The sequence below is a fragment of the Myodes glareolus genome, chromosome 23 (genome assembly GCF_982192425.1).
Source record: "Myodes glareolus chromosome 23, mMyoGla1.1, whole genome shotgun sequence".
Lineage (NCBI taxonomy): Eukaryota > Metazoa > Chordata > Mammalia > Rodentia > Cricetidae > Myodes > Myodes glareolus.
Window position 1 is genome coordinate 14,751,004 of NC_142048.1, and position 144,179 is coordinate 14,895,182.

At 41.1% G+C, this 144,179-nt stretch overlaps 3 long non-coding RNA genes across 3 annotated transcripts; 2 read left to right on the forward strand and 1 right to left on the reverse strand.

Moving 5' to 3' along the window:
• Positions 1 to 7,609: 7,609 nt before the first annotated feature.
• Positions 7,610 to 30,498, reverse strand: LOC146890629 (uncharacterized). Its single transcript, XR_015736183.1, has 3 exons — positions 30,227 to 30,498; positions 14,232 to 14,329; positions 7,610 to 8,849 (listed from the first exon to the last, which is right to left on the reverse strand). It is a non-coding gene; the product is annotated as an uncharacterized LOC146890629 (long non-coding RNA).
• LOC148118310 (uncharacterized) lies at positions 9,038 to 13,340 on the forward strand. Its single transcript, XR_015736188.1, has 3 exons — positions 9,038 to 9,273; positions 10,879 to 11,029; positions 13,236 to 13,340. It is a non-coding gene; the product is annotated as an uncharacterized LOC148118310 (long non-coding RNA).
• Positions 15,272 to 98,201, forward strand: LOC146890628 (uncharacterized). The gene is made up of 3 exons (XR_014998654.2): positions 15,272 to 15,527; positions 15,626 to 15,662; positions 97,308 to 98,201. It is a non-coding gene; the product is annotated as an uncharacterized LOC146890628 (long non-coding RNA).
• The last annotated feature ends 45,978 nt before the right edge of the window (positions 98,202 to 144,179 follow it).

The window sequence follows — 144,179 nt, forward strand, 5'->3', positions numbered from 1 at the left end:
AGAGAATACATTTAGTTGATAACCATCATGGAAGGGAATGAGGGGCAGATGATAGCAGGCAAGAACATTGGGCAGAACAGTGGAATGAGGGTCGGGTACGGATCAAGTCACAGAGACTGTACTTGACATCAGTGGTAGATTCAGGCCTCAGAGCTCTCCAGGATTGAGTATGTATATAGCTAAAATATTTCCAGTGAGATCAAAGAGAAAACAGAACAGGACTTCTCAGAAAGAAAGTGTCAGCAGCAAGCCTGTCTTTTAAATTTCAGATAATCTATTTTTACTTCTGTATCTTCCCTGTTCCTTTACAAAAGTCTCCATTTTCCCATTGGGACCATCCTCTTGCTCACTTGTTTTCCTGGTGTGTCGCAATAGTGTGTTTAAGACTGTTAAAATAGGTACTTGAAAATCCTTGCTAAATAATTTAAATGTCTGGCTCACCTAATCGCAGTATCCACAGTCTTTCTTTATGTCATGAAACTATGCCATATATTTTATGTTCCTTCATATTCTGAGCAATTTCAAGTTTATTGTAGCATTACAACCACGAGGTTATAAAGATTGTGAAATCTCCTTTAGTATTTCAAAAAACACTAAGGGTTTTGTTTACTCTCTGTCTGTCTGTCTGTCTCTTTTTTCTCTCGTGGTGTGGTGTATGTGTGTGTTTGTGCATGCACATATGTGCCACAAAGTATCTGGAGGTCAGAAGATAACTTGTGTACTTTTGTTCTCTCTTCCACCATGTGCATCTGGGGGGCTGAACTCAGGTTTCTGGACTTGCTAGCAGATTTCTTTAACTGCTGAGCCACCTCACCAGCCCTGACAAATATTTTATGTGGAGATAATAGGAGCATATTGAGCTAGGAAGGGTTGGTGATGTAAGAGCTGAACAGTAACAATGTGAATACGTTTTGGTTACAAATAATAAAATGGCCTTCTAATCATTCAGTATCAACCCTGACACTGGCTTTGTCTAGTCAAAGAAGCAGACATCTTTTAAATTTTTGATAATCCATAGGTAAGTCACTGTTCTCCTTCTCCTCTTCCTACACAGTATATTTGTTTTAGTAAATATTATTGTAACATAATTTAAATTTTCATTTGTTTTTGTGATATGATGTATGTGTGTGTGAGAGAGAAATAGAGAGAGAGAGAGAAGGAGAAAGAGTGAGAGAGGATGCACACAAGTGCCTCAGTATGCATGTGGAGGTAAGAGGACAACTCTTGGGAGTTCGTTCTCACCTTCTGCTGTATGTGTCCCAGAAATGGAATAATTCTGCTCATCAGGTCTGGTAGCAGGCATCTTCACTCCGAAAAATCATTTTGCCAGCCTAGTATAATTTAATAATAAATGATAAAAATTATAAGTTAGAAATTTGCATGGGGGTTTCTTTGCATATGAACTCCATATTGTTTCTCACATTATATACCACTATGTCAATACTGTCATCAAGCCAGCATCCCTGCTACAAGAACATAGATGTGTATTTTAGTCACTCACTGAAGATCTGCCCCCATGAATAGGCCATCAGAACTCTTTTTATACTTAATTGAAGCCCAGTTTCCTTCTCATATCTACATAGAAATCGGTCATGTATAGTTCTTTATTCCAAGACTTATTGAAAACCACTTTGTAATAAAACAAAACAAAACAAAACAATAACAACAACAAAATCCTCTCCTTAGCTGACTTCCTCTTTTGTCCACCTGCTGGCCTCCTAATGAGCTGTTAGATTTCAGGAAAAGCTCTGAACCATGATGATGTTCCAGTCCAGAAAATGCAAAATGCAAGCATCATTCCAAGGTTCTTTAATTTCCTTAAAATATGAGTACAAACCATGGCACAACAGCAGCTCAGGGAAAAAGTAAGCATGGCGTTTGCAGTGACTACCTTTGAGCCTGCAACACATTGCAAACACCCTAACAGGACCATGGGAGAAGACTGCCTCTGGGCACATCCTGCTACTGTTTCTCATAGTTCTACAGTAGACAAGAAAGTAGGCTTTACTTACAAGAAAGAAAACAACAAAGTGTGTAAAAGCAACCTAGTCACACTGACTTGTTCCTGCTCATATGCTGTCATTTCTTTCGCTGTGACCCTCGATATAAAGGCTCTGCACAGACCCAGGTCCGCTGAACTCTTCAGATGTTGCTTCCAGGCTTTGGTGTGCAGAGGTGTGAGGTAGAAAATCTTCCCATCCTGGGAGAACCAGTACAATGATCTGCAACTGAGATGGTACATGTTCTGCTCATTGAACGAGAGTGATTTCATATTTCACCACTGATAAATAACAGTGCGACAGCATTGACTGCTGACAGCCCAGCTCCAGTGTAATTTAGTGGTGGGTTTGATTCTTCTGATACTTTAAAATCAGACAAATCTCATGTGTACCCAACCAATTAGAGTAGCAAATGATTCTCAGATTAGGATTCCAAGGCCCAAAGCAAGGGTTTTCATAAAGGGGACAATGACAATGTTTCTATTGCCTAACTTCGACCCCAAAGCATTACAACATTCCTCAGAGCAGTGAAGTACCAGGTATCACCAAAGTGACCAACCAAATGGCAGCACAAAGCTTCCACTGAGGAATTCTAACATCAGTCTTGTATTTTTTCAAATGGTACAAAGTTTGAGCCAAGCAATAATAGTGCCCCAGAAGAGGAAAAGAAGACAATCACTTGGTCTGCCCTATCACTATTCATGACTTCAAGGATGGCAGACATCAAGTTTTAGAGTCACATTCAAATTGAGACTTTAGGGCTGAGAGGCACCCTACAGTTTGTCTATAGGAGTCAAGTGAAACCTCAGTATGATTCATCTCAAAGGCCAAATCTCCTGCCACTAATACTTCCTCATGGGTAGGTCCTTTCGGCACTCTCCACACCTCCCTTCAGACTGGAAGTTCTACTATCCTTCTCGAAGTCCTCCATGGGAGGTTATGCATGCCTGGTTATTTGTAGTTCAAAAGAATGCTCCCTAGTCTCACAAACATGGCAGCTCTCCAGGAATGAGAGCTCTCTGAGGGCCAATAGTTAAGGATGCGTAAGATCTTGTTTGACAGACCAACCCAAGACAGGCACAGTCCAGTTGCTGAGTCCTCCTGAGGCGGCGACAACAGGTCTGAGCAAAGAACTCTGGCTCCTGCTGAGCACCCTATATAATACATAAAAAAAGGTGGATACATAGGAAGCTAAGGCCTACTAGGCCCAAAGTAGCAAATCTGGAGTCTGTCAGAAGTCCTGATTATGCCTAGCAAATAAGGAGTGACTAAGCAATATTTCCTAAAGGCCTTAGCAGCAGGCATTGTCAGAGCTCCTGACTGTGTGTCTAGCCAATGAGGGGTGACCACATGATGTTAACTGTCAATGGATTAGAATGCCTGGGTGCTGGGAGAGTATATAAGTTTTTCTCCTTGTTAAATAAACAACTCTGCTGTACACCTTCTACCTGACTCCTGGTGTCTGTGTTCATTGATGTTCACACCCTTCCCCTGAGGAAGACATTAGGACCTAACAACACTTAACCTTCTTGACAGTTTTGGAAAATAGAGTGGCAGAAAGGAGAGAAGAAACATGGCCATGGGTATCTCTAGGGATGAGCATCTCTTTCCAGCCACCAGCAAGCATTTGTGATCAAAAATCTAGATTGAAGGAGAACAAAAGGAAATGGTGCCTTGGGGCTTCACATAGACTGAGGAGTAGTGACACCATTTTCCTTGCCTGTCTTCCCACCTTTGAATTCTTGCTGCTACCCATTTCCAGAAGCGAACACTGCAGCTCAATGGGGCATGACCAGAACACATGTGCAAAAGCTTATGCAATTTGTAATTTGCAACATGTAATCTATAAAATCACATGTAAATGCTTACCTTGAAGGACTGGCTTGGATAATACAAGGAGGTGTTAGTGGTGAATGAAGACATTGTGAGTTTTGTGAGTAGAAAGAATACCAGATCATGAGTGAGAATTTCATTTTTAATACATTGCATAAACTTAATCTTTTATCCTCATAGGAGCAGAGTTACAACTGGTGGTTGAATTTTCCATATTTTATTTCTGTGAAAATGGATACTCTCAATTGAAACTTAAATAGAAAACATAGCTCTGAGGGGATGGTAATGGCTCAGTGGGTTAAAAGGTCTTGCTGCCAAGTCTGACAGTCTGAGTTCCATCCTAGGATGCACATGGTGGAGGGACAAAACAAATTCCCACAAGTTGACTTCTGACTTCCACATGTGTGCCAAGCACATCTCCCATCCCACATCTACAAAATAAATACATAAATGGAATAAAAATAGAATACTTGAATGGGTTTGTTTTAGCATAACAACACGGAAACCTAATGTTATAGAAGTTTCCACATGTGCATGTGTGTGTGTGTGTGTGTGTGTGTGTGTGTGTGTGTGCGCGCATAGATGGAGCCAGCTATACTGTGGAAGACCATGCCCAAACTAGAGATTCTACGCCATGAAATAAAACGTATAATATTAGCAATGGATTCCATCTTGCTGAGTTCCTAACCCCCAGACATCACAGGTTATTATTGCTAAGGCCATTGGTTACTCTGCACATCCTGATGGTATGGCCCCAAACTGAAGACAAGACTTTCTCACATCATCAAACATGTGGTAGCCAAGCTGGTGGCCAATTAGAATCTTCACTCCTACTGAATAGCATTTTGATGCTGGAGGTACTCTGCCTGCTATAGAAAATTAATCTTCAACAGTATCTAGTTACAAACACAGTGACCTACAACAGCAACCTGACTGCAAGATATACCTGATGCAATAGTGGCACAAATGTTATGGACATAAGCAATCACTTTTGATTGGATGATCTCATTTCATGAGATGTCACCCATACATGACGGCTAAAGTAGCCAGTGAATAACAGGAGACTAGTTAGGTCATGGACTAGAGGAAAACCTACTGCTATTCTGCTAAAGGAACAATGTATCAATAAAATGACAACTAATGACCCACTGCTGTACCCTTAGACCAGTACCTTGCTCAACCCTTCTGCAAAAATAGCAAAGCCCATGTGGTTAGGGACCACATTTTTCTTGCTAATAGTTGAACGGTGACACTGGGTTAGATATGGAGAGAAAGTTGTCCTTTAAAAGCATGAAGCAGTGTATCCCTGCCATTGAATTCTGAAGGCATGTAGAGTCTGACCCACACGAGGTGTTCATTAAATGCTTTAGAATACCTTAATTTAGTAGAAGTGATAGAATTAGTTGAAACACAGAGAGAGAGAGAGAGAGAGAGAGAGAGAGAGAGAGAAAGAGAGAGAGAAAGAGAAGGAGGAGGAGGAGGAAGAGGAAGAAGAGGAAGAAGAAGAAGAAGAAGAAGAAGAAGAAGAAGAAGAAGAAGAAGAAGAAGAAGAAGAAGAAGAAGAAGAAGAAGAAGAAGAAAGCTAGCAAACGAATGGAGAAACTGGTAGCAAGGTGGAGGAAATTAGTGTAAGTAATAGGACAGATAAAAAAGAGAAAGAACGTAGAGAATGGAAGATCAGTCTAGATGTGAAGTTCATAGTATTCAACCCAGATACAACAGAGAAACTTGAATCTAGAGATGTAAAGTTATTGCTAAACTTGACCTGGATGTCTGATGCTTTCATGGAGCTCCTGGTACAGAAGGAGAATTACAGTGGACTGAAGATGAGTGGGAATGAGGTCTGCTTGCAAAGCTTAAAGGAAAGGCAGGTAGGCAGGGAAGAGCCTTAGTTAGAGGTCAGAATGCTTTGTGTTGTGACAGGCGCTACTAGGCCATCCTCACCTCTCACTTGGCTCCACACCTCACACTTGGTACCTCAACTGTTTCCCTGAGAAAAGGTAAAAGAGTCCCTATAGTGCACTGGGATTGTCTCTGTGTGAAGGTGTGTTGTTTTAGTCTGTTTTCTATTGCTGTAACAGGATATCTGAGACTTTACATGGTAAAAGAGGTTTCTACTTGATAGCAGTTCTCTTTTGATGAAGCACTCTCCTTTCTGTCTCTCCAGCTTCTGAAGACACCTCAAGCCATCATAAACTCTTTCAGATCTTTATGCTTTTCTTCCAAACCTTGGCTTTATTGAAGTCTGGCTGCCTATAACAGACGAGCTTTCTTTCTGGTCTCTCAAGTGAAACTTCTCATCTTTTCTGTCCTGCCCCACATTGCCCTACTATTGGAATGTGAGGCTGGGCTCATTCCGCACACTACCCATCTCATTTCTCCTACACTTCCTCTCAACACCCGTTACTCCTGAGATTCACACTCTTTGGCTCTGCCCAGTGTGTTTTCCTGAGCTCTACTCCCCCTGTTCCTTCAGTTCTGTTCTAGGATATTTTGAACTTTAGGGTCATGTGGAAGCCCTCGGTTTCTAACATCCCAGCATAGACATTTAGTTTTGGCTCACAGTTTCCATCCCTACAGCTCTCTTACTTTCAACTCTTAACCACATGAGATCTCCAACTTCCAGGCACATCTTGGCTATGAGACCCTATATTTCTACTACCAGATGCCGCATTTAACCAATTTTCTATGATTCTCAGGTGCAGTGTCAGCTCTTCTTTCAAATACTCTCACTTCTCTTGGTTCTTAGATGTCTCATTACATTCATATGGGGAAATCCAATTATGGGTAGATGAGTTTTATTTTTGATTTTGTACCCTAAGTGAAATGTTGGCACTAATCCCATCATAAGGACCAGGCTTCCTACTGCTGTTCTTGAGAGTCAATTTTGTAGATGACAGTATCATGTCAAAGTGTCACATGGTTGACTACACTTGAGTCCGTCATGGGGAAGAGTCATGGCAGTGAGAGCATAAGATGACTGGTCACATCGCATCCAAAGTCAGCTTGCCTTTTTATTTTTAGCTAATCTGGTACTCAGGACCTTGGATGGTGTCACCTGTATCCATGGTTGATCTTCATTGACCATCAGATCTTCGATGCTTAGCTAAACTTTTCTGAAAGCATCATCATAGAAACACTCCAAGCTACATTTCCCCGGGGATCTAAATCACTCAAGCTGATAAATAAGATAAACCATGATAAGGTCATTTTTGTTACTTGTAATTCCTATTTTTTGCCTTTGTGTTATTATTATAAATAGTTTACAAACATTTTTATTATTTCCCAATTTCTTTCCTCCTCTAGCTCCTCTCATGCCCCATCCCAGTTCTCTCCCAAATTTATGGCGTCTTTTTATTTAATTGTATATTTTTTAAGTCTAGCAATAATAATAAGAGAGATCTGATTCACTCTTGGATTGGCTTTTTACTTGTATTGGTACGGGGAGGAATTATTTATTTGTTTATCTGCTATTATTAGTCCAATCCATCAATGTTGGAAAATTTTAATCACATCAAAGTTTTAAATAAAGTAAAATGTGTGAGTGTGTTGGCGAGTGTGAGCTCTCGTAGCCATGCCATGGAGGACATGTGGAGGTCAGAGGGCAACTTGGTGGAGTCAACTCTCTTCTGTGACCATGTGGGACCAACAGTCCAACTCAGGTCATCAGGCCTAGAACAAGCACCTTTACCTACTGAGTCACTCACTGGCCTTCAAATTAAAGTTTTAAAAACTGAGTTTCTGTTACGGTAGCTAATAATGATAGCAGTCTTGGCTAAAAGACATTCATGTGGTTTATTTTACATAAATTGTTGTTTTCAACCATGCACAGAAGAAAGCAATCGAAGAAGGTAGCCTTTAGTTAGAATGGAAGATAGAGTCAGGCAGAGGGAAGTAATTTGGTGCTGAATTGGGTGGACTTCCTCTGACAACCTAACACTTTCCAAGAAACCACTTCACAGAGTTTAAAACAGTCTGTTGTCCTCTGGTTTTATGAGCTGACTCTTGGAGCCCTGTCTGGGCTGCTGCCAGGTAGAGGTGAGGAGTTTAGTGAGCTGAAGGTTTGACTGAGTAAGGTTAGCTGGGGTCACCATGCCTGCCTGGCAGCTGTGTACCGGGCACTGTGAGGTGGAGGGCTAGCACTTGGCTTCTGTTTTGGGCTTTGGCATCTTAATGCTGTCAGGCCAGTTAATGGTTACACTTGACACTGTCCAACATTGATGGACAGGATCACCTGCTCCGGTCTTTAAAAAAAAAAGCACGCCAGCAAACTGTGATGCCCTAAGTCTTCAGTCCAAAACTACCATGCAGATTCCAGTCCCCTTGATCCAAGAAGTGAGACTTTTGCGAAGGATCCCACCTTAAACTTTCATTGTTTCCGCCTAAGTGAAAATTCCTGCCAAGAACTATTTCTCTGGGTTCTGGCTTTCCCTGATATGTTTATTTGATCTATTATTGCATCATCCAACACAATCAACACACATATTCAGCTCTACTGCAGCGGATGAACTCCTCTGCCTTGCTAGAGAATTTTGTTGTAGAATCTATGAAGTTCCTAGTCTGACCTCACTTATTCTTGGAGAAGTTAAAAGCGTAGGTGAAGTCTTCCATGGCACTTCTTGCTATCTGGAGCGTTGAGAACTGGAAAAACACCTCTGGAGGCCTGATCTTGATGTTTATGGTTCTTGCTACACATTATAATGTGATGGCAGTGCCTGTGGATGTTTATGGAGGGCTCAGAATGTGACAGGTAGATTGCTCAGTGCTTTGAATACATTAGTTTTCATGCTGTAGACACTATTAGAGATGAAGATGTGTGGGCTCTGAAAAGTGAAATAGCTCGACACAGGCCATAGATCTAATAAGCCATAGAGTTTAAACATCCAATCGGATGAATGTGGGAGCCTAAAGAGTTTCATGCTCAGTCCACTCCAGAGTTAGATCCAGCCAAAAGCCGACTCTTGATTTGAAAACTGGACGGTGACTTTCTTGGTGCAAGGCTATGTTCACCTTCACCTAGCATAAAAGAAAGGAAAGTGGAAATGATCTCTATCAGTGACATGAAGTGCTATGTAAATATTCCTGGCAGATAACACACAGTGAGGGACCCTGAGGACTCAGTCATCAGTATCAAAGTTCAGTGCCGTTGCAGATGATCTCAGACTTGAAGGGGTCAGGCTGTTATTTTATGTGAACATAGGCCACTGTGCCATAGGATTTGCCCTTGCGCTAAAGGAACCGTGCATGCTGCACATCGTAGATCTGCTTTAGTCTCTAAGAACACTGTGTCTCCATTACTTGGGATGTATCCTCCATTTCCTGGACATTGCAGCATTCCTTCCTGAATGGAGGATGGAGGTCATGGGACTCTGGAAGATAAAGACAAATACAAGGACCAGGAAGCTCTGAAGATAGAAGACTCTGAGTTCTTATTCAGGAGGTAAGCAATGGTTGATAACAGGAAGCTGTCTGATGGGGCTGTCTATGGGTCTGTTTCCAGGGACACAGCTTTTGTGATTCATTATTTCTGCTTGGATGAACCATTTGGTGATGCAGCTTCCCTTGAGCCACCCAGGCTTCTGGGAATAACCTTCACCTGATTTCCTGCAAGTAACCCCCATAAGCCCAGTAGTTCTTCAAGCTAGACTTGGGTAGAATAGTTTCTTTAATCTGTCATTAGGGCACCATCTGAGGTGAAAAGAAGTGTTTTCCACATCATGTCTGGAATAGTCCCACAGTAGGATAGAAATTCATGTCTCTGGACTCCTGAAAATCACCGCGTAGAGGGGGACACATCCATATGAGAGAACAGAACCAACCAAATGCAAGCTACTGCGTATTATGTCCTCTGTCCAAATGTTTGGCACATGTCCACACACCGACACCCTTCTGAGGACTTGGCTACTACCCTTGTTGACAAGTTGGTACCTCATTTCTGACTATTAGCTGGGGAAATGACTCAGGTGCCAGGCCTGTGGTGTCAGGAAAGATATGAGCATCAGATTAAAACAACAACAACAAGAAAAACAGATAAAAAACCAAACCAACCAAACAAATAAAACGGAAAAGCAACAAAACCTGGAATGGGCCATAAGTTATTTTGCTGTTTATGACATTAACTGCTGCCCCTATCAATGTTTGTAATATTAAATAATGTGGTATAAAGAGAAAAGCAAAACAAAGAAGAATGGAATGTGGCTCAAACCATTTTTCAATCCATAGCATCAATTCTTGCCTGTCACCTATGCCTGGTGTTGCGTGTGACAGCAGCCTTCACTGGGCCTTCTCAGATGCTGAAGTCTAGTCAGATGCTGGCTTCACCACCACCCCTCTATCCTTTGTAAAGAGAGGAGAATTCCATCACGAGACTGGCCTAAGTGCTAAGCAATACCAGGGCTTGCCGTGGGCCTTTACCCTGCAGTGACTATACAACTGGCCCAAATAAGGAAATGGCTGCATGAGTTATCTGGGTCTTATCACTCCTTGGATAACCTTTCTTGGAATATGCCCTTTTGAACCCTCTCACAGTTGTTAAAACTGCAGTATTTGTGACAGAAGTACGTTCTGACAGATAGGAGATGGAGAGACCTTTACTCTATCAAGTGAGATTCTGGGGGAAGATGAAGCATTCAAACAGTGGCAATATCCATAAAGGCCTGGCTTGAGAGCACAGGAATTACTAAGAAGGCTCAGTAATCCAGACTGCACCCCAGTAGGTCTACTGAAATGGGAAGTGTGTGTGTCTGTCTGTGTGTGTGTGTGTGTGTGTGTGTATGAAGAACTGCTTGGCAGGTGCTGTGACCTAGAACTGGAGCTGCCAGGAGAGAGGGAATGCAAGGAACCCACACTAAATCTCATACTCCTTGTCCTTCACTTTTTCCCGGGGCAAATTATTGACTGTGTCCACTTGGCAGTCACAGTGCAAGAGAGGCTGTTAAGGCCAAGCGATGAGGATTATGGCCTTGGACAGAGTGGAAAAGCAAGAAAGAATGGATCTCTATAGCAAAAGGAAAACCCCCAGCTCATGTCTGGATTCCTCTCCCAGGTCTGTCACCTAAAATGAAAAGTAGGGAATCCCTCAGAAGCGGATCATCATTGGAGGATTTTACTTTCATTCAGACACATCTCTACCAGGAAGAGAAAGGGGACCCATAGGAAGTTCATAGAAAACCACTAACAAGCAATTCTGTTGAAAGGTAAGAGCCAGGTAGCTCCAAGAACAAACCTATTCCAGAATCTTAAGCAGGACCATTCGACTCTAATTGATTTTGCTCTTGGATCATTATAATTAACCTACAAAGCTTCAGGATTGCACTGAATTAAAACAACTTTGACCGCAAAGCATGATTCACACCCATGTTAATCTGCTTTTTGTTACCCTAATAAACACTTGAGACAATAGCCTTATGGACAAGGTTTATTTCAGGTCACTGTGGGTTTTAGTCCATGATAGAGTCATCCTCTGCTTCATGGAATGCTGACACTATGGCAGGAGTGTGGAGCTGAGGGAAGCCACTTACCTCAATCCAGAGAGAACAGAGAGAATGGGGTTAGGGCTCAACTATCCACTTCAGGTCCTAACTCCAAAGACTCAATGACATCTGATGAAGTTATACCTCTTGGAGGCCTTGCTACCTCCCAATAGCACCAACTTGAGTTTTGATACATGGGGTTCTGGGGACAGGTGTCTTCTGAACTATATTAGCATGCATTGCCTCCAAGAGAGGAGAAGATGTTCTACCTAATGATTTAGTTTAATTAGAGGGGTCATTAACACATATGGAGCTCAAAGTGGACCCCTCTTCCAAATCTGCCTTCATAGAGAGATACTGATGGGGTAAGTTTGTCTCAGACTAAGAGAAGAAATGAAGACTTGTAACAGAGAATCATGAGAGAGAACCATTTCCTCATGGTTTTCAGCATCCATGACATTTCTCCCGTGTTCAGTGCTTCTGAAAAGTAGATTGTTCCCAAAGAAGTTTTAAGAAGTTAGGGTAGTGCTAGGGGTATAGCTTAGTTTAGGTTTTAGCATTTGCCTAGTATAGGTAGCGCTGGGGGTGTAGTTCAGAGATAGAGTACTCACACAACATAGCTAGAACTAGGGGTGTAGCTCAGTGATGGGGTACTTACTTAGTATAAGCTGAACTAGGGGTGTAGTTCAGAGATAGAGCACCCACACAGCATTAGCTAGAATTAGGGGTGTAGCTCAGTGATGGGGTGTTTACTTAGTATAAGCTGAACTAAGGGTGTAGTTCAGAGATAGAGCATTAGCTAGAACTAGGGGTGTAGCTCAGTGATGGGGTGTTTACTTAGTATAAGCTGAACTAGGGGTGTAGTTCAGAGATAGAGCACTCATGTAGCATAAGCACGCTGGGGCTACAGTTCAATGATAGAGCATCAATCTATAATACATGGAATGAAGCTCCGTGTTCAATCTGCAGCATCACCCCCAAATCATGAGAGCAACTGGTTGAAGTGATTCCTTGATATTACCAATAGATTTAAAAACAAAGATCAAAACAAAGATTAAAATGGAGCCATTCATCACCCCTATTACTGATTTCTCACTACCCTGACTAAATTATCCCAGGTTTGGATAAAATAAAGAGGCTTATTTTGGCTCATAGTGCATGGTCTACACTGGTAATGGAGGTGGGAGGTCAGCGGGCTACACAGGTAATTGTTATAAAGCCTCAGATAGTGAGGTTAGCTTTTAGATAGACTTCAGCAACCAGGCAAGCATGAACTGGTTCCCACCAGAGAGAACGCTGACTTGTATCACACGCAGACATGGCAGACTGGCAGTCTATGGTGGAGAAGATGTGGTCCATCCTGCATTCGAATGGCACACACTGTGCATGTTTTTATGTTTTATGTGTTCTGAAGTTTCTCAATTTACTACTAATTTCTTCCAACAAGTCTCATGTTTTCTTTATTTATCTTACTACTCTATGTCTGGTTGATTCTGCAGCTCTATTTTTAAATTATTCATTTCTTATTCAATCATTTCTAATTGTTCACTCCATTTTTCCCGAGCTAAAAATTCTGGAGGCAGCATTTATTTTTATTTCTGGAGACTTACTGGGTCTTTTCCATATTCATGATTCTTTCACATCTGTGCTGTATTATTTGACTTTATAAAGTAGATACTTGGGGCTGGAGAGATGGCTCAGAGGCTAAGAGCACTTGTTTCTATTGTAGAGGACCGGGGTTCATTTCTTAGAATCCACACAGTAGCTCCCAGCCACCCGTAACTCCTATTCCAGGGGATTCAACACCCTCTCCTGACCTCTGTGGGCACTAGGCATGCAAGCGGTGCATTTACCTGCAAGTGAAAATGCTCCTATGCATAAAATAAAAGTTTAAAAGCAAACATTTCTTCACAGTCATTTGATATTTTAGATAGGATCCTCTAAAAGTCCTTCTCTTAAGCTAAATAAGAAGGTGAACCTGTTGAAAATCATGTAGCTATCTATCTGCCTGGAGATTGGAAATAGACAAGAGTCCCAGGTAACCTCGGGTGCATGGGGGGGGGGGTTGGGAGGGTTGTTGGAAGGGGAGAGGGTTAGAGAGAAGGGAGTAGTGGAGGAATGGGGAAAGCTAGGTGGACTGGGATGGGGGGAGGGAGGAAGGATGGATATGAGATCAGGGAAGAATATATCTCAACTAAGGGAGTCATTTTAGGGTTTACAGGAGACTTGATTATAAATGGGATCCCAGGTCCAAGGAGAGATCCCCAGACTGTTCTCTAGACAGAGGAGAAGGTGCCTGAACCGGCCTTAGCCTATAACCATACTGATGAAGATTTTGTTTATCACCATAGATCCTTCATCTGACGATGGATGGCGATACAGATGGAGACCCACATTGGAACACCGGACTGAGCCCCCCATGGTCCAAATGAGGGGCAGAAAAAGGAAGAACATGAAAAAAACTCAGGACCGTGAGGGGTGCGATTACCCACTGATACAAGGGGACTGATCTAATGAGAGTTCACCAAGGCCAGTTGGACTGGGACTGAACGAGCATGTCATCCAACCAGATTTTCTGAATGTGGCCAGATCTCTGAATGTGGCTGGTCCGGAGCCTTTCTGAAAAGCCACTGACAATGACACTGGGACTTGTTTCCTCTGCATATGCTGGATTTTTGGGATCCAGTCTGTTTGGATACTCACCTTCAGGGACCTGGAAGGAGTGGGGAGGAACTTGAACTTCCCACAGGGCTGGAAGCCCTGACTGCTCTTAGGGATGAAGAGGGAGGAGGAGGGGGAGAGGGGAGTTGGAGGGTGTTGGGAGGAGGGGCGGAAATGAAAACTGTCATAATTTAATAAACTTTAAAAAAAATAAAAGTCCTTCTCTTGTTGCTTTCTAATTTCTATTTTCCTTAGATTTCTTTACCTCTTATTCCATGGTGGTTGATTTCCTTGTGTCTTTGACATCTTAGATGGCGAGCTTTAGGTCTTTTCTTCTGTTGCTCTTCCCTCTTTTCTGGCTTCCTGGGGACATAGAAGAGATGCTGACAGGAGTCTGTAAGCCTCTTCTCCCAGCATACAACAGGTGCTTTCTACTGCCAGTGCCTGGCCTGGAGCTGCTCAGTGATGCAGTTAGCTCAATTCTTTGCATTTTGTTTTTGAGATTGTTATATATTTAGTATTTCTTCTTTCCCTTTTCTCCCTCCAAAACTTCCCATATATGTCTCTCTATGCTCCTTCAAATCCAATTCATGACCCCTTTTATTATCAATTGCTATCACATGCATATATACATATACATATATTCCTAACTGTAACCTGCTCAGTGGTATAATGCTATTTGTATGGATGGCCCCTATAGGTTCATGTATCTGAGTGCTTGGTCATTAGAGAGAGGTGCTATTTGACATGGATTAGGAGGTGTGACCTTGTTAGAGCAGTTGTGTCCTTGTGGGAGGGAGTGTGTCAGTGTAGCCGGGCTTTGGGGTTTCAAATGCTCAAGACAAGCCCAGTGTCTCTCTCTTCCTGCTGACTGCAGATCTGAATGGAGAACTCTAAAGTTACGTCTCCAGCATTGTGCCTGCCTGCCTGCCGGCCACAGTTCTTCCTCTAGGATAACAATGGACTAAGCCTCTGAAGGTATAAGTCAACCACATTTAATTACTTTCCTTTATAAAAGTTGCCATGGTCATGGTGTCTCTTTCAAGCAATATAACACTGACTAAGACAGTATTAGATAGCCAAGTGGTGTCCTCTTCTCTGGAGAAGAGCACTTTTTCTGCTCCCAGCTTTCCACAGTTGCCCACAGGTCTTTTGTGTAGGGTTGAGGCCTCACGTGCTTTTCCTTGTCCATTTAGGCATGTCTATTGACGTCATCCTTGTTTAGCTTATATTTAGTCAGTCCTGTTGAAGAGACTTTGTGGGTGTAGCTTCTGACACTTCCAGGAGACACAGCTCACAGCAGATCCCTGAGCCTTAGGTGCAGGACTTGTTTTGCAGATGCATCTGTTGAGACTGGGTTTATTTTTTACCCACTTTTGGCAAGAGGCCTCGATCCTGGGGAGGTGGTCCTAGCCACTTATAACCTTTCTTCACAGAAAAAGAATCTCAGTTGCAGACTTCCAGTCCTTTCCTATGGTCATTTTGACCCTTGCTTCTTCCTGATTTTGGAAACATGTCTTACAGGAGTTGAAATGCCAGAGGTTGCTGCTTAGAACCACAGGTATGTTTTCATACCTTGTAGATTCTGGTTCCATAAGTTCCAAAATTATTATTTTTTTAAACTCAGTTTTGCCTTTTTTATATCTTATAAATATTTAGTGTCTTGTTCTTGAAATGAAGATGGAAGAAATAATGGGTAAGTTTTTTGCATGAAATTAATTCTAGAATCTAAAAAGAAGCTTTTAGTACCCACATATATATATGCATGAATATGTAATGATTTGTGGATAATTTTGTACATATGATGATAATTTCCCAAATATAGAAATGAATTGCATACTCCTCCTCCTTTTCAAAAAGTATGATGTATTCTGTGACAACTTTTTCTATTAATGCATATGATCCATGCACATGCACCCCCTCCTACAGTCCTTCTGATTAGCTTTACCTCACCCTCACTTATTCCCGTCCCATTCCCATCACTCAGCTCTCTCTCCTTACAGATCTCCCTCAGCTTTCCTGTCATTTTGTTTTGCTGTTGTTTTGTGACCCATTGAGTTTAGTGGAGGCCAACTATATACACAGGTGTGTGGAGCTATTCCCCGGAGCAGGGGGCATAACCAGGGGCTACATCTCTGAAGCCAGTGACTCCCCTCCACCCAGTATCCACCAGCAGCCAAAATTCCCCAGAGAAGGGTAGAGTCTTAGTGAGCACTTCACCTGTTTGTAACTAAATGTTGACATGCTCAGTCTTGTGCAATCCCAGTGGACAGAGCTATGCATTCGTGATTTCTCGGAAGATAGAGTTTTACATTCCTCCCCCTCATCTGACTTTTATATATTCTTTTCATTCACGCTTCTGTACTTTCCTGAGCCTTGAAGGGGTGATATAGATGTCCTGCTTAGAGCTGAATGCTCAGAAGTCGCTTGTCCTCCGCATCTTGAGCAACCGAGTCTGCATTTGCTATTCAGTATTATTCACAGTAAAAATAAGCTGATGACTGTGGCAAGCAACACTTGTTGGGCAGGCTCTCGTTGTGAGTCTACCAAGGAGTAACTTTTGAATAAAGATAGCTCATTACAAAATCAGCCTAACTGGACCAGATGGAAAATCTGCTGGTAGTAAGCAGAAGGATTAAAGGTCTAAAAATATAAGTTACCTACTAAAGTATTACAGACCTTTATAGGGTTAATGTTAAACAACAGTATGTTTAAAAGGCAACAGACCACACAGCAATGCCTATATCAAATCTAGTGGAAAGATAGAAAGGGAAAACAGAAACAGAAGACTGCCATCTTCAAATGAAGTAAGAGAGGCTCTACTGCGATTGTATTGAGCACACAATTTTCAAACTCCCTTGTGTTTTTGAAATATCAGGCCATTTGCTACCCTTGATTTTCTACTAACAACTGTAATATATGCATAGCCCTGAGCCTGATAGTTAGACCATTGCACGTTCATAGAAAAAAAAAAGTAGGCCTGGATGAGTTACTGCTATAGCCTGGTGTAAGGGAGCAAAGACTGGTTTAAAGAACTCTGGAGTAGTATTGGTGCAGCATGGTTTTCAGCTAGAAGAGGGCTTTCTATTTACATGTGGTCAACGACAGGGAAAATTACTGAAAACAATGATTATAGTCAACTGGAATAAGCCAAGAAGAGACTTGTGTCCATAATGATGAAACCAAACTACTCAGAAGGTATTTGTATGTTAACCCAATTTAATTTGCTTTAGCAGAAGAAAACATAGTGTATGGATTAGGAGAGTTTTACAATGCATTTGAAAGAATAACTTAAGGTGTTATTATTTTTATAAAAGATCTGACCTAGTCTTGTGGATTGGCAGTATTTGACTGAGGGTTTTGAGCCTTCTCTGGGAAGACTGGTTGGTTAAATAGGACAAGAACTAAACACTGGAATATGTCATTAAAAAGAGAAGCTTTTAGCATTATAGGCAAAAGTATGCATGGTGAATTATATTACTGAAAATTAATAAGAGGGTGCTTTGTATTTTGTTCATGCCTCCTCAGTCAGTTTGCGTGGAGTCAAAAGTAGAAACTGTAATTGAGAATGAAACATTAATCTCTGTGAATAGATTGAATCTAAATTGCAGTGCACTAGATTGAACCATCAGAAAATGTCTTCATCATATGGGGCATTAGGGGCCTGACTCAACAGCAGTTGGGTGTGTGGTCAATGACACAACAGCTTCACCAACATACTATGCTGGTTTCCAGGTTTGACTGGAAGGTTATGGGGGTTCTTTTCTTTCCAAGAGTTTTATACTATGATCTTGTCTGTCCACGTTTTGTTCATAAGTGCATATAATACATGTGCCTGGGTGACTGGATCTGGCGGTGGAGCTCTTGTCCTTCATAGCTTGTGATGTCATCTGCAAAGTACGCCTTGAAGAATGGCTCTGTGTGGGACTTCTCTTGAGATGGATGAGGCTTTCAGTTTGGGCTCAGCTGGATTCTGTGCTGTGGGACAATGGAGGTAATTTGTTACACATAAATAGGTGTGGTAGATGCGTAAGAGGAAGGCTTAGATGATTATATGAGGTGGAAAAGTTATATGTTTAGGGAAGCAACTTATTGAAACAAAGTGACTTATTGAAACAAAGGGTATATTTATAGTAACTGATCCCAAAGTTCATTTACCTCATTCAGTCTGTTCAAGAATGTCTTTTCTGGTCTTAATCCACCATTTCCATTTTTTACTTTGTGTACATCTTTCCCCTCTTTCTTTGGAGAGAGGGTCTCATGTAATCTATTCTGGACTGGCAACTATCTATGCAACTGAGGATGACTTTGAAGTTTTTATTCTCCTGTCTCTACCTCTCAAATCCTTGGACTGCAGGAGCACCACCATGCCTGACTACTCTGGGCAGGTCTGCCACAGTGACTGACATCCTGATCTAGGGCCCGTTTCCTCTCATATCCTGAAAACTCATTGAGGGCAGCCACTTTTCAGTCCTTTCCCGAACTCTTCTGCTTTGCTTAGTTACTGGAATACTTGAGGTATTTTATAAACACTTTTCCAGTAAATGAATCTAGGTAGTTTGTACTGTGGCATTTGCGTTACTTAGTTTTCTCATTACATAGAAAACCAGAAGCTTGAGAGAAAGTTGTCATAAGAGTCAGGACATCTTGGAAAGAGAAGTGTTGACTTTTGCTGACCTATGTAGATCTGTCTGCAAGACCTGGGATCCAAGGACCGGAAAGAATGTGGCAGACTACAGTGTAATGTTGTAGACAACTTTATTTCAGTTTCAATGTACTTATATGCTTCTTTTTATACATGAACTTGACAAAGAAAGCAATGATCCCAAGAAAGTTGTTTAAGTTTGGAAAAACATGATCAGAAGGACATGATCAGGAAACTATGTAAATAAATGTTAGTAAGCACATACTAAATATTTACAAGGAATCCCTTTCCCAGAACATTCTCAGGACTGACCAATTTAAGCACAATTGTCTGGCATGTACTATAGGCAATTTTCTCTGGGAAGGTAGAAGATCATATCCAGATTCAGAGTACATTGAGGACTGCACTCAGTATATCCTTTAACCCTTAGGATGGGTTCTATAGCTACATCCCAACATTCAACAAGAGCAAACATCTTGTAAACTGAATACAAATGTTTGTCATAGGAGGCAGGAGGTCCAAGAACAATAGGGGGAACAAAATGTACCTGAGGTAAAAGGTTCTCTGCCTTTATTCCTGGAACTCTCCTATAGTTCCCCAAACATCGTTAACCATGGGCCATTCCTTCGGGTGTGTTCTGAAATTGCTCCCTTTTAAATTGTTTAAAGCAAGAAGACCCAGTACAGTAATAGAACTGAGCATTCTTGGGCATTTGTTCTTGTTTGGAGTCATTGACATCCTAAGAGAAGCATGAAAAGACATGATGTGTGCAAGAGCACTGTGCATGATACTTTGTCACCAGGAACGAGAATCTATGCCTTGTAAGGCATCAGTGATCCTGTCTGTTATTCTTTGTCCTGAGAGTCTAGGCAACTGATTAAAAATGTCTGACATTGAGAGACAAATTCCCTTATGCATCTCTTGTACATAATATTTGATTATGGTCCAATTGTAAAAACAGGGGTTATGCGATATCTAGTAATGTTCCAATCACATCGAAGGGTTATTTTTGTGAATCTAATATCTGTAATTTAAAGTAGGTAAGGCAATAGCAAAAGTATCTCAAAAATATTTCCCTCCTTTTTACTTTTTAAAAATTGTTTCTTGGGGGCTGGTGAGATGGCTCAGTGGTTAAGAGCACTGACTGTTCCTCCAGAGGACCTGGGTTCAATTCCTAGCATCCACATGGCAGCTCACAGCTGTCTGTAAATCCTAGCATCCACATGGCAGCTCACAGCTGTCTGTAAATCCAGTTCAAGAGAATCTGACATCATTATACCAATATGCATGAAATAAAGTTAAATAAAAATTGTTTCTTAGGCTCTCTTCCCCCCCCTCCCTTCTGGAGCCACAAGATCTCCCCAGAGCTGCTCCCTTGCACGCTGGGCCTGGGCTGTGGGCTCAGTAGGGCAGGGGCAGTTCTGGTGCTTTGAGAGCCTGCCTGAGGACAGGCAAGCCCTGTCTCAGCTCAATCACATTCCTGGCCAGCAAGAGAGAGTGAACTTCTAGCAGACACCCATTGGAGGAGGGGTGAGTTTTCTCCTGGCCCGAGGGCTTCGGCTAGGAGGAATTCAGTCTTTCCCTGCCCCCCTCGACAATCTGGTCACCAGGCAGAGGCGACTCTTCCCTGAGGAGCTCTCCTGAATCCTGTCCCAGCCTTTATCCAGGTACACCTTCCTCTCTTTCCCCCCTCCCCTCTGGAGCCACAAGATCTCCCCAGAGCTGCTCCCTTGCACGCTGGGCCTGGGCTGTGGGCTCAGTCCAGCAGGGGCAGTTCCTGTGTTTTGAGAGCCTGCCTGACGACAGGCAAGCCCTGTCTCAGCTCAATCACATTCCTGGCCAGCAAGAGAGAGTGAACTTCTAGCAGACACCCATTGGAGGAGGGGTGAGTTTTCTCCTGGTCCAAGGGCTTCGGCTAGGAGGAATTCAGACTTTCGTTGCCCCCCTTAACTTTCTGGTCACCCTGCAGTGGCGGCTCCTCCCTGCAGAGCTCTCCAGTCCCAGCCTTTATTCAGACACACCTTCCTCTCTTCCTCCCTTCCCTCTGGGGCCACAAGATCTCCCCAGAGCAACTCCCTTACTCGCTGGGCCTGGGTTGTGAGTGCAACCCGGAAGGAGGGAGTGCCTGTGTTTCAATAGACTGCCTGAGGAAAGGTAGGCCTTCTGTCAGTGAAGTCCCTGCCCAACAAGGGAACCTGACCTGGTACTAGAAGATCCAATAGAGAGCATTTGAAGGAAGAGATGGGCAGACGCCAAGGCAAGAACTCCTCCAACAATCTAAAAAACAACATGAAAACACCAGATCCCAATGACCCTACAATAGAAGGACTTGAACCTCTTAATCCAGAAGAAGCGGAAAAAATGCCATTATGAAAGCAATAGAGTCCCTTAAACAGGATATGAATAACTCCCTTAAAGAACTGGATGAGAAGTATAAAAAAAAGATTGAAGAAATGAGTAAAGAAATGGATGAGAAATATAACAAAAAGATCGAAGAAATGAGTAAATCCATGAATGATACACTGGGAAACCAAGAAAAAACAATCAAACAGGTAATGGAAACAGTTCAAGAATTGAAAATTGAAATGGAGGCAATGAAGAAAACACAAAACGAGGGCCGGCTGGATATGGAAAATCTAGGTAAACGAACAGAGACTACAGAATCAAGCATAACCAATAGGATACAAGAGATGGAAGAATGAATCTCAGAGTCTGAAGATACCATAGAGAAAATAAATGCTCTGATCAAAGAAAACAGCAAATCCAACAAATTCTCATCACAAAACATTCAAGAAATCTGGAACACAATAAAAAAACCAAATCTAAGAATAATAGGGATTGAAGAAGGAGAAGAACTGCAGATCAAAGGCCCAGAAAATATATTCAACAAAATTATAGAAGAAAACTTTCCCAACCTAAAGAATGATATTCCTATGAAGGTTCAAGAAGCATTCAGAACACCGAATAGGCTTGATCAAAAAAAAAAACATCCCCTCGCCATATAATAATCAAAACACAAAACATACAGATTAAAGAAAGAATATTAAGAACTGCAAAGGAAAAAGGGCAAGTAACTTATAAAGGTAAACCTATCAGACTTACACCGGACTTCTCTATGGAAACCATGAAAGCCAGAAGTTCCTGGATAGAGGTACTGCAGAAACTAAGAGACCATGGTTGCAAACCAAGACTACTATACCCAGCCAAGCTATCGTTTACTATCAATGGAGAAAACAAAATATTCCAGGATAAGAACAAATTTAAACAATTCGTAGCCACAAACCCAGCCTTACAGAAAGTAATAGAAGGAAAATCGCAACCCAAGGAATCCAACATTGCCAGCACTGCTTACAATAACTCAGACATCTAGCGACTCTTCATGAGCTTAACTCAACGAAGGGACACATACAAACTCTATTAATCAAGCAAACAAAAAATAATAATAACCGGAGTCAACAACCACTGGTCATTAATATCACTTAATATTAATGGACTCAATTCACCTATAACAAGGCACAGACTAAGAGACTGGATACGAAAACAGGATCCAACATTCTGTTGTTTACAAGAAACACACCTCAACCACAAAGACAGACATCTACTCAGAGTAAAGGGTTGGGAAAAGGTTTTTCAAGCAAACAGACCTAAGAAACAAGCGGGTGTGGCCATTCTAATTTCCAACAAAATTGACTTCAAACTAAAATCAATCAGAAGAGATGGAGATGGACATTTTATACTCATAACAGGAACAATTCATCAGGAGGAAGTCTCAATCCTGAATATCTATGCCCCTAATATAAAGCCTCCTACTTATGTAAAAGAAACTCTTCTAGAACTCAAGGCAGTCATCAAACCACACACACTAATAGTAGGAGACTTCAACACTCCTTTCTCACCAATGGACAGGTCAATCAGACAGAAACCTAACAGAGAAATAAGAGAATTATTGGAGGTATTGAATCAAATGGACTTAACAGACATCTATAGAACATTCCACCCAAATAGGAAAGAATATACCTTCTTCTCTGCAGCTCATGGAACCTTCTCGAAAATTGACCACATACTGGGTAACAAAGCAAACTTCCACAGATACAAAAAAATATTAGTAACCACCTGTGTCTTGTCAGATCACCATGGATTAAAGTTAGAATTCAAGAACAGTGTTACCCCCAGGAAGCCAACAAATTCATGGAAGTTGAACAGTCAACTACTGAATCACCCCTGGGTCAAGGAAGAAATTAAAGTCTTCCTTGAATTTAATGAAAATAGAGACACAACATACTCAAACCTATGGGACACTATGAAAGCAGTGCTAAGAGGAAAGTTCATAGCACTAAGTGCCCAATTAAAGAAAATGGAGAAAGCACACATTGGAGACTTAACAGCACACTTGAAAGCTCTAGGAAAAAAAGAAGCTAATTCACCCAGGAGGAATAGAAGACTGGAAATAATCAAACTGAGGGCTGAAATCAACAAAATAGAAACACAGAAAACAATCCAAAGAATCAATGAATCAAAAAGCTGGTTCTTGGAGAAAATCAACAAGATCGACAAGCCCCTATCCAAATTAATCAAACGGCAGAGAGAGAACATGGAAATTAATAAGATCAGAAATGAAAAGGGGGACATAACCACAGACGCAGAGGAAATTCAGAGAATCATTAGATCTTACTACGAAAATTTATATGCCACAAAGTTGGAAAATGTAAAAGAAATGGACATTTTTTTAGATAAGTACCATATATCAAAGTTGAACCAAGACCAGGTGAACAATCTAAATAGACCTGTCAGTCGTGAAGAATTAGAAGCTGTTATTAAAAATCTCCCTACCAAAAAAAGCCCAGGACCAGATGGTTTCAATGCAGAATTCTACTGGAACTTCCAGGAAGAGCTAATACCTATACTCCTTAATGTATTTCACATTATAGAAACAGAATAATCATTGCCAAACTCTTTTTATGAAGCTACAGTTACCCTAATACCAAAACCACACAAAGACACAACCAAGAAAGAGAATTACAGGCCAATCTCACTCATGAACATAGACGCGAAAATTCTCAATAAAATACTGGCAAACCGAATCCAAGAGCACATTAGAAAAATTATCCATTATGATCAAGTCGGCTTCATTCTAGAGATGCAGGGCTGGTTCAACATACGCAAATCTATCAATGTAATCCATCATATAAATAAACTGAAAGAAAAAAACCATATGATCATCTCACTAGATGCTGAAAAAGCATTTGACAAAATTCAACACCCATTTATGATAAAGGTGTTGGAGAGACTGGGGATACAAGGATCATACCTAAATATAATAAAAGCAATATACAGCAAGCCGTCAGCTAACATCAAATTGAATGGAGAGAAACTCAAAGCCTTTCCACTAAAATCAGGAACACGACAAGGCTGTCCACTCTCACCATTCCTCTTCAATATAGTGCTTGAAGTTCTAGCAATAGCAATAAGACAACATAAGGAGATCAAGGGGATTCGAATTGGAAAGGATGAAGTTAAACTTTTGTTATTTGCAGACGATATGATAGTGTACATAAGCGACCCCAAAAACTCTACCAAAGAACTCCTACAGTTGATAAACACCTTTAGTAATGTGGCAGGATACAAGATCAACTCCAAAAAATCGGTAGCCCTCCTATACACAAAGGATAAAGAAGCAGAGAGGGAAATCAGAGAAACATCACCTTTCATGATAGTCACAAATAGCATAAAATATCTTGGGGCAACTCTAACCAAGGAAGTGAAAGACCTATTTGACAAGAACTTTAAGTCCTTGAAGAAAGAAATTGAGGAGGATACCAGAAAATGGAAAGACCTTCCCTGCTCTTGGATTGGGAGAATCAACATAGTAAAAATGGCAATTCTACCAAAAGCAATCTATAGATTCAATGCAATTCCCATCAAAATCCCATCAAACTTCTTCACAGACCTTGAGAGAACAATAATCAAGTTTATATGGAAAAACAAAAAACCCAGGATAGCCAAAACAATCTTATACAATAAAGGAACTTCTGGAGGCATTACCATCCCTGACTTCAAACTCTATTACAGAGCAACAGTATTGAAAACAGCTTGGTATTGGCATAACAACAGAGAAGTCGACCTATGGAATCGAATAGAAGACCCGGGTATTAACCCACAAACTTATGAACACCTGATTTTTGACAAGGGAGCTAAAGCTATACAATGGAAGAAGGATAGCATCTTTAACAAATGGTGCTGGTATAACTGGATGTCAACCTGTAGAAGAATGAAAATAGATCCATATCTATCACCATGCACAAAACTCAGGTCCAAATGGATTAAAGACATCAACATTAATCCGACCACTTTGAACCTGATAGAAGAGAAAGTGGGAAGTAGTCTACAAGATATAGACACAGGAGACCACTTCCTAAGCAGAACTCCAGGAGCACAGACAATAAGAGAAACAATAAATAAATGGGACCTACTGAAACTGAGAAGCTTCTGTAAAGCAAAGGACACTGTCAGTAAGACAAAAAGGCTACCTTCTGACTGGGAAAAGATCTTCACAAACCCCTCAACAGACAAAGGTCTGATCTCCAAAATATACAAAGAACTCAAGAAACTAGACACTAAAACTCTAATTAACCCAATTAAAAAATGGGGTACTGAACTGAACAGAGAATTCACAACAGATGAACTTCGAATGGCTAAAAAGCACTTAAGGTCATGCTCAACCTCCTTAGCGATCAGGGAAATGCAAATCAAAACAACTTTGAGATACCATCTTACACCTGTCAGAATAGCCAAACTCAAAAACACCAATGATAGCCTATGCTGGAGAGGATGTGGAATGAGGGGAACACTCATCCATTGTTGGTGGGAATGCACTTGTACAGCCACTGTGGAAATCAGTGTGGCGGTTTCTCAGGAAACTGGGAGTCAACTTCCCTCAGGACCCAGCAATTCCACTCTTGGGAATATACCCTAGAGATGCCCTAACATACTACAAAAGCATTTGTTCAACTATGTTCATAGCAGCACTATTTGTAATAGACAGAACCTGGAAACAACCTAGGTGCCCCTCAATAGAAGAATGGTTAAAAAAGGTGTGGAACATATACACATTAGAGTTTTACTCAGTGATAAAAAACAATGACATCTTGAATTTTGCATGCAAATGGATGGAAATAGAAAACGCTTTGCTGAGTGAGGTAAGCCAGACCCAAAAAAAGGAATATGGTATGTATTCACTCATAAGTGGGTTCTAGCCATAATCAAAGGTCTTTGAGCCTATTATATTGTGATTAGAGAAGCTAAATAAGAAGGTGAACCTGACAAAAATGATGTAGCTATCCTCCTGGAGATTGGAAATAGACAAGAGTGCCAGGTAACCTCGGGTGCATGAGGGGTTGGGGGGCTGTTGGAAGGGGAGAGGGTTAGAGAGAAGAGAGTAGGGGAGGAATGGGGAAAGATCGGGGGACTGGGATGGGGGGGAGGGAGGAAGGATGGATATGGGATCAGGCAATTATATACCTCAACTAAGGGAGTCATTTTAGGGTTTACAAGACACTTGATTATAAAGGGGATCCCAGGTCCAAGGAGAGATCCCCAGATGGTTCTCTGGACAGAGGAGAGGGTGCGTGAACCGGCCTTGGCCCACAACCATACTGATGAATATTTTGCATATCACCATAGAACCCTCATATGGCGTTGGATGGAGATGGAGGTGGAGACCCACGTTAGAACACTGGACCTAGCTCCCTAGGTCCAAATGAGAGGCAGAAGGAAAGAGAACGTGAGCAAAGAAGGCAAGGGCAGAGGAAACTTTCATCCGACGTTGGATGGCGATACAGACGGAGACCCATATTTGAGCACCGGACTGAGCACTCCACGGTCCAAATGAGGAGCAGAAGGATGAAGAAAATGAAAAAAGAAATCAGGACTGCGAGGGATGCGAGCACCCACTGATACAAGGGGACTGATATAATGAGAGTTCACCAAGGCCATTTGGACTGGGACTGAACGAGGACGTTATCCAACCAGATCCTCTGAATGTGGCTGGCCCGGAGTCTTTCTGAAAAGCCATTGACAATGACACTGGGACTTGCTTCCTCTGCATATACTGGATTTTGGCGATCCAGTCTGTTTGGATTCTCACCTTCCCTGGACCTGGAGGGAGGGGGGAGGAACTTGAACTTCCCACAGGGCAGGAAACCCTGACTGCTTAAGGGATGGAGAGGGAGGAGGAGAGGGGGGGCAGTGGGAGGGTGTTGGGAGGAGGGGCTGAAATGGAAACTTTTATAATTTAATAAAAAAAAACCAAAAAAACCCCCAAAAAATTGTTTCTTAGGGCAGAATGAATACATTCTATAAAGGCTTGACCCTGTGGGTTGTAAGGGATTCCAGTGATATATTGAATTTGCCATTCATAACAGAAGTTCTTGAAAATTTTGTTAGTGATATCAGGACCATTATCTGTTTTTAGCCGCGTGGGAATACCCATAGCAGTGAGTGTCTGCAGTAGGGCAGTGCTGGGGTGACATCTGTCATGGTCCAGCCTTAACCATGAAGGTTCACACATTTCAGGGTAGGGGCATGAGGATTAGAAATACTAGGCAGGAGGAACAGAGATGCAAAAGAAAAGCAACAGAGACACAGAATAGAACTGAGTGTGGGCAACCCAATGAATACTGAATTCATCTGTATTTATTTTCCAAATGCTTATATACCCCAATCCAAAAGTGGGGATTGGGGGAGAAAGCAAAAGACTGTTTTTACCACGATGCAAAGAACAAACAGACCAATTACCTGCTTCAATACCTGAAGCATCAAGGCACTATATCCTGACTTACGCATCCTGTTGTTTAGGCAGGACATGGAGCAACTACATCTTAGACCAAGCATCCTTTAGGTAGCCACTCCCTGGGTCAAACCTCCTGTCATATCCTTAAAGGAGCAGGAATAGGCTTGAATTCTCTGATCTTTGGTCAAGGTGGAATGAACCCACATCTGTGGGCTCCCACAGGGTAGGAGTAAGAGTTTTGAAGCAGAGCAATTTATCTAACTTTGAATGCTGAATCGTTAATATTTTATCATGCAAGACTTGAAAGTCAATACTTAAATTGTTATGTGGCCATCTTTGCTTGGGGAATAATATGATTCCCAGTGGGACTACCCAAGGTTTCAGAGTCAGGGACATAAACAGGAATGGTATTCTCTATACAAGGTTTTATTTTGGGCTACCAACCAGCTACGAAGTCATGACACAAAGACTTATTATTAGTTATGAATGCTTCGTGTTAGTTTAGGCGTGTTTCTTGGTAGCTCTTATAAACTAACCTGTTTCTCTTCATGTACATTGTTTACCTTTATTTCCTTCTGTATATCTTACCTTTACTGCTTCTTGTGTCTGTCTGGTGATTGCCTGACTTCTGGCCCCTCCCTTTCTTCCTCATTCTCTCCTCCTCTCCTCCTCCTTCTTCTTTCAAGCTTAGATTTCTTGTCCCACTTATTCCTTTTCCCCATCAAGTCCGTTTATGGCTCTCCTGCCTAGCTATTTGATATTCTGCCTTTTTAAAGACCAATTAGATGCCTTAGGCAGGCACGGTGAAACAAATGCAACATACCTTCACATAATTAAACAAATGGAGCATAAACAAATGTAACACGTCTTTACACAGTTAAATGATATTCCATAACAATTCTCTTCCTAGTTAACAGAGTAAAGCACACGAGGATCGGGCACATAAGCCTGATATGTCTCAGTTGTGGGAACAGATGCTGTCACCACACCCTTGCCGTGAGACATCACCAACTCTTTTTGCTCAGAGTCACTGTTAGTAAGCAAACCCTGTTATTCATGGCTCGATGACCCCATCACCCTATTTTATTCCTTTTCTTCAGGTATAAAGTGCAGTCACTCTGGAATCTCTTTGCCCATCTTCTATAGGCTGAGTCTTTTAGATATTTGCTTCGGCTTTTTAGCACTGTGGTGTCTGGGACAAAAACAGCCTCAGTTCCAGTGAATTTTGGGATTTGGGACTCTGAGTTGCTCAGACATATCGTTTTTTCAAAGAACCTTGACCTTGAATTTTTTCAGAGAGGCCCTAAAATGCTTTGCAGTGGTGAGGCCCTCCTTGACCAAGTTAAAAAAAAAATTAAGTTTATAAAATAGACAATAAAATACTATCCTATATCCCATCCTTTCTTTCTAAATAGCATTTAAGTTGTTCATTAGTTCTTTTGACAAAAGATTGATCCTGAGGGGTATATGTAACATCTATGATGTGAGTTATATCAGAATGTTGACAAAATTCCTAAAAAGGCTTGTCAGTGTATGCAGAAGTATTGTTACTTTTAGGTATTTTACAGGAGTGTAAAATAACAAAAGCCACTTCTAAGGCTCTAAAGTATGAACAAAATTTTTATGTCTTATTTTGAGAGGAATATGAATTTAAAGGGTTAATCTAAAATTTACTTTTCTAAGCAAACCGTTTAACATTTTTATTATTATTATTACTATTGCTATTTCAGAAAGCAGAATATTATCCATGTAGTATATAATAAAAGTAGGAACAGCACTTTAGCTCTATTTAAAGCAGTAGCAAGCAATACACTTTATAAAGATGGGCTGTTTGTCATTATTTATTTATCTATTTTTTCTTGCCGAATGACTGCAAACAGATGAAGCACTGTCTGCCCTTGGAGGGCCGTAGTCAGAGTTAACCTTTGAGTGTGGGAAGATCCAATATCACATTATAGAAGTGATTGTAATCATTAACATCTCCTTTCTTTTGAGAGGTAAAGCTGGAGGTCTGGCATGCAGCATTGACATTTTCATAAGGTACTTACTTAACAATAAGTATTTCGGTCTCCCGTCAACTGCCAGGCGACCGACCACCGGTAAAAGATGAGAAATAGAATCTTGATATGACACATCTGGCTCCTGTCTAATTTTTAGAGTTTTTTTTTCCAGACTCTTGTAACTTACGCCATGCTGGCAATGCCTCTCAGGAAGCGCAGCACCTCATCTTTCCCTCCCCCAATCTGTTCCAACCATCACTGTAGTCCTTAGGTGGAGGAGGATCTAATGTTTCAGGTAGGGGAGCAGGCGGTCAGGGGCGCTCATCTTTGAGCAGAGCCTACAATTTTACTTTTGATTTTGCTGCATTCAATCCCTTTGGACCTTGCACTAGAAAAGCTTCATTTCCAGTCAGGATTTTTTCTTGTGTCTCATTTTCTAGCTGATACTCATGTAAATAACATGCCACAGCCTTTCCTAAATATTTTTGTTTGCCCCTATTTATTGTTCGTATCAAGATACAGAAAGATGCCCATGTCGCCCAGAACTGTCCTGGAATACTTTCTTCTTGTCTATGGCTTTCGCTATGTTTTCTTTAACTTGATCTCATACTCCAGGGTCCAGAATGCCCTGTTCAGAAAACCAAGGGTTATTCTGTTATCAAATCCCAACATTCTTGTTTATTTATTTATTTATAGTTCAACAAATCCCAACATTCTTGCAACTGGGCTTCAGACATTGCAGCACCGCTCTTTATAGAGAAACGATGTACTAATTCAATATAGGGTGCTGGTTGCCTGCTTTTAGTCCCATATTAACCCCAGCTTACCTCCTTCTGTAGGGGTCCTCGTGTCCTCTTGTAGCTTTTCACTCAGGTGCCACTTTTAGACTTCTGGTTTGTTATGGATATTTTCTGTGAGACCTGGGATCTGAGGACATGGAAGAATGGGGCGCGCTACAGTCTAATGCTGTAGACAACCTTACCTCAGTTCCAGTGTACTTAATACATGAGAGAAACAAAGATAGCAATGATCCCCGGGAAGGCTGTTTGAGTTCAGGAAAACATGAGTATACAACAAAAACCAAACAACAACAACAAAAAGAAAAACAAAACCGTGGCGCTAAATGCCAGAAAGTACATGCTAAATATTAACAGAGCCACCCTTTCCCAGAACTTTCTCAGAACAGAGCATTTTAGACACAATGGCCTGACACATAGTAATGATTTTATCTGGGAAAGCATGGAAGCAAGGCAGAAGGCCATATCCAGATTCAGACACACTGAGGACAGCCCTCAGCATGTCCTCACACAGATTGGGTCCTATAGCTTTGTACTGATACCCAACAAGAATAAGCATCTTGTAAATAGAGTGTGAATGTTTGCCGTAGGAGGCAGGAAATCAAGTTCAGGAACAATCCAGAGAACCAAATGCAAATGTGCTAAAAAGACCTTTGCCTTTTCTTCTGGAGCTTTTCCACAGTCCCCCAGGGCACTGTTCATCATGGGCCTTGCCATTCAGGCTGACAATGCTTACCACAAGAGCAGCAGTCGATTTAAATAACCCAGTACCAGGCGTAAGAAACCTCCATTTGATCTGTTGGTTAGGGTAGTCCAAGTGACTCCTCAAGTGATATGAGCTGTTCGGTTGCCTCTCAGAGGTTGAAGAGATGTCCCCATTGTTGAAGGCACTACATCTTTCAGACACAGGATTCAGAAAATGTGAGCCAAACCTGATTGGAAAGTCTCCTGCCTGTGGTCTTGCTTTCATAGTTCCGGAAACTACCATGTACACTGCCAAGCAGGGAAAAAAAAATCAATAGTCCCATCCAGCTGTGGCAGCTATGAGCTATAACAATGACCAGAATGGCAAGATACCCATGAAGCTGAACTTGTGATTCATATCTTGGCAGTAACCAACTACTGTAGGCTGAGGTCCACCCAACCAGAAAGGAATTATGTCTGCTACTGGGAATCTAGCCCAGGGGTGGAGAGGCCATCGGTCTTAGAAGATAACCCACAACTGTCACTTTGTCAGACCACTGGAAGTCCTAAGTATGTCCTAAAACTCATCTGAATACCCACAGAGAAGTGTAGCTCTCATCCCCTCATCACAAAAGCTTCCCTTAGTGAATGGAGACCATTACAGGAAACCATAACAGGCCAGAATTCAGAGATTAATGGATCACGTGGAGCCGAGCCCTAACGGATACATTTACAACACAAGTCTTCCATCTAAGGCTCAGGGAATATCGAAGAAGAGGGGCCTGAAATATATCAAGAGCCAGAGGACCAGGAATGTGATTGTGCCTCCTAAAAATGATAGGGAAGCTTCGATATGTCAACAGTATGGTTGCCTTAACCAGGACTGAAAAATGTTAGTATCAAAAGACAAGCTAACATGGAAGGGGAAGATTCTCATGGTGTTCCACTCCTAGATAGAGAACTATAGGGAACTAACGACTTAGCCTCTCTCAGGGATGATTCCTCTCCCCCTGCAACTAACTATCCAATACAAAGTGATCAGTCCTGAAATCATACACATACAGACTACACTATACATTAAGGTTGCCCAGAAGGTCGCACACACACACACACACACACACACACACACACACACACACACACACACACTACTCAAGAGAGGTATCAATTTGAGATGAATGAGAGGAGGCTATGGGAGGAGCTAGAGGGAGGGGGCCTGGAAAGTGTTGTTGAGAGGACAGGGAAAGGGGAAGTGATCTAATTATATTTTAATCTTTTCAACTCAAAAGAGGAAATTGTCACAAAAAAAGAAATGGCTTCCTCTGAGGTTATTTCTTTTCTTTGTGGGCTTAAGAATCTGCAGAAACCTGAGCACTAGACCAGAATAACCCTGGTGACTGTGGCCTGGTGCTTTGCATTTTCTTGGGCTATTGAATTTTCTTACCATGTTTCCGTTATGTGTGACATTTTGTCAGTCACTGTTCTGTTGCTGTGAAGAGACACCCTGACCGAGGCAACTTTTCTGAAGGGAAAAATTGAATTGGTACTTGCTTACAGTTTCAGAGAGTTAGTCCATTTATCATCGTAACAGGGAGCTTGGTGGCTTGTAAGCAGACATGGTGCTGGAGAAGAAGTTGACAGTTCCATACCCAGATCTGTAGACAGCAGGAAGAGAGAGACACTGGGTCTGGCTTGGTCTTTTGAAACCTCACAGCCCGCCCCCAGTGACACACCTCCTCTAACAAGACCACACCTACTCCACAAGGCTGCACCTCCTAGCCACTCTCAAGCAATGCTACACCCTCATGACTAAGCACTCACACATATGTGTGAATGGAGACTGCACGTTAATTTCCCAGCCTCCCAGACCCAAATAACCACACAGAAACTATATTAATAACAGCAGCTTGCCCAACGGCTCAGGCATATTTCTGACTAGCTTTTACATCTTAAATTACCTTGTTTCTATTAATCTGTGTATTGCCACAGGCTGTGGCTTACTGGTAAGGTTTTGGCATTCTTCTCCCTTAGCAACTACATAGTGTCTCCCTGACTCTGTCTTCTTTCTCTTTGCATTCAGTTTAGTTTTCCTGTTTACCTACATTCTGCCCTGCCATAGGCCAAAGCAGGCTCTTTATTAACCAATGGTAATAAGACATATTCACAGCATACAAAGGGGATTCCCACATCACATATGAGCCTATGGGGTCCATTCTTATTCAAACCACCACACTCAGCCTGAGTTTCAATTATTATGTAGAATTTCTGTGTGCTTCCCGAATGCCAGGCCTACTGTAGGACTAGTGACAATACTTCTGACATCATCAGCCCATTACTTAGTCCATATGAAAAATTAATAATCAGGACTGAGAAGAGGGCTCCATTGACGAAGTGCTTGCTATGAAATTATGGAAACCTGACGTCCAATCTGCAGAACCCACATAAAAATTAATCTGGGTGTGGCAGTGCATCTGCAATCCCAGCCCTGGAAGGGTGGGCACAGACTGCTCTCTGGAGCTCACTGGACAGTCTATCAGGATTAATGAGCAACAGGTTCAGCGAGTGACTGAGGAAACTATCACACACATGTTCAAACAGACATGCATGTGTGAGTGTGGACACACATAACATACGAAACAGAGAGATTCAGTATGTAGCATTTTTTTTAGCTTTGTAGAACCTGAACCATGCCTTCTTTGAGAACCCTTATTGCTCTTGTTGTTGTTTGAGACAGAGTCTGACCAGGCTGCTCTGACTGGCCTGGAACTTCATTTGTAAACAGGCTGGCTTTGAACTCACAGAGCTCGGACTCCTGGCTGACAGGTCATCCTTTCAATTGCAGTGACAACTGTGATTTAGCAGAGGGCATTTCTATCCACCCCCTGGTTAAGGATGCAAGAGACCAGTTTATAACGGTGACTGGACCATCAGCACAGATCCTGGCTGACATACGGCCACCGATCCAGATGTGACCCTCAGCTGCAGCTTTGGCCTAGACATCACCATGGCACTGGGCAGCAGGGCAAGTCACTCAGATCTGTATGGCCTCCTGCTACACCATGACTCTCAGACACCAGCATGGCCTTAGGTAGCAGCCTAGACTTCAGTAATCTCGGTGGTGACAGAAGCCATGGGCATCAACACAGACCTTGGCAGCGGCAGGGCCAGGGACCTAGACGTGGCCCTCATCTGCATCCGTGACTCGGATGTCACCATAGCCCTGGGTGGCAGCACAGGCCACCTTAATCAGCATGGTCCAGAGGCAGCATGGCTTCCCTCAAGAGGCAGGCCAGACTCCAGGAACCCCCAAGGCCTTTGGTGGTAGCAGGAACCAAGGACATCAGCTCAGACCCTGGATATAGGATCTTGTAATCATCGAAGGTCGTGCAGATACCCAGGGTCTGGGCTCCCACCTGGGTCTGTATTGGTGTCTGAGGATCATGCTGGCCTTGGGAAACAATTTTTTTTTTAAATTTCATTTAATTTTTAAATTATTTTCTTTTAGTGGGTGTAAGTGTGAACAGCAGATATGGAGGGACTGGGAAATGAACAGAATGGGAGTGTGTGATGTGAAATTCCCAAAGAATGAATAAAGAGATTAGTTTTTTTTTTTAAAAAAGAAAGATCCTAGAGAAATTAAATAATAAGGTGAACCCAAAGAAAAACACATATAGATGTTTCCAATTCCTGGAAATTGGAAGCAGACAAGATTGCCAGGCGAAAGTTGGGAGCATGGGGGTGGTGGTGAGAGTGGGGTGGGGGGAAGGGGAGAGGGGGAGAGAGGAGGGAGAAGGGAAGGATTGGGGAGACCTTGGGGGAGTGGGATGGTTGAGATGGAGGAAGGGCAGATAAGGAAGCAGGGAAAAAGATATCTTAATTAAGGGAGCCATTTTAGGGTTGGCAAGAGACTTGGCTCTAGAGCGGTTCCCAGGTGTCCACAGGGATGTCCCCAGCTAGGTCCTTGGACAGCAGAGGAGAGGGTGCCTGAACTGGCCTTGACCCATAGCCACACTGATGAATATCTCGAATATCACCATAGAACCTTCTTCTGGTGATGGATGGAGATAGAGACAGAGACCCACATCAGAGCACTGGACTGAGCTCCCAAGGTCCAGTTGAAAAGCAGAAGGAGGGAGAATGTGAGCAAGGAAGTCAGGACTGCGAGGGGTGCGTCCACCCACTGAGACTGTGTGACTGATCTAATGGAAGTTCACCAAGGCCAGCTGGACTGGGACTAAACCCGAGCATGTGATCAAACCGGACTCTCTGAATGTGGCTGACAATGAAGGCAGACTGAGAAGCCAATGATAATGGCACTGGGATTTGATTCTACTGCATGTACTGGCCTTTTGGGATCCTAGTCTGTTTGGATGTACACCTTCCTAGGCATGGTTGGAGGGGAGAGGGCCTTGGACTTCCCACAAGGCAGGGTACCCTGCCCTCTCTTAAGGGGGGGAGGGGGAGGGAGGAGGGTGAGTGGGGGAGCAGAAGGAAAATCGGAGGAGGGGAGGAAGTGAAAATTTCAAATGGTATTATTTATAAAGCAATAAAAATTTAAAAAAAGAAAAAAAGAAAAGAAAAAGACCACTCAGTTTAGAGGTGAGTTGCTCCGGATGGAAAAGCTTATAGAGAATGAAAGCTGACCTTCATGGTTCTAGTTCAGCATGTCTTCTCAGATTGCTGTGTATCTATCAAGTTTTTCTCTTTTGAATTCTGTTTTCTTACCTCTAAAAACATCAGAGCGAGCAGGTTCCAGCCTCAGGAGCAGGCTGTAACTTCCACGATGGCCAAATCTGGGAGGGAAGATGCGTTTACGCTCTTGAACCCTAGGTGGCGCTCCGGGACTGGTTTTTCAGCCGCAGGAGCCTGGGATGGTACGTCCTAAGTAGACCTTGCCCTGGATTGATGGTTCTGAATCTTTCCAGGCTCTCACACATTCTCCTCTCGTATTTGTGCCACTCTCCTGGTAATCCTCGCTCTTTCCCTAAGCCGCATTCTCCTTCCTGGGATCTCTGCTTTATTAAGAACACATTCGTTGATTCTCCTTCTCCACGGCTTGGTAGGCCCTCAGGGTTTTCGCTTGACTTCTCTGCGAAGTGTCTCGCAGTGTTCCCTGTCTCATTTATATATAACTCTATTCAAAAACATCTCGTATCCAGTGTGAGGAGTCACTGATTTCTTTACCGAACAAAAGTTTGCAAGTTTCTGTTGAGTTGAGTGTGAAGAATAGGCTTGTGTTTTGATGTGAAAAACAAAACAAAACAAACAAACGAAAATCCTCAAGGAAGATCCCTCCACTGCATTTAGAAGAATTCTTGGGGTTAAAATGAAATTTCTCTAGTCTGTCTCCACCCAAATAGAGTGTTCAGTATAGAGATTTTTTTCCCCTAAAAATTACGTGTTCTCTATCTAAAAAATAGCAACTGTGTCTCATGTTGCTAATGCTTTGGGGAGGGACACCATGGTTCCCAAGAGAAGGAGAAGTTAACGCAAGGCTGGGAAGATTCCGGGAGACTTAAGTGGAGGGCTGGAAGGGAGAAGGATGAGTGAATTTGGCTGAGCAGACCCGAATTCACACCTGCATAAGCAGGTGGATAGAGACAGGTCACTCCATGGCTCAGGGATGCCGTGGCTGAGCCAGCTCTCCCAGGTAGTCATTCTGGCCATCAACAGGGGACATCGGTGTGTGTCATTCTAAGTTCTCAGCAGCTACCATCGAGTAGTGTGCTGACTGCATGCTAGGAGTGACATGGCTCTGGTTTCACTTGCAGCCGACTCAAGTTTTGGCTGAAACACAGGCTTCTTTTTCTCAGCAGTGCTATTAGAAACGGTAAGCTTGAGAGATCCCCGGGCATCCAGTAGGAGGAGCAGCGGCAGGAGATGTTTGGCCAGAGCCCTGTGACCTTAGAAAAGGAAGAAGTAAGAGCCACAGCGTGACAAATGAAGCTGCGGAAGGGGCCTTACAAAGAAGCAGCGACGGATGAGACTTGGCTCTCTCCTTCCTTCTTGCTGTCCTTTCTTTCTGGAGGCACGTAACCCAGGCTGATCTTGAACTCTGGATCCTGCTGCCCCCACTCTCTGAGGACTGGGACTGTAGGCAGGTGTCGCCATACTGATAGTCTGATTTCTATTTATAGGGAAGAATGAACATTGTGGGTTGACACTGAAATCAGGAATTAAATATATCAGGGAAAGTATTTCCCTACTTGAAACAAGAGATCCATCTGAGAAGTTATAGGTCAAGTCAATTTTAAGATAGAGTTCAAATATATTTTGACAAAAGCAATGTATGGAAAAGAGGGTTTATTCTTGTCTACAGTTCAAGGTACACTACGTCATGGTGGGGAGGTCAAGGCTGCAGAAGTCTGAAGAAGCTAGATATACTATATATTTATATATATAATATAAAATATATAAATAAATATATACAATAATACAAATATTTCTATAAGCAGAATATATATATATAGTGCCCTCAGAATCAGGGGACAGAAAGGGATAGGTTTTGCTATTCAGTAGAACCAAGTAATCATGGATGTAGCAGTGTAACAGAAAGCAAATAAAACTACCGTCCTTTGCAGAGGTTTTGTCTCGTCTTAGCCACAGCCACGGAAACCAGACTAACACACTCTGTAGTGAATCAACTGTGTAATGTGGCTGCAGGAACTTCGGTGTGTTGTGGTATGCAGGGGAGTTTGAGTGGGCGAGCTGACACATCTCTTTCTGCCAGCCGATCAGCTCCCACCCAGGGATATTCAGCCTTTTAGAGTATGTTTGCTGCTTAGTAATAATGGCTGACTTCTTTTCATTACAAAGTTACAGATTTTTTGTTGTTGTTGTTGTCGAAAATCAGGGAAAAAAATAAGGTTGCTTCATCTGAAGTAAAAATCGTTTGTACTCCCACGGAGCAAGAGGAAGATTATTGCTATTTTGTTACATTGTCTATTTCCCAAATTTAGCCGCTCCTCGTATCCATAAGATTCTTTCGGGGCTACCTTTTGTCTTATATTACCACTTGATTATACACCACAAATTTTGATGTATCTTTCGATTACCTCTTTGATACACTTTTATCTTTATTATATAAGTATATGTGCTAGTTACGTTTTGTCAACTCTACACAAACTAGAGTCTCCTGGGAAGAGGGGCTCTTAACTGAAGGTTTGCCTCCATCAGATTGGCCTGCAGGCACGTCTGTGGGGCATTTTCCTGATTAATGGTTGATGTGGGAGGGCCCAGCCCACCGTAGGCCCCCTGGCATGGGGGTCCTGGGTGATGTAAGGAAGAAGGCCGAGCACAAGCCATGATAAAATCCCAGTAACCAGTATTTCCCTGTGTTCTCTCCCTCAGTTTCTCCCTCTAGAGTTCTTCCCTGGCTTTCCTTAAAGATGGATTGTAACCTGCAAGCCAGATAAACCTTTTTCTCCCTAAGTTGGCTTTGCTCGGTGTTTTATCAGTGCAACAGAAACCAAGCTAGAGCAGTGTGCTGTGTGATTACTTTAAAATATCTAAGTAATGCTGTGAGGGTGTAGACAGCAATTTGCTCAAAATTATTTCCTTGAGGAAAATTCGTAGAAGTATAAACTGGGTACGCAGAAAATCAGTATTATTCTTTAATTAGGACATAGACAATCTGGAGTGTGTTCAGAGGAATCGGAAATCCACAGATTAGAAACAGCATTATTTAAGTTATTATTCTGCTAAAGGAACATAACAATAAAATGACTACTAATGCTATATTGATACTCCCATAAATCAGAGCGTTACTTAGCTCTCATCAGAGAGTCTCCCTCTTACAGTAGATAGGCGCTAATGCAGACATCCTCAACCAGAAAACATGCAGAGAACAGAGACTTCAAAGCATCTAGTCCACGAGCATCCTTACAAGGCCTTCTTCAAAGCCCTCTTCTCAAGGCACAGGGACCTATGCAGTAGAGGAGGCAGAAAGACTGAAAGGAGAAAGGATGGAGGATGACCCCAAAGAAACAGCATCTTCAGTACACAAAAGGACATTGATACCCATATGAATGCGCAGAGACCATGGCAGTGTGCCCAAGACCTGTATATGTTCAAACTAGACAAAACCCCAGCACTGAGAAGGGGACATGAACACAAAAGTTCTACCTACACCTAAGCAGATATTTGCAATTGATATTTGCTGGGAAAGGGAAAAACCAGCTTCTTTTCGATGGGTGTCACTGGGTAAATCAACCATACTCCAGGGCAGACCCAGGAGCATTAGCCAATACGACTTGGTATATTTTTATTGTCTTTTGGCTTATTGTTTGTTTTTATTTCTATTTGTTTTGCTTTGAAAGAGCATATAGTTGGACAGGTAGAGAGGGGGAACTGGAACGAGTTGCAAGAGGAGAACGAATACAATAAAATACATTGTATGAAAAATAAAAAATAGAGATAATGGGGATGGAAACATAGCTTAGTTGGGAAAGTGCTTGCCTCGCATTAACACAGCCTTTGGTTCAATCCCCAACACCGCAGGGATTTACTGTGTTGAATTCCAGTTCCATCATTTATTTATTTCTACGAATGTGACATTTTCTTCATCCACAGTGATGCACGCCTGGAATCCCAGCTCTTAGGAAGTAGAAGCAGGAGGAGCAGAGGTTCAAGGTCATCCTTGGTTAGGTGCCTCATTCAAAGCCAGTGAGGGATACATGAGAAGCTGTGTAAAAAAAGAATAGTAAGAAACAATGGAAAGCAGTCGCATAAGACAAGAGCGAGGGTTTAAAAGTTCACTTGTTTCAATGAGAAAAGGAAATATGTGAGCACAAAATATAGTACCTAGTAGCAATGGCTTGAAGACACAGGTGCAGATGAAGACCAGGTGGAAGAACTTGTTATCGCCAGGCCTCTTAAGAGAGGGATGAGAGAGAGGGTGACTCCGGGAAGGGAGTGGCCTGAGCTAGGCGGACCAAGTATGTCTGACGCCGAGAGTATTCAGTGGTGTTCAGTGAATGAGGGTGGGCTGGACTCTGAACCTGCTCAGTCGAGAGTTTGTCTTCAATAAGTTTATCTAGGAATTGATCTGACTAAATGTCTAGATTGCTGTTTGCCTTTCCTCCCACGTTTGTAAAAAAAAAAAAAAGTAATTATTCAGAATTTTGAAAAAGAAGAAAAATTGCTTCAATAGGCACCAGCGCGGTTTGTATCCGTGGACATCTTCTTCCTGGAACAGTCACCTTGACCAGCATGTTGTCTGTACACGGTAATGGCTTTCACTGTGGCCTCTTCATAGATGGGCAGAATGGCTGCAGCTACAACTCCTCCCCTTCACCTTTGCACGTCTCTCCCCACCCCTGCAGGTCCTCTCCAGATAATCTCATTTTCTCTGGCACGTCTTTGTGTGTTCGTTCTTTCTTCCTTCCTCCCTCTTTCCCTCCCTCCCCCCTCTCTCTTTCCTTTTTTTTTTCAAGACAGGGTTTCTCTGTATATTTCTGGCTGTCCTGGAACTCATTCTATAGATGAGGCTGGCCTCGAACTCACAGACATCCCCCTGCCTCTGCCTCACTGAGTTCTGGGATTAAAGACATGTGTCATCATTACCTGAAACATCTTTTTTTTTCTTTTTTTTTAAAATTTACATTCTGCGCTTGAAGAAAAAAGCATAATGCGTTTGTCTGGTTTATTTACTGTGTTGAATTCCAGTTCCATCATTTATTTATTTCTACGAATGTGACATTTTCTTCATCCGTCGCATTTTCGCCATCCGTTCATTCACTGATGAATGAGCGAGGTCTATGTGCAACAACTAGGTCTCCATTAACGTAGGTGTGCCCCATGCTGCTGTGTCTGATTCTTTGGGGATAGATTCAAAAGGGGCATAGCAGTATCACATGGTGGAATTGTGTTTAAGGCTTCGAGAAAACACTGTTATCTGTGGTGCCTGCCTTCATTTAATTTGCACAAGAGTGTGTAGGGGTTTCTGCACCAACACCCATCCTTGCTATCACTGGTCATCCTTCCTTCCTTCCTCCCTCTCTCCCTCCCTCCCTCCCTCCCTCCCTTCCTTTCTTCCTTCCTTCCTTTCATCTTTTCTTTCTTTCTTTTGTTTTCTGAGATGGTGTCTCACTGTGCAGGCAAGACTCCCTTGGTACTCACAGAAATGGACCTGCCTAGCCTTTTGAGTGCTGGAATTAAAAGCCTGACCTCTGGGAAGTGGGAGTCTTCCTCTAGAGGTGTGGACAGCAAGAAACTCCTTTAATCCAGATCTTCTGAGGTGCGAAGACCCACCTTCAACCTGGGCCACGTCTTCTGCTGGAAGCCTATGTAAGGACATGGAAGATGAAAGCTTTTTTTCTCATTAGCTGCTTGCTGTCACTGTAGACAGCCAGACCATTTCTTCCCTGGCATTAGAGCCTGCTTCTTCAGGATTCCAGTTTATATTGAAGACCATCGGAGACATCCAGCCTTGTAAACAGAACAACAAATGGATTCTTGTTTCTTCTGTTCATAGGCAACCTTTGTTAAGTCATCCTAAGATATACTCATCTGTATTTCATTCTCTGTTAGTTCTGTTAGTCTAGAGCTTCCTGACCAATGCACTAGGCACGCACTTTGCTAACTGGGTTGTATTTCCCAGCTCTCATTCTGTCTTTGATTATCTCATGGGCCCAAGTGAAGAACCTTTTCCTTTTTTTAAAGCTTATGCAGTTTCTAAGTGCTTCCTTCAGAATTTCGGCCTGCAATAGTTATGCAGTGGTTGGTGTTGTTTATCTAACAGGATCTAGACTCACCTGGAAGATAGGCCTCTGGGCTTCCATGTGGGAGATTATCCTTACTGCACTAATGGATGTCGGAAGGCTCACCTCAACTGTGGGCGGTTCCATTCCTTGGCAGGGGATGCTAGAATGTATAAAATGGAGAAAGCCACCTGAACACTGGTTTTCATTCACCTCTCTGCCTCTTGACTTCAACTGCAACACAGCTCCCTCCATTTCCAGACACTGCCTCACCATAATGGGTTGTTACCTGGAACTGTGACCCCAATAAATCCTTCTCTTTTAAGTTGCTTTGGTCAGGGTATTTTACTGCTTGGGCCAGAAGACCAAGGATGAAATAGAAACCAAGAAATGAAACACTCATCCAACAAAGAAAAACTCATGAATTAAAACCTGTACCTATAATCACCCAAAACCCAGATGCCTAAATGCTAGTGTAAGAACACAACAAACATCAGAAAGGACAATATGGCCCCATCAGAGCCCAGAAATCCTACAACAGCAAGACCTGAACATTCCAACACAGCCAAAGCACAAGAAAATGACCTAAAAACTGACTTTATGAAGATGATAGAGTTTCTTAAAGAGGAAGTGAAGAAATCCCTTGGAGAATATCAAGAACGACAAGAAAAAACCAAACAGGTGAAGGAAACTGTTCAAGACAAGAAAATGCAAACAGAAGCAACTTGTCAACTATGTTCATAGCAGCATTATTAGTAATAGCCAGAAACTTGAAACAATCTAGATGCCCTTGAGCTAAAGAATAGAGGAAGAAAATGTGGTACATTTACACAATGGATTGTTACACAGCTTTTAAAAACAATGACATCATGAAATTTTCTGGCAAATGGATCATCCTGAGTGAAGTAACCCAGACTCAGAAAGGCAAACATGGTATGTTCTTATTTATAGGTGGATATTAGCTATAAAGTAAAGGAGAACCATGCTACAACCCATAGACCCAAAGGAGTTAAATAACAAGGAAGGCTCAAGGGATAAACACATGACTCTCACTGTGAAGCAGAAAGAGAAGCGACATCACAGGTGGATGAGGGAGAGGGGATCCTGGATGGAAGGGTTGGGCATGGGTACAGGAGGGATTGGATCAGTGGAGGATGGAGGGAGATAGTACTGGAAAAGACAATTGAAATTATGCATCTCTGGGACAAGCTAGAAACCACGTGCAATCAAAATTCTCCAGGAATCTATGAGGGTGACCCTAGCTAAGACTCCTAGCATTAGGAGATTTGGAGTCTGAATTGGCCACTTCCTGTAGCCTCCTGTAACCACATGTAATCAGGCACGACTTCCAGTGGAGGGATTGGGACCCCAACCCAGCCATATAACCTTTGACCTACAATTTGCCCCACCTACAAGATATGCTAGGGTAAAGGTTGTGAAGAAATTATGGGAGTGGTCAACCAATGACTGGTCCACATTGAAACCCATACCATGAGAAAGAGCCTGCTCCTGACACTGTCTGGAGGCCCAAGACCCAGGATAAAACCAAACATGACTGGGAAAAAAGTCAATGAAACGATTCCTAATGATGTTGTTATAGTCATAGATCATTGTCTGGTCCAGTTGCCACCAGAGATCCTTCACCCAGCAATCAAGCCTTAGGAAGACCTCAAGAAATCCTGTGGAAGAGAGGGAGGAAAGATTTTGGGAGCCAGAGGGGTCAAGGACACCATAAGAAACCACACAGAACAAACTAACTTGGGTCCATAGGGGCTCATAGAGACTGAAGCACCAACCAGAGAGCTTTCATGGGACTTAGGCCCTCTGCACATGTCACAGTTGTGTAGCTTGGTCTACTTGTGGAACTCCTACCAGTACTTCTGGGACCCTTTCCTCCTATCAGGTTGCCTTGTCCAGCTGCAATAGGAGAGGAAGTGTCTAGTCTTACTGTAACTTGATATGCCATGCCCGCCCTTTTCTGAAGAGAAAGGAGGAACAGTGGATGTCGCGGAAGGTTGGAAGTAGGAACTGGGAGGGGAGGAAGGAGGGAGGAGAAAACTCTGATCAAGCTGGGAAAATTACTTCATCAATTAATTAATAAAAAAGCTTTTTGGCTTCATGAGGTTCCATTTATTAATTGTTGTTCTTAGTTCCTTTGTTATTGCTGTCCATTGCCAAAGGTATTTCCTTGTACCAATGAATTCAAGACATTCCCCACTTTCTCTTCTATATGTTCCAGGGTATCTGGACTTCTGTGAAGGTCCTCGGTCTACTTGGTATAGAATTTTGTATTGGGTGTTAAATAGGTATCTATTTGCATTTTTCTACATATAACCATCCAATGTGGCCAGTTTCCAATTTTTCATGATGCTGTTTTTTCCATTTTTATGTTTCTTCTCTAATCCCTATATTTTTAGTCCTATGATATAAATTACTATTTGTTTATATCCAATAAAAAGTGAAATTCTAAACAAAACAACAACAATAACGAAAAGAATGCTGAACATTTTCCACAGACTCATGGTGATCTGTGTATCTTTTGTGATTGAGTCCTTCTGTCACCTGTTGATTGGATGATCTGTTTTTAATTTTTAGTTTGTTTACATACAATTTCTGGTCAGATGAATAGCTACAGATGCTAAAATAATTTTTTTATTTTGATAAACTCACCTCTATTTAGGGCAATTACCCTTGGGAAATGAATTGACGTTAGCTTCCAGCATCATTCAATTGTTAAATAGTTTTTTTCCCTTTTCTGTTTTCACTTAACTTGTTCTTATAAGGGATGCTCAACAGAGGGCCCTATGGTCAGAAAGTCTTTTGTTTTTCTTCATAGGTGTAAGCCCTTCGTAGATATGAGTGCAGCTTTCTCAAGAAAGGATCTTGCAGGTAGGAGGAACTAAGAACAAGGCCTGATGGAGAGGAGGACTGGACGAATGTATGATGATGTAATGCCTCCAGGAGACTTCGAAATGTCTTTTTATGAAATAGGAGGCTATGCACAATCAGACTCAGGGGTTCGCAGATGGAAAGTGAACTGCTGCCAGATCTCTGAAGAGACGTATTTTTAGATTGGTAAAAGCAAGTAGCTCAAGGGCTCCACAGTCAAAGCACCCTCATCTTTGGCTTCCCGGGTGGGGCAAGCTAATGATGGGCCACAGAAGGCTCAGCCGTGCATTTGCTTAGATCACACTGGGTTATCTTTATTCTAAGAGTCATTTGGTTTTTATATGGGAATGATCTAATGATCGTTAGCTCTGCTAGCAAAAATCAGCTCCCAGCACCACCCGCCACACTATTGGCAGGTATTTCAGCTCTGTGTGATCAGAGTGGAACAGTTGGATAAACAGAGCACAGACGTAGAGGGTGGCCTGCTAGACAGAAATTTAGACTTGCTATGTTCTTAGGTAACTGAGGGGTGGAATAGTCTCTAACGGCAGGACCAGTAGTACTGAAGCCAACTGAAGTTTAAATTGTGACGCAGAAAAGTGACTTGTACAGCACTCACTCAATATTTACTGATCAAGTTTCTTTTGATGTTGCAAGTGATGTTCAAGCAATTAACTTATTGGTAAAAATAAAGATTTGACTATTCACCTATCCAGATTTGTGGAGTGGTTTTCTTAGTGCCCTAATTATCTACTTGCCCATGCATCAATAGAAATGACTGGACAAAAACCAGCCAACTCCCTGTTCATTCTGAAGCCAGAGCTACCTTTAACAGCATGTCAGTATAGCCATGACATAAAGTATAGCCGTTTACTATCCAGACCTTTTATTTTTTTGTTAATGTCATTAGTGCTACTGGTGAGCAGATTACAATACTTATCTTTCAAACTGAATTTTCGTCTGTCTGTGAAAGCCCAAATTGCATGGAACAAGGATCAATAGACTATCCAACTAATACATTATAGTACAAATGAAATGAATCATAGGAAATGAAATGACTTCTGACAAACAGAGATGAATGCGGCTGCACAAACCTTCAGGTTGTCATTCGAAATTGATATTGTACAGTAGCTACGTGCAGCATGGGCTTTAAAATCCAACTCTTCCAGGGTGCAGGTGTTCATTAATTTTATTTCTAAAGATGCTGGGCGTTGTGAAATAGACTGGATTTCTCTACATTTCTCGCTCAGTTACTGATTCAGATATGTTTTTCTTTTTTTTTATTGTAACTCACACAAAGTGACAAAGGAAGACATTTTTTTTTCTAGAAGTCTCATTTTATCCTAGTGATTAACCAGAGTTAGAGGATTAATTTTTCCCCACTACTTCTCTTCTTATATAAAGGTGATATAGTTTGAAAATCCAGGATAGAATTTGAAAACATTACTTCCTGAATGAGATTGATTGAAGTCCCCATGGTGGAAAATAAAACCATTTAGATACTGATGGGATTATGATGGAGTTTCAGTCTAAGAACCCACTGTAAACTGAAATTAATGGAAGTCAAAATGCACTTAATATAGTTCACCTTCATCAGTTGCAGAGTGCAGTATAGAAGCAACATTGGTTATCTTTGTTACATGACTGGCTGGGACCACTTTCCACAGTATAGCACCACAGAGAAGTATCATATTGCTTATCTCCAGCATAGAAAAATGGAAATTCAAAATCTGCAGTATGGTTTCTGCTGAAGTCATCTTCCTTTTGTAACATCTTGACACTGAAAAATCCTACGTTAAAGCCCCGTAAGTCAGGGAGGCTCTATACGTCACTCTCCGTGTTATAGATCAGAAAATATTTTAACAGATGGCAGCGATTAGGTGAGCTGAACAGCCACCTGTAAGTATGTGTGCAGGGCTGTAATGTGCTCTAGTGGACAGCTGCCCTCGAGAAGGATAAAGACAAATGGAAACTTCCTTGACAATCAGACTTCAATAAGGATTTTTATAAAATACGAGATTAAAATGCAGATAGACACTCCAAAGAGCTTTACTGAAGAATAATTGCTAATAAAAACTTTACACCATCTAAAGGTACTCAGTGCATAATACACACACACACACACACACGGCATGAAGTCAAGCAGGGGATGTTTTGGGGTTTAGGGAAAGTTGGAGAGAGCAGGGAATGAAAATTATCAAGACACACTGTATTAAGAACTTTCACAGAATAAATAAAAATATTGTTTCTGAAAAGGAAGGACACAGTGTGATAGTGATGTAGACAAGGCTGTGACGTCACTACCACCCTCACCTCCTAGTTTTGCACGTGTTTCCTGAGGTGTGAGAAGGTTTTGACCTTTATTAGTTAACACTCACCGTCTGTGTCTTGCTTTTCTCCCCATGAATGTCTTGTTTATGGAAGTTCTTTTTCTTCACGGAACTCTATAGACTGCACAGGCTTTAAAAATTTCCCTTTTTATTTTCCCCCACTTCATTCAATAGATATTTTCACAGATTACTTCTACTTTAAAAAGTCAAATGTTGCCGGGTGGTGGTGGTGTATGCTTTTAATCCCAGCACTTGGGAGGCAGAGTCAGGCGGATCTCTGTGAGTTCTATCGAGGACAGTCTATTGTGAAGTTTAAAATTTTAATCCAATGTGTTCTCAGCTGTAGAAGTTTTGCTCAGTTTTATTTATTGACTGACTTATTGAGATAGTATAACAGTGTTTAGCCCTGACTGGCTTGGAGCTTGCTATGTAGACCAAGGTGACCTCCAATTCACAGAGACCTGCATGTCTCAATCTTCGAGTACTGGTTATTAGAAGTGTGCACCATCACACTCTGAATCCCCAAGCTTTTTAAAAAAAAGTTTGACTTCTTTTTGAAGCAACTTGTAGGTTTCTATATCTTTAAGTTTCTTACTAGATCATGTTCTTTGGTGGTGTTGTTTCTTACGTTTGCATATCCCTTGTTGCCTTGTGCTGAATTTTGTGCATTTTTTGTGATTAATGATCTCTTCCAGATTTTGTAGTATGGCTTCGTGGAGAAGATGCTCCCCTTTGGTATTGGTGAGAAAGCCTCAGCATCTAAGCGGTAGGCATCGTAATGGCAATGGGCGCTCTTGGGATTCTCAGTTGTCTTTTGGAATACACTTGGCCTTTTCTGCCTCCTTGCTCAGGAAGAGCATCTGAGGAGACCCTTAGCATTCAGACTGGTTTGTGAGTGCACTGTGGTCGTGGTGGTGGTTCTAGCGAGCCTATTAGGAAATGGGAGCTTCAAGCTGGGGAGACTGACAGCAGCAGTGCATGTCAGCATATAGAGTGTGAGCTTGCTCAGAGTCTAGCTTCAGGCTCTACTGTCCCTAACTCACAGTGATGGTGCTTCCAGATTCTGAAGGGTGAGCAGGCATAGGGAAGCCAGGATGCTGAGGTCTGGTGTACTGGCAGGAGAGGAAGAAGAACAGCTCTTTAGGCTGGGGAGTGGGACAGTGCCCCAAGGCTATGGTTTATAGGTGTCAGAAGTATGCATGATCAATAATAAATATCATAAATATATTTTTACATTTAAAATTTTTATTGTGTGTGTGTTGGGAGTGGTGAGTACACAAGTGCGGAGGTCAGAGGATGGCTTCGTGGAGTTATTCTTCTCTTTCCACATTTATGTAGGTTCCAGGAATCCAACTCAGGTCTTCAGACTTGTGTGACAAGTGTTTTTACATATTGTACCGTCTCACTGGTCCCTTCAGGGATATTTTTGGCCAATTCACTGACTAAAATATCAAAATGGTAAGATTATGGCTCACCAAAGTTAAAATAATACTCATATACATATCTAATGATGTCACATGGTTTTTGGGTGTTAGTATAAATATGTTTCAGGGCTTGAAGGCTTTATAACATAGGAGATATTTCAACTATTGCGAGATAATGTGAAAGTTTCAAGAACTCATCAAATAACGGATTTTCACGTCCATATTCTGCCCGAGTTGTTCTTTTGAGATGAAACCTTTAAGAAGGTTTTGGCTGAGTTCACATGTTCAAAGGTCAGGGAATCGCTGGGGAGGAAGACCTTTTCATTCACTTTAAATTCAAGGATAAATCCTGAATTTCAGACAATATTCAGATGTGCTGAGCGTAGTGCTGAGGCTAGCATGCACATGGAGCCATTCCTCTGTGACGACCTCGCTGGTAACCGGCTAATCAGATGTGTCCATCCACCAGTTCTTGGCAATGTTTCATTAGACATATCTATGAATACGAATGAGGGCAGAAGGCAGAGAGTTTGGGCCAACAATATTTTCAACAATACAAAGTTTACCATGTTTTGCCAGGTCAATGATCATCCACCCTAAGACTGTTTTCTTTTCTTATTTCTTTTCATTATTGGTACATGTCAAATTGTTTTGTCTCCAGGTAAAAGGAAGAGACTCAGTCAGTCACCCTAATCAGCTTAGACCATGAAACTCAGTATGGACAAGTTCAACAGAACTGCCGTATATGGGCTGCCCATGCACGCTCCAGCATTGCCTGGGCATACATTTCATTTTTTCACCTAGAAGTAGTACCACTTCACCACGTATGTAGTGTATAGATCACCTCTATGTTTTATCACTTTGCTCAGAATTTCCTTTTGTAGTTCTTTTAAAGCATTTTTCTGTCCACATCTTTTTACACTTGCTAAGCAAATGGAATGAGGCTGCTGGACAAGGCCAGGGTATCCCTTGGGCCCTGAGCTCCTGACTGTAGGGTGCTATAGAGTTTGGTCTGAGCAGCTGAGGAGCTGCCAGCTCTCACTGTTGGGAGCACGTGCTCCCATCTCTCTCCAGCAGGGGCTTGAACACCTGTGGAATCCTCTCTGCAGGAAAACCTCACCACTCTCCAGCGAGTCCTTTCCTCTTTGAACACTGATTTTTTTTTTATGTTCTTTAAATTCCTTAACAGACTTGATCTTTGAATGACCAGAAACAGTCCACTTTCATGGTAGAAATATTGGAAAATGTGTACAAATTAAGAGAAAAAACCATCTGTAATTACTTAGATAGAACCGTTGAATATGTATTTTCTTATTGTTTAGCTAAGACTAACTATTGGTAATATTTTAATATGTTTCTTAATAATTTTTATCAATGGATAAACATTTTTCTAAGTTAATGTTATGTTATGGATATTTTTATATTATAATCAACTAACCTTTGGAAAAAATTGTGAATGTTTGCTAGCTCTGTAATGTTTAAGCATATAAATATACCATAAACTGTTGGATGATTTTTTACCATGACTAGGGAGGGATTTTGGTCATTACCAATACTGACTATTTTACATAGCTATCCAATGCTTAGTTCTGCACACAAATTTTGATATGCACTTATGATGAATTTTGAACATTTTATCATAGAAAGCATCCAATTAGATCTGATAAAGAAAACTGGTAAAAGCAATCCCCATCTATTCACTCCTCAGATGCTATACTTTCAAATGCATGCTTAGTGTTGTTTTACGGACACATTCTGCCTTAGTTCTTTTTCTTTTATATTTTTATTTTTTAAAATAATTTTTAACTCTAAATATATTTTCATCATATTTTCCCTCCTCCAAATCTTTCCAGATCCTTCCAGATCCCAATACAACAACAAAATCCCACAAAACCAAAAAAGCAAAATAAAACCACCCCACCCCTCTCCACCAAACTGTGGCCAAATAAAATCATACAAACGAACTGTGGAATCCATGTGTCTTGGTCAACAACTCCTGCGTGAGTCCTGTCCTGGAGTGGCTGACATACATACCCAGCGTCACTCCATAGGAGAGCTGATATTCCCCTGTCCCAGCAGATATAAGTGATCGTCTAGCTGTTGACCTTTATCCTAGTGGCCAGATTTTCATTCATTCACCCATTTAAAAATTTTACAAAATAAAATATAATAAGATAAAAGAGAAACTGTCATGTCAAAGCTGAACAAGTTAAACCAACAGAAGGAAAGTGCTCCAAAAGAAGACATAAGAATCAGAGACCCGCTGGTTTGCACACTCAGGAGTTCCGTAAAAACACTGAACTGGAAGCTAGAATATATACAAAGGGGACCTGGTGCAGACCTGTGCAGGACCTGTGCCTGCTGCTTCAGTCTCTGTGAGTTCAGATGAGCCTTGCTTGTGCTAATTTAGAGGGCATTTCTCCTTGGTTTCCTACACCTCCTCTGGCTCTTACATTTTTTTTTCACCTTCTCATCCACAGGGTTTCCTGAGCTGTAAGGGGAGAGATTTGATGGAGACATCCCATTTTGGGCTGAGTTTTTCTTTTTCTTTATTTTTTTCTAAAAAGAAAACAAACTATCTGTTTTTTTTCATTTTACATATCAATTCCAGTTCCCACTCCCTCCACACTTCGCATTCCCTCCACCATCCACTCCTCAGAGAGGGTAAGGCAATTGCTTTGAGGAAGGACCAAGGCCCTCCCTACTATATCTAGGGGGAGCAAGGTTTCCATCCAAAGAGATGAGTTCCCCCAAAGCCAGTACATGCAGGAGGGATAAATCCTGGTGCCACCGTCAGTAGTCCAGCAGGTTGCCCCAGCCATACAGCACATTCAGAGGGACTAGTTTGGTCCTATGGCTGGTTCCTTCCCTGTCCAGCTGAAATTGGAGAGCTCCCATGAACTCAGGTAAACTGTTTCAGTGGGTGTCCCCATCATGGTCTTCACCTCTTTGCTCATATTCTCACTCCTCCCACTCTTTAACTGGACTTTGGGAGTCCAGTACTGTCCTCTGCGCCAGGTCTCTCTGCCTCTGTTTCTATCAGTTGCTGATAAAGGTTTTGTGGTGACATTTAAAATATTCATCAATCTGACTACAGGGTAAGGTCAGTTTGGGCACCCTCTCCACTATTGTTTAGGGTGGATTCCTGGGAATTCCTGGGAATTCTCTAGTGCCAGGTTCCTTACCAAGGGCTGAGTCTGGTGATGTGTCTCTATATTTGTTCCCATCTGCTGCAGGAGGAAGTTTCTCTGATGACTACTGTACAAGGCATCCATCTATGAATGTTGCAGAATATCATTAAAATCCATCTTATCACTGCAATTTTTAGACCAGTGTTATTTGGTTTTGCCCCAGGACCCTGGGCTATGTAGTCTCAGGTTCTTGGTCACCCAACAACAGTTGGGTATTGGTTCCAGTGTTGCTATGATGAAACACCATGGCTAAGAAAAATTACAAAAGAAAGTGTCAGTTGGGCTTTCTGTGTCAGAGGGTTCGAGCCCATGGTGACTGAGCAAAGGGATGGTGGAAGGAGCAGCTGAGAGCTCGTGTCTTGATTTGAATGCAGCAGTCAGAGGGGGCACATTTAAAATGGCTTGAATCTTTTGATACCTCAAAGCCCACTGCCAGTGACACACCTCCTCCAATAAGGCCACGGATCCTAATCCTTTCTAAACAGTTCCATAAACCAGATGTACATGCTCAATCGCATGAGTCCACATAATCCCCATCTCGTTTTTGAAACTAAGTTCTCACATATTTCTCCCTTACCAGTATGAATTTTTAGAAACATGTTTAAAACCATAAGACTTTCCATATTACACCCCAAACATTAGTACTTTAGCATGAATTTTTCAAAAAGAAAGCTTATTTATTTATTTTTAGAAAACGGATGAGAAAATGATATAATTCTAACTTCTTTTTTAATCAGAAATAATTTTTCATGTTATATATTCTGATCAACCTCCATTTCTCCACCTTTCCAAGTCCATGCCTTCTCTCTCTTTCTAGAAAACAAACTAGCAAATTAAAAAAAACGAACAAACAAGAATAAAAAATAAAAACAAAAAAACAACACAAATATTATTTTTAAAATGATATTCATCTCGTCCACAGTGTGAATCTGGTTGAAAAATTCTATAGAAGAGTTTTGAATTCGCATGGCTTCTCTGTAGCAGTGTACAGGAATTCCTAATGCAGGGCGTCTTGCTTCTCACTGAACTGTCATGTTTTTAAATCGGGAACAGTTTGAAGGGCTAATAATGGGGACGCATGAGAGGGAGGTGGTTAAGCGCTCAGTCTGTGGAGCGGATCGTGGGGGTGTGGATGTGGGCTCTGCCATTTGCTATTATTATATCTCGATCGCGGCCTCATCTTCAGCAATAGCAATTACCCTTAGGCTGACATGCATTTTGAAGGTGAAGCACTAACTTGGCCTTGGCTTTTTATTTTTCCTTTCTTTCACAGGGTTTATGTAGGTATTGAGTTAGAGGTGCATTTGTTGCCGAGAAACAAAGAACACAGGTGCTTTAAGGTTATAAAACAGCTAATTCAATTAATCATTAAAGTTGCTTCCTGTTTTCCTTTCTGTGAGCAGTATTGCAATGAACACACCCATGAGCAGAGCTCATCTTTTCCTTTGGCTTTCAGATGTTTTTCTGCAAACGGGATTACAGGGTCACAAGGCACGATATTTTCGGAACTGGGATAGAATCATCCTATAGTTGTCTCTGATGTGTTTGCCATAATGTTGATCAGTTTTCCCTGCTTTCAGCATGTCCCAGTTCACCAACTCCACTTCACCGCTGGGAGTATAGATTCTCATTTGGAAAATAATTATATATATATATATTTCTAAATAGTCTTGTAATCGTACATCAAAGTGATTATTAGCAGACTAGAGCATGGTCTCACATTGGTTTCATCTTTCCTTTTGAAGACGAGTCAGTGAAAAGGCAAAGAAAATCTCAAACGAAACGTACGGAGAAAACGGATCAAAAGAAAATCCTGAGATCCAGAGAGTGCTGGATTTCACTATCAGTGAAGGCAAAGATTATGGATTATCATGAATACTGTATTAATTATAATATCTGTGACAGGAAACGTGATTCCCTCGGTGGGAGAATGCTCTCCACTCACAGGGTTTGAGAGGCTGGAACTGAGCACAGAGGAACTAGTACTCAGAAAGGCACAGGATGGGGCGTTCCCCGCATCTCTGTGCTCCATCACTTCCATTGTTCCAGATGGCATTCTCAGTATCTTTTCTGGGCTCCTGAGGCAGAAGGCAATGTTTTCATTGTTACCATCTTTCCGCAATCCATTTTCTCTTAGCCACTAGTAAGTGCTATTAATGGTGCTAGACAGTCACATTTACTTCTAAAACACTGATATATATATATATATATATATATATATATATATATATATATATATATATATATTGTCTGATATGACTGCACAGTTAGGATTTTAGAACCTTGTCAATCATATTTGATGAGGAGATTTGTGAGCCAACCAAAAACTTCTAAAATTTACATGGAAACACATCTAAAGATTGATGGTTGGCTGTAAACCATCCTCTCCCTAGATTTATAGCTCACATGAGATCTTAAGGTCAAAACCACCTAGTTATTTCTTGGAATGGGAGTTTATTGCCTTGACAGATAATTTAACAACTGTTTTGTATCACAAATCTCTTTATAAGAAAGGTCCTGCATGTTTTATTACCTGAACATGGCTCAGAAATTACAGAGTATAAAAATGTAGTATTTGTCAAAATTTCAATGTTTCATTTTCAGCCACCTAAGTATTTATTGACAACACATTCTGTGAAAAACACCAGATTGAAAAATTTGGAAAAATAAAATTAATCCTCATTTAGAGAAGAAAGGTATGACAATGAAATGGAAAGTCATACTTGCAGTTAGCACGAGTAATATAATAATAGCTAACTTATATATTTAAAAATGTGCTGTTTTATTATTTTGACTGCTGGATTTAATTTTTAAAGCCACAGTATGAAGTACATAATTAAAAGTGGCATGTCAGCTATAGATGCTAAGATGTAGAATTGAACTGTATTTGAGGGCTGTGAAGCAAATGGAAACAGCAATGTAAATAGAACACAGTTCAGATGAGGGAATGCCATGAGACATCCCATGGCTAGATTCTCGGTGTTCATCAGTGGGAGAGTGCTACAAAGCTATAGAGCATTTGTGAATAATACTAAAGAGAATGCATGAATTTAAGTAGCTTGTTTTAATAAAATATACCTGTAACTATGTTGTTCAGACAACAAATCCTCAGCTTTGAAAGAATGAAAATTAGATTCTTGAGATTTTCTACTCTTCATTTTTGAATTGGCAACTCTCTTCTGGAATTGCTTCTTAGCACATGATCCAACCAGATTCTCTGAATGTGGCCGGATTCTCTGAATGTGGCTGGCCCAGAGCCTTTCTGAAAAGCCATTGACAATGACACTGGGACTTGTTTCCTCTGCATATACTGGATTTTTGGGATCCAGTCTGTTTGGCTACTCACCTTCCCGGACCTGGAGGGAGGGGGGAGGAACTTGAACTTCCCACAGGGCTGGAAGCCCTGACTGCTCTTAGGGATGGAGAGGGAGGAGGAGGGGGAGGGGAGGAGGGGGAGGGTGTTGGGAGGAGAGGCGGAAATGGAAACTTTCATAATTTAATAAACTTTGAAAAAAAAAAAGGAGGTCAGATAGTGCAGTCTCTATTGGAGCCAAGCTGGAGACCCATAATGTTGAAGTAAAGATCAGGAATTCTTGAGGAATATTATCTGAAAGTCTCCATATGTTTGGACTCAGTATTTATAGTTTGAACATAGATCTCAAGCTAAACAACAGGAGTCTTGCTACTTTATGTTCCTGCCTCTAACTCAGCACCACATGGTAGACCACACATGGTGTATGGTTGGTACCACATGGAATACAATACATGGTGTATGGTTGGCACCAAATGGTACACAATACATGGTATTTGGTTGGCACCACATGGTGGCCCATACATGATGTATGGTTAGCATTAGTTACCTCTTCTTTCCTTCCTTCCTTCCTTCCTTCCTTCCTTCCTTCCTTCCTTCTTTCCTTCCTCTTTCTTTTTTTTGTGATACAGTACCTGAGAGAATAAATTCAGTGAGAAATTATTTGTTTGGGCTTCTGATTTTTGAGAGTCCAATTCAAGTCCTTTGAGCCGCAGGAGTGACCAGGTTCTTCCTTTGGGGACTTCAAACTGTCAGGTTTCCCCACAGAACTCTCTTGTCCAAGCAGATGCAGTCACCCTCCTGTTTTTTTGCCTCCCAATAAATCTCTTGTGTGAGTGTTTTTGTGTGGTGTGACTTTGTGGTATTCCTTGACTCCCAACTGCCAGGATACCTTTCCATCTGAGCTGTAACACTTACAATCTAGTTCCTGGACTTCTGTTTTTGTGTTTTTTGGACCATTGTGAAACAGAACAATGTGATGGTAGGAGTATGCTGTGGAATAATTCTTTTGCATACTATGAAGATGTGTTGCTCTCACTGGTTTTATAAAGAGCTAACTGGCCAATAACTAGGCAGGATGAGGTTAGGTGAGAAAGCCAGACTGAGAGAACACTGGGAAGAAGGAAGGCAGGATCATGAGGTGACTCAAAGATATGGAGAGAAAGAAGATGAACATATCATGTTAAAGAAGACATTGAGACATTTGGTAGAATGTAGATGACAAATATGGGTTAATTTAAGATGTAAGAGCTAGATAGTAATAAGCCCAAGCCATTGGTTAAGTATTCATAATAAATGAGAAGTCTCTGTGTGGTTATTTAGGAGCTGGCTGATGAGACAGAAAATTCTGCCTACAGGAGTGTGTAAAGAGAACCTGAGAAACAGAACAGTGTGATGGTAGGGATGTGTAAGGAGGAGTCTGTTTGTGACAGACAAGAAGCAGAGAAGAGAGCATGTAGAAAGAAACTAAGGCACAATATTGCCCCCTGAGACATGACCTCTGTGAATTATTTCCTTCAACTATGTGCCAACTCTTCCTTTTCAACACTTTCGAATATTCCCATCATATTAATGAATCACTCACTCAAGAGATAAATGCATTCACTGCTTAGGAACAACATGATCTGATTATGTCTGCACAGGCATACTCTGAAGTATGACTCATGAATCTCCTCGGTGAGTCAAGACTGAGGAGACAACCAAAATCAGTCATTACCAGGGAAAACTTATCACTCTGCAAAAAGAAGACTGCACGGAATCTTTGTTGTAATTTATTTAAAAGCATCACGAAGCGACGTCACACTATGCAACACGGCTCACATAGGAAGTTTATTGAAAGAGAGAAGAGAAGGGGCAGAGTAAGGGGTGGGGGGCAGAGACTGGTCCCTGGGAAAAGAGTGGAAGAAGAGAGAGAGAGGGAGGGAGGGAAGGAAAGAGGGAGGAAGCGGGAAGGAGGCAAGGCCCACCTTTTAAAAGGGAACTTAGCAAATGTGCATAGCGGGTGCACTTAGTGGCTGCAGCTGAGCACCTATCCTGTCAGGACCCACAGGGCAGGCCAGTACAGATGCCTGAATATTAACAACTCTGATATATTTTCTTGCTGTTATTTGTTTTTTTTTAAAACTATGAGTATTATAAAATGGCCCATAATTTTTTTCTTCTACCAACTTCTTCACATAATGCTCAGGGAACCTTGTGGAAGAGTAAGTGCAAAGATTATTAGGTAGATGGGGCTGACCTTGAACTCACAGAAACCCACCTGCCTCTGTTTCCCAAGTGCTGCCGTTAAAGGCATGCACCACCAAATCTGCAAGTGGAAAGATTGTTAACAGCCAGAGGACCAAAAAATCTTCCGTGTCTTTTAGAAATGGCAAGACTACTTCATCCATGATACTTCAATGATGATTGTCTAAAAGACTGAAACAAAGACAACATCAATAGATATGCCAGTACAAAGAAGGGAAATCTCACAGAGTCTTGCCCCTAGACAAAGAACTATAGTCAACTAAGGAACATTGAGAGTGGGAGAAATAGTCTTCCTCAGGTGTGAACCCTTATTGATTGAACAATACCACATGATCAGGCCTGAAATTCCATACATACAAGTAATACTGAAGAGACTGAGCAGGCGGTATTCATGTATTTATGAACCGCCCCCCCCCCCCCCACGAGATCATGAACTCCAGAGGGAGCAAGCTAGGGAAGATGGGGTATATGGGAGGAATGGGGAAAGGGAAATTATATAATTATATTTTAATTTTAAAAATTGAAAAATAAATGTTGTGTTACTAGTTACTGTTTTCGTGCCTCAGTGAAGTAGTTAGGAGTACAGATCATAGAGCCCGGTTGTATTTAGGTCTTAGCTAATCTACTGACTCAGTTTTCAGAAGCTATTGTTGACACAGCCTTCCTCTCCCCAATAGTTTTTTTTTCCCACCTGTATGATAGTAACTGTCCCTCAAGTATAGAGGCTTTGATATGAAGTGAATTACACAGTATTTTCCTGTCTGCTTGTATGGATGTATTTGACACTGGATCACGTTTTAGTTCAGCAGTGACATATTGCCCTGTCATCTTACAGATTTCTAATGATAACATAGTTTCCAAGATTTCCCCCCAATCCTTATCTAGCTAAAATGCTACCGTAATTTCACAGGTTAATTAATTTTCCTTTCATTCTACTTTTATTCTACAAATGTAGCCTCCTTTAACTGCTACATTTTAGTTTTTGATTCAGAGTTTTGATGGACAGTCCAGACTTCCCTTGAACTCACGATCCTTTGCCTCTGTTCTTCCGTGCTGGGGTTACAGGTGTTCAGTTTGCCCATGAATGTCACCATCATGCAGTAGGGCATCATACTCAGAGCAAGGAGATGGTTTATATTATGGTTTTGATGCGCTGTCTAAATATGGTATAATTGTTATTTGTAACCACCCACAGACCATTTTATTTTAGAGTTTTGTCTTTGTATTTTGAAATAATTACATGTATTATGATACTAAATAAACAGTGATATGGTACTATGTGTGATTGCCTGGACTTTGAAATTTTTAGACGATTATTTATCCTTTGATGATTTCCATGGAATGAATATTCTGATTTGTTTTTACTGAAGTAGAATTTGTTTGTCCCTGGTCATCACTCTGATTTTTTTTAATCTGTCCCTATTTATTTCACTGGGGACTCACATGATTTAATTGGCATAAGAAAATCTTCAGGGCTAGTTCTTGGCTAGACATCTAAAAATCTATCCTGAGAAGTGCAGATGCTAGATTTGCCTTTCTGGGGTTGGTCAGCCGCTGTGGTTTTAGGCTGTTTGTGTTGTTCTTGTTCTGTATGGCAAGTGTGGTAGAGCACAGGGGTCTTGATTAGTTGTCTTGTTTACAAAGAGGAAACCCACCTTCCTTGATGTTGTCGCCCTATGATTTTTTTACTCACTCTTCATTTCTTCTTTATCAGCATAATATAGGTCGAGTGCCTTTATGGCTGGAATGTGAAATGTCCCCCACAGGTTCGTGTGTTTTCGCACTCAGTCATGAGCTGTTAGTGTTGTTTTGGGGAAGCTGAGGAACCTTGTGAGACAGAAGACAACTAGAGAAAGTGAGTCACTGCGGACTTTCAGGCTTGTATCTCAGCCCTGGTTTCAGGCAGACCTCTCTGCTTCCTGTTTGGCAGTGACCTCTGGCTGCCCACCAGCAAGGAACCTCCTGTTGCCATGCCTTTCCCACCATGCTGGACTGCATCCCTCCACACTTCATGAGTTAAATAAATCCCTGCTCCGTTAAGTTGCTTCCTGTCAGTTATTCGGTTATAGCAGGGAGTACGGTAACTAACACAGGCCATTTATAAAGATCATCGAGTGTTTGCACAAACACTCTTTTAGCTTCCCATATGAAGGACCTCAAGCTTTTAGACAGGAAGCCCAATTCTCTTTCTTTGACAACATGCATAGTGATGACGGTCCCGTTCTGGCATGTTTCTTTGAGTCTGAAGCCACACTCTGCAAGTGACCGAGCTCATTAGTAGCTATGCTGATGCTTGTTTCTGTACAGCTTAGTCCTTCGGGATCTCTAGGGCTGCTCCAGTGTCACCTCCATGTTGTAGGCTGTGACTCATGAGTCTGAGCTGTGACTGGAGCTTGGACAGATTGTACCTGTACCCACTGGGGGACTGTCATCTTAGAGTTCTCGGTGTTACGCACCCTTGGCTATGGCTGGTCCATTCCTCACATCTTTCTTCAGTAAGGACAGCATGCCTCCTGGTTCTTCCAGGGTTCGACACAGGGGTAGTCTCTTGCATCTTAGGAGAAAGTAACCAACTAACACCTATCTGTCTTTCCGAACCTTCTCAGCAGTCTGTGGATCAGCAGAAAGGTCCTGTAGGGAGTCTGCTTTCTCTCCTATAATGTAGGCTTTTGTCTCTACTATATTCCTTGCATTGCCGACCAGGTAATGACAGTCTGCATCCACCATTCAGAATGTCCTTTTCTAACCCCTTTCCAGGATTTTTGTTGCTCCACACCCCTCAAACAAAAGCCCATGCTCTTCACCTTGAAGTAGCATACCTTGTGAAGTTTAAGAATCAGGAATTCACTTTCACACAGTTTATAAGCTTGAAGCTCAAGAATGGGGTGTTAGTATGGTTAGTTTACAGTGAGGGCTCTCTTCATTTCTTCCCGTGTTCATACCCGAGGGGAGGGAAAGCCCAAACATATCTGTACTGTTTCTTACACTAAGGGCACAATGCGCAACTACAGGGCTGCCTTTTCATGACCTTTTTGGAGTCTAGTTATCCTTGAAGGGCTTTATCTTATAACATAACCACATATCTCTTGTGGGTATAGTTTTCACTTTGGTGTGACATAAACATGTGGTCCACAGTGCTCTCACCTGTGGGAAGAAAGTGTGAGGGAACTGTCTTCATTGCATGCAAGATCAGTGTCCCCTACCCCCGTGACTGAGGTGGAACATGCCTGTGTTACGCTCTGGTCCCTGCTTATGGCATTTGTTTTCTCTTCTCTGATGTTTTTTCTGTACTGCTGCAAAGTCTGAGAGCAGAGAGTTTGCCCTTTCTGCAGTTCCTGTCATCACGATGTGGTGACTCATAAAGGCGGGTCATTAGATACTGTCCCCACAGTCTGGTAAGCATACATTTCCTCGGTTTCTCATCAGCACGTCTTGGCTGTCTCTTCCACCTTTCCATGTTGCTGGTCAGATTTCTGACCCTTTATATCACCTGGGTTGTAGAGGGAAGAACATTAAACTGCTTAGTTCAGGGCTTCTCTGGGGCAGTGGTGTATCAGTGTTTCATTTTCTTAATGCTTCTTTATCCTTGGCATTTCCTTTACTATTTTCTACTTTGGTTTTCAAATAGTCACAGGAAGAATGGAGGGAGTGTCTGGTTCATTTTGGTCATGTGGACTCATCAAAGCTCTACTTGGTTGCATTCTTCCTAATTTAAGGAAAACAAGTCTTCCATTTTAGGTATAACAAGACTTGTAGTTGATAATCTGAGTTTTCAATATTTTTTCTGTATTTTATTTCCCTAAGAGTGATTACACAGAGTGAGTTCCAGGACAGCCAGAATTGTTTCACAGAGAAACTGTCTCAAGAAAACAAAAGACAGGAAAAAGGAAGATTACACAAAATGCACTTCATCAAAAAAAATCCACACAGATTGCAAAAATACCAAAACAATACCCACCAAAATTGAAATTGAGCTTCATCAAAACACAAGACAACACATCTTAATACACATGCTTAAATAAAGTTGATATTAATCTTAGGCTGTGGTATAGTGAGCACTTTCATGATTTGTAAGATTTTAAGGTTAAGGGGAGAGAAATTCTCGCCTTTGCATCAAGGACCAGAGGAAATAAAATGCAATGCAAACTGATGAATTCCATTATGACTGAAAAGGCTGCGAACGCAGACACCAAGCATGGCCAAGTGCGGGTCATCTCCTTTCCTTGAGGATGCAGTTACATTGAGCATCTCTGACTCTCGAAGGTTCAAAACGAAATCAGTCAAGTAGCTGGAGTTCCGTTTCTTCGAGGGGAAATTAGTGGAGGCTGGGGAGCACAGCAGAGAAGATCTTGCATATTTTGAGGTAACAATGGCAAGGGCACCTCACTCAATTTGTATTAATCACGAACAGCTCAACAAATTGAAATCAGGACAGAAGATGGGGTGTTTGATAGGATTTACACTTTAGTCTGACAGCATCTCTAGGAGGTCCCAGAAGCTCATACCTACTGCTTCTGCAGCCTGTTTTGCTTCCTGGCCTAGCCCTTTTTACCCTCATGTGAATAAAGCCACATCTTCTTCTCCTTAACTACCACTGTATCTAGCGACGGCTTCTGTTCTGATGCTCTCCTGACTTTCTAATCTTTCTTTGGACTTGTCTGAGGCCTAATTCAAAAATTCCCATCAAAGACAGCTCCAGCCAACTTCATTTTTCACGGCCCTGTTTTGTGAAGCACACTAGATTATTTTCCACACTTTAACAGATTTGAAACATGATAAAGGGTTTGGAGAACAGTGCTGATCTACGAAGTCATGCAGATCCGTCAAGATGTCGGGAAGAATCAGCTGCTTCTGAGCTGAGAATGACGACAGGCACTGTATCCCCAGCATGTGAGCAGTGTTCAATGGCAGCTTATCAAGAGGTTTAGCTTTGTGTGAGGCTTTGTTTGTGTTCAGCCATCGTAAAAACTAGGCATTTATAGCAGAATTCAATAGCAACAGCTTTAACAAATGTGATAGTAACTGTTTAACCTGGCAGACTCATGGGTACTCCCAGAGTGATGGTGCAGACAACACCTTCAACACTGTATAGGGCTAGTTGCGGTCTAGGTAACACTTGGAATTCTTACAAGAGCAAGCATGAGAAGTCCAGAGGTTATAATTTCAGAATTACCAGCAGGGTGCATAATTAATTGTCAATTTATAGCATCATGTGCCCTAATTTCCTTTCTCCTTTTGCAGTTTTAAGAAAGAATTTTCAAAGAAAAAGCTTTTGTTTGTGGCTGACACCATATATTCCTATAGGCATATAAACACAAAAATGTACTCCAGAGAAAGGTTGGGATTATTTTAGCAATGGTTTTGATGTGAAGGAACACAAGATACACGAGGTTACAGGTACCATCTGGAAGAAACCCACACTCTTGATGAAGGCAGACACACTAGGAAATATGTGTGAAGAACATGTGAGAGACAGAAATGGATCCACCTAAGCGAAGAAGAAAAGGAAGCATTCACAGAGCAATTGACATTTGCTCCAGCGCTTGAAAAGACATATGCGTGTGCCCGACCCACACATATGTAACATATTCTCAGTATGTTACAACACACAAACCCCCCCGATACTGAACTCTACTGGGAAAGTGTAATAAAGGGTGTGGCTTGGAGGGTGGAAGTAGCTTAAAACTTTCAAATCCCATTTCTTCTCTTCAGTTGTGTCTGTTTATTATAAGACAGATAATAGTGATAGAAACCTCCCTTTAAATAGGAAGCCTATTAAATATGTTTTGGAGGAGACTTTAGTGACATATTATTTGTCAAGAATGCAAGTGGAGGGCTGGGGTGGCAGCCGAGTGGATAAAATGCTTGCCTTGCAAGTCTGAGTACCCGACTTTGATGTCTCAGAGTTCATGTTAAAAAAAAAATAGGGATGTGGAGACAGGAGACACGAGAAGGCACGAGAAACTCTGTGGCTTGTTTGCCCAGTTTACTTGGCAAGTCCCAAGCCCATGGGAGATCTATAGTGACTTCTTCGTGTTCCATCGAAAGGAAGAGTAGCGCATTTGTCACTTTAAATCAAAATCTGGAAATGATGTAGCAAGGAAGATAAACTAAAAGCTGAGGTAAGCTAAAGCCTAGGTTCTTGTAAAGAACCATCTGCGCTCTCTCTCTCTCTCTCTCTCTCTCTCTCTCTCTCTCTCTCTCTCTCTCTCACACACACACACACACACACACACACACACAATGTTCTTCTAGGAACTTAGGCACAGCTGGTAGGGAAATGAAGCAGCCTCATGGCTGAAATCAACGATTTAGTGGTCTGGATTGAAGACCAAACAAATTCAACATGACCTTCAGCCGTATTTTTTTTTATTGAAAGTAGCTTTTTTTTCATAAAGCATATCTTTTCCCCAGCTCCACTCAGATTCTCCAAGCCTCAAAACCCACCAAAATCAATATCTTTTTTATGTCTCATTAGATAGAAAACAAACAGGCAACTGAAAAACAAAACAAAAACTCCAAATGAACCCTAATAGTACAAAACAGATAAGCAAATAAAAAAATTACAAAGAAAAGCCCCTAAAGCACATACAGCCCTGGACACACACTCCTGTGCATGAGCATGCCACAGCATGTGGGGGTCAGAGGAGAGCATGTGTGGCTGCTCTTCTCCTTCTCATTGCTACTGCATTGCCTGGTGACTTTTTCTGTGTGCCATGTATGCACAGGTATGAAGACATGAGGATAGCACAGTTACATGGAAATTCCCAGTGGATTGTGGGTCCTATACTACTCAGGTTTTTTCTGTGAAGTTTCTTTTCCTGAGGTCCTAAATAGACTTTACCACAGTATGGTCAACGAGGGCTGGGGTCAACTCTCAAGCCCTCCGGGTCTGCTCATCTCTCCCCCTCCCCGCCCCCACCAGGACCAGCTTTACTATGCTGCGCAGGTGAGGAGGAGGCCGACTGTTCTGAGTGAAGGTCAGGACCAGTCCTGCACAGCCTTCAGACATCAGCATGGCCCCAGGCAGCAGTCCAGACCAGGGATGCCCACACGGCCTTTGGTGGTAACATGGACCACAGACATAGCCCCAGAGCCCTGCTGCTGTAGACCTCAGGACTCAGACATTGCCCTCAGTGGCAGTACAAGCCAGGTCATGTTCATGGCGTCAGGGGCAACCCAGGTTACTCACATTAGGCTGGTCCTCACCACCTCCGCATCTCCAGTTCCTTCCTTCACAGAGTACACACCGTTCTGCTTCTCTTTCTCTCCCATCTCTCCGACACATCCTTTCTCTTTGTAGTAGCGCTTGTCCTGCCCATGCAGCAGCGTGGCAGGCAAATTCTCTCTAGTGTCTTTCATGCCTAGCCCCTGCCACATAGCTGTGGGCAGGGACCTCTCTGGTGTCTTCTTTCTTAATTTCTTAAGCTTCCCCACTCCGCTCTAGTTCTCTCTGTCTTTATATGTAACGTAGGCTGATCTCAAGATCACGATCGTCCTGTCTCAGTCTCCTGTGGTCAGGTTTTGCAGGCATCAGTCCATACTACAAACATAGTTTCACCAGCATTTAGCCATGGCAGTTTGTCTGTGACTGTTTTCAAATTACAGTGGCAATTGAGAGCTGTGACCACATTTTCCAGAAAAACCCAAATAGTTACCGTTGGGATTTAGAAGAACAAATTTACTGTGAACCCTGTTGACTAGCACACCGAACTCTGAGTCTACTGGGACTCATTGTAACCTGCAATCCCTCCATAGAGTATTTCAAGGTGAACGCCACTTTAATAATATTGCCTTTAGAATCATATCTGAAAGCAGGTTAAGATCTTCTGGGTGAGGAGATTAAGAATAGGGCGTTTGAGCTATTGATTTCTTCTCGCCATGAATTTGCTTCCATGCTCTGGCAGACCCTCCTTTCTCTGTTCTTTCTCTGTTCTCATTTGGCCTTAGTTTTCAACCAGCATCTTCACAGGATGTGTGCACAACAGCACACCTTGGAAATTTAGTTCATCGGGTTTTATAAACATGCCTGGGTGTTCCATCTTCCCCACCTCCATGCCTCAGTGTAAGCCTTAACATACCAATCTTTCTTCACATTTCATTATGTGTTTGTTTGGCTTGTTTCTTTATTATAACATTCTTACTACTGTCATCAGATTCTCTGAGAAACTACTGGACAGTGATGACGCACGCCTTTAATCCCAGCACTCAGGAGGCAGAGGCAGATGGATCTCTGCAAATTCAAGGCCAGCCTGGTCTAGAGAGAGTTCTAGGACAGGATTCAAAGATACACAGAGAAATCCTGTCTCTAAAGCCAAAAACTAAAAACCAAAACCAAAACCAAAACCAAAACCAAAACCAACCAACCAAAGACAAAACAAAACAAAAAATCCCCCAGAAACCAAAGGCATTGTTTTAGAAATGGTTGCGATATTCAGTAAGGCCAAGCCTTGCCTCCTTGGCACTAGAATACTTACAATTCCCAGGGTACCATGGAGTTACTGGGACAAAGAATTTTGGACATCGTCTTTACTCTACTTTGGTAGGATTAACAGACATGCCCAAAATTCTTTGGTCAAATTAAGCAAGCTTTATTTTCTGTCAGGCAGGGCTATCTCATCAAGGCAGGGTTTGAGAAAATAGTGTTGATCATAGAAGAAGTGGGGTTTACATAGCCCCCCAAACTGCAAGGCTAGGTGGTTTCCAAGGGTTGGGACTTTTCCAGAAAAATTGCTGCCATGTAGAAATTTGTCTGAACATTTCAAAATTATTTGGCAGAACATCTTATCAGGGTACATTCAAGGCGTGAGTCAAACTCAATAGGGTGGGAAGCATGTCGAATTTCGGAAACAGGTTAAAACACGTTCAAGCTTGAATGTTGCACCAAACAGAAATGGACTTGTACTGACCTTATGAAAACATGGCTTCCATTCTTAAAATGGGGTCAAAATGGTCCCGTAGTTTTCATAGCTGAAATGAAAAGAAAATTAACGTTGACTGTATATATGCAGAAGATACTTTCTGGTGATTTTCTGGGAGAAACTCTTTTTTAAATACTCTGCTTGCTCAGGTCTTTCTTTGTTTCCACTTCTTTTATATATATTTTAAATTGAAAATACATTTTTTCATACAACACGAACTCTTCACGCTTTATGCTGCCCTTTCCTTATCTCCTCCCAGATTGCCCCCACCTCCCCAACTCCATACTTTCGTTCTCTCTTTCTTTAGAAAAGAAATTAACAAATTAAAATAAAATCACAATGTAATAAAAAAAGAAGAAATAAAAATCCTCCAAAGCACACATGTAGGCAGTCAGGCAGGCATACACACAAACAATAAAACCCATAAAAACACAAAATCAGAAACATAATATACAAGCACACATACACACACACAAGCTGCGTCTTCATAAGGTTGCTTGGTGAACCCTTTACAACCCTTTTACAAAGCTGGGCAAATTTGTTGTCTGTCAGTATTCTTATAATAAGAACAACATAGACAATCTCAAAATTGGTTTTAAGATAAAACCAGGAGTTAATAAGCAATCTAGAGAATTAAGCAGGTCCAACTTCTCAGACTTAATTACAGCTTTGCAAGTGAGCATATACTTGCATTACTTTAACGAATACTTTCATAAGGATTCCATAAAGTAAACTTAACAGCAAGCAGATTGCGATCACCAGTTGGATCATTCCTCCTTCGAAGTGCATCACGGTTTTGTGGAAAGGCAGATTAATACTAGCACCTCACAGTGTTTACACACATCCTACATTTCTTGTTTAAAATGCTTTGTTTATGGTATCTTAGAGAAAAAAAAAAAAGAAGTGAAGATGCTTGCATCGCAGTGTCTCTGGTCTTCTCTAGATGGCAGTCACACTACAGGATCAAGATGCAAGATGTGTCCTTGCACATCGCACTGAGCGAGCTCCAGTGTTTCCGCAGAGGCTCTTTGCTTGCCACTGTCTTCAGATGATGGCGATGGGAATGTCTAACTCAGGAGCGTGGCACAGCTGTGATACAATGGATGGGACACAGCAGAAGAGGCTCACGGTATGACTGCACATTGCAGCAAAGGGCAAAGGACGTGCGGAACTTATTGAAGGTGACAGAAAATCAGGTTCCTGGGCAAAAATCTGATCTCAGGCTGTGTTGACAACTGTCACAGTTTTGTGTATTATGCCCAGACATAGAAACCTGGGCCAGTCGTTCTTATGTGAAGGGAATGAATATTTGGAAGAATGTGAACAAAGATCTGGTCCCAGAAAAAAAAAATACAAGCATTGTGACTTATCCTTTCTACTTTTCTATAGTCAAAGAACCTGACTTTTGAAACATGATTTAAGGCAAAATCTCACCTCAGTTTCAAAAAACCCTAGGGCAGTGCGTTGATTGAGTCCAGATTATAGGAAGCCCGGGATTCCTGCCCCTTAATAAGAAAATGTTCACATATTTGGGTAAGAATGCCGAAGTTTCAGTTTTAAAATTAAGTTTTTGTTTGTTAGTCATAAGGAAAATCGATTATATATCATGCATTTAACAAATATAAATATTTTTTTGAGATAGGGTCTCATTATGAAGCCCAGGCAAACCTTGAACTCTTGACTTCCCTGCCTCTGCTTATTGAGTGCTGTAATGGCAGGCATTCATTAGCACACCTTAACTTTGGTTTGGTTTAAGTCAGGATCACACTGTGTAGATCAGGTTGGCCCGAGACTTGCTATGTAGACTAGTCTGGCTTTGAATGTACGCTGTCCTTTCTCCCTCTGCCTCCAGAATGTTGTGGATACACTCATCCAGCATCACTAAAACCAGCACAGGGAATATTTCTTTCTTTCTGGATCTGTTTTTGCTTTAATCTGTTTGTGTGTTAATGTTTTGCCCACATGCATGTTTCTGTACAATTATGGCCTGCACAAGCTCACTATCATAGAAAGAAAAGATGCTGAAGGTCAGAAGGTCAGAATGTTTTTAAGCCACTAATAAGACAATAAGACATAGTATTTATCTCTCAGCTAAAGGGTGAAGTTACTATCTTATTAGATTAAAGAAGGATATATCTCAAATGCTGACCACTTGGAAAAGATAGCTATATCACATTGAGGAAGTTTTTATTTTATTGTTTGAAAAAGAGCAATAGGGAGCTGGAAGAAGAAATGAAATAACAATGAATGTTTTTCTTTGGGGAATGTTGCAGGCATGGGTAGAAAGCTCTCTGAAAAATGAAAGAGGCAAACAAGAAATTCCACCCTGCTAATATAGATGTCATGCTTGAGGGGATGAAAAGAAATCACCACCTCTGCTATGGAGGAGAAACACACCAAGTAGCTACAAATGATTATAATATTTGTTTTATTTCTACAGTTTGAGAAACAAAGTTTCAGTATGAAAGGTAGACTAATACTTTTGTTGCCGTCTCCCTCAGGAGCCATTAGCAGGGAATAAAAAGACAGATGTTTGCCCCAGAATTTTCTCTGCACAGGTAATGTTGCAATGTTTGTTTAAGATGGTGGTTCTGGGCTGGCTTGCCAAGGGGTCCCAGCGAAACTTCTGCTTTAGTATTTCCAACACTGGAATTGCAAGCACAGGCCACCAAGGCTCTTTACATGGATGCTGGGTGTGAATCTCAGTTCCTCATGGTTTACAGGCATGGACTTGACCAACTGAGCCATTGTCCCAGCCCCTAAGGAGACAGTTTGAAATGATATAGACTCTGTCAACTATGGGTGCTTCTTAACACACATGAGAAAATGTTGCTAGGTACCTTGGATAATAGCAGTTAAGAATGATTTTCAGGAAAAAAATTTGGGAAGGGCAAATGGTGCTGAGACTGAAAAGAAGTGTGGGCAACTGGGGTATATAAGCACGGCTGTATCCATGTTAGAATGGCTATCAGGGTGCTGTTATCGAGTGAGGGGTCCATGTCAGAATGTCCTGGTGAAGAGAGATTACACTGTAGAGGGTGCTGGTGCAGTCCTGAGCAAAATCCCATTCTTAAGTGTTTTCTCTATCCATCTCTGCCTCATGCTCAGGAGAGGAGAGTGCTCAGAAGTCCATCCAAGAGCTTATTTAAGTGGGATACCTGGAGGAAGCTTTAGCCACAAATAGGAAACTAGAGCAAAAATAAATAGGACACTTTGGTTGATACATGGAGTTAGATATAATTTTTAAAAGAAAAATTAAAATAACTCATAAGACTGGTAATTACTTAAAGTTGATGCAAAGTTATGAGACTTCTTGCTTCCTGGTCAGGCAAGTTGAAGGATGGAAGATTCTAGGAAATCATATCCCCTTTAATTAGATTGAAACTTCTGTAGTTAATGTCTCCCATAGTAAAGTCACAGGAAAGAAGGATAGGGTATGAAGTCATCAAGAAGTATAGACCTAAATATAAATTTTAAAAATCAGTTTTTTCCCCATGTACTGACAAATTGCTCAGATCGATCTTGGGCAATAACAAAATGAGAAATTATCTCAGAAGAAACAGAATGCCTAGTAGTTATTTAAGAAAGGTGAGTCCATTAAAAACTGAACCGTTCCACCAGTACACAGACTAAATAACCTAATGAGAAAGCAAAGTCAATGAAAAATACCATTGGGTGCCACATTCAAAGAAGCTAAAGGACATGAAAGAAATTAGGCACGGAATAAGCTGAGAATCATGCAAAGTATCATTTGCTAAAAGACAAATTGAAAATGTAAGTTCCGACTTTCATGTTTATTTTTAGCTTTGGTAAGCTATTTTTGTTTTACAACAAAGAGTTATTAAAGATACCATGGGCAGAAATTATGTGGGAGTGTATCATAAACATTTTTGCCTTAGAATGATGTGTTAATCTACAATTTTATAAACTGTCTGAAACTTGAATCTTGTAAAACAGTTTAAACCCATTTAAAAGATTTTAGTGTATTTTGATGTCTCTTACAGTAGGGCAAATTACTCTTAAATTTCATGAGTTAACACATTATGTACTTTGACCACGGTTTTGGTGACAGAGTTCTAAGATAAAAATTGGAAGCTGGCAGGGTGCACCCCAAACCTAGGCTTGGCCACCCCCCAAAAGACAGAGATGTTGATAATAAACTGAGAAAGGGATATTTGATTTGAGAGTAGCCACACACGGGAAGGGAAAGTGTAACTGTTATTTTTGGGGTGTTTGAGTTTATGCAGGGGGAAAACAACAGAGGCAGAAGTCAAGGCACACAGGGTCTCTTGTGCACAGAAGCTGCTGTGATGCTGGGGACGGGGAGTCACAAGATGATTATTCATCAGGCCTGTGATCCTGGAACCACGGGGTGATCTCCATTAGCCTTGCACGATGCTGATCATTTCTCAGATCTGTCTTCTGAGGATTTAATTGAACGGGAGGGGAAGAGTTACTTAGAAAAACACAGGCCAGAGAGAGATTATCACAGAATGGTCCTCCCCTTGCAATTCGGGTGCCTTGTGATTCCTGGCCTCTTACTTACTATTCGTGTGTCTCCAGAGACTCTCCCATTTTGCCTTGGTATCTTACCCACTGTGGTTTTGGCAGAGTATTAGGATAGCTTAGGTATTCAGAGGGCCAAGGCACAAAGTTTTCTGTAGGCCGAACCTGGAACTGAAGGTTATCATTCCTTTTTATTCTTGTCAGTCAAAATGTCATCACACATGCAGAGTCAATAGAGAGGAAATAGATCCTATGACTCCATGGAAGGATAATCTGTGTCTGGGAGCTTTCTTTAGACATGGTTGTTTCTAACCTTCTTAGTTCTTAGGGAGCCTCCTGAGAATCTGATAGGAAAACTCACTCTTAATGAAATTTGTATGCAATTTCGATAAAAAAATTATCCTAAAAATATCTAAAATAGAGTTTTTGATGAAGAGAATTCTAGAAATAGTAGCATCATCTGTTGTAAGTGTGCTATGCCAGAAACATAGACAAACATGTTTTTATCTTTTCACAATGCCACGATTCACCGAATAACAATAAATTCACAAACTACGTAACTTTCATTGACTGCCAAAGAAGCCCCAAATTTTTCTCATAGCTTGCCATTGATAATTGTAAGTTCTTTTATTATCATTATAATTACTTTATTCATTCTCAGATCATTTACTTTCTATGCCCCCATCCCATGTGTGTGTTGTCTAGTTTGCTTTTCTGTTGCTGTGATTGACACCTCAACCAAACTAAGTTGGGGAATAAAAGGCTTGTTTTAGCTCTTTTTTTTGTGATATAGCATATTTAGTTTTCTACTTTTATTCTTCTCTCATACATTACATCCTGACTTCAGTTTGCCCTCCCTCAACTAATCCCAGTCCCTTCCCCCACCTCCTCTCTCCTCCAGATCAACTTCTCAGTTTCCCTTAAAATAAAACGGGATGGGGCCAGGGATATCTATCGAACACAACCTAACAAGATATCCTAGGAATATCTACCAAACACAGCAAAACAAATAAGATAATCCTGTTGGAGGAAACACCATGATCAGGAAGGATCATTTTATCTTACAGGTTGCAGTCTGTCATTGAAGGAAGCAGCCAAGGCTGGAACTCAAAACAGGAGCTTGAAGCACAAACCACGGAAGAATGCCTCTTACTGACTTGCTTCGAGGCTCATATTCAGCTTCTTTTCTTGTGAATTACGTGTCTAAATGCCTAGGAATTATACTGCTCTCCACAGTGGGCTGGGCTCTCCTATCTCCAACATCAATTAACAATCAAGAAAATTTTCCATTGGCATGCATATAAGGCAGTCCGAAGGAGGCAATTGTTCCACTGAGGTTCCCTCTTCCAACATCTGTCAGTTGGCAATCATAATCAGTCATGTATATGGAGGCATACATATGGAATATTCTTTTACACTATTTGGATATATGCCACTGTGATAGGGTTAATCAAGAAGCTGACTGGCCTATAGCTAGGCAGGATAAGGTTAGGCAGAAGAACCAGACTGAGGATACTTGGAAGAAGAGGGGTGGAGTCAGAGAAGAGATCATGAGACACAGAGTGAGCAAGATGGGATGTATATACAAGACGTAAATGAGCTGCAGAACAGCACATATTAATAGAAATGGGTTAATTCACGTTATAAGAGCTAGCTGAAAATAAGCCTAAGCTATCGGCGAAGCATTTATTAATTATAAATATGCACGCACGCGCGTGCGCGCGCGCACACACACACACACACACATACACACACACACACGAATGACAAAAAATGGTCAATATGACCATGGAACTTAAATTGACTTTCCAAGAGGCAGAGACAAGAGAGATGTCACAGATGCAAAGAGTCACTTCAGGTGTGAAGCTATTAACTCATTTGGAGAGCTACTAGAAAGAAAAGACCCCTGCCACAGGTTCCAAATTCTGGCCAAGCCACAGGGTGGAGCCTAGCAATAGAGATGGTAGGACCCTTGAGACACCAGAGGCAAGTGGATGACAGTGTGAGTGGACAGAGTGACACAGTGAAGAACTTGCTGGGAATATTTTTCTTTCTGTCCCTTGGCGCACCTATTGGGTGATCAGATGATGGGCTGGTGGACAGGAGACCTTGCTCTTTCAATGTTAGGTATCCTCTTTATAGGGTTGAAATGAGGGTGCTCATTGGCATGCTTTGTGTTTTGCATGTTCTAGGGTCCGACATGTTTTTTTTTTTTCCGGTATGGTATTAATACACCCATGCATCCTTGTGCATGCATCTTGATTATTTTATAGGCTGTAGCTTATTACTTGAAGGGATAAGTTATTTCACTAGTCTGTGCCTCACAGGTGGAGCTGGGCTGGTGACGGTCGCTACATGCACAGTGATGTGCATTTTCAGTCAAACCTCAGCTGCACATTGCTTTGTTAAAGTGGAGTCCCTGGGGCAAGGTGCAGCAGCCCCAAAGCCAGTGGTTTAACCAGTTTCGAACAACTTAGAGCAGTACAGGGCCTGATCAGCATATCATTGTTACCTAGATGTCAGACCCACACTGCTCTGTGCACTAAACCCTGTCTCCTTGCTGCCCCCCTTCCTCTTGATGCATTCTTAGTTCCCCTTACCCCCGTAACTTTCTCTTTCTTTCTCCTTGAGGTCTGTCTTTGAAAGGATCTTGGTTGTAGTTCAGCGGTTATAACTTCACAAGGTTCATTTCTCTCAGGGTAGTAATAAACCTATGAAGTATGACTGGGTCAATATTTCTCCAAATGAGTTCTTTTGTCCATAATTTATACCCAGCAGCAGACGTCCTGTGAGCAGAGAGAAAAAGAAATAATCTCTTGGGACGATTTTTTTTTAATGGCCAGATGTCACTGCCACTGACCAACTCCTTAGGACAAAAATAACCTTGCCAACTGATTTCTGAGGCTTGCCCAAACTGTCCACTTGGAGTTTTTTTTTTTTTTTTTTTTAATCAACTCCTAGTAGTGCGTAGGTTGTTTCTTAGTTTGGTTCTGTAAACATATGATTGTCGTATCCTGCAGGAACTGGAATTAGGCATTCCGGCCCTGGGATTTTCTTTTCCGGCGGCAATAAAAGGCATCTTTGGCTTTGTCTTTTTATGAGGATGCTCTGCATCCTGTTCGCATGCCTGGTAATGTAATCTCGAGACACAGCTGTTGTTTCAGAGAGTTCATTCATGTCAGCAGCAATTAAAAAGTCCTTTGTTTTCCAAACATGCTTCCCCAGCTTGCCTTGAAGCACTCTACAAACACCGCTCACTGTAGCTTGAGGGAAGGAATCGTCATTGTGTGTGACAGACAGCCTGTGCTGTGCTCATTTTCAGTCGCGGTCCATGGTGTATGGCAGACACACCTGGGCATCTCCCGGACAATGGAACGCTGTAATGAGACAATCTTCAGTCATCCTTTGACACATGACCTTGTGGAGCTGGGACACACTTACTAGATTAGATTAAAATCAAGCCAAGTATTGTGATATGTTGAGTTTGTTTTCATCAAAATGTATCAAAATGCTTGAGTCTTTAGGACTTGAGCCCCAAATAATTGACCTTGCTTCTCTGGCGATGTGAGTTCTATTGGCTAGCATCCCATACTTTTATACATACAGCATGCATCCAAAAGACAGAGTCTTTCCCTACTGGCCTCCTTACCCTCTCTTGGAAATGAAAGATTTTATTCCTTCTGTAGTATTAGAGGAAATCAACATAGCATTACCATATCTGACTTTTTTACCTGTGGAGTGGCATCTCATGTGTACAACATAAGTGCCTGTTATGCATAGTTCAGATTATTAGTGTCATGAATCCATCTATATTTCATTCAACATCCTCTCATATAGTTTCCCATTATAATGGTTTATATGCATATGTATGTGTGTATCCACGCAAATATATGGATATATGTTTATTTATTTACAACTGTTTTTGAGATGTATTTTTACACTCTTTTGAATCCACGTATTTAAACTGTCCAGGTCAATGATTTTTAAGATGTAGTTAGAGGCCACAGAGATACACAGTTTGGGGGCAGACCAGTCTTAACTCACTTTCAAAAGTGTCTTCTCTCCTGACCACAAATGAAAATTTGGGGAAAGTTTTTTCTGAGTGAGTGGAACCCTAGGAGTCTGGGAGTGGGTTAGTCAAGCTTGGAAGAGTGAAAGCCAAGTCCAGCCTAGAGAACCTTGAGGCCTGCTTTGGTATCCAGAAAGCTATGATTGTCATAGAAACACCATGAATGGGGAGGGGGAAGTGTTTAGGAAGAGGAAGTTGTCCTGCAGGATCCTTTGGGCAGGAAAGGGTCAAGTTTGTGACGTGTCTTTTTCTTTGAGCCTTTGCATCCTTCAGCACAGCTGAGCTGGCTCAGAATGTGCTTCCCTTCTTAGAGATGCATGAGAACAATAAGTGCAAATGGCTTCTTCCTGTGGAGTATCTGTGGTGGCCACTGGAGAATGCTCCATATCTGTCTTTATACCACAGACCATCTACATCGATGGATATAGGATCTCCTGTCAGCCACGTTGCATTCTTGAGTCTTGATCTTCCTGAAGATGTTCCACAGAGACATCTTAGGTTGAGCACACTAGAAAATGTGTCTCACGTATCTTTTTGTACATATATGTAGCCACTATAGATAAATACCTATCTTTGCTCTGCTTTGGGAATGATACCAATATTCTGTGGTTTTCTGAATGCAGGTGGTGGAACTCCTTAATTTACAACTTGGGGATGCTTTTCTGGCTTTCTATTCAACAATATATGGTCTAATTATGCTGCCTTGGATTGGAATATAGAGGGGCACCATTTTTATAACATGTCAAAGCAAGTCAACACTCTAAAAAGCAATCCGGTCTCCACTAGCCATTGCTTCCTGTCCACCCTCTCTGGCCTGTTTCTATTCTTAGTTGAGCGCTGGTCTACTTACTGATTTTTATAGATGTGCTGTTTCTGGACACGTGAAATGTGTGGCTTATGTAACTAAGTACTTTCACTGGGAAGTTTGAAGGTCCCTATGTACTTACTGTTCCATGTATCAATATTTTATTTTTTTGTATTACCCAATAATATTCTGTTCTATAGAAACACGTTTGTCTCTTTATATATCAGCTAATGGCTATGTAGGTCATTTTCACTATGGGGGTGTTTTGAATGATGTTCCTGTGAGCATTGTGTAACAAGTATTTTGTGTGTGTGTGTGTCTGTGTATGTGTGTGCATGTATTCTCATTTCTCCTGGGTATATATCTAGTAATGAAATTATTGGGTCATATGCTAACTCTACATTTAATATTTTTTTGAAAATGAATTACTTCCTTCTGCCTTACTTTTAAAACAAAATCTAAATATTGTAAGTACTGCTATGAACCAGGGGAGCTCGACGCTTGCCCAACGCTATGACACTGCACGTATGCACGAGTCTACTAAGGCAAGAATCATGCTTTCCCCCAGGAATATCTTGCATGCTCTTCATTTGAACATCAATGCATATAAAGCTTTAGATTGAAAGTGGTGTAAATTTACCCAAGCTAATATATAGACACATTTATTCTATATTTCCAGACATAGACAATAAAAGCAGCATTTTGATGCTAAGATCAAGATATTAAACAAACAAGAAAACAACAAACAATAACCAGCAAGAGAGAACAGGGCCATTGAAACAGAGGCCTCATCTTCCTGCTCCAGTTCTCTGAACACCGACTGAAGCAAGGGCTTCCTATCATTGTTTACATCCTGGCCAAGCATCTGTTGCCAGCAATACAGCACAGATCCATGTGTCAGCAAATCAGTGTGAAACTATTAGACTTTTCAGCTGTTTCTAGTAAAATATTTTGCCACTTAATCTTTCCCTATAATTTTACCACGTGAGAAGATTAGGAGGCTCAATTTTAGGTTTAAGATTGGGTCTCAGTGCCACACAGTCATGGGATATCACTTCATGTCTTGGAACAACCCTTCCAGCCAAAGAAGGGTAGTTTATCTCCTACCAACTTCAAGGAGAAGTAGTTGCATGATAGCAGATAGGATGATATAGCAAGTAGTACTCTATGATCCACCCAAAGCAAAAGGGTAAGATATTACTATTTTTCTTCTTTTTAAATTGCTTATCACCATCATCATCATTCCTTGTGTGTGTCTTGTACATGACTGTATGAGTGTGATTAGTTGTGCATGTGAACGTCAAAGGACAGCTTTGTGAAAATCAGTTCTTCCCTTTCACCTTTAACAAGGCCAATTGTCTATTGGCCAAGCAGAGCTGTGCTCATTGTAAATACTCAAGGGGGCCTTTCAAATATGCTTATCCGTCATATTAATACTTACTTTTGTGTTGTGGAATGCTTATGCACACTGTGACTATGTGTCTTTGCCAAGGTGTCTTCTGGTTGGTTTAATAAAATGCTAAATGGCCAGTAGCTAGACAGGAGAGAACAGGCAGGACTTCCAGGCAGAGAGAGGGAGAAACTGGGAGGAGGAGTCTATGCATGCAGTTTTCTTGGCAGACTCAATGCAAATCAGATGTGCCATACTAAGAAGAGGTAACTGAGTCACGTGACAGAACAGAACATAGGCTAAAAAATATGAGTTAATTAAGTTCTAAGAGCTAGTTGGGAAAAAAGTCTAAGCTAAGGCCAAACTTTCATAATTAATAATAAGTCTCCAGGTCATTACTTGTGGGCTGGCAGTCCAAAGATAGTTGGACAAGAAAGCCTGCTACACTTTTGTTTTTACACTTGCCTACTACTAACAGCACCTGGTAAAGCATTTAGGAACATTCTTAATGGCTAATCACAACAAATAAAAATTAAAAAATCAGATGGAACTGACAAATGTCTCTAGTTATTATATCAAACACCCAAGGTATATCAGCTTAAAAGCTTTCCTTGGAGTATAATACAAAATACACAGAGCAGAGAAACTATCCAAACTCTGAGTTTATGTTCACATTATTTCATATTGCAGATTCTTAGTTCTTTCTTTTCCCATAAACATTTGAAGCCCACCATATACTTTTCTCTGCTTGGAATTATTTTAGAATCTCAGCAGACAAAAGCAGAGGCGAAGACATTCAGACCAGGGAAATGGGCTGAATTTTACATAAAACTATGAATCATTTCTGCTTCCTGTGCCACCGAGCTCACAAAACACTGTTTTGTTTTTCCTTTTAAGTAGTTTCCAGGGCTGGAGACATGGGCCAGCAGATACGAGTGTATCTTGCTCTTTTAGAAGATCTGATTTCAGATCCTAGCTCTCACATCGGGCGGCATATAACTCTAACTCTGAGGTATTTGGAACCTTCTGCTGGCCTTGACTGCACATACGTGGTACATGCATGTGTGCACACTCATTAACACACATCTACATATAAACAAAAAATAAATCTTTAAAATTTTTTTCTTTATATTTCATTTTAAGTAAAAGGAAAAATGAGATAAAACAGTATCAGTTTGTGTCTTAGGAAAGCCCCTGAGACACAGATCCACAGTGTCTCTGCTCCTTTACCTCTTGCCAGTTATCAACATAAGTATAATGCCATTAAATGAATTTTGAATCAAAATAATTGATAAATATTTAACATACACATTTAACACTTACACGAGTCTGACCTCTTCCTTGATGAAGCATTGCAGACAGAAGACGAGGTACAGCCTAGGGGATTTGACTAAGAATATACCAGCAGAAGACACAGTTAGCATCGCGTTACAGCCATTACGTTTTGCTACTGTTTAATCGTATAAAGGTAGCAGCTGCTCCACCACTTACTATCCAAGGGTCAATTTAATACGACTCGGAGCCCGCCCCCTTACCCAACACAGACAGACTCGGCATTCCGTAGGTGTCATTCCAGAGAAAAACGACTTGCCTTATGAAGATCTTCAATTATTTACCTTGCTTCATGTAACTTCTCTTTTCCTCCAAGTTCTCGCTATTCAGAAATCATTTACCTCTAAATTATAGAAAAACAATTTCCTCTAAAGCTGAAGTGGAGTGAAGCCGGGCCCGAGTCAATAAATAATTACGAGGCTTTTTCAAATCATAAAGAAAGATGCCTCGTATGACATACTACCCGTGCTGGGCTCCGGGCCTTCTTATGACATATGACCCATGTTGGTCTCCAGGCACACCACTCTGGTTTATGAGGAGACTGAGGGGGTAGTATTTTCTCTGCTCTGCAACTGATGGTCCCTGTCATCTCTACTCCAGGGAGAGGTTTCCTTGGCCCAAAGCACAGCTGGTCTTTGATGGTATACTAGAGATACGCACACATATCTTTTCTCAAGAAAGGTCCAAAAACCTAATCAGATACAGCAAGTCGAGTCTGACCTCAGTGGCCATCAAGATTCACTGGCTTGTCTGCTGTTTTCTTCTTGGTGGCATGAAGCAGCCATTGTCTGGCTGAGGTAGAAGAAAGTAGTGGGGGCAGGCAAGTCGGTGTTAAATATGACTTGTCGTGAGCCAACTAATGTGGGGAAAAAAGTTCACTGAATTTCTTCAGACCTCAGTTTCTTCACTTAGAAACTATTGATGTACGGACCATGCATTTTGAAGATTTAAGACTACTCATAAAATATTTAGTACGTGTTAGATAGACATTGTTGGGCTGCTTTGCTCTTTCACAGAGTCTTGAGGCTGTTTGAGTGACACCGTGTACAGCCCCAGGAAGTGCCCACATTGACTGTTACAGGGCTGGTACGACAGTTCATTTTCCACTGCCGTGAATGTCCTAGGAACATGAGACCCTATTTCTATCAGCTCAGGAAGACATTTGGAGTTCCTTCCTCAGAGACTGTCCACTCTAACACGATTGTATTAGTCAGGGTTCTCTAGAGTCACAGAACTTATGGGATAAATTTCTCTCTGTCTCTCTCTGTCTCTCTGCCTCTGTCTCTGTCTCTGTCTCTGTCTCTGTCTCTCTCTCTCTCTCTCTCTCTCTCTGTGTGTGTGTGTGTGTGTGTGTATTCCAATCTATATGGGATCATTGGAATATATATTCACACACACACACACACACATATGGGAAATTTCTGGAATGATTTACAGTCCAACAATGACTAGCTATGACTGGAAAGTTCAAGAATCTAGTAGCTACTCAGTCCTACGAGGCTGGCGTTTCGGCTGGAACAGAAGTGCTCTCAAGGCAAGGGCAATCAGGTGAAGAACAGCCCTTCCTTCCTTCTTCTGTTGTGCTTCTGTAGGCTTCCAGGAGAAGGTGTGGCCCAGATTCAAGGTGTGCCTGTCAGCCTTAAAGTTTGGATTAAAAGCCTGTGTCTTCCAACCTCAAGATCTGTATCACAAGTGAGACTTCCATTTCTGAATTATATTTCTTTCCAGCTATTGTTAAGTTGATAACCAAGAGTATCTATCACAACAGGTAGGCAGAAGGAGGAAGGAATTTGGTGTTGGGTTTTGTTATATGAAGATGTGAGGCTTGTCATTGCAACCATAGCTTAGCTGTAGCAAATTCTGGCTGGAAAGCCATGTCTGAGGGTGTAAGTGCCCTGGTTAAGCGAGAGTCTTGATGTTCCAAGGCCGCCTTGTTCAGACATTGTTAGTAGCAGTAACAATACTGAGCCGTATTTCAATTATTTGCAATTGAGAAGCTTTTATCCTTGTACCAGTTGCTTCGTTCATCACTGTGATCATGCACCTGACAAAGTCAACTTAAAAGGGACTGAGTCTTACTCAAGATTGAGGGTGTAGTTCATCAAGGCAGGGAAGTCATGGCAGCAGGGACTGGACGGGGCTGCTCAAATAGCAACCACATCCGGGAAGCAAAGAGTGGTGATGCTCTTCTCAACTTTTCACCCTTTGGCATTGGAGGACTGAGCCGTTAGATGGTGCCCCATAGTCAATGTGGGTCTCTCCACCTCAGTTCGTCTAGATGATGCCTCACAGGTGTGCCCCGAGGCTATTCTTCCAGGCGATTCTAGATCCCATAAAGTCGACAGTACAAGCGAGCCATTATCGTTCCCAGAGGCAGATTCTTAATAATACACATTAATTAGTCAGTATAGGGGGAAAGGGTTAGATTGACATTTAATAAAACCTGCATTACCAAACTCATGAAAACCAATTCCCAGCAAAATTTCTTCTGTAGCACTACAGCACTTTAAAAATAAATTGTGTATTTCAGGGAATATCTAATAAGAAAATGTAGTTGATAGTAATCACTTACTGATGACAGAACAGAATAGCAAAGCAGAATGCCATTGAATTATACATTGGAAGAGAAATTAATAATTATTTTAGGACCTAGAATTTAATAATCTTCCCATCTCTAATTAAAAGATACTTAAGAACATTCTAAGAGATAGAAAGAATTTTTCAGAATTAAAAAAAAATCTACAGAGCAGCTTAGTTTCTAGAAAATTCTAAATTTGGTTTAGATAGTGCATTAAAAGTCAGACTCAATAATTATTTATGTAGGTTGATAGGTTCATTCTGGGTCATCATGGGAAAAACCTGAGCATTTGCATTCATAATTTACATAAAAGAGGTAATTAGATTCCTCCCTTTAAAATCCGGGGACCAGTCTTTGACAGTAGAATCCTCATTTCTATTGTATTTTTATTTCTTAAGGGCTTCTTTCTTCTCTCCGTCTCTGTTTATAGCTGACAGAGCATAACACGGAAGGAAATTTAATATTGCCGGGCATGCCAATCCCAGTACTCAGAAGTTTTTGTAGATTTTTATTAGCCCCTGTGGTGTCAACCAGAAATATAAGCATCCTTTCATCGGAACAGCTCAACACAGAAGCTCGGCAACACTTTGGAACTGGTTCAGTAGAGAGCAAAAGTTGTCACACATTAAATTGAAAGATACAAATCTATGATATAAAAAAACTCTTTATGCATCATTCCAAAACTACTGTTTCCACTTAACCTTGTTCATAACTACAAATGCTGGGAGGTGCTGAGCCCTCGGGGTCCAGAAGTCCCCCACTGTTTCTCTGGCCACAGGCCTGCTATCTTGCACTGTTAAGAGCCCATGGGTGTTTGTACATGGTGAGAAACACGCAGGAGAGTGATGAGCAGAGAAAAGTGGGGGTGCGTTTTATTCTAGCACCACAGCAGGTATGTGGGACTTGGGGATATAAAATGCTGTCAGGGGGGTTATAGATGGAGCCCGTTTGGCAGGCATCAGCTTGTTTAATAGCTCCCTTGAAATGACCAATATTGTCAACATTTGCATTCATTCTTAATTTAATTAAGGCCTCTGACCAATAATACCACTTTGGACTAGATAATTTGATATAAAACTCAGAGCTAAAATGTCAGTAATATAAACTATATTCTCAAGATCATTAAAAAGGAACCATTATGTGCTAACTATACCTTTTTGCCTAGACCATGGAGAGGACTGTGTATTGAACTATATTCCAGTATAATTGGTTTACTCTGCAACATTTTTTTTATTATGGAATCTTCCTTTTGAGAAAGACTCATTGCTTCTACATGTTTAAAAGCAATGAAGAACAAGACGTGACAATCCTTAGTCCTTGGGTTTAGTGTGGACCAGCTCTGTAACTTTCTCAGCCCATAGACATGAGTGTAGTGGCATTTTAATTGTATTTTAATAAATAAAGTTTGCCAGAAAATCCGAGAGTAAAACAACCCCAGTGGTCAGCCTTATAGACCAAGCAGTGGTAACACACACTTTTAATCCCAGTAGCCATACTAGTTTGCCATAGAAATTGGGCAGTGCATGCCTTTAATCACAATGGTGCACACTTTTAATTTTGGCCCTAGAGAGGATTATAAAATGGGAGGAAACGACTCTCATACACAGCCTTATTCTGTGGTTTTCTGGAGGCAGGACCACCATTTTCAGACTGAAGTCCAGTAAGAGCCAGTGACTGGCTACTTTGCTTTTTGGATCTTCAGGTTGAACCCCAATATCTCTCTCCAAATTTTTATTAATCTTGTTTTATTTGGTGCCCAACTTTTGGGGCACAAATTTACAAAAAAGTCATTTGCCTGAGGCTTTTTAGCAATCAGCATAGGCCAGAGCTGGGATTGGAATTCCAGCTCTAGGAACTGGGACCGAGACCTAGCCACCTGGGTTCAGGAGAAAAACTAGTACTCCCAGCTTCCATGTAAAGATGGAAAATACACAGAGACTATGGAGACTGTGTATTATTGTGTTGCCTTTGAATTGTTTGACTGTTGAGGAAGGAGCAACAGCTGCTCCTTATAATCAAAAGACATTTGATTATACATGCTGCTGGATTAGTTCAACCAATATATTTTGAAAATGCCTTGACTTCAAAATTTAAGTCAAAAGATGTTACTTTGGAGAGGGAGTTTTGCTTTTGTTTCCACAGGAAATGAGAAGCTATGGATTCATTCTAGGTTAAGGAAATTAAGGTTTGAATAAGGAAGACCCCCTGAAAAATCTCCATTGGGAATGGATGGCCCAGAAGATCCAACATTTCAGAGCACCTCTGTTGCAGTTTCCTCTGAGTTCTACATCCAGAACAGCTTCAAGGCTGCTGACTGAGATGATCCAGCTTCACAGAATACTCCAGCCAGGATTTGGCCATAATCCTAAACTCTCTTTGGGTCTCCATAAGATTATCAGTGCCCCCAATCAGCAGAAAGTAGCCAAGAATAAGACACCGACATTCCCAAGAGGTGGGATGGGTGGTTTTTGGTTGTTCAATGGATTATGGATATTTGTCATTGTTTAGGAGTGTTGGTTAAAAATTATTATTGGTAATGATCAGGAAAAATAATAAACAAAAGAAATCTGATTCAAGGTTCTTGTTTTGAAAAGAAAAATGGAGGATATAGATATGGTAGGATTAAAGGGTAGATTATTGAATCTACTCCGAAAAGAAAAAGGGAAAATATAGATAAGATAAAAAGGTAGAAAATTGAATCTACTTTTTAAAAAGGAACTACTAGTTTTAAATTGGATTGGACTCTTGTATATTGTATACAAATTTTATATATTGATACAAATTCGAGATCAATTTTGTGAAAACATACTGTACATACATACGTTTCTAATCTTGTTCAAGGTATTGCACCTATACAGCTCACTTAACAATGTAATGCACATTTCTAGTCCTTGAAAATTATTATTATCAACTGTTTAGGATAATAAGAAAATATAGGTTGGCAGTTAATCACTTAGTATAATCGAACTTGTCGTCATATTAGGTATGTTTTCAAGGTCAAACCAATACATATTTTGGATAGACTGGTCATCTTCAAACACGTCAGAGATCCACAGCATATGGCATTTACAATGTTTTAATAACCGAGGCTCTTCCGTTTTAAGACAAGGAGACATGTCTGCTCCTGGCAGCGCTAGTCTACTTCAGAGAAGATAATGGGCATCAAAGAAACTCCAAATGGAATTTTCTTCCTTTGTGGCAAAGTAAGCCACTGGGCAAGAAAATGCTCTTGCCTTGACTGCTGACAGTATGCTGTCCTAATTAGACAAGCACAATTCAAAATACCCTGCTTCACAGAAAAGTCTGTCACGTATGGTAGGCCTGTAGGCCAAAGATGGATGCCCAGTGTTACAGAGGAACTTTTATGAGACTGTCCAGGCAGCCAGCTATTTCTGTCATTACTCACATTTTTCTCAAAGTCGCTTGCTTGTCCTTCCTGCTTACTCAGTTATTATTGTTGTGCCCAGATCACGACCCCCAGAGAGAGACCACCAGAGAGGCCCAGACTGTAAAAAGCAAGGTTTAATCAGCATAATACAAACATGTTTGGAACTCATCTCCATCCCCGTTACAACAAGGTAGAGAGGAGTTGTATCTCCTCTGTGGGGTAAGTTTTTAAAGGCATAACTACAAAGAGAATCTTTGAAGATGCTTTGGCATGGGTACAAGGACTTTTGCTCCCTCACATTCTGTTAAGTCAGCTTTTTTACTTGTTTTTAGAGAGGCCACTGTTCTTGAGTTAGGCCATCTTTATCAGCCTGTACCAGGTGGCTGGACTGAGCTAAGTGACCTTGTGCTCAGAATATCCTGGGTGGGAGAGGGGAAGGCCGCTATCTTCCTGGGAAAACATTCTGCTAGAAATTTTTTTCTTGCCCCTTTGAGAATAAGGGGTGAGGGTCCCACAATTATTATTTCCTTCTTGGGTTTCTGAGAAAATTGAAGAATAGATAGTTAAAGTTTATCAGACGCAGAAAGCAAGTTATTATAGAAAGTAAATTAGTCACAAGACGTTGGACTCACTAAGACAGGATAGATATGAAGTGTTTTCTCTGAATTTGCCAAATGCAAATGAACTAGACGTTGTTGATGTATTTATTGCTTGTATATGTTACATATAGTCATTTTACTTTTGTATATGGTTTTCTTATATTAGTTATAGCTTTTCTCTTTTATTTTAGACAAAAAGGGGAAATGTAGTGGCATTTCAATTGTACTTTAATAAATAAAGTTTGCCTGAAGATCTGAGAGTCAAACAGCCCCACTGATCAGCCTTACAGACCAGGTAATCGTGGGTGACACACACTTTTAATCCCAGTAGCCACACTAGTTTGCCATAGAAGCCAGGAGGTGCATGCCTTTAATCACAGTGGTGAACGCCCTTAATCCCAACCCTAGGGGAAATTATAAAAACAGGAGGAAACAGCTCGCATATACAGTCTCATTCTGAGATTCGTGGCAGGATCACCATTTCAGACTGCGGTCGAGGTAAGGGGCTGGCCATTTTGTTTTTCGGATTTTCAGGCTGAGCCCCAATCTCTCTCTCTCTCTCTCTCTCTCTCTCTCTCTCTCTCTCTCTCTCTCTCTCTCTCTGGATATTCTGGATGATTGTGTATGGGAGGCCTGGAGTAAAGAGGTCAGCATGGAACTGGATGATTCTGTGGAAACCCTTTTTAGTTTGTGGATGTTTGCAGCATTTTTAACACAGCAACGAGAAAAGTGACCGATACTAAAAACCCGGGGCTGAAAAGTGGAACCATTTCTGTGGTAAAGATATCTGGGTGGTTTAGGCCACTGGAATTGGATTACAGGAGGGATTTGGAAGGGTTTGGGTTTGTGGACCAAGGAAACCCTAGTGGGCTTGCTTTCTTCTCTCTGCTTCCTGACTACAGACATGACGCTATCAGCTTCCCCACACCCTGGCCGCTGTGCCTCCTCACCATGAGAGGGCGTCATTCTTCAAGTCAGGTGCTAAACTAACTCTTCATTCCTGAAGATGCTCTTGTCAGGCATGCCAATAAGTAAAGAACTGGCTATACTTGTAAATGGAAAGTTAGGTTTCTTTCGGAAAAATGCTTTATGTTGACTTATTATAGCAACTTACTGACCATAATATAATCATCAGTCACTAATATGCACACGCCTTATGAGAACACTCTTATGACTCATCTTGAAATAGAAAATCTTGAAATAGATCTAATTATTTAGTAAGTATGATGTAAAACCTTATGGTATCTGAGTTTGCCTTTTTCCTGCTAAAACTTAGAGTTATAAGTAAACTACTTGAATGCTACATTTTTAAAAGTCACTTTTTATGAGGCTTAATGTACATTTAATCCAGAGCCTAACAAAATTAGCCTCCCTATACAGGGCTGTTCATTTATGTGACATTGTGCAGAGCGAGTTAAGTAAAACAGTATAGACAGCTCCACTCCAGTTCTTGGCCCTGAGCTACACTGATGATTAATGAGCTGCGTTGGTAATTGGCTCTTGGTTATAGACACCATAGACATTCAAGAGTGCGAGTATAATGAATGGAATGTTTCAGTGGTTCAAATCGTGCTGACTCACCGGTGGATTAAGGTGACCTGACACCCTAAGATGAGTCTGGTTCTATGAAATAACACATGCTGTTTGCAGCTTTTTCTTGCATGGAAGCCATTTTCACCTGTCTTTTTTTTTTTAAATTTTAGAGTTAGGAAAATTGGTGTCAAAATGAGAACATCAAGAAACAAGGGCAGCCAAAAGCAGCTGACGTCAGTTTGCTGGTCCTGTAGTCCACTGTTTGCTAGTCCACAGAAGGAGTAGTTTTCTGCCAGGTGGTGGTGGCACAGGCCTTTAATTCCAACAGTTGGCAGGTAGGTTGATCTCTGTGGGTTCAAGGCCATCCTCGTCTATAGAGTGAGTTTCAGGACTTCTAGAGCTACACAAGAAACCCTGTCTTAAAATAAAAAAAAAAACCAAAAACCAAACAACAACAGAAAAAAAAGCCCAAAAGTCAGAGAACCAAACCAGGTGGTATTTTCTCACAATCACATATCATGAGTGGTCTCTGAGTATTGCTGTGTTATTTCAGGCTACAACCTTGCAGAGGTTCATGCTAACCAATAAATCATTAGGCATAAGGTATTTTGTTCCCCAAAGAAGCATTAAGCCAAGAATTACAGACTTGTTATAGGGTGCATCTACTTTTACTGATTACATTTCATGAGCTTTGTACTTGAACCTATCCCTAAAGATTCCAAAGCCCCTGCACACTCACACATTCAGATTTTCCATTTATCAATCAATTAATCATCAACCAGTCTTTGAAACCACATATCACTGACATCCTAGACCAGTGTTTTCCTTGAATTCTCAATTTCCTTTTTCGACCCACTCCCAAGGGTGTGATTGCAAATATTACCAAAATGATATTTGTAATTTTGTCCTCACCTTTGCCAGTATCTAACCACAATATGTCTGATTTGCCCTAGTCTCCTGATCTTTCCTCAAAGACAAGGGTATCATGAGCCTCTCCCCATTCTACTGGTGTTTACTTAAAGAATTCAGACTGGTGAAGTCTGACCCAAGTCTTGGTATGAGGACTGATGAGCAAAATGCATGGAACCATGAATTATCTAACTTGTACATGGAAGACCTGAATGTAGTTCAGCCTGATTTGGGGTATAACAATATAGTGCGGTAGACTCCAGAAGCTACTTTGAATTCAACTGAGATGGGATAAAATGTTACTCATAGTTTAACCATATTCTATAGCATTGAGGGTTTAAACAAGGTAGTGTTCATGTCTGAGGGAGACAGCCCTTACACTACTAGTACCAGTGACTGTGGAGAAAGGAAGGGAACTGGAAAAGGCACTGATGAGGCAAGATTATGAGGACTTAAATTAATGGGCAGTAAGGTGGCGGAAACGGTGAATGGCTATTTCTGTGGTTGTGCTGTTCACAGATGGGGCGGAAGAGCTGGAGGTACGCCAGTCTTCCGGTCTGTGGGACCGGCAGCGATTAGTCTATGAGCCCTCTTCTAGACCAGTTGGTTTAGATGGGGGAAGAAACTGAGGTTTGAAGGACACTTGTGACATTTGCTGTTAATTAACGTCTTCATAGCAGGCAGAATTCAGGAGTGAGGCCAGAATGAAAGACAGAATTATCATTGCTCTTCTTTACAGAAATTGTTTATTCTCATTGTAAGAGGAAGAAGGTCCATGCTCAGTCCATTCTTGGGATCCCAGACGCATAGTGACTGGTAGAGATTAGTGAATAACCAGGAACTGAGATGGATACTGCTTGAACCTATTATGTATATTTTGCTAGCTTCTGTCCAATTGCTTCTTTATTTGAGGGTGGAGGTGGGGTTGCTTTTGGGAACGAACCTGATGTTGTTTACGTGCAAGGAACATGCCCTTACCACTGAGCAACATTGTACCCCATATCCTCTACCAATTACTTCAAAAATAATGATGTTAAATATTTGTGACATTATTTTTCTTATGAATTGAAGTTTATATGCCAGAGGAGTTACATATATCTAGGACAGTTACTGAGCATGCTGGGTATTCATACTCAGTATCTCTAAAGTTCACGTTGTCTACCATGTACCTTAATTAACCATGTCTGCAGAGGCTCAGGCTTTATCACATGCCCTTGTACTAAAATTAATCGATTGTTTTGTTCATTACTGTTTCAACATAAGGAAAAAAGAGACATTCTGCTTTATGTTAGGAAAGTTTAAGACATCTTGATTAAACTAATAATGATTTTGAAATGGAGAGGTGGTTCCATGGCTTCTCTTCTATAGAACCTGAGTCTGATTCCCAGCACCCACATGATGGCTCACAGCTGCCCCCAGTGCCAGGGAACCTGATATGCACTTCTGACCTCTGCAGGCACCAGACACATGAGTGGTACACGGACACATATGAAGGCAAAACATACATATACATAAAATAAGATTTAAAAAGGTTATTATGAATTAAACCAGAGTTTTAAAGTGTTATGAGTCTCTCTCTCTCTCTGTGTGTGTGTGTGTGTGTGTGTGTGTGTGTGTGTGTGCACCTCTATGAAGAATGTATATGTATGAGTGCAGGTGCTCGTGGAGTACAGAAGACCGCCAGATGCCTTGAAGCTGGAGTTATCGGAAGCTGTGAGCAGCTCGGTGTGGTTGCTGGATCTTCTGCAGAACAGAATTCTAACTGCTGAGTCATCTCTTTAGCCCTTGAAGCATATCTTTATCAGCAAAATCACTTTTTTTTTTTGTTTTTTTGTTTTTTGTTTCGTTTTCTGAGACAGGGTTTCTCTGTAGCTCTTGTAGACCAGGCTGGTCTCAAACTCACAGAGATCCGCCTGCCTCTGCCTCCCGAGTGCTGGGATTAAAGGCATGTACCACCACTGCCCGGCATGCAAAATCACATTTTTAAAATGATGGTTGTTTCATTAACTATAGTGATTTGGCAAAAATATTTGGCTTAATCAAAACTTTCGGTTTTACCATTTTGGGGCTCCAACTAAATGTCCGTGGTGGGAGCAGGGACCGTGGAGCCCCCAGAACTTACAGTACTTCCTTCTTTGCAACTTAACACTATTTGCTTGTTTATCTCTGTGATCTTAGAAACTATCTTTCTCATTTGAAAAAGAGTTTCTATGTCTACAATTAGTCTCTAAGGAATCTAACTGGTAAAACAGCACTGGAATAATATCCATCAGGAAACAGATAAATTATAAAAGTAATTTACAGTGAAAATCCCAAAGCACTTGTGAGGTCTGGAGGAAAAGAACAGAGTGTGCACTGATGAGCGCATGCTGCAGAGAACATTTGTGTATTCCGTCTCAGATGAGTGTGGATGAGAAAATATGTGTTCACTGGTAGTGATTGCACAGGACACATTATCAGAGACAAAAGCTCTGTCGGAAGCATCATTACCCGACAATATAGTTCTTGGACCAGTGACTTTCAACCTTGTTCCAAAGCATGCCATGTTTAAAATTCATTTCCTGTCTTTGTAACGTGTGGCCAGCGTGTCGGTATATCCAGAGTAACAGACTAAAGCGGGAGAAGGCCTGTTGGCTGTTCTTTGTTACCTCTGGTGGAGAATCAGACACTCAGGAAACTCACGATGACATTTCCCTTCGCATTTTCTTTTGCATTCCAAATCAAATGTCACATAATGGAGGAGGGAAATCTAAGCATCGGCAGCCTCCTTCATTCAGTAAAAGTCATATGCAGTTTTTCTTTCTTCCTGGAGCGATAGTCAAGGCTGTCAGGTTCCTTTCAGCCCTGGCCAACCTCAGGAGGGAATCCCAGGACTATGCTGCTAGAGGCTCAGTGACTGAGTCCTAAGCATTTCAGAGCACTGGGGTGCTAGATGCCAGCAGACTGTTGCCCCTTATTGGTCTTTATCATTTCTTAATTTTCATCCCTTTGGCTGCCTTGCAAAAAGGCATTAAACCTCCCAGACTGTGTCTAATTGTAAAATCCCAGGTGGACTAAAACTGCTCCCTCTCTCCAACTAATGGTGATTTTACGATGTGAGGAAGGAGGATGGATAGTCCTGGATGCTTGCATCCTGACTGGTGCCAGCACAGATGCTGTTTCCATGCTGGGAGTTATCTGGAGAGGCCGCTCCCTCTGGCTCACTGGATTGCTTTCACAGTAGCAATATGGGAATTTTCTTTTCCACACAGTTCTAAGGCTCTGCAAGGACACTGGCCAAGGACTCCTCTTTATTCTGAAGCAGAATATAGACTATGTGCTGGTCCAGCCTGGTGAATGAAGCCTTGTGGGTGGCTGTCTCCATTTGCTTTCTCATCTAAGCTTAGCTTCTAAGGTGAGGGGGGCCTCTGATCAAGACACCGCATCACCATCTCACTCGGAAGATGAAAAAGGATGTGGGAACTCATCCAATGAAAAGCCCTGTTAGATGTTCTCAGCCAGGGGCTTCTCCCTTGCAAAGAATAGCTCTGGACTTAATAGCCTGACACTGGTCACACGGAGACCACATTGTGAGCCCAGTGTTTTTAGCCCCAGTGTGATGACTTAGAGGTGGGACCTTTGACAGGTGTTTAGGTCACAAGGATGAAGCTTTTCTAGAAGAGACCCCAAAGGCTGCCTTGCCCTTCTTACCCCCTGAGCACCAGACAGATGGCCCCATATAAGAAAGAGAAAGCAGTTTTTCCCCAGTCACCGAACTACAGGCACTTTGATGTTAGACTTCCCAGGGTTCAGAACTCTGAGACATCCAGCCCTACCATTCTGTTTTGATGTAGCTGCTAAACAGACCAGGACAGACTTACGATGGAGGGAGGGGCAAGGGCAGAAAGCACTCCCAAGGTTATCAAGGCCTAAAGAGCTCAAAAATGGTTGATTCAGCACCTTCTCTTACTTTTCATCTGTCCTTAGAGACAGTCTGCCTCTTGCTGTGCTTTAATTAATCCCAGTCCTCCTCTCCCGCCTAGTGTAGCTTTCCTCCCTGCTGGTCTCTGGAGAAGCAGCTCCTCCAGCCTCCTAGTGGTCTGGATTATCTTGTCTTCAGCAGCTGACATCTTGGGCTTTTGGTTTCTGGGTGAGTCCCTGTCTCGGCATTTCCTGCAAGCAGCAGAGGGGTTCCATGACACGCTGGCCTTTGCTCCTGGATTCCAGCCTCTGCTGGGATTCAGCTGCAAATCAGGAGGGAATTCAATTGCACCGGTTTCTCCAGGACTTTGCATTCCTCCACATCCCACTGATTGCTCTGTAGTCATCCAGAGTGTCCTTAACATTTTCTTGCTTCTGGGTCCCTCACCCTTAAGTAGCTCTTTTGTGCATCCTTTATGAGTTTTCAAATCCAATTCCTATTTCAAAGTTATTGTCTCAGCTGAAGACTTAGAAATTCACTTAATAGTGTCTTATCTTTGTGCTAAGGAAGGCACTTTGGTGTCACAAAGTCTCCTTATTTATTTACTGTCCGGTGTTATCACACGTGCCGTTTTAGTGTCTGTGGTGACTTATTCTTCCAAGCTGTTTTGCCTAAAATCTAAATGTCCTGAGGGCCCAGCTGCTGTTTGAGGACCTGATTAAATGCAATCAAACATTGCTTTCCCAGCCAGTGACAGTCAACAACTCTCCTGCGGATGACAGGATATCTGGAGTCGCGTCCTTAGCCCCGAGATGAAGAAACTGCAGCTGCCGCCTCTCAGTCTCGTCTAGAGCAGGGGCTATAAGTATAGCAATGGCCTACAGGCCGGTTCAGCCCTACCGACCGTGACGTACAGCCTGGAACTGCGGAGCAGATTTTATACTGCTAAACATTTGGAAAAAGTTAAAAAACAGCTGCACTTTGTGAATCATGAAAATTAAATGTAACTCCAATGCCAATGCCCCAAATTAAATACTTCCCTTCCCTTCCCTTGCTTTTCTTCTTCCCTCTCTTCCCTTCTCTTCCCTTCCTTTCCTTCTTCTTTCCTTTCCTTCCTTCCCTCCCTCCCTCCCTTTCTTCCTTCCTTCCTTCCTTCCTTTCTTCTTCCCACCACCCCCCTTCTTTTTTTTCTTTTCTTAGACCATCATTGGGAATGGCATTCATTGGCAGGGTATTCACAAGGTTTTGAGCTGAATCTCAATCATTGGTGTGGGGTTGGGGGGGGGCAAAGCAAATAAAACAAAACAAAAATTACTACCCTTCAATAATCCAAATGAAAAAAAAATCTCTAAACAGAGAAACAAAGGTAGGACCTGTCCTCACACTCATGTAGGACTTGTGGCTTGATACAAGGGTAGGGTCGAAAAGTTGGGACAGGGCAGTAAGAGCTACAAGGCAAAAAAAAAAAAAAAAAAAAAAAAAAAAAAACCAAAAAAAAAAAAACCAAAAAACCAAAAAACCAACATCTATTTGCTTGTTTGAGAAGAGGGCTTCCTAAATTTTGGTCTTACTGTTCCCACCAGAGTTTAAATCCCCCCACCCCGCATTTTAATGATTTGAGGAATAAGACATGGTTTGTGGAGAGAGTACCCTGGAGTCATACCTGCCTTTTTTTCATGGACACTCTATGCTTCCTCCATCCACCTGATGGTGTATCTTACACAGTCCAGTTGTACTTAAAACAGTAGCTTAGAGTTTGAGCATGGTTTCTGGGTCCGTGTCTCTCCAGTGAGGGAGTCTGGCTGGAACTGTTAACATAATTTCAGTTCTGTCTACCGTACAAGTATTACGGTATCAGCGGTGTCTCACTCTAGTCTTCAGCTTTATAGGAAACATTACGCCCACTCATAAGGTAAAAGATAAAATTGAGCAGCAAACGAAACAGCTTATTGGATCAGAGTGCCTTCTCCAAGTCTACCCTGGTTCAATCCATGGATCCCAGATGGAAAGGGAGATTGAGCTCCACTAACTGTCAACTGTATAGCATGCATACTGCAGCATGTGCACATAGATACACACAGAGGACATACGTGTTAAAAGATAGTCTCCTAGGATGCAGAGTGGGCTGAAGGCTAGGCTACCGGATGAGGTCACTCTCCGAGAAAGCTGATGCATTGAAGGTCCCACCCACCGTTGCTTAGCAGAATAGATGTTCACTGGAGAGGAAGACTCGGGTTTTGAATTACTCAGACTCTAATTGTACAGCATCAGCAACCCCGATGCAGGTATCGCCTGTCCAACCGTGGACCAAAACTATCCCATCTGATCACCCTGTGGGTGATGCTTACTGGAGAAAGATGCTCGGGATAGAGTTGTGACTGAATTATACGCGATTACGCAGCAGCACTCATGTGCAGGTACTCACAGGCAGGACGAGGGCCGCTTCTGGGCTTCTTTTGTTAAAAAAAGAACAGCACCGAACACAATTAGCTGTACTGAAGTGCAAAAGCAATAATTATTTTATCTCGTAGGATGCTCCACTTTCCCTATTTTCTCACCTCACTACTAATTTAAGATAACTTGATGGCATTTAAGTAGGAGAAAAGAATTTGCATGTAAATGAGAAGGAGGACAAAAATTGGCTATTAAAGTCCACTGGATTTGAGAAAGCTTCACATTTGATTTAAAAACCACAATTCTACATAAGTGTTTAAAACTATCGGGAGAAGTTTTTTTTTCTATTAAATAATTTTATTTTGAGAATAATAATGTGATTTTTATTTTAAGGTGAAATGAATTCTGCGAAGCTTTGTAATAAGAAAGGAACAAGGTGAAAAGTATTTGAAAACTTTTCCTGTATTATCCACAGCACTGCAACCACGTATGTGGGGGAGCGGACAGAAATAATGCAAATTCATTCTGTCGGTCTTTATGAGATGCAACATTTTGATACAATGAATTGTGAATACAGGGATGCAAGTTCAGTGGCAACATTTTTATTAGTGTAAAAGAGTAAAATCTATTCAACTGCTATATTTTAGAGCTTTAAAGCCATGAAAATGAGGTAGATGTTTGGAGTATGTCGATGATGCTTAGGTCTATCTTTATGTCGTGGCTGCTAATCTCCCAGAGGAGGAGGCACCTTACAGTTTGAAACACTGCAGAGTCTGGCACTTAGGAAGAAGCTACAGAGAGAGACCATCCGTTCAGTGCTGGGGACATACAGGAGACCCGTTTCATGCTGTTAAAACAGGCAGATTCTTGAGTGAACCCTGAGAGCCTCATTTCTTTTCTTAGGGAGGGGGAAAGAATACATGTGTGGTAAGAAACTGAGAAGTGGCTGAAGCCAACAAGCTATACATGCTTGTTCTGCAGTTTGTATCAGGTTCCGAAACACGTAAGAGCATCCGAGAAACACATCAGGAGCCCAGGACCCTCCATGTGAGAGAATGGCCATTCCACATGTTGTCTCCTGCAGCTTGGCTAATTGAGAAAAACAAGAACAAAGCTAACTAGTTTCTCCGAATTAGTTTCTGTGATGCGCCTTTCGACTGTTAGCATTCACTTTGATTCTAGGACAGATTCTTAGTTTTCCTTCTGGGTAAAAAGATAAGCTTTTCAAGTTTGTCCTCTGAAGCTCTTAGGCTGATATCTCAGAGGAATATAAGATGATTGTTTTTCTGATGCCACTTTGATTTCTTAAATGCATTATATCAATTTTGTATCAATTTGAGACTCTCCAGATTCTTTGTCCAGCATACGCAGTCACTTTCCATTGAATTTTTTGACTTACTCCACAGAACTGACACAAAACATGAGGATTTTGTGAGCAGTTATTTGCTAAGTGAGATTATTTCAAGAAAATAAAAGGGCATGTCATATTATTTGAAGTTATAGAAGATGTTATTGACAACGTTCTAACACCAAGGTGGGTGGTAGGCATTGAAAGGGTTCTTACCTAAGGCACGTGACCATGCATGTGTGCAGCAGGCACAGACAGCCTTTTATAGATGTTCTGAGCTTTGCAACACGCAAAGTTACCTTACATGCAAAGGAAGCGTTGTGGATATCTTTGTTGCTATCCAGGTTGTCTAGCATGATTATAGATTCCCTTGTAATTGAAATAGAGAGACTGGAAGGTGGGAGGAGAGAAAATGATGGAAGCAGAGAACAGATTGCTAAAAGGAGGCATGAGCCAGAAATGTCATCTTTCAGAAACTGGAAAGCACAATGAGATACAATCTGCCTTCAGTCTCTAGGAGGGTAGCTGTGCCTATACCTCGATTAGTCACATGACACCCCTCCCAAACTCCTCATCTCCAAATCTGTAAGATAATGAATGTGTGTCAACCAGGCTACCAAGCTTATGGAAACTCATCCCAACACCAGTCATAAACCCATACAGACTTCCTTGGGTCATCTGTTGGAACTCACAAAGATCTTCCAAGGAAAACATTAAAATACAGAAAAACCTGGATCCATGACTGAAAAAGGTGTAGATTATACCAAAATACTTTTACCACAAGATTAAAATATCTGTAATGTAGTAATGTGCATACATCTGTATTAATAGGTTAAATAGCAGGATAATCCATTTTAGAACATACTGAAAACCTTCTGACCAAAACAACTTGAGGAAAAAATTATATTTTTTAGTTTATCTATTTTATAGCTTGTGCTTTGAGGTCACAAGTCATTGTGAGGGAAGCCAGGGTAGGAATTCAAGGCAGAAGCATGAAACAGAAACTGTGGAGCAATGTTCCCTGCTGTCTTACTCTCTGGTTTGTTCACTCCCAAGATCATTTTTATCTCTTTTCTGTGTGCCAGGACCACCTGTCTGAGAAATGTTGTAGCCTGCAACAAAGAGGGCTCTCCTATATCAATTAATAATCAAGACAGTCCCTCATAGGTGTCCCCATAGAGCAACACCATCTAGGCAAGTCCTCAGTTGAGACTCTTGGAAGACTCCACACTGTGTCAAGTTGACAATCAAAGTAAATCAGATTAGAATATTTGTAGCTTAAGTGAAACTTTGTGTTTAAAACATGTGTTAGTGGGGGACCTGGGAAAATGGCTCAGTGGGTGAAGTACTTATTGCCTAAGCTAAGCACGAAGACCTAGGCTTGAAATTCCCACAGACTACGTAATGGGTACAGAGGCGGACATCTATAGCCCAGTGCTGGGAGCCACCGACTCAGGTGGACTGGGGCATTTGCTGGCCGGTTAGACTGGACTAAACAGTGAGCTGCTGGTTTAACTTTCAAAATAAATAAAGTAACCTCAACTTTTGGCTTCTGGACACTCCTACATGGGCAAACATATACATGCTTGGCACACACACACATATGAACCTATTTGCACACATGCATGCACATACACACATGCACACATATGCATAGTCTCATGCACACACACACACACACACACACACACACACACACTTGCCAGTGTTAAGGCTAACTACTTGTTTTGTGTGCCCTATACATACTTATTAATTAATAGATTATAGATGATTAATCTTAGAGAGGATTAGGAATTGAAACTTAATTGGTTGTAAAATTTTAGCGTTTGAGTTTTTATCTCCTTCCAAGTTGGTCACCTTCTAATGGCTGTAGAGAGAAAAACAGCAAAATAGAGTCATTGAGTGACCAGGATGACAAAACATAATTTTACTGCTCAGATGCCCAGCTATGAGCTGAGGCATTATCCACTGGTTGACAGGCTCGGCTGCCCAAGCTTCTTTATGCAGAAAAATTGCATGTAATTTATAAATAAGCTTAATAACTGCCATTACTTCCAAATGGAGATAAGCTTAAGCAATATTTTGAGATATTTATGACAACCATAAGTGGTATGAAAATATCTGTGCTCTTTGTGACAAAATGACAGATATCACTAATACCCTTTCTAAACTTACAGTTGAACGCAGTACTAAATTTTATGGGAGATTAAAAATATTTTAGAATATTTATTTTTTTGATCCTTGTTCACAGATCTTCCAAAGCCTCTCCAAAGGTGAAAAACTACTGAAACAGAAGCAGAACAATGCATAATTTTGTGACTGTGTTATTCATCTTCCTCATTTTCACTCTTATTTTAGGAGAAGGATATTTTATGACATTAGTCACATTGAGATACAAAAATCCCAGGATGAGTCTGTCTTGTCAGCTTCCAAATGGGAAGCGCTGAGTGAATATAATGACAGGATCAGAGTTTTCTCCTCCATTGACTTATTTTTTTTCCTTTAATTTCTTCACCTCCAAGTGCCTTCTGTTTTTTTCTCCCTTAAACTGTATTTTTTTTCTTTAGCAGGCAGATAACAAACAAAAAAAAAGCCTTGATAAGGAGAGAAGTCATTCTCTCTGTCATAGGAAACAAATTAAATGGAATTTCTTCTTTTTGCAGTAGGGAGGAAATTGTCGAAAGCAACAACTGATCAACATGCAGAGAAGAACTGACTGAGGGGAGCCCAGCATCGGTGGACACTGCCAATAGCCCAGTTCAACACATAAGGCTCAGGGAGCCTTATGGAAGAAGGGGCAAGAAGGTCATGAGAGGCAGAGGACCAGGCGCTCTTCTGGAGACTGTGTCTTCTAGGTATAATAGAGAGGCCTTTTCCATGACATCTCAACAATGTGGTTGCCTAAACAAGACCTGAATGATTTCAATACTAGTTGACATCCCAACTTGGATGAGAAACCTTCACTAGTTCCCACTCCTTTATGAGAAACTATAAGAAATTAATAACTGCTGAGAAGGGGGAGGATTAGTCTTCTCTAAGCATGAGTCCCTCTGATTGGTTATCCAATTCCAAGTGGTCAGCCCTCAAGCATATACTCAAAAGTGACAGTAAAAATGCTCAGCAGGCCATATTTATATATTTATTTACTCATGTGTGTATGTGACAATAATAAAGAACTAAAGGCTATGAATCTGAGAGGGAGTAGGGGAGCCATGACAACTTGAGAGCGGAGAGAGAAGGGGGAATAATGTAATCTTTCGATTAAAGAGATATAAAATAGAACACACTATATGTAAATATTTTTGAAGATCATTTTTGAGATGCTATTTTAAACATGCTGTATGGCCTAAATGTGTAACTGATGGGGAAAACCTTGTTAGCCAGTTATCTTTAACCAGGTAAGACGTGGTTTTCTGGGACCCGAGGTAAAGCCTGTGCACCACCCAGGTGCTCTCTTTCTGTGCCATTCCCACGTGATGCTGCTGTACTTGCATTTCTCATTTCCTGTTTCGTGAGTTTTCCCCTTATACTAAATAAAAATATTGTTATATCCTTTAGCTAGCCTGGTTATTTCAACACTTGGCACCCAGGGTATTTGAATAGACTTGCAGGCCCTGAGGGCCAGTGGGCCTCAGAGTGTGGCTGGGTATATGTCCTTCCTCAGTCTGCCCCCACAACTCCGCCTGGTAGAGATGACATCATGATGCTGATAGTGCTATATTATTATTACTTGTATCAGGTAGAGGTTGGGGTGGAAACTATGTTTGTTAAAAACAAGGGGATAATAATAGTGGGTAATAGAGTGAATACTTATGAGCTATTATTTATGGATAATTTACATTGGTATAGTTTTTATATATTGGTACAAGTTCAAATTATATTTGTTATTCCTATTTACAATATTTGTACATTTATGCAAAGTTATTCTGTCAGATTGTATACATGCATGTTTCTACCTCTGTTCAGGACATTTTGTATATCAATACAACCTTTAGGATATATTTTCATATTGCATTATATATTATTCTTACCTCTGATCAAGATACTTATACATTGTTTACACTTTGAGTTCATTGTACTCATTTGTTGCACATTTATTTACAGATTATTTAATATCCTGACATAAAATCTTAGTCTTTAAGTTATACAGGTATTAAATATTAGATCAATAGTTGTTCATGTTTGTTATACATACAGTCAGATTAATTAGGTTTTTTAGACACATAGAGACTGTATTCTGCTAGATAGGTAATCTTCAACCACTTCAAGGTTCTGTGGAACATGGCGTTTAAATAACTTAGGGTTCTGTTGACATGAGACATGCCTGCTTCTGACAGCACCGATCTATTCCTGAGAGAATGTTGAGTGCTGAAGACACTCCATTAGGAGTTTGGTTTTTTATTGACACAATTGGCCTTTGGGCAAGGAACTGCCCATGCCTCAACCACTGACAAAGTACATGGTATACAGAATGGATAAACAGGACACAGGAAGAAGACTGTCAAATCTTGCCAAATCTGGGTAAGACGATTTTGAAAAATTTCCTGCCTCTGAAAATGGTCTGTCAGTTATGCTAGGCCTTAGCCAAAGTTGGTTGCTTCAACATTGCAAATGAGACTTTGGGTGATTGTTCAGGTAGCTCATTCTCTCCGTTATTTTCTGCTCACTTTGGAAGCTGTTTGATTGTACTTCCAGTCTACTCGAGTAATACTGTCTCCCTTCTCAGGCCTTCGATGAGGTTGAAGATGAGGTAGTTGTAGTTACCTTCCTCTCATGATTTAGCCAAGCTTATTTCTGATGTAAGATTTAGACTTCTTTGAATAGAATGGTTATTAAAACACTTGTCATGTGTTTCTTGCTTAATATTGCTTATGTTGTTTGTCATTTTATACTTGATATCTGTTTCTATTGTATATAATTTTGTACTGGGTTTGGATCGCTATTGTTTAGACAAAAAGAGGAGATGATGCGGAAAACCTTATTAGCCAATTATCTTTAAGAGGTAGAACCCAGGTAAGGTGTAATTTTTTGGGACCCGAGGAAAAACCTGTGCACTGCCCAGGTGCTCTCTCTCTGTGCCATTCCTGTGGGATGCTGCTGTGCTTGAATTTCTCATTTCTTGTTTCATGAGTTTTCCCCTCATTTCCCCAATTATAAAAAATATAATTGTTGTGTCTTTTATCTGGTTATTTCAACATGTAACTATCCCTACTAATACATTGAAATTTTACCTCCAGTGTGATATTATTAAGAAATTGTGCATTCGGTTGGTGGTTAGACCAAGAATATAGAGACCTTGCCTTGGGAATAATGTTCTCATCAGAGGAATCCCCGATAGTTCCTTCATTCTTCCATTTTGGGAGGATGCTTCAAGAAGATGGCCATCTGAGACAGGATGTAGGCCCCTACCAGATTCTGAATCTTCTGACACCTTGATATTGTAGTTTCTAGTTGCCAGAAAAAGAAAACAAACATTTATTTTTTTAAGATTTATTTGTTTATTATGTATTTAGTATTCTGACTGTGTGTATGCTTGCATTCAGAAGAGGGTGCCAGATTTCATTACAGATGGTTGTGAGCCACCATGTGGTTACTGAGAATTGAACCCAGGACCTCTAGAAGAGCAGTCAGTGCTCTTAACATCTTTAGCCCCAAATACTTACTTTTTATATCCATCCAGCTTAAGTCATTTTTGTTATAAAGTCTAAATTTGTTTTGCAACACACATAATACAGAGAGCAACAGGATGCGATGTTACAGCATTCACCTCATCCTGTTCTCAAAGGAAGTTATACAAGCATAAGCATACTAATATTAGGAACAAATCAATATCTTTTAACGAAATCTTGGCATGTCAGGAAGTATTTTATGATGTCCAATAGCTGTTACACAACCTCGATTACATAACCTATTTTGAAGATGAGAATACTTAAATAGATATCCATTAGAATAAAGAATGAAAGTGTCTAATATTTAAAATTCAGAGAAACAAAATGAACTAATATCCCAGAATCCTTTGTAGATATAAAACTACTCATTTCCTCTAAATGCTCCTCTTTGTGGTATAAAACTCTTCTCTTCTTTAACTTGCTGTCATGAAGACAAATTAAGCCCGTGGACTTGGTGGTGAAATAGATCTCTTTTCAAATGGAGTCAGTAAAAAGTCCAGCTAAGTTGGCATTTTTCAAGGGTTGCATTAAAGTGAGAGAAATGACAACTTTTTGAAGAGCAAACCAGGAAAGCAGACCTCCAAGCTCAAGAGAAAGCAGACGTCTGGAAATGAAGTCTGAACTTGCTTTAAAATGACAAGTGAAATTGTGCCTCCCTTTCCCTCTGACTGTGGATTTGGCTCTTTTACTTAGTTATATGGGGTCAAGGTGCATCTCCTGAGGTTTCTAGCAAGAACCCAGGGTATATCAAGGTAAGAGAGAATATGTAATAAATCAATAGTGAGATGCTGCTGGCTCTAATGGAAATTGTTGATCCATAACAGAGACTTTGGATTAATTTTCAGTGTGTAAATATTCATCAGAAATCGCTGACTAAAACTTTCAGAAAATGGAGGTAAGGAATGTCTTACCTGATTAAGGGTAGAAGTAATCTTCATTATATTGAGCATTTCCCACTCAAAGTAACCAATTCTCATACTTGTCATATTTTGATATGTTTTTCTCACTTCATGATGACATTCCTGTGTTTCTGTGTTTGTGTGTGTAAAACTATGAATTTATTATATAAATTTAAACTAATGAAGACTGCACAAATAATTCATTCATAAGTGTGGAGAGCTTTTATAGGTACCTATGAGTTTGTGATGGAGTCTCTAGAGATGAACACAGAGCTATATACATACCCTGGGCCACATTATCATTTAAACATGCAGAACTCAAGATTCAGATTTCTTCAGTGGTCCCAAACTCTACTGATGACCATTTAAATAGTGATTCAATAGTCCTCAGAACTCAGCTACTGTATTAAAGGGCTCTGATTGCTTCACATTTAGTGTTGCAAGATGCCTTATTATTTACTGATCTTAGACACTACGTAAGTAGATCCATGAATGATGAGTGTGGTGATTTAAAAGAAAATGACCCCAAAGAGAGAGGCACTATTAGGATGTATGTCCTTGTTGGAGTAGGTGTGGTCTTGTTGAAGGAAGTGTGTTACTGTGGGGTCAGACTTTGAGGTCTGTTTTTAAAGCTTCACTCAGTGTGACCATCAGTTGACTTCCTGTTGCCTGTGAGTCAAGATGTAGTGCTCTCAGCTCCAGCACCATGTCTACCTGTAAGATGCCATTCTCCCTGTCATGAGGATAATGGTCTGAACCTCTGAAACTGTAGGCTAGCCACCCCAATTGAATTTTTTTTATAAGAATTGCCATGGTCACAGGGTCTCTTCACAGCAGTAGTAACCCGAACTAAGACAACGAGATAGGTGTAAGAACTAAAATGTGTATGACTGTGAATCAAGAAAAAGATCAAGAAATAGGTTTGGAATTCAGTGTGTATGTGTGTGTAACTTTACAAAAAACAAAGAACAATGTACTGATTTTTAGCAGGACACGGCTCTTTGACAAAGTAGCATCAACCAAAGTGACTCTATCAAAGTTTCCAACTTGGTCCTTTCTGTTCTTCTCAGCCATAATTTTGGATAAGGAACTGAATCTTTAATGAGGTCTTTAATTCTATTGCTTAAAATTTAACAACAAGCAGATAAAAGGTAAAAATGCTTGCTCTTCTAAGGCATACAGAGAATATGATGAATTCAACATTTTCTACCCCAAGGAGTCTGATGTGAAATTGAGAACGCTTATAGACAGTTTTTTTTCTTGCTTAACAACATGCACCTGGTTGCAGGTCTTGACTTTTCTGGAAAGGAACTAATGTTTACTGAATTTTGACTGTATTCAAATGCCGGGACCTTTCCTTCATTGTGTCATAATTAATCCTTCAAAGAATCCAATAATGAGACAGTTTCTACAGTGTATCTGCTATCAGACTCTGCTCTGAGTAGATTTTAGTCCGAATTAACGTAGAATTTTACTCCATTACTTTCTAAGTGTGTCTTAGACAATCTACTCGGTGTCCCTGAATACCAGTCTATAGATTAAATTAATCATTAGTTCTAGTATCCAATTTCAGTGTAAGAATTAAATAAAGATAACACCCAGGATAGAGGTGAAGGTCAGCAAATATTTCCTCTAGTTGCAGGGTAGAGACCCAAAGACCACTCAGCTTGACCAAAGTCAAGATTGAAAGTCTGTATTAAGCTGGTAAAACAGCCCCAAATGTGTTTTCCTGGGAGCTTTTAAAGGCAAAGAAAAACTGCATCCTGGTTGGCAGTTGCAAGAAGAAGTAAAGCAAGTAAGAGATTTGACAGAAGACAAAAGCGTACAGTTAGCTGGGGCATTTTGACCCTGAGTTTCTAGAACAGAGTTGGGGACTTTCCCATGGGTCTTTTCATGGCAGGGGTAGGAAAAGGTGTCATTTTAGGTGAAATCAAAGGTGGCTCCAGCTGAGACAAGATGGAGGAACATTTGCCCTGTCAGGTTCCCTACTGATTTTACTGAATAACTCAATTTGTAGACTCATCATACTCTAAAGGGTATCTTTGGTTCTGAAGACTATTAATTTGACTGAATTAATCTTTTACATAATTGGCCATACAGTTTAAGATTCAGGGCCGCACTGTTAATCCAATCAGATTGAGAATTGAAGGCCTAGCTACTTTTGATAGCAGAGTAGTTAGGCAAAGGAACTAAGAGAACAGACTGGTACCAATTATCTGATACATGTTTCTCTCTCTCCCTCTCCCCCTCCCCCATCACACATATGCGTGATCTCTCTCTCAGGTTTTCCCCAGCCATGGCAAGATTTTCTTTAATTACTCCTGATTGATTGATTAGCAAGGAAACATACATTTCTTTTAATCTATATTCTCCCCTGTTTCATGGGATATAAGTCTAAGCCTCTCCAATTTTGTAGGACCACTTCCACAAGAGGATCTAACTGTTGTTATAATTCAGAAGTAGAAACATTTAATACCTCTAGGTCCTGATCAACTTGTCTGTCTAGTTTCTTTTTTTCTTTGTAATATAGCATATTTCTTTTTTTCAAAGTTTATTAAATTATAAAAGTTTCCATTTCCGCCCCTCCTCCCAACACCCTCCCACTCCCCCTACTCCCTCTCCTCCTCCCTCTCCATCCCTAAGAGCAGTCAGGGTTTCCTGCCCTGTGGGAAGTTCAAGTTCCTCCTCCCTCCCTCCAGGTCCAGGAAGGTGAGTATCCAAACAGACTGGATCCCAAAAACCCAGTATATGCAGAGGAAACAAGTCCCAGTGTCATTGTCAATGGCTTTTCAGAAAGACTCCGGGCCAGCCACATTCAGAGAATCTGGCCACATTCAGAGAATCTGGTTGGATCACGTGCTTGTTCAGTCCCAGTTCAACTGGCCTTGGTGAACTCTCATTAGATCAGTCCCCTTGTATCAGTGGGTGATTGTACCCCTTGCGGTCCTGATTTCCTTTTTCATGTTCTTACTCCTTCTGCTCCTCATTTGAACCTTGGGGGGCTCAGTCCGGTGCTCCAATGTGGGTCTCCGTCTGTATTGCCATCCATCGTCGGATGAAGGTTCCCTCTGGTCTTGCCTTCTTTGCTCACGTTCTCTTTCCTTCTGCTTCTCGTTTGGACCTAGGGAGTTAAGTCCAGTGTTCCAATGTGGGTCTCTGTGTCTATCTCCATCCATCGCCAGATGAAGGTTCTGGCACTCTTGTCTATTTCCAATCTCCAGGAGGATAACTACATGATTTTCTTTAGGTTCACCTTCTTATTTAGCTTCTCTAGGATCACGAATAATAGGCTCAAAGACCTTTAATTATGGCTAGAATCCACTTATGAGTGAATACATACCATATTCCTCTTTTTGGGTCTGGCTTACCTCACTCAGTAAAGCGTTTTCTATTTCCATCCATTTGCATGCAAAATTCAAGATGTCATTGTTTTTACCACTGAGTAAAACTCTAATGTGTATATGTTCCACACCTTTTTTAACCATTCTTCTATTGAGGGGCGCCTAGGTTGTTTCCAGGTTCTGGCTATTACAAATAGTGCTGCTATGAACATAGTTGAACAAATGCTTTTGTGGTATGATAGGGCATCTCTTGGGTATATTCCCAAGAGTGGAATTGCTGGGTCTTGAGGGAGGTTGACTCCCAGTTTCCTGAGAAACCGCCACACTGATTTCCACAGTGGCTGCACAAGATTGCATTCCCACCAACAATGGATGAGAGTTCCTCTCACTCCACATCCTCTCCAGCATAGGCTATCATTGGTGTTTTTGACTTTAGCTAATCTGACTGGTGTAAAATGGTATCTCATAGTTGTTTTGATTTGCATTTCCCTGATTGCTAAGGATGTTGAGCATGACCTTAAGTGTCTTTTGGCCATTCAAAGTTCTGTTGAGAATTCTCTGTTCAGATCAGTACCCCATTTTTTAATTGGGTTAATTAGAGTTTTAGTGTCTAGTTTCTTGAGTTCTTTGTATATTTTGGAGATCAGGCCTTTATCTGATGAGGGGTTGGTAAAGATCTTCTCCCAGTCAGAAGGTATCCTTTTTGTCTTACTGACGGTGTCCTTTGCTTTACAGAAGCTTCTCAGTTTCAGGAGGTCCCATTTATTCATTGATTCTCTTATTGTCTGTGCTACTGGGGTTCTACCTAGGAAGTGGTCTCCTGTGCCTATGTCTTGTAGACTACTTCCCACTTTCTCTTCTATCTGGTTCAAAGTGGTCAGATTAATGTTGAGGTCTTTAATCCATTTGGACTTGATTTTTGTGCATGGTGATAGATATGGATCTACTTTCATTCTTCTACAGGTTGAGATCCAGTTATGCCAGCACCATTTGTTAAAGATGCTTTCCTTCTTCCATTGCATACCTTTAGCCCCCTTGTCGAAAATCAAGTGTTCATAGGTTTGTGGGTTAATATCTGGGTCTTCTATTCGATTCCATAGGTCGACTTCTCTGTTTTTATGCCAGTACCAAGCTGTTTTCAATACTGTAGTCTGGGCCCCTGCTGCGGCGGGCCAGAAGCAAACTCACCCCTCCGATGGTCCTCTGGATGGAAGTTGGGATGGCAAGTCTGTTTAGTTTCTTAAAGTTCATTATGGGGATGATAAAGGCTGATGGGCTGAGAACAGGTGCAGCTCTTTTCTTCTTTCGTAGTCCAGGGTCCATATTAAAATATATTCTCCCTTCTTCCCAATTATGTAGAAATACCTGGGGCAAAATGTGTGCTAAGATGCATAAAACGGGTTTCTCAGTTTGGAAGGCATCAGAAGAGGCTCATTTAGTCAAATCATTAGTTCATGGTTACCAAGTAGTCTCAATAACCCAGTAATATTGCTGTTGTTCAGATGAACTAACCCTCAAGGCAGAGTAGCAGCCATCAGAACAAGCAGACATATCTAGCTTAAGAGTTTTAGATACTAGACTTCTAGCTCACTGTAAGTACTTTAACTAATTTGAGCTGTTTCCAGTCACAGTGAATTTTGTCAGTCAATGGCCTGACAGTCTGGTTAGTTCCTATCCCTATGCAGTGTGGGGCCAGGGGTGTAAGCATAACCAGCAATCCTGGCTGGAAATGATTAAATAATCCGTGGACATTGTCAAGAGTGAAAAATAGGTACAGAGTTCTTTCAGCTTTCTGGACAGTGGAAACAGGACTCTGGCCCCAGGCGTGTTAAATGTTTTGGAAGGGAAAAATGGTCTGGGCCTTGGCATGGGTAGGAGATCTTGGTAAGGAACAAAAGAGCTGAAGTTCTTCTGGATAGTAAATCTGTCCCCAGGGTCCCTTCCGGTGGCATGGAATATGATTCCACAGGTTCTCTCTTTTTTCCATAGCGAAGAATCTTTCTTAAGGAATTTCCAAACCTTTGATTTTATGACCTCTCTTTCTCTCTCCCTCTCTCTTTCTCTCCCTCCCTCCCTCAGCTCTCTCTGTGTCATTATCCCCCCCCCCCTCTCTCTCTCTCTCTCTGTCTGTCTCTGTCTCTCTGTATCTTTTCAGGAAGCATTCATTTTCCACAAGCTTACTCTGCAATGGAAACTCCATTATTTTTGGCAAGTAGGGCCCCAGCCACGGAACATGCATAGAACTGTTAACTCTGTATTCCTATTTCATAGGAAAAGTTTCCATATCTTCTATTTCTCCTGATTCAATCAGTCTCAAACTGTTCATCAGTGAGCAAAGGCCAAGATGAAATATGGGCTGTTGGTCTGTAGATAATATCTCTTCTGCTGTCTACCTCAGTTTCCAGGTCCATGCCTGAGTCAGGTGTGGTTTGGATCTTGATCCTATACTCACACACATAAGGCAAAACACAAGACTCAGGAAGATGTAGAGAGGCAGGGAATTTAAGAACCTGGTCTAATGTAAACTTAATTTTAAGGGTCCATAATCTTTAAGACAATCCATTTGATGGTGTTGTCCATGTCTTCCACTTTTTTGACCAGGGTATGGTGGATCCACAATATCATGGTTTCTTTCATGACTATAGGAGTGGAGAGAATCACCATGTAGGGTTCTTTACAAGTTAGTTCCAGTGCCCGTTTGACTACCCACATGACCTAGATGGTGCCACTAGGCTAGAACAAGGAGAAACTGGTGTAATCAGAGGTCAGCTGTGTCTCCTGGATCTTCCAATGAATAGTTGTTTTGGAGGACTGGAGGGTCTGTGGTAATTCGAGAAAAGAATGGTTAGCGTTCTGCCAACTGTTTGCCACCAAGTCAGGGAAGCAGTGGATGGGGTTTTCAAACATAATCTCCTAGGAGGTAGATCATTGTCTATATGGGAGTCTGAAGCAAAGCAAAGGGAAAGAGGTCTAGTCACTGACATGGGATTCCCTTCTGTATTCATGAATTTGGTTAATAAAGAAGCTGCTTTGGGTCTATTGCAGCACAGAATAGAGCAAGGCAGGAATTCCAAGCAGAGATAGAGAAGAAAAGAAGCCGGAGACAGGGAGATGCCATGTAGCTGCCAAAGGAGAAAGACACCCACAAGAACCTTATCAGTAAACCATGAACCTCATGGTAAAATATATAATAATAGAAATGGGTTAATTTAAGATGTAAGAGGTAGTTAGTAAGAAACCTGAGCTAATAAGCCAAGCAGTGTTTTAATTAATATGGTTTCTGTGTGATTATTTTGGGTCTGGGGAGCGGGGAACATGCAAGCAGACTCTGCCTACAAGTCATTGTTAACAGTAACACTGTTTGCCCAGAGCTCTGACGTTCATATGTACAAAGAAGTTTCCAATTTATGACTAAATCTTTAGCTGTTAATTGAGAGGCATTGGTTATGAATACCAGGCTGTTGTTGGACCCCATTACTAAAGGGAGGCCAAATTCAGGGACTAGTTCCTGGAGGAGCTTTGGAAGGTACTATTTGAGCAGTTTCTGTCTGGATGTGGAATGCTTCTACCTACCCAGAAGAGAAATCTTTAAAAACTAGCAAGTACTTGTATCCTCCCTTGGCAAGCTGAATCTCTGTCAGTTTCCTAGAGTTTGAAGGGATGTTGGCCTCTAATTTGGATTCATTCGTGGGTAAGGGCTCTCTGGTTTGGATTGACTTGAGCACAAACCTGGCATCTGACCAAGACATTGAACACCAAGCTGTCCAGTCTAAGAATAACATGGCTTGGCCGAGCAACTCAGAAAGCTTTGTGGACCCGAGGTGAGAGTAGCTTGCTGAAATGAAGGTCAGTTACCATAGTTTTGTCAATTGTTTCTAGAAGAATGGTCTTTTCCTTTGAGGTCCCTTACCAACCAGTGGGTTTGAGTTGTCCATTCCTTCTTTGTGCATCCTCTATTTTCTCTTAGTTGTATCATGGAGAGTCAGGCAACACTGGATTGGATTATCTTAACAGATGATCACAGACTCCACTGGTCTTAGGGAAGCTTGTCTGGCAGCCAACTCAGTGACCCCATTACCTCTTACCTTAGGGGAGTCATGTTTTTGATGTCCACAGCATTGAAGGATACCAACTAATAGGGGAAAACAAAATAGTCTCTGGGATGGTCAAGATCTTCTTTGTTTTTAATATTCCTCCCCTCCTCCCCCACAGTGAGAAGTTCTCTTTGTCTATAGATCACACTGTGGACATGTGTAGTAGTGAAAGCATAGTGTCTGTCCACCTATATGGTGATGGATTATCCTTTCCCCATCTGAAAGCCTGGACAGAGTAATTGGTTATACTCTCTGGGATGATGTACCTGGCTATACTGGGTGGTTTTGTGTGTCAACTTGACATAAGCTATATCAGAGGAAAGAGCCTTAGCTGATGAAATGCCTCCTTGAGATTCAGTTGTAAGGCATTTAGTCATTTAGTCGTCAAAGGGGGAAGGCCCAGTACATGGTAGGTGATGCCATCCCTGGGCTGCTGGTTCGAGGCTCTATATGAAGGCAGGCTGAGCAAGCCATGGGAAGCAAGCCAGTAAGTAGTATCCCTCCATGGCCTCTGCATCAGTTCCTGCCTCCAGGATCCTGCCCTGTTTGAGTTCCTGTCCTTCCTTCAGTGATGAAAATCAATGCCAAGTGTAAGCCAAATAAATCCTTTCCTTTTCAACTTGCTCTTTAGTCATGGTGTTTCATTGCAGCAATAGAAACCTTAACTAAGACACTGGCCCAGGCTTAGGCACAAACAGTTTCAGTTCAAAGTAACTATGGCTTTGAACCTGGTTCCATCTTTAAGGAAGCTACTCCCATCCATGAAGAGTGCTATATGTTTGGTAGGTCTGGGAAGGTACCCTGGACCACTGTGATTACCTTGAGACATTCATGGATGAGAACCTGCCAGTGGTCATCAGGTAAGAAGGCAGACAGATTGATGGTGATGGGTTTCTTAAATTGGACTTGAGGGTGGGCCAGGTGTAGGGCTTGGTACAGGGCCATATGGGCATTAGACAACCAGTGTCCTGGTGTTCCTCAGAGGAGGAACCATGCACTGTGCTGTGAATATAATATCCTGACCCAGAGTCAAGTTGTCTGCTTCTTTCACTAGGATAGCGGTAACCTCTTAGACAAGTGGGCTAGTCTGAGCTTACCAGATCCAATCATTTGGATAGGTATGCCATAGTATGTCTCCAAGGCCTCAACATTTGGGTTAGAACCCCTTTTGCCATGCCGTTTGTTCTATGGACAAATAGATGATGAGATTTTGAGACATCTGAAAGCTTCGATGTCTTTTGTTCAATCTCAGTCCAGATTAGGGGCTCAGGAGCTCCCTTGTGCTGGTGCCTTGCTATTTCCAAAATGCCTGTTTTCCCAAGGTAGTGCTACCCAGCTGCCCTGGGAACTCCTGAACTCAATTCTTGGTCTTTGGAGTGGGGATCTGAAGAATGGCAGCAATCCCACCCTGAGACAGGTTTCTTTTGCCTCTTCCCCAGCTGATAGTGGAGATAGGCAACTTTGGGTGTACAGAGCAGGACTTTCTTAGTGATTCTCTGTAACTCGAGGTCTGTAACTCTGGCAGCAGTTCCTCTGTGACCCTTTTATAATCTATTTCAATTTCAGGGGCTTGGAGGAGGTCATCTATATATTGTGAGAGTATGGTTATGAGAAACTTCTGGCTGAATGGTAGGAGGTCAGCAATTATGCTGCATCACACATGGTTGGAAAGTTTTTCAATCCTTGGGGCAACCTGGTCCAGGTAAGCTACACATTGTAAACTTCTTCTGGGTCTGTCCATTCAAAAGCAAAGATAGATTGACTCACCTCTGCCAATGGGAGGCTAAAGAATATATCTTTCAGGTTCAAGATTGTATCCACCTGCTGCTCTGGAGGAATCAGAATGAAAGTGTGTGGTTTGGGACTCTGGGGTAGATGAACTCAACCCTTATATTTACTTTCCTTAGATCTTAGATAGGTCTGCAATCAGAGATCTTAGGTTTTTTTTTTTTCCTTAGGCAGGAGAGGTATATTCCAGTATGATAGGCAGAGCCCCTTGAGGTTGGTCTCTCTAAGCCCGGCAAAACAGAGTGTAATTCCTTTTCTCACTTCCAGTATCATTAGGTATTGTTTAATCTGGATGGGAGTAGTTGGACTGGTTAGTTGAACAATTATAGAAACTTTGTATTGGATTAGTCCTGTGGGGTTGGTCAAACCAGCACGGGGCTCAAAAGGATCTTAGTGCGACCTCCAGATGTTGGGGGGCAGAGATTCAAAAGCTGCTCAGCAAGTCCAAACTTCGAATTGAGAGTCTGGATTAAGTTGGCTGGTGGCTTGAGACTGCCTAGAGAGAAACACTTCTCACAAGTCAACCTTGAATGCATTGCAAGGAGCTTTTAAAGGCAAAAAACCATCCTGGTTGGCAGTTGCAGAATAAAGTAAAGCAATCAAGAAGTTCAACAAAAGTCAAATGATGCAGCTAGCTGTGGCATTTAGACCCTGACTTTCTAGAACAAGGTTGGGTATTTTCCCATGGGTCTTTTCAGGGCAGCAGCAGAAAATGGGGGAGGGGTCAGTTTCAAGTTGAACCAAATATAGCTCCAGCTGAGAAAAGATACGTTTATTTCTATACTTTCCCACTTTACATAAAAACCAAGGCTATCACGAGTCCTTCACACACTGCTTCTCAGGGATACAGCTCCCCTAGCATGTATCATCACCAACACTGGAAGGAATTCAGAGCAAATAAAACTCATGATCAATGTCTTCCCTTCCCCTGTCAGCGCTGACTCCAGGGACATTGGGCATGAAATGACTTAGCTGTGGAGTTCTCCCCCACTGTTGGCAGAGGGTGTTTAATGGTTGGAATGGGTTGTGTCATGGCTGTGCAACTGCATTCTTTAGGAAAAAGAAGTTAATCTCACTCCTTCTTTTTTTTTTCTTTTGACAGGAGAAAAATGCCGGTTTCCCTAAGGGTACAGCGAAGAACAAGAGCTGAGAAAGCAGCCATTCCCAATCATTCCAGACCCAAATGGAAAAGCATGCCCCAGAATGTTCAGAGGTGGCTCCCCACTATCCAGGAACCAATCCTGGCCCTGAGGCAGGAAGAATCAGAGGCCACAGCAAGTGTAGAATGTATTTAAAGATCACATCATAGATGGAGTCCACTTAACATACTTTTGTTCACTACTTTTAGATTTTTTAGATGCTCGGTGTCTTTAAATAATTGGTTAACCATTTCATTCCTTATTTCCATAGCTATAAATGACAACTTCTAAACTCCCTACACACAGGGGAATGGGAAAATAGCTTTTTAATCTTCTTTAAAAATTGTTGTACCACCCACATTATATGCATATTTTCTCTCCTTTGTGAGTCCTAAGTGTTAAATATATTTACATGTATTTACTGGAGACATGACAGCGAAGGGTCTGGGTGTGGTGGAGTGAGTAAAGGGAGGTGGAGAGGGATGGTGGGAATATGTTCGGCTGCAATGGACACTTTTGTGAAGATGGCAACATGTCACTCTGGATAATAATAATTGGAAAAAGAACTGGGTTTATCCTAGTTTTAAAAAAAATGAATCACTATATTAAAAATTACATATAAAGCATAGTTTACGTACACGTGTAAGTAATGAATAATTTATTTGACTTGGTGTAAGACGAAACAGAGAGCAGAGCAGATGAGTTGGCTGCCAGTGGTTGGGGACAAACATGCGGGTGTTCTTGGGGATCCCAAATTTCCTAAATCTAGGCATCTTCTGTAGCCATGTTATATCCTTCCCAGGAGGACTCTGCCACAGGGCTGGAAGCACTCTCTTGTCTCTCTGTATCTGATGGGTTTTGAGACTTAGCTGAGAACCCACACAAGTCAGATTCAGCCTTGGTTCTTGGCTCAGAAAAAATTAGTAGACACCAGTGAGAGTCCGAAGAAAGTGCTGCAGATTGCCCAATCCGCCCATTTCTTCCTTCCTCTGCTCCACACCTTCAGGGACACAAATAAGAGTTAGGAAATCAGGTGGGAGAGGAGGCAGTGGGGCAGGGAAATAAGGAAATAGAATATAGTCCCATTGCAGCTTTCTGCACGTAAATAACCCAGGAGAGGCAAGAGACTTTAACTTCGAATAAAATTCAGCACTGGGCTGGATGTATTTATTACTGCACTTAATGGTTGAAAGTGAATGAAGATATTTTCATTATCCAATAACGACTGAGGAAACTATATATTTTATCTGGCTTTATTTAAGAATGGGGAAGAACTAGACTTCCAAAGTGATATTTAAGGACAAATAGGACAAAAATAAAGCTTTTTTTATTTTTGGATATAGCTATCTATCTTGGTCTTGAATAGTTTGTTCGGCATTTGCTTGCCTTGTGTAAACAACCAAGCAATGCCTAGTATTTAGGCCAGCCTATCTGGACCTTAGTTAACTCACCAATAAGAACATACAAGAAAGGACTGTCTAAACATGCAAGGATTTTGCTGAAGTAATTAAATGCAATTTAGCATAGTTTTGAAAGTGTCAGACAGTCCAAAATTAAATCTTATAGAAGAAGAGAAACCTGGCCATGGTTTTCGGACTGCTCTGACAGCACTTCTGATGTCTCTGTTGTGCTTTGACTGTGCATTTTGCCTCCTAGGGTTCGGCTTAAGCAGAGGCTAAGCCTATGACACGAATCTTCCACAGCTTGGGGAGTTTCTTAGAGTCTATTCGTCTGTGGTCTTCATCCTAACTCAGCCTATAAAATCCATGCAATTGAGTTAAGATGGCTGATTTCCATTCAGGGATGTAGAAAATGAAATCACAAGGTAATGGTAATGTCATAACTCTAAATTATTTAAATCCCAATCTCCTTTGGCCTGAATTTATGAACTTCCATCTGCCTGTGAAAACTTTAATATAGAGCTGGAATCGGTAAGTCTTATTCAAAATAGGAGCTAAATCTTAGACAAAAATTAGAATTAAGGATAAATCATATGATCTTAACATAACCTTTATCTGTATTCTACATAGGAGATTGATCTTAATTAATTTTCTAAGCCGCAATCTTTTGAATGACAGTTAGTAAAAGTTTGATTCTTAATTGTGTTATTATAAATACTTTTTGTTATACTCAGTGTCTTTGAGCAGAAAGAAACTTTTGCAAAGAAAGCATTGCATTGAAGTGAAATTACAGTGTAATGAGCACTGGTTTCTCTTTGTACATTGTGTATCCCCTGTTAGAGAGTAAGCAAAAACTACCATCAAAGGAAAGTTCTGTCTTTTCTGCTGATCTAAATTTGTTCAATATTATCTGCAGGGAGCCGTGACCATTTTGAAGGTTAAAACGCTCTTTAAGTTTCCTTCATTAGATGGCATGTAGGTCTTCATTGAGGCCCAGTGAAGGCATTTACAAGGGTACCATTCAGGAATATGAGCTCAAATTACCCTATTCCAGACCATCTGAAAGGCCCGTTTGAAAGAAGCCATGATTAGACAAGACCATCTCGGGGAATTCATTAGTGTCTCCTTAACTCATCCTGGAGTCAGCTCCACGGTGGAAAAGCAATGCACTGGGTTATTAGCACTGCCCCTTGAAGCTCCCCTCCCTGTGCAGCAGTGTAAGAGTACACTCTAGACTTTTACAGAGACCTCCACACAGATGGGGCATATGAAATCTGCATCTTCATTCATTCTGACACCATCTACTACATCATGTAATGTGCCTTATGTGAATTGGCACATGACACCTGCTTGTGGAATTTGGTTTCTGAAATCAAAACTACTTATGTCCGTTCTGATAAACTCACCGCTAAGTGTCTTTCTTTCTGGTTATAGGGTCTCATCATGATTTTATTGACTTGTGTTTTATTCCCATGGTTCTGCCACATGATCTCAATCTACTAACCTGCATGCACTTACAAATTATTTGTGCAAAAGTGTAGCTGCTAATCAGTTAAGCAAATAATCTGTAATTTCTCTTAAAGGCAGTCTGAGTAACCTGTCTCTAATGCATATCTAGATTTTTAAGTTACTTCAGAAAACAAAATATTTTAACATGCATTTAGCTCTTTTGTTACACTATTGTGGGGATCATAAAGAATAGGATGGTGGCCCAGTTAACCATCATCAGGTTATTGTTGAAGCAGCATCTGAGTCAACTGCTGTCTTGTTGAAATAATTCCAGTAGCCATATATGTGTGAAATGTTAGCGTGAAAATTTCATAAACTAGTCTTTTATAAATGCAGCAATTTTTAATTTTTAATGAAATACATCATTTCTGTAAAAACATTACTTGTGAGAAAAATCTATTTTTTTGTCAAGGAAACTTCTCTACCTTGTGGGTTTGGTAGTTACCTCCCAGGTCTGCCTAGATTGATCCTTTAGTTCCTTTTTAAGCTTACAGTTTTCTGTGTTAAAATCCATAGCCTTTACATGGACTTTACAGAAGCTTGGTTGTCTCATGTCACAGATGAAGCACAGTGCCCTCATTTCCCCTGATGATGAGGCTTATGCTGTCAGTGACGTACTAGTGAGTACATTCAGGGGCCATAGCAGAGACAAAGAATTGGTACAACAATGAAAACTCTTCCTTTCTGCCTGGTTTTCAGCCTTTCTTCTCTCTTTCCCTATAAAGCGCAAGTTTCTGGGTTCTTATAAATCTCCATTTCCAATTAGAACATTGTTTGGCCTTTCGCTTTCTTTTTACTTTTTAAAATTCTCATGGGATAGTGTGTGTCCGTGTTCACACAAACAACACAAAATGAAGCAATTTATTTCTGCCAATTATTCATTAAGCTTTATCGATCCCTTCTTATCCCTCTGCCATGGCCAAGTTCAAGTTTATATGCTGGATTCCTAAAATAATTAATAATCTAGAAGATGCTCTGTTTCTTTGTGGTTTACTTTTAAAGCATAAGCAGAAGCCAACTGTAATCAACTGTCTTGCAATTTAAACAAGGCCGAGAGTAGAGGCACATGCACTGGTCTGTATCAGAAAGCTTGGCATTAGGGATGGTTAAGGAATATGCATCATGAGCTTTGCCAGAGGTGATTGTTGGTTAAGAAACATGCTGCTGGAATTCAGGGTTCAGATGTATTCATTAAACCAATCCTGGGTTTTTTTTTTCTAGAAAGGGTTACAGATTCTGTTCATTGCACCATTTTAATATGATGCAAGACACATTTAATTCATTTCACTTCTATCAGTTAGAGTGGTAGAAAGAATTAGCAAAGTAAATTTTCACATTTCTCTATGTGCAATGCTGATATTTCCACAGAAAGCACATCATTATATATAACTTAGGAAGAAATTTTGCTACATTGATATTATTCTATTCTATAGAGAGAAAACCAAGGATAGGAAAGCCATTTCAAAACTGTTATTTAGGCTTTCTAGCATGTCTTAAAGGGTGGCAACCAATGGAAGTATGGCAACTGAGAAGTCTTACTGAATTAATAGCACTTCGTAAAAAAAAAATTAACCCCAAACCACTGTGACATTACATATTAATCAAGGTATGAGAGGGTTTTAGCATCCTAGACTTTGGCTGCCGTACCCCTCCAAACCATGCACATTTGAGTTCATGTTTCCACAAGTCCCCTCTTTTACATTTGCTTCGTTGTAAGTTTTCCTTGAAATGATCAAATTCAAGAAAGATCAAGCATTACTTGTAACATTGCTATTGTTATGTTCTTTGTATAATAATTAGCACATGAAAAAAGTGAAATATGCAAAAATCAATAAAAATAAATTATAGAAAAAGAAAACAAAGTGTGGGCTTATTTTGCTCTGGGGCGGGGGGATTAGACCTAGAGTCCTGCATCTGGTTGGCAGGTCCTGTGGCTCTGAGCTTATCTCCAGCCATGAATAAGCTTAAATGTAGTTTAAAGAATTCGCAAAACATATTTGCTGAGTGGTAAAGACAATGGCATGCCGAAAGAAAGCGTAGAGTGGCCACACGTGGAAATGTCCTGAATGGTAAAGACTATGACATGCCGAAGGAACCTGTGGAGTGTCCATGTGTGGAAATGTCCTGAGTGATAAAGACTGTGACCTGTTGAGGGAACGTGTGGAGTGGCCTTCTGGATGAGCTACTGAAATGTCCTGGCATAAGAGAAGATGGAACAAATAGAATGAAAACTGAGGTCGGTCAGGGAGCGCTGGGGCAGCAGTAAGGATATTCACCTGGAGTGAGGACTGTTCAAATGTCTGAAGCCTGAGAATCAGACATAGGTAGCTAAGGATGGAGCTGTGGGTCATGGGCCAGAATGCCCAGTGACGCGACATATTTCTACAGTTTTATCAAGTGCTTTAATATCAATTTTCCTATTTTTCTTTTACAAAGAACAAATTTTGATTTTACAGTAGATATTTATTTATTCATTTTTGTGAGATAAGCTCTCTTCCTGAAATTACGGGGGTCCAGAGCTCATATCAGTCCTCCTGCCTCATCCTACCATGTTCTAGGATTTCATTTACACACTACCACACCTGGTTTGAAATTTGTTTTGGATACTAGAATTGAAGGTTTTCAAATTTAGAATATAATTTATTGAAAAAAATCCTGGCGGAAATCAGAAATTTCTCTTAAATTCCTCTCTCCCTTCCTTCCTTCCTTCCTTCCTTCCTTCCTTCCTTCCTTCCTTCCTTCCTTCCTTCCTTCCTTCCTTCCTTCCTTCCCTCTTTAAAGAAAAGCCATGCTTAATATGCTTGTTTTAATTTTAAGTGTGTGTTTAGGGAACGAGTATGTTTCCTGAGTATGTCATGGTGAACAAAGCCATCTTCCAATTGATAAAAGCCTTGGTGTACCTCTGGCTGTTTCTGCTTCATTTCCTCATGCTAAAAATACCTCATTGGTTTTAAGGAATACGTGTGGCCATCCAGGTTGATAAGGCATCACCGATGAATCTAAGGAAATGCTCAATATTTTATAGTCAGAAAAAATAGATTTTGTAGCTTGACCTTTAAGTTAAGCCTTCCTTTGCCGAAGTATATTACCTTGCAAAGCACACAGGGAACCAGAGCCAGCTGGTGACCTTTTGTTAACATGTAGTTTTGAGAAACGGGGAAGAAGCCGCTGCATAGATGAGGAATTTTATTACCTGGAAGGACTGGGATTCAGCTGTAAGTTACACTTTCATAGAAAGACAGCTAGCCACGTGACGTGGGGACAGATGGTCTCTTCTGCCGAATACTGTCGCTCCCACAATGCCGTCTGGAAGCGCTATGAGAAGCGAGAGACAAATAGTTCGCAGAGGGTAAAGATGAGCAGGAGGTGGAGAAATATTTGACATGTTGCTACCAGGAACATCCCTGTTGCGTAAAATGTTGCAGGCTCTAATTAGAGTTAATTGAAAATCATCCAAATAAATTAAGAGTTGTTCTGTGATTAGATAGGAATGGGAAGTAGACGGGACAGTGTCCGCCTACACAGTCATGAAACTGTGATACCCAAATGGTTTGTATCCAAGGGCATATCTTGTGGCTGTTACCTTCAAACACTCTTCAAATCGGATGCATCTTACAGAGTCCCTCTTCTTTCCATCAACAACTGGTTGCTTTGGATTGCAGAGCCCAGCATGTGTAGAGCCCAGAAGAAGGTGCTGGATCTCCTGGAGCTTTGGCTGTAGGTGGTTGTGAGCTGCACCATGTGTAAGAGCTTCTGGTCCTCAACTAGAGCAGGAAGGACTCTCCGCCCCTGAGCCATCTCTCCAACCTGTGGGTACACTTCATATCCAGTCCATGACAGTCAGGAATCCTGTTTATTCCTGATATGTGCTCATGTGTCTGTGCAAATATATGCTATGTGTGGGCAGGTGCCTGTGATGGCGAGAAGAAGGTTCCAGATGGCCTGTTCTGACATTACAGGCAGCCGTCTGACATGGACGTTGGAAACCGAACTCAGATCCTCTGCAAAAACAGAAATATTTTTAACTCATTCCTATCTCCTCCTTACTCTTTGCCCAGCAAATAGAGGAGTTGGTGACTGCCAAGGGAAAAGGTATTTCCACGCTCAGAACTCTGCCACGGCTCCCATTCAACTGAAGAAAAGCCACAATGCCCAAAGCAGCCCTTTGAGTTTGGCAGGAGATAGCTCACAGATGTCATATCTACTATTTTCCCTAGTACACACCAGCCTCTGTGCTATTCTTTGATTATACTAACTTACTTATGATCTTTTGTCTTGATTTCTTCCGGGACCAACCACTGTGTGATCCAATTTTCTCTTCACAGTTAGGTCTTTCCTAACTATATTAGAGAAAAGACCAGCCCGCATGTCTCCCACCTACCTCATTTGCCCCTCCCATTACATTTTCTCGTTTTCTCTGTAACAGGAATCACCATATGATGCCTTAGATATTGACTTGCTCATTAATTTTAAATTTTTCATTGGCATTGTTTATGGATGTGTCCTCAGGACTTGGATTAACAAGGGTACTCAGCAAACATCCACAGAAATAAAGGAATTAGGAAGTTTGGAGACATGTATTTCTTAGAAATTATGATGTTTAATTACACCTTGACTTATGAAGGGACAGCATGCCCAAAGGAACATAAGCCTAAAACACTTTTCGTACTCTAGCTTACTGTATGTCATGCTTAGCAGTAGAAATTTGGCTGTTTACATGGATTATGGGGCTGACTGTGAGCTGAAGCTCCCTGCCCAAGCCTTCCACTGCAAGTTGCTGGCTAGGGAGCTGTCTAAACTCAAAGATAAGAATATGGCTACCATAGGTGTAGATTTCTATTGTTCCTTCCTAAAGCTGAAAAGTTCTAACTCAGATGATCAGATCTTGGGGCTACAGAACGCTGCAGAATTTCATAGATGAGTAAAGGTGGCCACGGTTCAAGCCCAGTCACATGAACACCTGTTTCTGACTATCGGCATGCTTGCTATGGTCTGCGTCGAAGAAGATGAAGGTTTTCAAGAAACGTTTCACGCCCTCTGCCTTGTGAGACAAACTGTCTAAGCACCAGCTGAAAATTGGCACACAGGCATTACTTGAAAATGATGATCTAGTCTTATGCTTTTCTTCCCCCCATCCTTTCGCCTGTCAGCTCACTTTTCAAACTTGTCTATTGCTAGTGATCAGAAACAGGAGTGATAAGTGAGTCGGTGCCAGTTAGAAGAGTTCTGTCTTAGATTTCTTGCTTTGGTAGAGCCTTCTGAACTCCGGTCCAGTGAGTGGGACGTGGCTGCTCTTGTTCTGCTAGGCTGTTCGTTGTGGAGATGCATCTGTGGAATGAGACCAGTACTCTAAGGCCTGAGAAACACTGGCAGACCTCACCCACGGCGACAACACTAAAGTTCTTGGGAAAGCCATATGCATGTGAAGGGCTGACTTTTCTCTGGAAGTCAGTGTAGTTCCTGGCCTGGAAGTGCTGCATGTTACACTGGGAGGCATGGTTTGCTTTGAGGACAACCTGTGAACTCAACCTTTTATTCCTCAGCTGAGGATAAACACAGACTTTTAGGAAGCCAGGGCATTTGTGGGGCTGTCCCCCCGCCCCACTATCTTTTCCCAAAACTAGACTTGCCTGGAGCATGCTTTAATTCCCATTAGCCTGCATCAAAACCATCCTTTACTCTATCACTTGTAGGGGACCAGAACCTACGGCCACTGCTCTGAGTCAGTAGGCTTGTAAAGAGAGTTGGGGAAGGATCCAGGGGGACTAGAGAGTCTTGGGCTCCAAGCAAGACCGAGACATACTGTTCCCAAACCAAGCCCAGAAGCAGAACCAAACCACTGGTGCCAGCTTATGTTTTCCTGGCATCATTCCCTGCTCTCTTCTACTTCATTTTCTGAACTTTCAATCTGCTAATTGCTCTGCTTTCTGTCCAGTGAATTGCTGATTTCCTATTTCCTCTCTTCCTCTTCTGCTCCACTGACTAAAACTGAAGAGAACAGCTGGCTTTTAGAGCAGCCTTGAGGTAGCAGAGGAGACTAAGACCAAAAATTACTGTAAGCAAACGGCTGCAATTGCAACATTAGATATTAGAGTCCCGAGAAGACATTTCTTCTTGAGGCTTCCTTGGGAACATCTTTTCTCTTCGCCAAGAGCTCTCTGAGCCAGATTTCTTGGTCTATTTTCTCTGGAGTGGCATTTTGAAGTTCTTTGTGCTCTTCTGGAGTGCATCCAAGCAATAGCAAAACTGTTTCCAGCATGATCAGGGAGAAAAGAAGCAAAAAGCTCAGAAAGGTACCCAATGTGTTAAAACACTGAATGTGGCAGGGCCGGGTGTTTACAAGTCAACAGTCTTTCCAGTCTTCCTGGGCTCTTCTGAGCTTTGTCCTGTTAACATCGTCTGCCCAGACACATTCCATCACTCTGTCTGCAGTTCATGCAGAAATGTCAGGAACTCACCTGGGCACCTTTCCCATGCCAGCTGCTAGTTGCACAAGTGCTGTACCACCATCATCCTTCGAAATACCACTTTTAATACAATGTTCTTCCTTGCATACAGAACTCTTATCCTCATAAATCTGTTCCACCAAAGCTTTAGTGATGCTCACACTTACTAAGAGGACCCCCTTCTCATCCTACACACAAACAACATCCACTCCTGTCAAGGGCTGTAAGCATGTGTTTGGATTTATAAAGAGGCAGATAGGTAGAAGGCACACTAGCTCCACTCTTCCGTCATCAGCCGCATTAAAATGCAAAGCGAGGAAGACCAGAAGCATCCAGCCCTGGGCTGTGGAGTTGTCTAATCAATGGAACTGTTCAGCCCCGAATAAATTAGCAGGAAGCAATGACAGCTCACTGAATCCCAGGAAATCACATCTGGAAGAGTAATTAACTGACTAAAACCGGGAGAGCCAGAGATGCCAGGATTTGTTTAGAAATGTTTAGACCCTATCAGAGACCACACTAAAAACGAGCGGTACCCATGCTGACAGATACTCCTCTGGAAAACGGGATGGACCCGTGAGACGGATCCCGCCAATGTTTGTAAGTTGATTGCAGTTTGTCAGAGGGGAAGTCACTGAAAATCCTCCAGATGGTTTTCTTGGAAAACAAGAGCCCCAGAGTCAGTGTGTCTAAGGTCGTAGATTGTCTCTGAGCGGTCTGAGCTCCGAATTCTCATCACCTGTGTGCTGGCTTTATAATTTTCTCTGTGGCTGTCACTTGACCTTTATGAGGGCTGCTACAGGAATGTATCCTTTGTATCCCGAGTGGTTAATATACTGCTCTGCATATGATAAGTGTATAGATCATGTATGATAAAAAAAATTAAATTCATAAGCTAGCCCCTGGTCCGAGAGCTGGAGTCCGCTGACTAGCTCCCACCAACTGCTCAGGTGAGAAGAACACAGATAAAAACTTTCAGAATGAGGCCATCAGGATAATGGTACTGACTGTTTGTGTTCACTCGTGGCTGCTCATATATGCCCCCTCCTGTCACATTCCAAAAGTACTGGTTATCTTTGAAAGTATCCTCCCTTACATCAGGGTTTCAGAAACGTGTTCTTTCTTCTCGCTGGGACTCTCTTTATCATGCTCTTCCATGTCATGGGTATGTATATATAAAATATATATGTTTATATATACATACATATATATATATGTGTGTGTGTGTATGCATATATGTATTTATTGATTACATTATCTAGCTAATGCAGCCTGAAGCTCCCAAACATTATTGTGGCACTCAATAGAATACAACAAGTCATTTACTTGTTCATTTCTTCTTCTTTTTCTTTTCAAAGTTTATTAAATTATAAAAGTTTCCATTTTCGCCCCTCCTTCCAACACCCTCCCACTCCCCCCACCTCCTCTCCTCCTCCCTCTCCATCCCTAAGAGCAGTCAGGGTTTCCAGCCCTGTGGGAAGTTCAAGTTCCTCCCCCCTCCCTCCAGGTCCAGGAAGGTGAGCATCCAAACAGACTGGATCCCAAAAATCCAGTATATGCAGAGGAAACAAGTCCCAGTGTCATTGTCAATGTCTTCTTTTTAACTTTTTGATTCAGTTTCTTTGTTGATGGCGTGAATGAGCCAACGTAGTACGAGAAGACAGGAGCGGCCACCCTTTCCTGCCCTGCTTTAATTGTGCCACCTTAAATGTTTCTGCTATAAACACGACATCAAGTGTCTTTGCTTTGTGTCAGTGCGCTGGTACATAGTTCATTGTATTTGTTTATTGTCTCCAGACATGAGAAGTGAGGAAGGAAAGGTTCCTTTTATCTCTTCTTTCTTCTTGGAATGTAAGCTCCAAAAGGGACAGGATTTTTCTTCTTATTTTTTCTCCAGTGCCTCCTGCAGTGTTCAGCTAAGAGCTGCCCCTCAGGGAATGTTTTTTAAAAGCAAATAATTGGTGGACATTCTACACTATCACATGTTTTGAGGCATAAGAAGGAGAAACATTTTTACAGAATAAGAAGATTTTAAGTTGCTTTCAGAAGTGTGTTACCATGTTAAACTTTTCAGGGACAGGTGAGTTCTCACAAGTTAAAATACAAGCAAATAAAATTTAAATGTAATGAAATATATGGGTCTTTCTATGTTTCTCAGGGTGACCTTGAAATTCTAGGCTCACATGATCCTCATGTCTAGCCTCTGGAGTTAATATGACTACATATTACTAATATATACACTACTAATATGTGTGCGCGCATGCACGCACATGTATTGTTTGTTGTTTTGAGAAGGGTCTTACTATAGTCCAGGCTCTTCTTGAACTTACTATCCTCCTGCTTCAGCTTTCTGAACATGAGGATTATATGTGTTCACTATCAACTCAAAAGAATTTTTAATAAGTGGTTTATGAAAAAATATTTTCATATACATATGTACAGTTTTGAATCAACTAACAAGCTATAGAAAACTTGTTTGAAAAAAGATTATCTAAGAATGTCACAGATTTTAGTGTGAACATGTCTGTGCACCACTGTATCTTGGCATACTGTCACTTTTTGTGTAACAATATGAATGCTTCAGGCCAGATGTCAGAACCATGGGATTGGGATATGGTAGCAAACTGTGTATAACAGCGCAGACCTCTGGCTTCTGGGGACTGGGTGGAAAATGAGTACCTGCTTGGTCAGTGATAGGATTCTGTTTGTCTCTTACTTCCACAGTGATTTTTGAGCAAGACTCTGAACTTTGCTCTACTTATGAAATTCTCTAATCATAATCATATACTTCATAGGTTATTGACTCAAAAGGAGGCAATGGAAAGAAGTTAAAAGAGGGATGGAGACATAGCAAGGACCGCATGTAAGCTCATTGTTCTCCACATACGCTCTCCTTCTCATTATAATTTTGCTTCCCACAAGCAATCAGAAATGCAGAATATCTCCCGCGAAAAACCAAGAGACAGAGTGTCCATCTAACTACTATGGACATAGGCTATTTTCCAGGGTGATCAGTGAAATCAAGTTTTAATTGACACTTGCGTTTTGTAAAATTGCGCAATTAGTCATTTCAGCTTTCTAAATGAAGCCACTGCATTTTTCAATGATTTAAAGTTCTGCACCGTTTAGACCATATCTCACATGGCATGAACTCGACTTCAGATAATGTCAAGGTTTTCCCATGAATAATTACCTGTGCAGTAATCATCCCACAATGTTCTTACTTAGATGAGGCAGGACAGTGAGAAAACCAACAATCTATTAGTTTCATTTTCCTGTGGCAACAGGCATGACACAGACAACATTAAGGGAGCAAGGACGGATTTTAGTTCATTGTTTTAGAGAACGTCAGGTTTTTATAGCAGGGAAGCAGGGAAAAACAGTTAATTTCTGAAAGTGAGAGTCAACATCCAAGGTCTCTTCGAAGACTTCTGGCAATCTCTTAAAATCAAAGTGAAAAAGCATACCACATACTTCCAACATACAATGGCACATCATCTACATTACTATTCCAAAAGGAAGGAAGGTCATCATAAGGAGGAAATAATGGACCAAAACATGACTGAAAATCAGCTGGACAATCTCCACACACGACATCTCTATGTATGATGTCAAAGTGCACTTCAGATCTCCAATTTCTTTCAGCTTTGTTGACTGTGGCATTTCCAACATCTTGGGGTTCCCAAGGCAATCTAGGCTTCACCTTCAAAGCTTCACCCAGTGACTTTTCTAGGCCTCCAGGCAGGAACGCCCTTGAAATGTGTCTGACCTCAGCTTTCCTTTTTCTTGGTAGAAGATTCCGTAACCCCTTTCTTTTATCCTTGATTCTAAAGCCAGAATCATGGGGCCAAAGCTGCCAAGACTGCTGCTTGCTCGGCCTAGAACATGGCCCCCTCATTCAAATATATTTTTGCTGACTTTTTCTTGTTGATGTTTTCCTTCGTTGCCTAAACTTGACTATCCTGGAGTTCACTCTGTAGACCGGGTTGGCCTTGAATTCGAAATCCTCCTGCTACTGCCTCCCAAGTGTTGGTATCAAAAGTGTGTGCACATGGCCCTAAACCTTTTTAAAAATTTTAGTTTTACTTTTCCTTAATTTGTTTTCACAAGTTGGAAGCTAAACTGGGTGGGCTCTTGTTCTGAGGTCACTACTCCCCTTATTTCATTTAGCATCGGGTTTTTCTTTAATCTGTTCACAGTTCCTGGTACCCTCTTTCTCTACAGACTGTACATTTCCTAGTTTTCCTTACTCTCCAGACTATTCCTTCTTTTAAAAGTGTAGATCTGTATGAACACGGCCACTAATAACCATGCGGTACAGTCACTATTAGGCTGGAAATCTGCTCTACCAAAGCTGTTAACCCATAACTCTTTAATTTGGTCTTAAGCATATTTTTCGGACAAGGGAAGAAAGCAGCCACATTCTCTGTCAAAATATTACAAGAATGGTTTATAAACTACATACTATTATTCTTCTCCTCTGAAATCTTTGGAGCTGGACCCTCACAGTTTGAGTCACCTTAGCACCACTGTCTCTAGAACAAGGGACTAGACTATGACCTTCCAAGGCTCTACTCTTATGACCTACTTGTGCCATTTTCTCAAAGATTTACGGTCTCTCAATCTGGTACCATTAGACCCAGACCATACATTCAAACCTTGAGACTGCGAGGGACAAATTTGCACTTAAAGCATAAAAGATCACTTCTTTCATAGGTGGTCAGGTGAAAATGGTTTTCATGCAATTGATTTTGATTATATTTTTCTCCTCCCCTAACTCCTCTCAGATCTTTTCCATATCCCTACCTACTCAACTTCATATTCTTTCTCTCTCACACAAAAATCCCCAGAAAATGTAAACAACACGTAAATAACAGACGAAAATCAAAACAAGCTAAAGAAAAGAAAAGGAAACCAATATGTCAAACAGATCAAAACAAAATACAAAAATATGCACGCAAAAAACATGGAACCTGTTTTGTGTTGGCCAACTTCTCCTGGGCACAGGAGCTACCCTGGATACAGTGAGTGACACTCTGTTAGAGAAAACAAACTTTCCAAACAGTTATCAATCGCAAATAGCTTCCTGAGGACTCTTATTTTTAATAAGAAATGCAAAGGTTCATGTTATATTGTAAAGTGTTTTTCAAAGTCATGGAAACTGTGTCTTGGTGTCAAGGAGCTTTGAGAAAATGATGACCAGGATAAAGGAGGAAGATATTATAGTTCAGAGTGGATTTTGGTCAGTGGAAGATGAGAAGAAGGAAGAAAGTGAGGGGACATTTCTTCCTTTCCACCAACTATTCACACACAGATAGATGCAGCACTTATGAGGAGTGTTGTAAGACATCTCAGAAAGCACAGTTGTAAGCTACATTTAATGCCTCAAAAACAGATGTGTAGTAGTGGTTTAGGGATAAAAGCATTTTAATGATTAAGCAAGATCATGGGTGTCATATTTGCTATCATTAGGTAAATAATAGTTTAACGCAATTGTTTAATATAGACAAATACAGTTCACCCAAGCCACACTTTATTCTTTTATGATAACAGGTTCATATATTTATTAAGTGACAGTCAAATACATTTGAGTATACATACTTCATGCAACTTTTTGCAATTTTTGAGTTCTATTCTTGGCTCAGAGTGCTTTTTTTTTATAAAACGATACATTGTTTCTCTCTAGCAACCTTGAGTTGAACTCTTTCTATATTCCTGCCTTTTTGCATCTCCCTGCTAAGGTTGCCAGAACAAGCCAATAAAAATGCAGACTGTCTAGCTGACTTTGAGTTTCAGATAAAGAACATAGATTTTCTAGTATATTTTACTATACATTTAGTATATACTTTAGTATATATTTAGTATATTTAAGCATATTTCATTCAATAATTGAGACTCAAATGTACATTTAAATACTTCAAAAATGCTTAAAATGATCCAATAATACTTAAAAACACATTTTTTGAAATTTAAAAGCACTGGGTTATCTGTCAGTCACATTTCATCCATAACTTTAGATAAAAGGTCTTTTGTTTTGGTTTCTGACAAAGGGTCACACCATATGTCCACTGTTGGATGCAAATTCCTGATTTTCTGGCCTCTTGGCTTTCTGACTGCCAGTGTTATCACACTTAGGGTCGTAGCCTTTGTCAGCAAGTCATTTTCAGCCACTTGTCTCAGATAAGACAATTTAACTGGCAAAAAGCAGAAAAGGGATATTTATTTAGTGTGGCTGTATTAAGAAAAATTCTCTTTTCAATTGAGAAGAGAGAGAGAGAGAGAGAGAGAGAGAGAGAGAGAGAGAGAGAGAGAGAGAGAGAATGAGATGACCAATCCTTACCTCCCTTCCAGTTCCTCTTCAGGGTAAAGAAATGTGGTTATGGTTTAAGTAGAAGACAGAGTTATACAGCTCTCAGCAGTCCAAGTCAAGCTTCGGTCCTGCCTGCCCCTGACCAGTCATTGGCTTTCCTGTGAAGTGGTCAAATGACTTGTAAGCCTTTCTGGAAGAAAACCTACCATTCTGTCCGGTCCATATGCATATGCAGGGTAGCATATGTCTGAGTCCTGTGGTACAACTGAGAGCAGAAAATTTTGAATAGGATGTATAGGTTGATGGAAAATGCCTCCCTTCAACTCACAGATTCCTAATGTAATTTCCATGGGATTGTTTGGTCTTGATTCTTAGCATTTTTGTTATTAAGCACCGCCTAAAATTGTATGAAAAGCTGGTACCTTCCTGATAGGTCTCTACAAGCCCTGTCTAGTAAGAGAATTCCATATAGCTATCGGTGTATATGCCTTTGCTCCGGGACCCCTGAGAGACACCTCACTATCTTATTCTGTAAGTCTTTGATTTCATCTAGGCAGTGATTCAAACTTAATATAGCTTTGTCTTTTCTCTTCCATTTATTGTCACTTCTCATGTGGGGTTTGGATAAAGAAGAGTGACATCTCTCCATGGTGACTGTTATGTGATCATTTGACAAATGAGGTGAGGGGCTCGGGAAACAGCAACCGACTCCTTCGCAGTCCCACGTTCACACAGCTGCAGCTGGGGAATGAAAACCAGGTTTTCTTCAAAGTTCGTTGGCGAGCCCACTGCTTTATTATAGATGTAGTCCAGCTTCGTTAATTCAGGGAACTTACATTTTTAAATTAAAATATGAATAAAAGACAAAAAAGAAAAAATACTTTACCTGCTTTGATCAGAACGATGTCCCTTGTCTTCTGTTCAGTGACTGTAGGTCAGCCTGGGGGAACTCCATTTGTCTCAGATTCTGTGCCTGCCATTGCTCTGAGATTTTATGTCATTGCTGTCATCTTTTCTTTTTCCACACGAAGCTATATCGTCTGGCTCTAGTTCTAACTTTTATAATTTCCTATCTGATCTCAGCATTACCAAGCAATTACCTTGTTTGGAGAATTCAGTATTTTCATTGGAAACTTAAAAGTGGCACCCCCATCCACTCCTACCCCACCCTCCATGGCCAGATTTCTTTTCCTCTCCCTGCTTCTGCCTGGTTCTTTCACACATACAGGTCTTTGAAGTCAGTGAAAGTTCGGCTTAAAGGACATGTCCCGCGGTGTCCTGCGGATAAGGAAATCGTAAGAGGCCAGCCTTCTGCTTTTGTTGTGTTTTTTACCTACCTGGAAAGATAACATGATGAACATTAAAGAATGTTAGGTAGGATTAAAATAAAGTTTAAATCAAGTTGCGTTTTTAAATAATTTTGTGTGAATTTCTCAATTAGCAAAGTGAGCATGTCTGCCGAGAAAACAATTCCTGGAATCTAGTAAGCCACACGCCGCTCATTTTTCATGCTGTTAACCTATGACCACCAGAGGCTTCTAGGTCTAAAATCTTCATATGCAACCAGCTATCTGAGCTGTGTCTTCTGTAATCCTAACACCATGAGGAGAGGCAGAGAGATAATGAGTTCCTGGGTGGCCGGGGCTTCAAAGTGAGTTCAAGACCAGCCTGGGTTATACCCTGACATTCTGTTTCGAAACCAACCAACAAATAATAAAAGATTTTATGGAAATAATCTTCAGCATGTGCAATTGATTCTTGTTATGCACTGAAAACCATTCCGAGAAAACACTCAATGGAGAATGATTTGACCTGGGCTGATGTTCAGAACAGACACACTGCCTTTGGGAGGACTGAAGTGTAAACTTGTAGTATGAGCTTACTTGTAAAACAAGCTTAGAAGCACTTTTATTTTGGAGGAATCTCACCAAGATTCTCTTAGTGAGTTAGACGTCTTCCTTGTTTATTTAAAACTTCATTTTCGTGGATGCGACCTCTGGTGTAGGTGTGATTCTAACAATTAAGACGAAACTCACATGTTCCTTTCTTTGAAGATTCAAAATTTTTCAAGCATTTGGAAGACCCTTTCTTAATCAGCCCTTCTTCTGAACACAAAAACCATAATTCTTAGATGACACTTTAATTTCTAGTCCAAGTACAAAGACAGATTGTCAAGGCAATGCATTAAAAGAACTCACTGCAGCTCTTTTGGTCAATGTTCTACCACATGCCCACATAAATATTTTATTCCCTTTAATATTATTGCATGATGGGGACTTTATTTAAATGAATTTGACGGCTTCTTGGTTGTCTTGACAACCAGAGGGAAAAATTAACGTTCCGCATTTAATTTCAGATCAAGGCGCTAAATTATTTTGGAGGTCAAAACCGTCAGGCATATCATGTTAAGTTATTGATTGTAATAGCTATTAACTAACTGTCTATGGGTTTTTAAAATTGTTTACTTCATGCATCTAATTTTTAGGGTAAGTCCTACTCCAAGTTTTCTTCTTTTTTTCTATTTTCCTAGCCAGGTGATTATTTTAACAGAACTATTAGAAGATGGCAGGGAACTTCTTCATCAATGGTGTCCAACTGACTGCTGTTTCTAGATGCTGAGATCTCTTCCTTCCGTTCACTCTATCTTCATAAGAAGTTCTGAGTGTGCGGAGAGAACACTGACTCTGTAATAACGGAAACTATTATCTTATGTAAGATAAAATCATAGAATGTGTTCCACAGAGGAATTATGGATTGCAGAAAGAACATAGATCCTGGGAGAACTAGTGAGCTGTATTCTAATTCGAATAAACAGGATTGAAAAGGGGATTAGAGTATAAAATGATGTGGATTTTCATTTCTTTCATTTTTTGGGAAATAGTTTAATGGGACGGATACTAAATGAGTCACAAAATATGAAAATATGCTTACTGCTTACAGTGGAAAGAAATCCCATACATTGGATTAGTCTTAATCATTGGAATAGTCTTAATAGGTGACTTCACAGCGACAGAAGGGTGCAATATTTAGGGGCTATGGGGGTGCCATTCTTAATTTCTGAGCATTTTTATGAGGAGTTGCTAAGAACTGTATCTTGAGACTAATATCGTTCATCTTTATCTAAAAGGTGGCCCGAGGGAAGCTTGAAGACACCTGTTGCCTCCTCAGCGTCTTGCCACCTCTGTATTTCATCTTAACTAAAGCAAGTACTTTCTACAAATGAGTCTTTCAGAGGTTAAGCAATTTTAACTGCTTTACTTAAAGCAACATCCGTCACGGCCATGATTTAAAAAAAAGAAAAAGAGCTTGGAATAAGAAGGTGATTTTTCTTCCTGGTAGTCCATGGCGATGGGCCAAAAAGACTCCAGCGCTTTCCAGCGCCTGCTAACAGCTTATCGGAGAGAGCGCTGAGCGCTTGACAAGGCTGGCTGTCCGCGCGCAAGCCAGACCGCACGGAGGGCTGAAACAGCACTCTTTATCTCATCGTTCTTTCTGCCATTCCCATCTTGTGTATAAATTACTTCATTCATCAAAATGAGAGCTTTTCGGAAGGCTTTAGGTTGGGAGCGGTAGGTCTGTCCAGTAAACTGGGACAGCCTCTTGGTGGCCTATGTCACACAGAGGAGCATCCAGGAAGGAGTCAGGAGAGTTCGGCCTGTGTGTTTCTCAGGGGCAAGACCAGCTCCTAAACCAGGAAGCACCCTCCACAAGGCTCGGGATTGGACAGGAGGGAGGGCTGGTCCTTAGGACTCTCCCCCAGATGTTTAGGTGCCTGAAATAAACACCTGCAACGCAGTGATCTGTAAGTGGGAGAAGATAAACTCTCCTTCTTCCCTTCATCCAGTATCTCAGTTAAAACAAAACCAAAGTGAAATGAAACAAAATGATTTGAATTAGTCACGCTAGGATGATCGGGTACTAGAATTTCTGGTGCTGCTTAGTCTGTGACCCGCTTCTAAGGCTGAGTTTGGAAAGTGAGCACAAAAGGACCACGGGAAGTCCCAGGTAGCTAAAGCAGATACAAACTATACACACCTAATATAGATGGCAAACAGGATTTTACAGCCACAAAAATGGAAGTGACAGAAGGATCTATTAGCTCATTTGGGGGCATAGGAAGCAAGGCTCGGGGTGAGGCTTTTTTTTTTTTCTCTTTTGATAGGAAGACTGAAAAGGCTGAAGATTTATGATGAGTTTGAAGTAGGTGGCCATTTAATTGTACATTATACTTTTGGGTCCATTGAGCTTCTGAGACCTAAATGTTTTCTTAGGTGACATCTTTTATTATGTTTATTTATTTACACAAGAACGCCATAGCATGTGTGTGGATTGCATAGGACCACTTTCATTCATCAAAACTTTTTTTTTTTTCCACCCTGTGGGTCCTGGGGATCAGAATCAGGTCACCAGTCTTGGTGGTGAGAGCCTTTACCTGGTAAGCTGTCCTTCTGGCTCCACTGATAATAGTTTCAGATCTAATGATCTTAGGATTTTAAAGAGTTTGGTAAAAATAAATAAAAGTGTTCTTTTTCTTGTTCCTAGTTTTTCTCATTTAAAACAGAAATTATAAATGTTAAATATTTTTCTTTTTCTTTTTGGATCTTCCAGAACACAGTTATGAAGATCACGAATGAAATGTTACAATGGCAAGCAGGAACATGTTTGGGCATGCTCAGATGCATCATAAAACATGAACTGGAAGTAAAAAACAAATCCCTTAAAGCATCAAGAAAAACAAACACTATGAGGAAAGGAATAAAACAGCCCCTTTGGATGTCAGTGTGACAATTTCTCAGAAAATTAGGAAACAATTTTCCTCAAGACCCAGTAATACTACTTTTGGGTATATAGTTAAAGGATGCCCAATCGTACCACAAGGACATGTGTTCAACTATGTTCATAGTAGCATTGTTTGTCATAATCAGAACCTGGAAACAACCTAATTGCCCCTTGACCGAAGAATGGATAAGGAAAATGTGATACATTTACACAATGAAGTACTACTACACAGCAGAAAAACAAAGCAAAAACAAAACAAAACAACAACAACAAAAACATGACATCATGAATTTTTCAGGCAAATGGATGGAGCTAGAAAACATTATTTTGAGTGAGGTAACCCAGGCCCAGAAAGACAATTATCACATATACTCAGTCATAAGTGGGTTTTCAACATAAAGCAAAGAAAAGGAGCCTACAAACCACAATCCAAGAGAACCTAGACAACAATGAGGACCCTAAGAGAGATGTACATAGATCCAGTCTCCATGGGAAGTAGAAAAAGACAAGATCTCCTGAGTAAATTGTGAGCATGGGGACCTTGGGAGAGGGTTGAAAAGGAGGGGAGAGGCAGGGAGGGGAGCAGAGAAAAATGTAGAGCTCAATAAAAATCAATAAAATTAAGAAAACAAAAAACAAAACAAAACAAAAAATTATTTTGGCTGCTACTTCATAACTGTAATTTTCTACTATTATAAATTAAGTGTAACTGTCTCGGTTTTAAGCCCCGTGAAAGGATCCTGGCAAAGTATTTCAATCCACAGGTTGAGAAGCACGGATGAAGAGAGTGGAGACAAATGGGCAGGTGTGGTTCTGGAGAAGGAGCAGAGAGCTTTACATTCTGATCTCTAGGCAGAAGAGAGAGAGAGAGAGAGAGAGAGAGAGAGAGAGAGAGAGAGGGAGAGGGAGAGGGAGAGGGAGAGGGAGAGGGAGAAGGAGAAAAGGGGACAGAGAAAGACAAAGGAAGTGAGGGGAAAGGAAAAGACAAGAGAGAGGGGCAGAGAGATAGAAGGAGACAGAGACTGATCCTGAAACGGGCATTTGAAACTTTAAAGCCCATCCCCAGTGACTTGCCTCCTCAAACAAGGCCACATTTTCAAATCTTTCCAAATGGTTTCACTCCCTGGTGATCAAGCATTCCAATATATGCCTATGGGGGTCATTCTCATTCAAACCATCACAATAGTGAATTTGAGGCTAACTTGTCCTGCATGGTGGACGTTATTGTACCCGGAGACTCCTAACTCTTCCCCTTGTCACTCTTCTGTGACTATCAACCACTCAAATCAGTCTGCTCCGAGTGCCTCCACCACACCCTGTCATCTAGAGAAAGGCAAATCATCCCAGTTGTTCACCAGGCGTTAAATGTTTGGTCTGTGTTCTCCTTGACCACATTTCTGTTCTTGGTCCTTTCCCTCCCAACCTCACCAGACTCCTTGAACTCTTCAGAGCTGCTCTAGGCTCAGGTAGATTGCCTGATGTTCCCTTGGCCTAGAATGTATTTTCTGTCATCACCACATCTCCCTTTCTTCATCTGCTTCATGTCTAGACTCCTGTCAGCTGCGTGAGGAGACTCCCTAGATATCCTAAAGTGTTTCACCTTTAGCCCTTGCTCTACTTCTTTAAGGATGTATTTTACTCCAGCACACTCGCATTGTCTAAGCGACTATCTGACTCATCTTTGACTGTCTTGTGGCTTCTCTCTAAAGTTTAAACTCCATGAGATGGGAACCTGTCAGTGGTGGTGCTGTTCTCCCTGCCTGGAGCAGGCTGTGGAGTGTGATAGGAGCTGGGTAAATGGTATTACACTTGTGTATGTGCAGGCAAACACACTCACACACACACAGACAGACAGACACATACACACACATGGACACACATGCACATACACACATACACACACAAACAGACGCATACACACACACTCACACACACACACAGACAGACACACATGCACACACACGGACACACATGCACATACACACAGACACACACAGACAGACAGACACACACGCATAGACAGACGGACACACACATACACACACACTCACGTACACACACAGACAGACACACATGCACACACAGACACACATGCACATACACACCTACACACACAGACAGACAGACACACACGCATAGACAGACACACACACACACCTACACACACACACAGACAGACACACATGCACACACACAGGCACACATGCACATACACACAGACACACACAGACAGACAGACACACACGCATAGACAGACAGACACACTCATACACACACACTCACGTACACACAGACAGACAGACACATACACACACACAGACACACATGCACATACACACCTACACACACAGACAGACAGACACACACGCATAGACAGACACACACACACACCTACACACACAGACAGACAGACACACATGCACACACACAGGCACACATGCACATACACACAGACACACACAGACAGACAGACACACACGCATAGACAGACAGACACACTCATACACACACACTCACGTACACACACAGACAGACACACACACATACACACAGACACATATGCACATACACACATGTAGGAAGCCACCTGGAGGCACAGGTGGTCCTGCAGTTTGGAGGTATACAAGTCCATACCTGGCTTAGCCACGTGGGGCTGAGCACCCTTGCCTGCACCCTTGCTTGCACATGCTCAGAACAGCAGAATGGCATTAACCAATCAGGACAGCGTTCAAGCCTCTCCACCGTTTAAAAGCAGCTGCCTCTGGGCTCTACTTGCTCTCTCTAAGCTTTCTCTCGTCCCGGCTCTATCTTCCCTTCCCCCAATTTTCCTCAATCAAATGCTCCGAATAAAGACGTGACCAGGGAAGGAATTCTCGTTTTTAGTGGCGTTCATTCCTGCTGGTCAGGATGCGCGTCGCACACACACACATACACACACAGACAGACTGACACATACACACACATGGACACACATGCACATACACACAGATACACACACAAACAGATGCACACACACACTCACATACATATACACACTCACACACATATACACACACTCACACACATACACACAAGAACAGACACACATCCATAGACGGACGGACACAGACACACACACTGGTGTACACACACAGACAGACAGACCACACACATACATACACACGGACACACATGCACATACACACAGAGACACACACATACACTCACACACACATGCACACACAGACATACACACAGACAGACAGACAGACAGACAACAAACAGACACACACAGAGACACAAATACATACAGACAGACAGACACACACAGACACACACACACAAAGACACACACAGACATACATATAGACAGACAGACACACAGACACACGCACACCCTGACCAAATGAAACTAAACCTGAACCCCTCGTATGCCTAGAGAGGCTTTTAGACTCTCTCGAGTAGGTTAGTCCTCAAGGAAAAAAGAAGTAGAGACTTTACTGTTAGTGGTTCCCTCTCCCTACCCAACAGCAATTGCACCTTTTAGAGGAAGAATAAAGTCATGGAAACTTAGGGGGAAATAAGTGTACAAGGAGAATGACATATCAAGCTATCTGACAAGGGATAATTTGAAAGAAATCATATAACTTAAAAACAAATCTCGTTTCTTTTTTTCTGGCTCCAAATTGCTCTAAAAAGCAGCCCTCTGTCCCTCTGTAATTAAGAAACATGTCATAGCAATCTTTGCCAGAGCTTTACAAAGACAAAAGAGCCTTATGAAAATAAAGATGAATTTGGCAAGATATGGCCTATGATACTGCTATTGCTGTGTGGTCTTTGGATGCTAGCAGATAAAGAAGTAAAAGGATAGATGGCAAGCACTCTATTACTCATTAGAAATTATGAATAGTTACACTACTAATTAATTTTTGAGTGACAGTCTTTCACCAGAAAAAGAAAACAACCTCTGGGGCAGAGGAGTTTAAATTCTTGGAGCAGGTTCAAAGTAGAGATTAGCGTATTAAGTGATTGGTGTTCAAAAGAGACTGTAGATGCTAGCCAGTGTCACTGAAGAACAATGAAAGATGGTACATTAAATGGGAGAATGGCAGTCACAATGAGATAAGCCTGGTTTGATAATAGTTGATATCAGGTTGAGGAAGATAGTCAGTGGTTCTCACATATTGTCAATTTATGTTCTTCGCCTGTTGGTACTGGACAATGAGTTTTGTTGGATATAGTGAGTTTGGTAAAGTACTGTTGAGAAACAGTCTGTTTGTCGGCCCTGACCGCTCTTGTGGGGAACCCATTGCGACCTTTAGGTGGCACTAATATGAAACTTACAACTCCCTTATAACTTTAAAAATGCCTAATTCAGCCTAAATAAAACCCTAGATTTCACTTCCAGTTGAAAACTTTTTTCTTCTTCTCTCTCACCTAAGACAGGTAAGGACAGTCTATTTTGGCACACCTCTGGGTTCAGTCTGCCTTCTGTCCCTTGTTTTTGGCCTTCTCAAGCGTGATTAGAAGACAGAAGCTTAGAAGACGATGTGGCAACATGGTGCTTTGCTTTCCAATCAGGTGTTTGGCTCTCTCTGCTGCCCCTGCCTCCACTTAATGCACCTGACAGCTTAGGCATAAAAACTGCTGGGATTAAAATTTAATTTTGATTATTCAGAACAACAAAATAGTAGATTAAGATGTCCTGATCTTCGGCTACAGAGAAAACATCAATCTCAACCTCTAATTGGGTAAGATAAAACAGGATTGGTGCCGAACCTGGTGGAAGACAAGTCTCACATGCATGGGCCTTTATGGGGTCCTGGCCTAATATGTTTCCTGCATAGATCTAATTTCATTGTCTTCTTTGTTTAGCTCTATCTTGATTCTCAGAAGAACTTCGTCATGGCAAACCCTCTCTCATGGGCTGTGATATTGATCCTCATTTCAGAGGGCAAAGAAGTTAGTTACATTCTACTTAGCATTCTCCCTGCATAAATGAAGGCAATGATTAAATAGCTCTGACAAGAAGATTAAACATATAATATGTTCAATCTTACATCTTCAAAATGAAAATAAAAGTGGGATCTTGAGGAAGCAGTTATGAAAAGAATCTTATCTATGACATGGTTTGTGGCTCTCCCAAATTTCAATGTCATATCATTAACATTTAATCTCTCTTTTTAGCAAGAAATTAAAGAAAAATTAATATTAATTAATCAAGCCTACTTTAAATTTATTTCTTTGTCTAATGTTGGGGAAAGGTGTCTGAAGGAAAAGAATGCCAGGAAACATGCTTATAGAAATTTACTCTCTCATTAAATATTCTAACTCTGACTTACAAGATGTTTAGGGACCTGAGTTCCTTCCATCTTATTGCTCTATCATTCACTTGGGTATATTCCTGGTTTCCATGGCTGCAAGCTCCTATGACCATGTATGGTTTTCAGATGGAGAGAGGAAGAAAGAGACAAATCCAGGGCAAATGAATTTATTTTAGCAAGCAATGCAGAAGTGGAATTCATTATTCCCAATCGCTAGGCATAATGGTTAACTTAGTCACGTGTTGGATTCTTTCAGTTGATATTATATTTCTCAATAACTATAGAGGCTAGAGTTATGCATATCTGCGGTTGAATTAATTAAGCATCATCTCACTTCAAGCATTTATCAAGGTCTCACCATTTCTCTTTGTGGACCTTCTCTATTAGGAGCTTCTCTATAGCGGCATGAGTCCTGTTGGCTCACTCCGAGGTTTAGTCAAGGTGCAGCTGACACCTTATCGACTTTAGTGAAGACACAAGCCAGTGGATAACTAACCCAGAACCTTCTTTTAGCCATCCAAGGCTATTCTGTGCTCCTTAGTCGTTCCTGAAGAGTGGAGTCGCTGTTGTCAGTGTCAGCAGCTCCATCAAAGGACAGTGAGTTCACCTTTCTGCCCCGTTTTCTTCTTTCTTTATCTCTGCTCTTTAGGATGGACCCCCTAAATGAACTAACTGTATGCAAATTCTTCCATCTTGGGAATAATGGAAATGTGAGAGCCATTTATGACATTGAAGCATGTTAATAAAAGCTGAGGGAGAGAAATTAGGGTTTGACCTGAATATCCAAAAAACAAAACAGCCACTGGCTCTTACTTCGACCTTAGTCTGAAATAGCCATTCTTCCTTCAAGAATCTCAGAATGATAATGTGTGAGAGCTGTCTCCCCTCCCCGACTTCCCATTTTATATTCCTCTCTAGGGCTGGAATTAAAGATTAAAGGCATGGGACACTGGGATTAAAGGTGTGTGTCATTGTGGCAACTGGAATTAAAGGTGTGTGTTATTGTGGCGACTGGAATTAAAGGTGTGTGTTTCTATAACCTGGTCTATTAAGACTGACCAGTAGGATTGTTTACTCTCAGATCTTCAGACAGTCTTTATTTATTAAATACAATTGAAATGCCACTACATTATATGAGGTTGCACAGATAAAATTTTAGTGTTTTTAAAATATAGGAATATGTGTTATTGGGAGCTAGGCAGACATCTTTATCAATCGTTTTCTTTGTAAGTGCAAGGAACTGAATTCAATCCAGAAGCCATGTTAAAGTCATTCATGGTGGTACCTGCTTATAATCCCAGCTCAGAAGTGGCAGAGATACGACAATAACTGAGCTTTCTTGGTCAGTCAGTCTGGCCGGTGTAATGAGTTTCAAACCATGGAAACATACTTTCCCAAAACGACATAAATAATAAAAACCACCATCTTCACCACAATAAAACACCCACCATTATGAGTTGTAGTAGATGCTACAACCTCACTCTGGACAAACAGATTTACATATTTAACTATTTCTCCCATGGTGGCATATTTTCTTAAATTTACATAGCTTCATATTAAAGTAGTGCTTAACGATTGTTTGTAAGATTTTTTTGCGTGAACTAAGTACTAACGCCACGTGATTGCATTATTAGGGGAATACTTGCCTAATTAGCTAGTGTGAGAAAAAAATCAGGTGGTCTTTCATGAGAGCTTAGCTAGAGGAAGTGGACCTAGGACTAATTAACCAGAAATTGACACCCACATTTCAATACCCGTATGCTTTGAATTCAAAGACGCTTTGTCCTTTCACAGTTTTTGAAGTTGTATCCTTTGTTCTGATTACAGAAATTGTAATCAGAAATTTGAATATCTGTGATGAATATTTGAAGGGGAAAATTAAGAGGTTATTAAATGTGTATTGAGATTATCATGACTATAATAAGTTTGAGGTATGCAGGCTGTTATACATAATTAGTGTCAGGTTTCATCCTTGGTGATTATTATTTTAGAGAAGCTAGTGGAAGCAAAACATGCTCACTGGAGAAGTGTGTTTTCTCTTTGCCTTTTTGTAATTAGAAATAATTGGCCCTTGACATGAAAGAGAAAACATAGAACCATGTCCCGAAGCACAGGGCCTCCTTTTTCCATCTCAACAATTTTGTGCAGGGTCAAGTTGTATCGTGCAATTTACTAAAAATGCTATTATTATTGTGTTGTAGCAATATTTCTTCTGAAGTTGAAGTGATGGCTGGCTTTACAGAAACTCTGATAAAGCCCTCATAAATCACTAGTGGGGGTTGAGGGAAAAACCTAGATTCTGATTACTTGTGATTTCTGCAGTTTCTCAGAGAATTGCCTGAGACTTTTGTGTCTCTTTCTGTCACTATCTCCAGTGATTTAAATTTGTTGGATTTGAAAGAAATTGGTAAGGACGCCTGAAGATTATTCAGAAAGTTTGTTTCTAATCCTCTTATAAGAAATAAGTTCACAGTTGACCAGGATGTAAACTTTCTCAGAATATCTTTTAAACAAGTGATGCTATCCTTTGAGCCAAACACACACACACACACACACACACACACACACACACACACACACACACACACAGAGTCTAATTTCCACAACCATATAAAGAAAGTTTCTCTTTCTAGTGTTGCTTGTTTATAAACTAGTTAACATTTTGAAATTTTCTTTCCTTCTTTTTTCTAGTGCAAAGAGTAATGTGGACAATCACCAATTTACATTATTATCTTGCAGTCCAAGTATATTTGGGAATCCTTTGGGGGCCTCCTAAAGAAGCCTGAAGCATGGCTATACTGTTAACCAAATCATTCCTAAAGTTAAATGCATGCAAATCATACTTTGAAAAAGGGGAGAATTTTCTATTATAAAACCCCTTTATTGAGGTGTGATCTAATAATAATCAAGTCAGAATATTTTTCTTACTATAAACAGAAGTCTGTCTTCTTCACTGCAAACGCCCCTATGAAAAATTTCATAGTTTTGCATATTCTCAACATTGAGATCAACAGAGTCACTGGTGCATAGCCTTCTCACATACTGTAATACTTTTAAGTTTTTCCAGTTATAGGACATATCACAGTCCATTCTTATTGCTTTGGTCTGTCATAGTCTCTTTAACTACTCATCTATGATGGGAATTCAAATAGTCTCCATATGCTCTCTGTGACTTAGAGATTCTGTAAAAACTCATGCCGAATATTTTTTGCATGAAAACTTTATTTTAATTCTTCTTTGTAGATAGCTAGGCATGGAATCTGCAGGTCTGTGGTAGTCTGAATGTAAATGGTCCCCATATGCTCATGCCGAGTGACACTCCCGGCTTTGCGGGAGTTGGTATGGCCTTGTTGGAGGAAGTGTAACACTGTGGGGATGGGTTTTTAAGTCTGATACATGCTCAAGTCAAGCCCAGTTTCTCAGTTCAGTTCCTGTAGCCTTCTGGTCAAGACGTAAAATTCCCAGCTTCTTCTCCAGCACCATATCTGCCTGCATGCTGCCATGTCCCACCCTGATGATAATGGACTGACCCTCTGAAATTATAATCTAACGCCTGTTAAATGTTTTCCTTTATAAAGTTTCTGTAGTCATGCTGTCTCTCCACAGCAATTGAAACCCTAATTAGGATCAGATGACAATCTCATATTTAACTTATTGAGAAGCTATTAGACTATATTCTGTATTAACTCTATCATTTAATATCCTCCCAAGTATAAGATCCCCTTCCATCAAAGCCCCTCCCATTGCCTTGGCTCAGGGATACTACTCCCAGGGATACACAAAGAATTATTTGAAACAGGTTTCCATTTTAATTCAGAAGAAATTTTGCCATAGTCAATAATAGTAGCATTGTTAGTAAAATGCAATCATAGTTCTTCTTAGGCCCTCCCTCACATTTTTTGAACTACTTTAGTGTTTCAGTTGTACTCACCTTTGTAATTATCCACCTTACCCTAATTGCTCCAAATATCTATGCTGGATATGTAGAATATACATGCATATATACGTATGTTACTCACTGCTGTTTTCGGTTGTTTATGAAAGCATGTTCAACATATTCTGTTGAATGTGTAAACCTGTAAGTATGAGATACTTGATACTTCTGTGTAATCTTGGATCAAACCAGATGAATACTGTTGGATAAATGCTTATTTCTTCCTGACTGGCGTGGACTATACTCAGTTACACTGTCCATGAGTTCGCAGAAGATTCCCCATTGGTTCTTTTCATTTGTTTGTTGAACTTTACAAACTCCATGCAGATGAATATGGCAATGATTGACATCAAATGTATCTCATTTCTGTGCCCAATCCCTAACATTGCATTGCCATAAAATCTTTAGAGTAACAACTCAACGCTGAAGAAAACATTTCTCAGTGTTCACGATTTAGAGGACCAAATGCACTTTGTAAGACATAGGAAGGACATCCACCTATTTCCATTGTCTTGTTCTACCAATTTGTTCACTTCATAATCCTCAGGGAGCTTTATCATCTTAAAGTTCTGTAAAATGTCCTGTGGTCACACCTTATTGATGATATGAAATACTGTGGGGATATTAGTATCAGACATTCCTTCCCATTTTCACTTTGTCTTATTGGAGAAGTCTTAGTACTGTACATTTTGACTGTGTCCCCAAACAAGAGATTCTTATGCAAGTCCAGACTGTACTGAACACTGCTCAGAAATTCAGGGGGTATTATTCAACGGAACTGATGTTGCTAGATGTGGTCAGAGTACATAAAAAGCTGTGTGGTGAGTCTCACCAGTCTCCAAAGGTTTGGGAACAAGACCATACTTTCTGCTGCAAGAATGGCACTTGATATTTAAAAAGCACACTCTGCTAGACCCTAGAAGACTGACCTCCTGGGTATAGTGATTCAAATGAATATGTGTTTAGAGTTGCTCATATCACATGGATAATTTCAAATCTGCTGTATCATCAGATTGAACAAATATAATAGTTGTACTTTGTTCAGTATAATACCTTCTTCAGGAATTATTTAAAACATTACAGTGAGCATTGGAAGTTACATTACAGGTAGCATAGAGTCTATGCCACATACCTTTGTTGTATCAGTGCCTCTTTGATAATGATCAGTGGAACTTATAAAAGATTCTTTATAATCAAATGACAGAGTAGCAAATATCAGGTTTGATTGACATTTATTTGTACAGAATGTTCCTGGTGTTGATTTGTGTTTAATATGCAAGTGACTTTCACAGATAAGTCCACTCAGGGAACTAGCTCTAAGTAGCTCACTATTTTTTCTCGCAATGAAGAAGAAATAGCTGAAGATGTGATGTCAGATACTTTATTATTAGAAAATGGCTTGGCTTCTTAGTTAGCCATCTTGAAGTAACTATGTAAGAAGACAAAAGATAAGTTTGAGATAGAAACTTGTGGAGGGTCCATGTGTTTGGAAACAGATGACATAAATCTCTGTGTTACTCACAATTTCCACTAGAGAATGTTGATTATAGAGAAATGTTTTCCAAAATTAGATAGGATATGATAATAGAAGACTCATTTTCTGAGTGTCAGTTTTTCTTTCTTGTCTGTCATTCCATTATGTCAGACATAGTTCCATGAATGGAATGATGGCCACGATGGAAGCCATTATTTGTCCAAACTGTACTGTTAATCAAATGCAACCTGAGCTCCTTTGCCTCACATCTCTTTGAAGTTGAAGTCACTGGAGAAGTCCATATTTTGCCCTCACTATAACTTATGCTTATTTATTAATATAAATCTGAAGCGTCTCTTCGAAGATCACCCAATGATGGAGAAATGTCTGATGATTATGGAATTACATAACATTGCTTTAAACCTCTTGCATGCTAACAGAGGTGCAACAATGGATAAATCATAAGAGTCCATGACCCAATCATAGGGCGCCATGCAGAAGCAGCTGCTTCACTAAAATGATATAATGGTCTATTAAATGATTAATTAATATGCCAGATCAGAAATAACTCCATATGCTGGAAACACAGTCCTCTATTGTGTTACATCACTGACATTTGGTGGCTCCTCCATGCTTTAAGGAAGTGAAGTGGATTTTGGTTTTTCTAACATATTTTCCAGTGATGCACTTTATAAATTTATCCTTTGTATTCCTTTACTCTTCAGCTCTTCTAAACTAGTGATTCTGACAAGTGGTGGATGTCACACATTAACTGAACTTTCAGATGCAATTATCTTTTAGGGTAGCAATTATTATTCGACTATGTCTGAATTTTTATTTAATTTTTCTTAAAAAAATTATACACCAACCCCAGTTCCCACCCTCTCACCTTCTTCCATCCACCCTACACCCTCTTCCTGCCCCCACCCACTCGTCAAAGTCTGGAATACCAAGTTGAGGCAGGACCAAATTCCTCCCCTCTGTCTCAAGGCTGAGCAAGGCATCCTACAATAGGGAATGGGCTCCAAAAAGCCAGTTCATGTACCCAGGATAAGTCCTGGTCCCACTGCCAGCTCCCACACTCCTCATCCAACAGATCAAATCACATAACTGTCATTCACATTCGGAGGGCCTACTTTGGTTCCATGTAGGATCCCCAGCTGTCAGTTCAGAGTCCGTGAGCTCCCACTAGTTCTGGTCATCTGTCTCTGTGGTTTTCCCCATCATGATATTGATCCCCCTTGCTCATATAATTGCTCTTCCTTCTCTGCAAGTAAGTTCCAGGAGTTCAGCCTGGTGCTTGACTGTGAATCACTGTATCTGCTTCAATCAGTTACTATATGTAGGTTCTTTAAAGACAATTACAGTAGTTGCTAATCTGATTATAGGAAAAGGCCCATTTTGGCACCCTCTCCACTATTGCTAGGAGTCTTAGCTGGGATCATCTTTG